We start from the raw sequence: 144179 nt of genomic DNA, 5'->3' as shown, positions 1-144179 counted from the left end.
TCATTACAATTATTGCAAGACTTTATTTTAGTATATTTTTCCACTTGCTATCTCTGATACTACAATTTATTTGTTAGATCTACAATTATGGGTCAGCTCTCAAATCATTTTCTTATCTCTGAAATTTCCTTTTAACCTTTTAATTAGAATCATCTTGGTTTTTAGCTCTTCTCTTTTTTTTTTGGATTATTTGTTATTATGTTATTGCATAGCATAAAACACTTATGGAGACTCTATCTCTGTAGTTTGAGTTATGTATGCTTATTGGCAGACTTTTGAATATCATGAACTATAAGTCTCCCTATCTGTCTTCCTTGTTTCCTTCCTCCTTTCCAATCTTCCTTCCTCCTTCTTTTTGACTCTACTATAGTTTCATAATTGCCCTGTGATTTATTTTTACCTTGATCACATTTATCATCATGCATTACTGACCAGTTCAAAACAGTTTTGATTCACTTCCCATCTTATCCAAAACCAGCTGACCTTTACTTCAAACATATGAGCAAAAACAGAGATGATAGGGGTGGAGGCTGAGCATACTGGGATGGCAGAGGTGGAGCACTGCTGTGGAGAAGTGTTACACTTGCTGGAGATCTAGCACCTGAGTTCTCTTCTGAGATTCTGTCATAAGTAGATTCTTGGATTGGCTATCAGTTCAACATTGCACAGTTCCATTAAAGAGAGTAAACCTATCAGTCCTTCTTATCTCTGATGAATTCTCAAGTTAGGGTTGTATTATTGTGAGTCTCTCATTCATTTTTCTCAAGACTACCTACTTAACTCCTCAATCCACTTATTTCTTAATTCGATGACATTAATGAGGATTTTCAGGACACTCTAGACTCAATTTTCCCAATAATTCTTCTGAAAGGTAAAGGCATATTTAGGAGATGTAATACAATGTAACAGTATTTACTGTGCCTTGCTTTCACCCCATTTCTTTAGGGTATTAGGTTGTGACTGTTTTGTTGCTATTGGTAAGGTTTACCACCACCCTCTCACCATTTGTAAGTTTTCGTAATTATTTATTTGCTCATAGACTTAATTATTGGGGAATCTTGCTTCATTCCACTGTCCTTAGCCAAGTAAAACTTACTTTACAAATACCATCCTACAATAAAAATTATTTTTATGAAAAGCTTTATTTTAGATAATTGTTTCAGAAACATATATCTTTGAAAGATAATGTGCGTATAAAAAGAGTAGCTATTCTGTATAAATTGTCTCTATCCATAGAAGAAAACACAGGTAAGAATGAAATACAAGATAATTATTTTTGTTGGTGGGGATATGATTCTGGGTGCCGAACATAAGTGATAGTCCACTGAGAGAGTTCCCAATATATATAGAGGAATCATCTATATACTATATACCATACAGGCAGGTCCTTGTCATCTGGAAAAAAAGATGTAGAAGTATCAGAGGAATGAATTGTTACCAAAAATAAATTTGACTACTTTTGCATTAATAACAAGCCCTGCACTTATTTTTACATAAAAATATATAGCCACAAAAATCTTCTTGATGTCAAGAAAATCTTTCAGTGCTTACTTCAATGTGAACTAACATTCATGCTTTATTCTTAACTGCTGCCACAAGCCTGAGGTTTTGTACTACTATTTGCTGCCCTCTGCAGGCTAATTTGAAACTCACAGATATTATTGTAATTCTGATAAGAACAAAGCCACCCTGTATTCTATCAAAATTTGTGACAGAAACTTAACCTAGACAGGGATTGTGAGGGCCTGTGGAGAAGCTCTCACACCCTCTGTCTATTGCAAAAGCCCCACAGGAAAAACTCTATGGTTACAACAAAGCTTTATGGTGGTAACAATTCCTCCCCTCAACTTCCTCTTTTCCCCTGTAAAAGAAGCTGCTTTTTCTTCTCGGCCTTTCTTCGTGCACATGGCTGGCAATGTCTGCACGTACCAAAAGTGTAATCCTTTATTTTTCTGGAAAAAAATTCTTTCTGGTGACAGAATATCTAGCCAATTTTTATTTACTTTTGACAATTCAATATCAATGTACATTAGTGGACTTGAAACAAAAATGCTCATGAAATCTCAAAGTATTTCTATTTCTGTTGCATAGATGCCATATGACTGGAAATTACTTGTTAGATAATTGAGAAATAGAGACATCTTCTGAGGAGCTTTGCTTGAGGCATCAAGTTATGTTTTGGTTTGGTTTCGATTCTTAAATAACAGCATGGTTGAACATATGCGTCAAAATGTGAGACATTACTTGATACTTTTTTCCTCTGCATTTTCTTTATTAGTTGACCCTCCCTCATTTGAGAAAATTTCTCTGGAATAAATGCTAAATGTTGACCTTCAAGTTTAGAAGCCTTGATGCAAGTATAACAGAAGAAATGTAAAAGATATTCGTCTCACTTAGTCCCTACAATGATTAAATTGCAGGTATGTGGGTAGATAATAGAAAACCCAGGAAGTATTGAGGGAACTCTGAAAGTAAAGGATTTCTGAGTCTATTTTTCTTCTGGGACCCTGATCCAAGAGTTTCCACATGATTTTCTATTCCAGAAGAGTGCAGTAGCAATCTCTTAAATAGTTGCATAAGATATGGGGCAGAAATGGGACTGATGCAGGACCAATGACCATTCTCTGGCTCGTGGTGACATGGGATTTCTCCCTAAAGATCCCAAATAGGATGCAGAAGTTAGTGGAAGGGAAGTTAGAGGGAGAGATGAATGGAAGGAGTGAGGGAGAAGGAGGCGGAGAGGGAGGGCAGGGAGAGAGAGACAGAGACAGAGAAAGTAAACCATCTGCCCTTCAGGAGCCCTTAGGAGCACAAGAAGACTACATCAGATGACATCTTGGTTGTAGTCACATCTCGATGTTGATGTCAGCATGGAAAAAGAACGCTCGAATGCCATATAAAATGAGTTACATTTCAAAGATTACAACACAGCATTGAGACCTATCAAACAAGACAAGTAGACGTACTTTCCCAGAGGTAGGAAGAAACAGTGTGGTTGAGAGTAGATTCTGAATTTGAATAAAATGTGAAATACTCAGAAATCCCTGGAGCAATAGAGATTTTTGGAACTAATTAGGCTTTATCCTTCAGACAGAAAAGGGTCTTAAGACAAAGATGTCATCCAGATGTAAGAAAAACAAAGTTACCTTTATCACACCAGCATTTGTAATTGGAAAAAAACAGTGAAAGATTCGAAAGAAGTTTGTGAAGAAGTCTCACCAGTGCGAGGACTTGCCACTTGTCCATCCTTTCACTAGTATCTTACTCTCTGTTTATGTTTTCTGTTCAGAATTTCTGCTCTTCTATCCTACCTCTAGCTCTTCGTTTAGTTTGAATAACTTTCCCCAACTATAAAGAAAGCAATAGGAGGACAGGTTTAATATTGGTTTTATAATTTGTCTCCAGTATCTAGTATGGCTTCTGGCTTATGGTACATGCTCAATAAATACTTGTTAAAATAAAATAACCTTTTTAAAAATTAGATGACTAAAGCTCAGATGAGAAACCTGTCTTTGTGAGAAATGCAGAATTACGGCAAGCTATTACTTTCAGCCTTTCCTTCTCATTAATGCACTGTGAATAATTTTTGTGGATATACTTAACTTGGTACTAGGACCCAAATTGGAAATCATAAAAGACCCACCACTTGTCAACCCATAGGACTGGCAGATGTTATCCTTTTTTTAGAATTATATTTTAAATGTTACAATTTACTCTTTTCCCTGGGTGTTCCTCTCATCCTCAGTCTCTCTAGCTCCTCCTCTCTAGGAGGAGTGGAAAAGGGGTTCGAGATATATTCATTAAACAAAAGAATAAGAGGACAAATTCCAGATTAACTTTAAGTAATAGCTTACTGTTTCAAACAAGCATTGTTGTTTGCTGCCCCTTGCTGGTAAGATAATAAAATTGCTAAATCTTTTAAAAGTGTAATTCTTGGCACTAAAATCCTATTTTACAGGAAATGGCTCCTTTACCACAAGTGGTATGTAAGTTATACAAGTAAATTGTCTCCAGTACTAACCACCATATAGGAAGAGTCACTTAATTGAAGGTAGTTGTTGTCTTGCCTTCAATTTGGATAATTGTAGAGAAAAGCTAAGTAGGAGAAATAATAAAACAAACCCCACATGTCTAAAGTGCTTCCTCTTGCTTGAAAACTTAAAAGTTATCATTGGCAAAAGTACTTTCAGTTGATTTCCTTAAAGTGACAAGCTTATTTCATTTGGTTTTGAGAAAATTTGCCAAATGCCCACATTTGAATAACCATGGTTTGCCTTCCAGTCACTGTTCAAGTGAAAATTGTATTCTATGAAAAGCAGCCGCTTATTCAGTTACAGTTTGAAACTAGAACCCAAATGCTTTCCTCAAGATAACCATCATAATACTTCATAATTCAGGAAAAATACTCTGTGCACACTCCCATGTCATCACGCAGAACATTAGAAAGGAGCAGGCCCGAACTGCTAGGAAAATGCTTTAGCAGGTGCTTTAGCATAAACTACAGAATTCTGAGGGCTTCCAGAGCTGTGGGGGTTGACACTCTGAATGCAGAGCCAGCAGTTCTGCCCTGGTCTCTGTTAATGGTTAATGAGCCCAGGGATTCCAGTTGTTAAAGTAATGTTCTTCTACCTCTAGTGCCAGCTGGCAATGGAAGACTTTAATTTGGACATGAAATAGCCATGGCTTTACCAAGAAGGTGACCCAGAAGTGTAGGTTAACAACCTAATGTATGGTGTCCACTATTATATCTTCAGTAAACAGCATAGGTCCTGGAGCTAGACTGAGATAAGGAGGAGCCTAAGGCAGTGTACAGAAAGGACCTAATTCTTGATAAACAAGTAGGCAAGATAATGGGTAAGCAAATAATGTTGAAAACCTAGTGTAAAAGGCAAGGCACAATTGAAAATGGAAAATAAACAATGAAGTCAGAGTTCGAGATAGGGAAGAACAGGCAGAAATAGAAAGCAATCAAAGAATCAATGTGCATAAAAGCTGAAGAAATAAAAGCCTCCAACAGCACAAGAGTTCTGGCAATCCTTTCTATGTGGCACCTGGTATATGACATAGGACTTAAGGTCAGCTCCCTAAAGGAATTGTGCAGGGCCAATGAGAACAACTGAGCCAGAAAAAAAGTATCTGAAGCCAAAAAGAAACAGGGTCAGAAAAAGAGGCTCCAAGAAAAGAGCTAACAGTGAGACGATAGCTCCAAGCAAAGACTTAGCAAATCCTGTATTATTTCAGATAGGCATAGTGTCCTGCCCTGCTCAAGGAAGAGCAATGTCACTGTCTCTCCTTTATGATAAGCTACTGGGAAGAATAATGCTGTCTCTTACTCATTTTTAGTCGGTGCACTCAAACTTCACCCCTCACATGCTACTTCCCAACTAAAAAATCCTATGGACTTACTTATTTTAATCCTCACTTTGCAACTTCACTTCCATCAAGCTTCTTCTAAAAGTCTCCTGCTAAGAGAGACCTTCCTGGTCGTTATCACTCTGTCATTTTCCCCTATGTTATCTTCTTTTTAATTTTATTATGGAAAATTTGAGATACAGGAAAGTAGACAGAACAGCTTCAACAATTACCAAATTCATGGACAAAATCGTTTTGTTTGGATCCATACCCATTTCCCCCTCCCATACTGTTTTGAAGTATTTCCCAGACATCGTATCTTTTCATCCATAAATATTTCACATGTATCTCTACAAGATAAGGACTCTTTTTTTGTTTTAAAGAATCACAATACCATTGTCACAACTGAAAACAATGCAATAGTTCTTGGTTAATGCATAATGGAATATTATTCACCCATAAAAATGAGGAAATCCTACCATTTACAACAACATAAATGGTCCGAAATAAGTCAAATGTCAGATAGAGAAAGACAAATACTGTAGATCTAGAATCTAAACAAGCAAACAGACAAAACTCAGAAACAGATCAAACTTGTGGTTACCAGAGCCAGAAGGTAAAGGGAAGACAGATTGGATGAAGGCGACCAGAAGATACAAAATTCCAGTTATAAAAATCAGTTAGTACTAGGCACGTAATGCCCAACCCGGTGACAATAACTAACACTGCTGCATGATATATAGGAAAGTTGTTAAGAGAGTAAATCCTAAGAGCTCTCATCACAAGGAGAAATTTTATTTTCTTTTTTCTTCTTTTTTTAATTGTGTCTATATGAGGAGTTAGATGTTAGCTGAACCTATTGTGGTAATTTTTTCACAATACAGATGCTCCATAACTTAAGACGGGGTTACATACCAATAAATCTATTGTAAGTTGAAAATATCATAAGTCAATAATTCATTTAACACACCTAAATCTACTGGACATCATAGCTTATTCTAGCTTACCTCACATGTGTTCAGAACATTTATATTAGCCTGCATTTGGGAAAAATCATCTTGCTACTGCCACGCAGCATCACAAGAGCGTATTGTGTCATATATTTCTACCTTAGGAAAAGATCAAAGTTTAAAATTTGAAGTTTGGTTTCTACTGAGTGTGTATTGCTTTTACACCATTGTAATGTTGAAAAATTGTAAGTCAAACAACTATTAAGTCAGGGATGTCTGTATATGTAAATCAAACCATTATGCTATACATCTAAAAGAAAAGGTAATCATTCTTCAATATGACAAATAGCCAGTCAGTTTTCAAATTGCAATTTACTCATGAATGTCATTTTCTTCCAAGTTTGGATCATATTTAAATAAGATATATAAGTTTATATATAGATAAGTTTCTTAATTCTCTTTTAATCTGTAAGTTTCCACTCTCACTTTTTCCTCTTTCTCCTCTTGAAATCTCTATCAAAAAAAACTTGATCATTTGTCCTACAGAGTTTTCCATAGTCTAGATTTTGCTGATGAGTTTCATTACTACTTTCTTATCTTCATATTTACTGTGAGAGGTGATTGCATCGTATGAGTTTTTCTTGGTGAAACTGCTTCATAAGAGTGTGGTTTTTCTTCCAACAGAAAGTATGCTATCTGCTTTTGTGATGTAGGCAGACGTCAGTGAGTATTACCTATGTCCATTAATGCTTTCGAGTTGCAAAATGATAAATTCCAATTCTAGTGTTCCAACTTAATTTATTAATTGGAATATTTCTATACAGAAAAAGATCCCCTCATCAACCTTTTGGTTACCCAGCAATAGAGTTCATATAGGAAAGACAGGATAAATGCTTGATTTGTTCGCTTTTTTCAAATTAAGTTTCAAAATAATAAGTTTACTGGCATCCTGCAACAGGTACCAGGTAGCATTGTTATTTATCTCAGATATTGGTGAGTAACCTCCCCCCGCCACCCCTCCAAACTTGATAGTTTAAAACAATAAAGCACTTGGCCAAGATGGAGAAACAAGGCCCAGATTATCCTCCTGCCTAAAATAAATTCTTTAAAACTATAAAATATATGAAACAACAATTTGCAAGACACTGGACATTAGGCAACAAAAGACAGTTATCTCAGAGAGACAGGAAACAAATAAGGTAAGCTGAATGAATTCCCCTACACACTGACTTGAAGGAATTTAGAGGCAATGGCAGCAGGAGTGAAAGGTGGGGAGACTGAGGCAGATCTCACATACTTTCTAAGATGAGATATAGCTAAGTTTCTAGGGAGTCCAAAGATGCTAGAGTTCACGGGACTAAGTGCTAGGGAAGAGAGAACTGTTTATATAGAGAGAATTCTAGAGATATGCAGAGATCAGTCCTCAAGGATCAACTGAGTACTGATCAGCATATGCATGTGAGGAAACTACCTGAGATCGGAGGAAGAACCATCTGAAAAGATTAGAGGCAACAGTATCAGGCAGTCACACAGGGCCACGAATAGTGCTTATCTCCACCAGCCAGACTAGGAAACCCCATGATTCATAAAGCACTGGGAATAAAGTACATGGGAAGGCCTATCTCAACAGTAGAAATTATCGAGCACTGGACTAAGCACTGAGCTGGTCTGACCTAAGAATCTTAAATTCCAAATTTAAAAAGTCAAACTATTTTCAGGTATCATAATCATAACTAAGAACAAAGGTCAAGTATTTGCATAGGAATGCAAAAATACCCAATACCCCACAAGGTAAAATTTACATTGTCTGACACCCAATTAACTGTTATTGGTCTGATTGCTTTTAAGATTACCCTGGTTTTGAGCAATTTGATTATGTTATGCCTTAAATTATGCCTATAATTTTCTTCATGATTCCATAAGAGATATTCAAAGAAATCTTTGTTTTAAAAAAAGATGGAAATATGATGATCTACACCAAGGAATGAAAAACTCCAGAAATGATAAATTCATGGGTAAATATATGAGTATTTCCTTATTATTTAAATATTTTAAAAGATCATTTATTATTTAACTGAAATAATAACAATGTAGTATAAGTTTTATAACATATAAAATTTGTCACAGAAAACATGTATAACCACAATAGCACAAAGGTCAGGAGAAAGAAAAGTATACTATTATAAAGATCTCTTGCTATATTTGAAGGTAGACTGTGATAAAGTAAAGGTATGTACTTTAAAATTTAAAACAACCACTAAAAGAAACAATATGTTATAGTTAATAAGGAAACAGTGGAAATAAAATAAAATCATACAAAATATTTAATTAAATGAAGGAATAAAAAGGGAGTAAAGACCAAATTAATCAAAAAGAAAACAAATAACAAGATGATATATTTAAACTTACCCATACTAATAACCACATTAAGTGTAAATTGTCTAAATACTCCCAATTAAAAGGAAGAAATTGTCAGGTTGGATTAAAAAACTGAGACTTAACTCTGTGCTGCCTACAAAAAACACACTTCAAATAGAAAGATACAAATAGGCTAAAAGTATAAGAATGGGAAAAGAGATATCAGGCTATTAATAATCAAAGAAAGTTAAAATGGTTATATTAAAATCATACAAAGTAGATTTCAGAGCAAAGAAAGTTACTGGGATAAAGAATTGTCATTTATCAAGAGGACAAAACATTCTTAAATGTTTATTCACCTGATAACAGAGCTTCGAAATACATGGGGCAAAAATTTATAGAACTACAAAGAGAAATAGGCAAATCTACAAGTATATTCAGAGTTCAATACCATTTCCTTAATAATTGATGGAACAAGGAGACAGAAAATCAGTAATGACCTCTGTTCTCAGAGATCATCAATCTATGGCCTGAGAGCTAAATCCATTCCACTCCCTGTCCCACCTATTTTTGTAAATAACATTGTATTAGGCTAGAGACAAGTTCATTCACTTATGTATTGTCTATGGCTGCTTTCACGTGATAACAGAAGAATAGTATTTAGGGAGACATTTGTAGCTCTAGGCGCTTTATGAAACACCATTAAAGCATAACTTAGACAGCAAGTTATAGCACTAAATGCCAATATAAGAAAATAGAAAAGATCTCAAATTACTTCAACTTCCATCTTAAGAGTAGCATAATTGTGACAGAGATATATTTTATGGCTTGCAAAGCCTAAAGATACTATCTTTCTCTCTAAAGAAAAGTTTACTGATATGTGACATAGAAGATTTAAGAATACAACCACTTTGACCTACTAGATATTTTAGACTACTCCATTCAGTAATAGCAGAATACACGTTCTTTTCAAGTGCATGTGGAACACTTACCAAGAAAGACTGTATTTTAAGTCATGAAACTAGTCTCAATTAATTAAAAATGATTAAAGTCATACAACATGTATTCTCTGATCACAATAGAATTAATGAGATGATGGGCAAACTTGTCAAACCACCAGCGATGGTTTCACATGTGCACATATATGTCAAAACTTACCAAGTATACATATTAGATATATGCACTTTATTGTATGTCTGTTATACTTAAATAAAACTTTTTAAAAATAGGCATTAAAAATAAGTTGGGCAATTCAGCTTCTCCTGGCTGAGCTTTGTTGATCAGGAGGTTGCTGGCTGGTCCAGACTGCCTCAGCTGAGATGACTTAATTTTCTTTAATGTAATCTCTCATTGGCCAGCAGGTTAGCCTGGATTTTTTCATAATCTGGTAGTAGTGTTGCAAAAATGATAAAACATAACCATATAAGAGAGTAAGCAGAAGCATGTAAGGCTTCTTGAAGACTAGACTTAGAGCTAGCATGATATCCTTTCTGCTACATCCTATTGGTTAAAGCAAGTTTCAGTATAAAAAACTCCCCAAAAACAAAAGTCCTGGACCAGATGGCTTCATAGGCAAATTTTACCAAACATTCAAAGAAGAATTAACATCTATTCTTCTCAAACTATTCCAAAAAGTTCAAGAAGGGGGAAGCCTCCTTAATTCCTTTTATGAGGCCACCATTACACTGATTTCAAAACCAAAGACATTACAAAAAAAGAAAATTATAGGCCGATGTCACTTATGAACATTGATGCAAAAATCTTCAACAAAATATTCGCAAATCAAATTCAGCAATACATTAAAAATATCATACACCGTGATCAAGTTAGATTTATTCCTGGGATGTAAGGTTGGTATGATATCCACAAATCAATTAATGTGATACACCACATTAACAAATCAAAAGATAAAAATCATAAGATCGTATCAATAGATGAAGAAAAAGCGTTTGATAAAATCTGGCATCTATTTATGATAAAAACTCTCAGCAAAGTGGGAATAAGGGAACATACTTCAACATAATAAAGGCCATATATGACAAACCTACAACTAATATCCTACTCAATGTGGAAAGACTAAAAGTGTTTTCCTTAAGACCAGGACCAAGACAAGATGCCCACTTCCACCACTCCTCTTCAACATTGTATTAGAAGTCTTAGCAATGTCAGTAAGACAAGAAAGATAAATAAAAGGTATCCACATTGGAAAGGAAGAAGTAAAACTTTTGTTATTTGCAGATGACATGATACTATACATAGATAATCCTCATATACTGTTGGTGGGACTGCAAATTAGTACAGCCACTACAGAAAACAGTTTGGAGGTTTCTCAAAAAATTAAAAATGGATATACCTTTTGACCCATCAATTGTACTTCTGGGTATTTATCAAAAGAAAACCAAAACAGTAATTCATAAAGATCTATGCACCCCTATGTTAATGGCAACAAAATTTACAATAGCCAATATATGGAAGCAACCTAAATGCCCATCAACAGATGACTGGATAAAGAAGGTATGGTTCATATATACAATGCGATACTACTCAGCCATTAAAAAAATGAAATTCCGCCATTTGCAACAACATGGAAGGACCTAGAGGTTCTTATGCTGAGTGAAATAAATCAGACAGAGAAAGATAAATACCATATAATTTCACTTATAGGAACAAAAAGGACAAACTATTCAAAAACAGACTCACAAATATAGAGGACAATTTGGTGATGGCCAGAGAGGAGGGAGTTTGGGGAGCTAGGAGAAAGAGGTGAAGGGTTAAAGAAGTACAAAGTAGTTAGTAGTTGCTAGATGGTCACGGGGATGGGGAGCATGGCAAAGGGAATGCAGTTAGCATTAATGTAATGGCAAGGCGTAGAGCCAGAGGAAAGAAGGAGTAATTAGGAGGATCATTTTATAAACTATATAAATGTCTAACTAATGTACTGTATACTTAAAACTAATAACAAAATTAAATTTTTTTTTGTAAAAAAAAGCAAGTTACAGAGAGCCAGTCCATATTCAAGAGATAAGGAGAAGTATTCCACCTCTTGATTGGAGGAGGTGTAGTCACATTGAAAGGGGAGGAGATACAGACAAAAAATAGTTGCTGTTTTGCAATTATTTTAGGATCATTATTAATTCATAGATTTTATTATATCTGACGTATTTTAGTCAACTGCAGTTGTCTTTATAGGTATTCAAATTGTCCGTATTAGGACAGTGGGAGCCAGTAGTAACTTAGAACCACCTGCCACATCCTCTAAGTCTGGAAATTACATATCCAAGAATTACCTTTCCTATGAGGTTTTTAGTCAGAGTTTGTCAATCACAGGAACTCATGCCAAATTTGAAAGCTGGAAGTAGAAGCAGAAGCCATTATTCTCAAGAGTTGGCTGTGACCAGATTCAGTCGCATCATAGACCTAATTGAAAGGTTCTCAGACTCTTCTAGAATTCTTGTCTTTCATACCACTTCAAGCTTCAGACTGAAAACATTAATAATGTGATTGTCTTCTTTACCAGTTTTTCCACACTCATGTAAATTCAAATTCATATAATAAGCCAGTTTATTTCAATAATTGTTGTTGTGGCTCTTTTTTCATTTGGGCTGACAAAAGAGCTTCTTCAAGTTGGCTCCTGAGCCCTTTTGATATAACATTCTTCAGTCTTTGATAACTCACTTACTTTCTGGTATAAGATATTCTGAGGCTATTTTGTGCTATTACTTCCCAATATCCGGAATCAGCCATTTCTTCAGGAACCTCTGTTTTTGTTTTTGTTTTTTTCTTTTAAGTCACTTGAAATAGTTCTTCTCTGTCTGAGTACATGATTTATGAATAAGATCTCTTGTCACTATCTGACATTGAATCATATATTTATTTGCTCATTGTCTGTCTCCATCACTAAAATATAAGTCCAGTGAGAGCAAGGACTTTGCTTTGTTTCCCACTGTATCCCTAATACATTTCCAGCTACTAAAAATATTTACTTTCTTATTCTAATCAAGGGATTTCTCACAATGTCTATTTAATTACTAATAGCTTAGACTCCTTTAATGCTGAATATTCTTACCTCATTTATAAACTATATCCCACAGATTTCTGACATCTTTTGTTTTGTTTTTTTTCAAGGCTATGTGCAATGAAGACAATGTTAACAAAGCAAGTAAAGTCTAAACCTTTTGTTAAATTCTTATGCAAAGTGACAGTTGCTAGTTGTTTTTTTTTGTTTTTGTTTGTTTTGTTTTGTTTTTGTTTTCGTTTTTGTTCTTTATTATACTGAAGTTAAATTCAACATTTATTACTTCAAAAAAAGTGCTCGGAAAAGTGCCTGTGATGTGCCAGGCATTTTTCTTCCCACAACAAGCCTTGGAATGCATATATAAGAATCCACTACACTGGGGCAAAAGTAAGTGCAGTTTTCAGCAAAAATTTGCTGCAATGCAGCTGTTATGCGACACCTAGTAGCTCTGAGGTTTCTGTGGACACAAAAAGTAAATAGTGAACTTAGAAAAGTATCGCCACAGTAGTCTATTTTATATGAGCACTCTGGTACTAAACATTTGATACTAACCACCAAGTGAAAATGTCAGTATGCAGATTAATGCAGGATAAAAATTGAAATGTAAATAATTATAATCTCACCACTATAAAGCACATGTTTTTCATAAAATGTCTCCAGCTTTCTTATTGGCAGACTGAGTACCTGTAATCGGAGAAAAGCCTCAGACTGAAAAAATATAATCTTTCTACTATAAACTTCAGTGATTTGAACTGATTGAGATGGAGAGTAGCTATAAATTTTTTGGTGGTTTAACAAATCCAGATTATACAAGCTAAACTGAAAGAGTGTTCCCAGAGAGGACCTTTATTAAAGTTTTACTAAATCAATGTTTTAATATACAAACAAACATATTGAAATTATATTTGTAAAAAGTGTACCAAAATACACCAGGTTTTTAAAAACAATTATATTTTGTATTTTATATTTTAAAGATACATAATCAGTCTTCTTTATGAACTTGCCTGTACAATCTACAAAGATATTCTGAATTGTTGATGTCTGGATTCTTCAGTTTTAGTGTTTTGTAAAGTAGCAACAAGTTGAAGATGAAAATCGTTAACTCTAAATGAGTCAGAAACCACTCACAGATTTCTTAAAGCCAAAAAGAGTAAACAGGAACTACCTAATCAGTACTGCCAAACCACTATTATCCATGTTGTCATCTACTAGGGAAAAATGAGTCTGGTAAACTATGAATGGGTTAAAGAAATAATGGTAGGCATTTGTATTCTCTTTATGTACTATAAATATGAAATATGTCAACCAGAGAAGGCTATAATAAAAATAATCTATGATTTATAATAAAAAAAGACAGATCTACATTTGATAGCCCTAAATTCATTTCACTGCAAGCCTTGATGGGGTGAGGAATAGGAAAAGCAGAGCATCCTAGGTAACATAGTACAACTCCCATGGCACCAGATGGAAAATGATCAGATTGCAAGTCTTCTGAGATAGGCTTTCTACTTCAATAAATAACACACACGGACACTCATTTTTTCCTGTTTGTCCAGGCCCTCCCAGAAGCAGTCGCGAAGATGGAGTTAGAAATACAAGAGATATAGTGAAGGTAACATCTCTGCAACTTAAAGAGCAGAGAGAGGCAAAGTGGGCAAAGAAAACCTACAGTCCCCAGTGCAAGTCTGACACCTAGGAAAGTGAAAGCAAAGGATGAAAGATCGGGGAAGACTCAGACTATGATGCAGCTCTGAGAAAGTCTCAGTCAGCCCAGTGGGGAGCACTGGTGCAAAGATTGCTCATAGAGGAGTTTCAAACTGAGCGGAAATTGCCATGCTCTAGTACCCCTGCTGTGTTTGGTCTTTCCAGGGAGCTGTGTAGAAAGAGCTTGGCCTTGATTTGAACCTTGGGGTAGATCCTGAAGGCACTGCAGTAGGAGGCTGTCAGCTCACTGCAACCTTTGTGGTAGCTTCTCTGTTGATGGCAGATCTAAGTGACACACCTTCATCATGGCTGGCATGTTTCCCATTCAAATAATAATGATCCATAAAGCTTTTTTTTCTTTAGTGATAGGGTAGGTGCTACCTTAAGAATATGTCATATGGACTACTTGATCTTTCAGTTATTGTGAAAATATGATGTGTACAAGGAAAAAAATACACTAAAAGGTTTTCAGAGAGGTGCACAAGACATTTATAATGAAACAAGAATTAAAATGACATCAGGCTTCTGAACAGCAACGACAGAAGCAAGGGGATAAGAGAGTATGCATCTGAGTGTGCTGAAGGAACTGTAAACTGGATTTTATATCTAGGTGATCATTGAAATATGAGAATAAGATGATGATGTTCTCAAGCATACAAGGTCTTAGAAATTTCATCACGCATAGCCATTACCGAAAACACTTTGGAAGAAGCATTTCAGAAAGAAATGAACAATTAATAATAATAACATTTTATATAATCATTACTCTTTTTTTTCCAAAAAAAGAAAGGAAACAATAAAAAAAGGGAGGAAAAAAAAAGATGCATTAATAAGGATTCTGAGATAATAATGTCAACATAGTTGGAGGGTATTAGACCAGTGGGAGTTGAGAGAAGGCCAAGATATCGATCTTCTTTGAAGACAACATATCAATATTGTTTTAGGCTGGATTTTCCTTGAATCAGATGTTGAGCCAAGGACTTGAGTGCAGATATTTTATTTCATAGGTGAGCCTAAGAAACATCAATAGGAAAATGCAGAAATGAAACAGGGAAGGGAAGAATGCTAATACAGCGTACGTTAAGGAGTAGGTCATCACCTGGGCCATGAGATTAAATCCCACTGGACCCCTCTGAGAAATATAGAACATGCCTCATTTTTGTCCTATTCAAAGAGCACAAAAGCTGGAGTGGTTACCCTCCCACTCTTACTCTCATTGGTTAAGGACTGTTCTCATGGGCATTAGCAACCTGGAGATTCTAGTTTGCCCCATATGTGGCCAAACACCCTCTTGAGCCCTGGAAAATTCCCTGGCTAGGGACCACAATGCCTGGAGTGAGAAGCTATTGGTGCATATGGGAAACATAGTTACAGCGGACGTGGGTTGGGTACCAACAGCAACTGCTATAGTCCACACCTTGCACTGTACAGATCTACATATGCCCTACATAAAATTTACCGTTTAGTTGCTATTCTTTAATTTACTGACCAGTCACAATTTTAAATAAAATACAGTAAAATTTAAAATAAAATGAACTACTAACAATGGGAAGCTAATGGGACAAACTGCAACCTCTCCTGCAATTGGTCCCGAGGCTATGACTACTATTCATCATCTTACCTCTTTGTTGACCATTTTATTGTCCACTCACCCTTGACTAGCACTTCTGCTAGTCTAGGTTCGTTCACTTTAAGGAAAATCAGAGCCTCATTGCTGAGGGGTCTGGTCTCTTTTTTACTGTTCCCTAACCAATCTATGGTTGTTTCAGTTGCCTTTTCACTGTTATCATTAGGATAAGGAGAACCAAGATGAACCCCATGAATGTCTTAAGTTCCAGGTATACTTCTCCTTGACCCCATTATGTAGTGGTAACTCTATCTCCTCATGGCAAGTCAATTTACACCATTGTGTATAGTACTCTTACTTTGCCTGCTGGCCTGTTGGTACAAGGAATCAAAAATGATCAGGTAGCAGCCATAGCTTCCTATTTAGTAGAGCTTTATAAGTCCTCTCTAGTCCAGTATAACCCAAGTTTTGCAGATAAAAGTACAAGCATCCAAAATGATTTATTGCAAGTGATGATAACAGCCACTCCTACTTCTATCCTTTCATTCTTGGACCCATGTGTCCTGGCTGTCACAATCACAGCACAAATAATGATCATTAGTTCAAAGCATGTATCACATCCTGAAGAACAGCACTCCAGTGCCACAGAGTATCATCCACAAGGTGATGCCTTAGCTTGTACCTATAAAGAAGCCATTTAACCTTCTGTCAGAGTGGTGGATTCCGGTAATGTGTTGTATGATAGGATCAGTAGTTCCCAGTTGTCTGCACATTGTCCTGCCTCCTTTGCTGTAAAGGGGCCCATTGTAACCAACTTACGCAAAGTTATTGATTGATCTCCTTGAGTGACCATACCATTTTAAGGCTCAGCATCAGTCTCTGCTACTGGCAAATCTGATATTCAACAGCAGAAGTAGGATTAGCTTTGGTAGGAGGAAGCTATGCTGTCAAGACCATACAAGACTTCCATCTCCACTATCATGACAATTTTTTCTCATCATGAGCACTGGCATAGCCAAGGACAGAAGCTAGGTAAACTCTCTGGATGAGTTATTATGTACACTTAGTTTTTCAGTTCCTCCTCTTCATTTTATGCTCATTCCAAAGATCCATCCACATATTTCTTCCTCAGTTTTCCTTGATTCTGTTTGTTCAATCTTGTCCCTTCTAGGCTCCTGACCCACAAGCCAAGCCACGTGGCACTTTCTTAAAATGTTATGTATAGTCTTTCAGACTACTTTTCTGTCCACATAAAGGTGGTGACCTAGTGTGCTTTTTGAAGCTCTGCCCTTTGGGAAAATTTCCCTTTATCATTGTTTTTCAGGGCCACACCTTAGAAGGTCCATAGTGTAGCAGTGGTTCATTTTTAGCTCACTGTAACGTATTGAGCCAGCTCATCCATAGAACCAGATATAAAAGAATGCCTTTAAACATCCTATGTGTTTGGAGATTTGAAATAACACACTACTAAATGACCTTTGGTTAAACAGAAAAAAAAAAAAAAAAACAAAGGGTACTTGTGAAATATTTAGAACTAAAACACAATGTACTATATGTCAAGTCTAAGGAACATTACTAAAGCAATGTTTAATAGAAGTATTATTGTTTTGAATGCATTTATTAGGAAGCTAGAACAAGCAAAAACAAACAAGTTGGGAATTCAAGCCAAGAAGACAGAAAAGAGACAACAGAGGCCAGTGGGGAAAGAAAAAAAAAAAGGAAATAATAAAGATAGAAACAGAGTCAATAAAATAGAGAATGGCAAAAAAAATTAAAGCAAAAGGTAGAGATCAACAAAACCAAGAGCTGGTTCTTTGGAAAGACAAAAAAGACAAATAAATATGCATATAACGTATGACTCAGACACCCCAGTCTTGATAACATGCCCAGAGATAATCTTGCACAAGCCCTTAAAGGAACAGATACAAGATAGTTTATCTCAGCACTACTTGGGAAAGTGGGCATTTGAAGGCATCTTAGTTGGCCATCATTGAGATAATGGATAGATAAAATGTGATGATATATATTAGAGTATGCTATGAAATAGTCAAAAATAATGAACTAGATATAAACAGAGCTAAATGAATAGATCTTGAAAACATGCTAAGAAAAAATATGCAGTGCAATATCATTTGTGTAAATTAAAAACACATGAATATAAAAAGAATATTGAGAGTTTTAGAGATACAAAAATTTTCTAAGAAATAAAACACATTAGCATATAACCTGGGGGGAGGGGAGCAGATATGATGCAAATTGGAATAGAATCTAAAAAGGAAATATAATAAAATTAAATAAGACAAAATCATACAAGAGAAGTGCTGTGCTAATAATAATGTACCATAAACCAAAAACAAAAACAAAAACAAAACAAAACAAACAAAAAACAGACTATTTAGCATAGAATAACCTCACATGAAATAAAACACTCTTGGAAAGTCCTATTGGAATCATCTGAGCTATTGACCAAACTATTTGCATCTGAGGTTAAAATAAAATCGTATGTTGCTATTAACTACTAATTGCATGACATGGAAATTGAATTTTATCTAACGCAGAGATAACATTCTTTCATAAAGCCAAGTAAATAGACATGTCTCTTTGAAAGATTTTAAGATTTGATTTCTGAGTCAGACCCTTGTGCTTTATTGTGTTTTTTCTGAGTAAATTTAGGGCATAATATTCCCAGTCCCTAAAGAGTTCAAATATTTATCCAACTTAATACTCTATGGGACATGAAATATGCTAAAAATAATGATATCTGATCCTAAAATCCTAGTTTTAGATTTACATTTCCAATGTTTCAATTTCTTTTTTTACTTTAAAAGGTTTTAATGACTTTTAAAGTCAATGTACCTTATGACATTTTTATGTCAAATCTAAATATTAATTTACTTATGTTATAAATTATACATTATATTTAAAGTATACATTCTATAACTATAAAGATCTTTAACAGATATTCATTTATCTGTTTTGGACATTTTCCAAACATAATAACCTAATTCATGTATTTTCTATTGTTTTGAATACTGATGACAGCTATGTCCTAAGCCAAAAACAGTTTTGTGCAAAAACAGGCATATTTAAGTTTGGTGATCAATCTTGGAGTGGAGATAGAATAAATGTTTTCTTTAGGCAAAAATAACTGTCCCAAAGAAATCTTGACTCCAGGATCACAAAGTATTAAGTCTGGAAGAAGCCTTAAGACAGTTCAGGAAAATCGTTTGCGAAAAGAATCTCTTGTGTTAAAAATAAAATTTACATGATTTAGTATACTGACAATATAGCTGGTACTCAATTAATACTTTTGAATGAATGAAGTGCCAAGATATATCACAGCATATCATTTGCTTTTAAATACCCTTCACTGAACTCTTCTTCTGAAGAAGTAACAGGAAGATTCAGGAGGCAGGGCCTGGAGAATGGTGCAGATAAGGCCGAGTGAGAGTTTTGTCTGCACTTTTAAATTTCCCTAGTGAAGCTAATGTTGCCTATAACAGGCTGTTGTCTGAATAGGTATCAGGAGGTGTTATATGCCCTTGAGAGTACAGACTAGCTGAATTTTAGAGCTGTTAGATGTAAATATACATATGTATTTATTCATGCTAGTAAGTGGGCTACCGAGAATTCATTACAATTAGTTTCACTTTCAATATCTCATGGTATAATGGTCAGATTTAGTAATGTGTGTTGCAGTGCTGGTATCAACCGTTCAAAGTTACCTTCTTTTAAATTTCTTTAACAAAAAACAGCATCCTATACCAAGTCTTTTACAAAATGTCATTCAGAGACTTATGCTAATACTGTATATTTAATTTTGTTGCCCAGATTTTATTTAACAATGTTTTTCTTGTTTTCATCTTCTCTTCTAACTGTGAATTTGTCCCCTGCCTCCCTCTATCTGTAGAGAATCTCTCCTGCTGCACTTCACATGGATCCCCTCTGTATCTCAATAATTTCTCTGGATTTTGTGTTCTTTTAGCTGCCATGATGTGTAAACGAGCCCTTACAATTCCTCAGGTATGAGCTATATGGTTTTACATAGCTTGTCTAATTTTCAGATGCCTCCTTTATTTCTAAACTTCTCAAGGCCAGAAGCTGTGATTTACTCATCTTTGTATCTCCACTATCTAGATCACAGCCTGAAATATGGAAGATTTTCATCGAAGTGAACAGAAGGAGAAGCAGATTCAGAACTTGAAACTGGGATAAATTAATTCCCATTGTCAAATTCATTCCATGCTATCATATTTTATGCCTGAGTTATTTTATGAAAGATGCTTTTTATATACATACTTGTCACTGAACTTATAACAAAGTAGGAATTACTATCTTATTTCATTTAAGGACCAAAAAAAAAAAAAAACCAGCAAATCTAGTTTGAAAGAATTTGAGTAACTTGCCTGAAGTAAAACAATATTAGAGTAAATAGTAAAATAATCTCTTTCAAAAAGTTTCAGCTGTTTTGTCTAAATCCAGCTGATAGATACGGAATTTCTCCTAATCCAAACCTGGTGTCAACCATGGAAGGCAGGAATATTTGGGGGAAAATTGCCTGGTTAGAATAAGAAGTTATTGGATCTTACCTAATGGAGTTTGGATTACTATTCAAGAGACCTAAAGAAATTCTGGCCCTATAATTGGCATGCAGCCAACCAAAACAGAATGGAAAAGGAGTAAAAAGGAGTGTAGAAACAATGCAGTTCTTTCCAGATGTAATATTCAAGAGTCATCGAGATGATAGAGATTAAAATGTCTGATTTCATAAACTATCTCTCCATTATACCATGAACCAAATAAAACTTCAAGGAAAAAAGATCTACTTCTTACAATCTTTTATATTAATTCAGTTACCTATTACCACATAAGAAATCACCTCAAAACTGAGCAACATCAAACTGTATCTCATAATTTTGAGGGTAAAGAAGTTGAGTAGGTCTTAGCTGAGAAACTCTTCTGTTCCATGTGGGCTTGAGATCATCATTGTATAAACTGGTGGATGGGCTGGTCTGGAAGGTCTAAGACCTTTCATCCGCCTGACTGGTACATTGGTGGGAAAGTCTAGAAGACTGAGTTCAGCTGGAACTGTTGACTGGAGCACCAGCTCCTAAATTTTCTAGTATGACAGTTGCAAGATAGTCAAATTTCTTACATGACAACCCAGGCTCCTAGAAAGACATTTTCAAGAAATAGGAAGTAGACTGCCAGTTTATTAAGGCCTGGTTCCAAAAACTGGCAGTGCTATTCCCACCATGATCTATTGGTCAAAGCAGGCATAAAGCTCACTATGATTTAAGTGTAAGGGGACAAATTTCCAGATTCTTTGCTCTTCTAAAAGCACATTGAGTGTGTTGCCATTACTGCATTTCAGTATGCACAGAATTTTTCTTATTAACATTAAACAATATAATGTAAAGACAAAAAAGTGTTTTGGGGACCGTATAGACAAAACTTGACATTTTACAGAAGTAAAACTGAGGTTCAGTCCTCATGAAAATAATTTATAGGTCAGCCAGAACTAATATCCAGGGCTCGTTGATCTTCAGTTGTACTGACAGCATAGGTATTTTATGTTGGTATTTTTTTCAAAAAAAATTTTATTAAGAAACTGAAGAGGAGAAACTATTTTAAAAAATGCCAAATTAACCAAACTGTTGAATGACTTGAAAGTAGATTTTTTTAAACTTAACCAAAATATTAATCTTTAATTAATAAGTGTCTTATGGCTCCATCTAAATGATATCTGTGCTTTTTTTTTTTTTTTAACTAACTTTCCCTTCCTTAACCCTGTCTCCTTCCACATCTTCAAAGGCATCCTTCCTCTTGTTACTCTCGTTAAGTTCTTCCTGTCTCCAAGATAGTTCTGATCACTTTGGTCTAATGAGACTACTGGCTCTTAATTATCTACAAAATCATTTCTTGTACAAAACAATGCATTTTTATTTCATAGCAATGTGATAACATATTAGTCTCTATCTCAGATACTCAGCAGAAAAGCTATCAAAGGCAAATCAACTTCAGATTCCATCTTAACATAGTTTTCCTGAACATTCTCAGACTGCTCACCTGGTATTGAGGAAACGGGTAATAAATAGTACTTAAGTAGATAAAATTATAATGCCAAAGTTTATAATTAATGTATTTATTCACTTAAATTATTTTATAAATAACTAAAAGAAATTCAGTCACTAATAAGAAATTCCACTCCAAAAAAGTTTTCTCATTCAGTCACTATGACAATTAACTCTCTCAAACCACACAAACTCATTGAAAATTTTTTTGTAGTACTTTCCCTGTAGCCTATTCTCCTCAATGAGGAAATAACAGCTATTTTATGTGATCCTATAAATAAGCTGTAATTGTTGTAATACTGTATGTATAATAAAAATTCTTTAAATAAATTAACAAACACACTACTCCACTTGCCAGGGCTATTAAGCACCACAGGTATGTGAGTATCTGGTAGTAGCAGCTGTGTAAAGAGGAAGGATGAAAAAAATGTTATCAGTGGCTCCTGACTTAACAGGGGTATACAATGGAACAATTGACACCTTCTACACAGATTCTAAAGATTTTAATTCTAAATTAAATGACCAACATACCTTGGGCACCTCTCATACACATAAAAGCAGCACGTGCATGACAGAATCTTTTTGTAATGGATTTGCTAGGCTCCCATTTCCCACTGGTTAACTGTTTGCTCCAGGGATTTTAATTCCCTCACATTTCCAGGTTAGAAAGAATGAATATGAATATATAGGAAAATAAAAATTCCTAAGATTCTATTACCCAGAGGTAAATGTAAATACCTAAAGATGGATTTTTATAATTTATTTTTTTATTTAATATAAAAACTGTGTGAAAATTTTTTCATGTCTAAATCCTCATCTAAAGCATATTTTTCCAAGAGCTTTGTAGCATTCTACCATATGGTTGGTTCATAAAAATGTACTAATTATTGACCATTTAAATTAATTTCAATTATTTGCTAATAAGATAATGATGTCATAAATATTTATTGCATTCATTCGTGACCATTTCTTCATGACAAAAGCAAAGAAATAGACTCTCTGGGCTGAAAGTTTTGACCTTTATGGCTTTTACTGCATATTAACAAATTGGATCCATAATCTACCAATTTTTATTCTCTTAGCATTGTATGAGATTTATTTTTCCCATACACTAACATTAAAAAATAATAGTCATCTGTACTAGTCAAAAATAATTTATCTCACTGATATTTCACATTTCATTTATTTGACTAGAGTAAACTGATACTATGCTGAGATTTTTTTCTCTCTCAAATTTTTCCCATTAGAGCTTCTTGAAAAGAGGAACCTAGTCTTATGTTTCTCAGATCTACAAAAAAAGTGTCTCATAACACCCAGACCAGAGTTTGTACCTAATTATTTTTGTGGAATCAATGAAGGTGAAATCAGAAAAAAAAAAATTAGACCAGAAACGTAATAGATAATGAACATAGGTCATCTATGATTAGGAATTGGTTTCACACAAAGAAATACATAATAAAACAATTTATATATAAGTAATATTCTTATAAATGTAAGATAAGACAGGAATATTATTTGGGACTAATTGGTAAAAGATCAGTCTAAAATAGTGAAAATACTTAACTCTGGATTTTTTTAATGTGGTTTTACTAATTTATGAATATACCCCCACAGCTTGAAGTAGGAGCATCCAAACCCTTTTGAAGCCTAAATATGGGCCAGCTGCAATGAACAGATGAGATGCATAATAATTAGAGCTTTCTCTTGCCTATATTAAATTTGTTGCTAAAACCTTAAAAAAAAAAGTGTACCCTAAAGTAATATAATGAATTCTACTGATTACCCAAATGCTGATAAAAGAAAAAAAACCTAGTCATCGTACATAATATAATGAGAACCTTAATTAGATCAAGGAATATAATTCAAACCAGCAGAACACAAGGCATAAGTGTGTGAGATGAGTGGGTGTGTATCTCTGTGTGTCTCTTCATGATACTACTACTCGATTGAAGAAAAGAAAAAGTTTACTGCTCTGAAGACCTGCTAGAGAGAAGTCTTCCCTAATGACAAGGCAGTATTAACATTTGCTGTTACCTTTATAGGAACATAGCCACTGGCCCGCCCCCGCCCACCTCCCCTGGAATTCCTTTCGTTTTGTCATTCTTGCTTTCACTAAAGTGTAGGGCTCAACAAGCAGAGAGCGAAGAAAATGAAAGATTGCATGAAAAAGTTAACATTTGACTTCTACTCACATTCCATTGGCCAGAACCCCATTACTTGGAAAAAGAGGCAGGGAAATGCATTCTAGAAATGTGCAGGTTTGGTGAGCAGCCTGCCATTCTGTGCCACATCGCTTTTTGGTTTTTGTCTTATCTGTGTATCTTCGCACGGTGCCTTCAGGTATTTTGCTTTGCCCTAGTCTTATATATGCTATTATTTACTTAGTATATCTAAGATATACTTGCTTTTTACACTTGCTTTTTATACTTCAAAAGATTTATTTAAAAAGAAAACTAACAAAACTATAATTGGAAAAACAAAGTGAAATATCCATGAATAGAACTTTACTATAAAAATAAATGTACTAAAGACAAAACAATGTTATAAATTCTAAGGCAATATTGGTGCCTTCAGAAGCTTCTAAGCTGAACATGGCTCTTTGTTGAAAAGAGAGATTAGCAAGGGATAGGAAGAGGCATAGTGGATATTTTATCAATATCAAAAAAATATTTTCCATTTTATAATTGTAAATTCTATTTGTTTTTTATTCTAATATTGTCAAAATTCTTTTTGTTTTCTTAGTATTTGATTAATATCTTAAATTTTGGTGCAGTTTTATTGTAAGTACAGTTATTTTCAGTCATGGAGTTATTTTTTACATCCAATACTTTTTTAATAAAATACTTTTATATACGATAATGCTAGATATATTTGGACTTAATCCTGCCATCTCAAATTTTATCTTTTGCTCTGCTTCCTTGTTTTATTATTTTCTTGACTTGTTTAATCAATTGAATTTCTTTTTCTATTTTTTTTTCATTAATGGGATTGGAAGTTACACATCCAGTTCCTGTTCTCCTTTCATTTATATACAAGTTAATATATTTTTAGCAATATCTATAGTTAATTATAGCAATATATAAAATTTTTAATTTTAGCAATATCTAAGGTTAATCTTAACACAGTTTCAGTTTTTATTTACTTTGAATTTTGCCGCATTCCTTCTTCCCAATCTCTAAATGTTGTCATCATCAGGAATTTTCTGACCGTATTTTTCACTGTATTTAAGCATTATACATCAAAAATATTAAGACTTAATTGTGTATTTGTGTGCTGCTCTTTCTTATATATCACAGCTTCTGTTTTCTTGTATTCATTTGAAATTTTTCTATTTATGTATTTACATGTAATTATTTCAGAGAGGTTCTGCGGGTGATAATTTTTTGAGCCTGTGCAGGTCACAACATTTATTTCTTTTTGTCTCACATTTAAATTCTAGTTTGGACAAAAATATACTTATATTTTCAAAATAATTCATACTGAGTATTTGAAAGGTATTTTTGGAGTGTTTTCCAACACCATTAAGCAATTCTCAGGGGACACTGATTTGGAGTCCTATAAATTTAACTCAATTTTGACACTATCTACCTGGGGATAGCATTAGATCCCACCAGTTAAGGGGTCAATACCTGAAGACTGACTCCATATCGGAGGCCAGTTACAACTCCAGGTTGCCACTTGTACTTCTGCCCAACTGAATATAAATTGGAGGTCCCCACTACTCCCTCCTCAGTTCTATTAATTTGCAAGAGTGGCTCATAGAACTCAGAGAGACATTTACTTACCTTTACCAGTTTTTTGTAAAAGATATTATGGAAGATTCAGATAAATAGCCAGGTGAAGAGGTACACAGGTGAGGTCTGGAAGGTCCCCAAGGGCAGGAGCTTCTGTCCCCAAGTAAGGGGGCTGTGCTACCCTCCTGGTATGTGGATGTATTCATCAACCTGGATAGTCATCAAGTCTCCTTGTTAAAGAGTTTTTATAGAGCTTAATCTGTGGCGGCACTCTTCTTCCCAGAAGTCGATGAGTGAGGCTAAAAGTTCCTACCTTCCAATTTCTTTTTTTTTTCTGGTGACCAACTCCTCCCCTCCTCGCCCTCCCCTCCCCCGCCATAAGGTTATCTAGGAGTCCCACCCTAAGTCATCTCATTAACAGGTATGTTCAAAGGGCTCGTTATGAATAACAAAAGACACTCCCATTACAAAGGAAATTACGAGAGTTTCAGGAGCTCTGTGCTATGAACCAGGTATAAAGACAAGATATATTTCTTACTATACCACAGTATTGATCTATTAACTTAATTATTGATCGAATACCCATCTAGTACTAAAGTACTACCCCAGTTCTTGGAAGCATTTCAGACTTTGGGACCTGATGCCAGGGAATGTCATGTGGTTGGTACTCCACGGAGTTTGCAATGTGTCAGTTCCTGTATGAATAATATTTTTCCTTTTAGAAAGCTTTTAGTAATTTCTCTGAATCCTAGGAGTTCTGAAATTTCACAAATGATTATCTAAAGCAAATGTTTTTATTGTCTTAATATTTTAGGCTGTTGACCTTAAATAAATAGATAGCCAAATATTTCTGCAGCAAAATAGATTTATTCAAGAACAACAAAGAATTGTAATTCAAGGCCTGCAGTCTAATAGAGAACTACCTGCAGGAGTTCCTGTCTTATGGGGAGAACAGGAAGTTGAGAGAGCTACTAAAACAAAGTGTTGTTCCTGTTGGGCTCTGGGATCAACGCGGGGCACCTTCTGGCCTCTCGACTTCATTTTAAATGAACTTTCTGTTTATCAATTTTAATGGAACACTCTGGTAAATCACAAAGTTTGTGGTTTGGGGTATTACAGAAAATTTTTTTCAGTTACATGTTTGCTTATTTGTTCTCTTTATTTTTCTCTTTCTCTATCTTCCTGGAACTTTGATAGACAACATACATGCTAAATTACTTCTTCATGTTTCTTAATTTTATTTCTTTACAGTAACTATCTCTTTGCCTTTTGCTCTACAATTGTGGAGAATTATGTAACTTTATCTTCCAAATCAGTCACTTGGTATTGATTGTCAATTTATTAAATTTTGTTATTTTTAATTTGTAAGACCTATGTTTTCTTCTGATTGCAATCTTTTTGTAGCTTGTTCTGGTTTTGTGGATATGGTATTCTCTTGTATGATATCCGATCTGAAATTAATTAATTTTTTAAATGTTAAAAATTAGTCTCTTGGATCATATGATTGGTCATCTTAGTCAATCTTGTTAATGCCTTTGATTTTGTCAAATATCTGGTAATCTTTTTGACTGATGCACTGAGTTCATGAATTAAAGGGGTATTATGGGTTAAATTGTGTCCTCCAAAAAGACATATTGAAGTCCTAACCCCAGTACCTGTGAATGTGACTTTATTTGGAAATAGGGTCTTTACAGACGTATACAAGTTAAGATGAGTTCATTAGGGTGTGCCCTAATCCAATATGACCAGGATCCATATAAGAGGGAAATTTGGATACAAGCACACTGGGAGAATGCCAGAATGTGACGACAGAGGCAGAGATTGATATGCTGCAAGCTCCGGTCAGAGATTGTCTGATAAACTGCTAGAAACTAGGAAGACACAAGGAAGGATTCTCCCCTACAGGTTTCAGAGGGAGAATAGCATGGCAGACAGGCTTGAAATGTGTAGCTTTCAGAACTGTGAGTGAATATATTTCTGCGGTTTTAAGCCACCCAGTTTGTGGTATTCTATTATGGCAGCCCTAGGAAATCTGGTGGATTTCCTAGGTCCTTTTCCTCACAATCTTTTCCCTTGACTAGGTCCTTTTCCTCACAATCTTCTCTCTTGAGTGGAAGGGCTTTATAAATGAGACAGTACCTGAAAGCATATGTAATGAAGGACAAACAAAAGGACTAGAGTACGTGTCTCTATCTGCCAGAAGAAAGAAGGCTTTTGCTTGGGTGATGTATTAGTCACAATTCTCCAGGGAAACAGAACTAGTAGGGTATATATATGGAGAAATTTATTATAAGGAATTGGCTCACACAATTATGGAGGCTGATATGTCCCAAGAACTGCAGTCAGCAAGCTGGAGTTCCAGTTATGGCACGCATGAGACCTAGGAAAAACTGATGTCCTAGTCCAAGGCAGTCAGTCAGGCAAGAGGAAATTCCCCCTCACCCAAGGGAGTGTTAGCCTTCAACTGACTGAATGGGTGAGCAATCTGTGGTATTCAATTTACTGATTCAAAAGTTAATCTCCTCCAAGAACACCCTCACAGACACATCCAGAATAATGTTCAACTAAATATTTGGGCTTTCTGTGATCCAGTCTAGTTGACACATAAAACTGATCATTACAAGTCCACCTCTTGTCAACTTGGCACCCTATTGAACCATACCTAATCTTCAAATAAAGACAGAAATAAAATCATAATTCCACTTAACATAATACGATTATCCTGTATACAAGTTAAACGTATTAACCCCTTCCCTAGAAGAGGAGATGGAGTCCTTGAGTGAGGTTTATTCGTCTCTTGATATCTTATAACTTATTATGATATAAAATTAATAATACTTAAATGTTATGATATAAAGTCAACACACTTATGCTACATGACAAAGAAATAGGAAAGGACAAAGATAGAAATATAGATATAGCTATATGGATATATAAATACACAAATGTGTTCATAGCAAAATGAAGAGAAAATAATTACGACAATTATAGTCCTCATTTCTGTAATTGGTCATGTGGTCATAGCTGGTATTTATAATTACTTTCTTTCTCAACCAAATCTGTACTCCCTTTGCTTTCCAGCTAGCACCTCAGGTGGTCGTGGTTCTTTACTTGGTGGGATGACCCAAAACTTTATTCCAGAGGGTTCTGGGCTATTAGTATTTCTGTCTGTATTAAGTTATTATATTTTTCCATTGATCTTAGTCACAGGGCATGGTAATACTAAGCAACACCCTAAAGGATCTCTGTATTCCACACATACTCTTCTTTACCTCCACTGTAGAGTGGTAGTCCTATTCCTCCTTGGTAATCAGAATTAACCATCCCAGCCAGCATAGTAACTCCCTTCTTTGCCTGTTGATTCAGAGACATAAGGAGTCCAAAGTGGTTGATTGGCAGTCTTAACTTCTAGTTCAATAGAAAATCATAGTCATGTCTCATGGCTGGAAAATTCCTCTCTTTGGAACCAAGATCTCTAGGTCAGCAGAAAATAAAGTTGTGGGAACAAGATGCAAAAATTTTGCTAGTGGGTCACTGAGAATAATAGCAAGGGGTGCCACTCCTGTTTCTACCCATTAATTCCTTCACTGGCTATTTGAGAAACAGTACCATACATCAGATGCTGATTCGGAGTGTAGATAGCTTTCTGGAGAACCTAGCCCTAGCCCTGCAAGGTATTGCCACTTAGCTAGCCTTATTAGACTTTTACTCTAATGATTATTCAGAGATAACATCTCTTACTCTTCATATTTTTCACTGTGAACTTGAACTTGCCATTTTTGAGGGTCTGTTATGAATTCAGAAGTGGTTTTCCTCAGAGTGTGTGTGTGTGTGTGTGTGTGTGTGCGCACGCACACGCTTCTGTTTTCTCCAAAGCATCTGGGCCTTGATTTTTCTCACTCTCTTACTTCTTAATCAGTCTAATACAGTCTGCTTTCCACAATTCATACAATTAATTATTCCATTCAATCAATCTTTCCATCATTCAGAAATTCCTTAAGATGTCTTATCTGTTCATGGAACTCTTTCTTATTTTATAATACACTGTGAATTTCTTCTCAGATTTTAAGAATTTGAGGCATCAAGGGAAGCAAATGCATGCGTTTGGCCTGTCTTATCTATTCACTCTCTGACTTTGATGTTCAAATGTAACATATTAGGGGCAGAAGCAAAGGATGTCTGGTTAAAAATGGTTAATTAGCATGTTTTATCACCTTTCTCTCATACAATTTTACTAAAATAAAAATACATGAATTAAAAATGTGTGTGTGTGTGTGTGTGTGTGTGTGTGTGTGTAAAAGGTGAGGACAAATGAAATAGAAAAAATACATAATGTTTGAGGCATTTTCTCAATTTTCAAAAGCTAGAGTGTAGTTGGGTGGGTAGTAAGTGATGGATTGGAGTGGAGTGGGTGCACAGAATGAGTCAATTAATTCACCTTGCAGAACCCTCAGAAGCTCAGTACTTACAGGGGGTACAGAAGCTGTCAGTGTGTTCCAGCTCAACTTCCCTAGGCCACACAGGAAGATAACTATTTCCACACTCACACATCTATATCACTCACCAATAAACGGACAAGAAGGTTATTCCCTGGATAATTTGAACCAGAGAAGCTCCAGATTCAGGAAAGCCAATTGAGTAGAGGATTGTAATGAGGCAAGAAGCTAACGACATGAGATTAAAAGAATTATTACATGTTGAACCACAAGCTCCTGTATTAATTTCATCACACTGCTGTAATAAAGTATCAAAAGCCACAAACTCAGTGGCTTAAACAATAGCAATGTATTGTTTCACAGTTCTGCAAGCTAAAAGTCCTAGATTAAGGTTTAGACAGAGTTGATTCTTACTGAGGACAGTGAAGGGAGCATCTGTTTCATGTCTCTCTCCTAGTCTCTGGCAGTTTGCTGGCTCTTTTTGACATTCCTTAGCCTCTGCTGCATCACCCCAATCTCTGCCTTTATCTTCACACAGCATTCTCCTTTATGTGTGTGTGTGTGTGTGTGTGTGTTTTGTGTGTAATGTGTATGTGTGTGTTTGTGTGTATGTCTGTCCAAATTTCCCCTTTTCTTAAAGAACCAGTCATATGGGATTAGGGGCCCATCCAATTTTATGAGCTTATCTTAATCAGTTATATCTGCAAATGACCAGTATGAGCTTATCTTAATTAGTTATATCTGCAAATGACCATATTTCCAAGTAAGGTCACATTCTGAGGTACTGGGGGTTAGGACTGCAACATGTGAGTGAGTGGAAGGTGTCGGGGGTGGGGAGAGACACAACTCAACTCATAATAGCTCCTGTTCTTAGAATTCTGATAATTGAGAATATTATAAACATCTTTATCACTCCTCTCCCTATGAGTTTGAGGAAACTGAAAGCACTTAGATAAAAGATTTTCAAAAAGGGACATTTGGAGTTCTTAAAAGATTGTCTTGTGCTTCTAATTATTCAACCTGTTGCCAAGTCCCACCCATATATATAGGGATTCCAATCGGTTATTTGGTTCTTAAATGTGAATGAGTATCCAAGAATCACTAGATACTCACATAATGTTTCCAATAAGGAAGAGACAGACTGAAACAAGCAGTCAGAAGTAGAAGGGCCTAAAGGCAACAGAGACAATGAAAAGCAGAAGAAATCTTTTGAAAAGTTGTAACAGTCACAGAGAAAAGAAAATGCTGCAATTATAAACTTAAAATGGGATGCTATGAAAATGAAATGTTCAGAAAATAAAAAAGAGGTCTTAGAAATCAAAAGCAGGATAGAATAAATGGAGAAAAGTAGATTGTCAAAGATATAATATGAATAAAATACAAAATAATATATATTCCATTTCTTTCACTAGAAACCTTCCTTCCCAGCCCTCTTTCTTCTTGTTCCAATCTGAACCTGTTTTTTTCCAGGTCCAATACTGTGGTCAGCCTTGTATGTCTCTTTGCTTTGCTGTTTTTCTGGCAATATATATTTATATTATAAATATAATATAAGAAAATATCAAACCACCTTATGAACTGAGGAACAAGATTGAGAAAAGCTCTAGATTTCTTAATACAATACCAGATACTAAAAGACAATGTAGCAATGCCTTCGAATGATCAAATGATATTATTTTCAACATTCTTAGCTCAAGTTTCAATTAATCGTAAAGGAATGATGAAGCTATTTTCAGTCAAGCAAGACATCAAGAAATACACCTTCCATACATTCTTTCTTAGGAAGCTTAGTGAGGATGTGCTTAAACCAAGCAATGGATTGAACAAGGTATAGGTTGTGGAACAGGATGTAGCCAGAAAAGCAGCAAAGCGGGAGGAAAGAAGACTGAGAAGGAAGGTCTCTGGGAAAGTAAATTATATTGATAGTCTGACATATTTAAGCATTTGAAAGTTATCTGCCATATACTGGTATATAGATATTTGCTGGATCTCTTGGTGCATTTGGAAAAGAAGAGAAAACAAGCAAATAAAAATTATCAAGATGATTTTTAAAAAGTATTAAACTTGAAGAAAGAAAAAGAAAATGAGAAAGGAAATAATCACAGTACACTATTTGGCGTACTGTTCAGCAGTGAAAAATCATTTACGTGGCCATAAAAATGGAAACATTTTGTATTAATTTTAACTACATAAAAATCTTATGATGAGAAAAAGTATGGGATAATGCTAGTGGAAAAGAACAAACTCTTCATTTTTAGGCATCATATCTTAAATTGACCAATCAAAATTGTAGTATAATCACATATCATTCAGAAATATGAAAGTAGAAGAAGAAACAGGTAAAGGGTTTAAAGTAGGTGGTGATGGGGGAACTGAAGAATAGGGAAGGGTGAGAGAGTAAGGCAAGGATTTCTGATAAATTATTTAGCATTATTTGATTTTTAAAACCATGTGCATGTATTCACCGATGTTCAGAGCAGCATTAATCAATGGCCAGGGCATGGAAACAACTGAAGTGTCCTATGACAGATGATTGGATGAAGAAGTGGTGGTAATACATACAATCAAATATTACTCAGCCATAAGAAGAGATGAAATATTGCCATTTGCAACATGGATGGACCTCGAGATAATCTTGCTATGCAAAATAAGCCAGACAGAAAAAATTGAAAATCACATGATATCACTTCTATGTGGGATATAAACCTGAAAGCAACAAATGAACAAGACAAACAAACAGAGACTCATGGACATGGACAATAGACTAGTGGTTATCAGAGTGTAGGAGGAAGCGGAGAGGGGAGAGGTAGATGGGGCAAAGGGAATCAAATATGTGATGACAAAAAGAAATCTAACTATGGGAGGTGAACACACAGTGTAAATATATATATGCCTTACTGTTTAAGTGTATAGCTGAAACTTATTGGATTTCGTTAACCAATGTCACCATAAAAAATTAATTACTTTAAAAAAATATGTGCATATATTATTTTGACAAAAATAACAAATTAAAAAGAAAAAGAATGCAGAAGCAGATAAAATGATACCAAAATATGCTGAATGTAATTTGAAAACCTATTTCTAAATGCTATTTCTTTCATAAATGTAGTATGTTGATTGATACTCTACACAGACTTAAGAAAGCAATTAAGTCAATCAGATAGTAATAGTATTAGCATCATTCTCAATATCAGTTAAGAAACACAAAAGTCAAAGTGACAGACACAGTAATAGACACCTTAGCGAGTTTAAGGTTAATTGCAGTTAATCACAGTGGCAGAGAATTTTATTGTAAGACCTATTTCTATAGAAATGTAGACTCCGGAGTCATGTGCATGTATCACTTGAAGATACTAGATTCAGCTTTCTGGAAGTATTTGCAGTTTGAATTACAAAAATCTGTTCCATTTTATAGATATACCTAAACATGTGGATTAATGACCAAATGAATTCTAGACATGACTTTTCTACTTAAAACTCTTCTGATCAGTGAGTTGATAATATTTTGTATTAGCCAAAGGTAGCTATAAAACCTGCAAGGGGGGAAAGATGAAGAAACCTTAGAAGAGGAAGAAGGAAATCAGACAGGAAAGAAATTAAGAACAGATGGTCATTGGTATGGAGAAAAATTGTACCTTGATTGTCATTATTACCATACTGAGTACTAAAGAAATTACTGTTGTGTCTGTAAGCAAGGAGACATTAGGCCATCCCTCAGGAGAAAGAGTATTCAAAAGACTGAAGTTCCAAAATAGTAACCATCATGGAGAGGAATAGAGTTGGATGACAAATCATTACCAGACATGGAGTTCTAATCCTGATCTAATGCCTGTTTTCTGAAATAGGAAATTAAGGTGTTATATAGAATTGATGTTATAAAGAACTACCTGATGATATTTTATGACATTCATTTTATTCTTTATATTAACTGACAAATTTTGAAATATGTCTACTGAGTTTCAGCAGTGATTAAATTTGTGTTTTTTATAGTCATAATTGAAGCACAGTGGAGTAAGACATACAATTACTGTGAACAACTAGAAAGTTTAGGCTGTAGAAGAAAAGTACAGGAATATTAAAGTCATAGCTTTGAAATTGGTTCTCTATTACACACTTAGTAATGAATAACTTGGGAAGAGGAAGATGACAATTTTGTAAATGTGCAACTAACTTTTATAAAACTAAATTCTAAAGAATTTAAAAAGATTGTTTTAAAATATTTTTCAGCAATTAAAATTATTTAATATTCTTATTAGTAAGGTAGATGAATTATGTGATATTGCATTCTTTACAATTTGGATGTAACTATTGTGCAAGCAGGTTTCAGTAAAAGTCTACTTCATATTTATGTGAGTGACAAAAATACATGTGCTTGTTGCAAATAGGTCAATATACAGGGGTGTATTTTTAAAAAGGCAAATATTCCCCCCTGCCCTATTCAATATCACTACTTGTCAGTAATCTTAATAACATATGGTGTGTCCATCATCTCATACAAACATAGTGTACTTCCATAGCATTGTTCCTTTTTTTCTCAAAGTGAGAAAATCCACTGAGCAATTTTTCAAACCTTAGCAATATTGTAGACATCTTTTCTGATCCATACGTTTAGATCACTGAAGGCTCCATAACATGGATATGTCATAGTTTTTTGGACCATTCCCCTATAGCTGGACATTTATAGTATTTGTTTCCAGTGTTAAAATGAACTTCCTTTTACATATATCTTTACATATTGGCTATCTTATTCTGTAGAATATACTCATGTAAGTGGAACTTGCCAGATTAAAAATAATGCATCTTTTTATTATTATTATTACTACTGAATAGGTACTACGTGAGCATGATAAGAAAAATTTCAAAGAGGAAAAAAGCATATAAAAAACAATGATTTCCATTACACAGATTTTCTTTATGCTTAAATAGAAAAATTTAGAGAGTTCATCATCTAATATATATGCCAGCCCAGGAGGTTGGATTATGATAATCATTAGTTAATGTGTGATTAGGTAGACTATTGACTATCACTGATAGCCAATACTCATTAAAGCTATTGATTTACAATGAGCATTGAATTAAAATGTGTGGCAGGTTCTTACTTTACTAGCATTTAAATTGATCAATCCCGTTGCTTAGTAGATTTTAATCTGGAAATTGATATTTTATGGATTTCATAGTCTACCAGGTTTTCAAAGGATATGCAGACCATATAATCTGCAAATTTTCAATTTTTATTGCTGTTCTTGTATGAAATAAGACTTCAGGAATCAAGATGAAACTGGCGATAATTATTTGGCTGGTAACTAATTAGTCTCATGAAGAATGCTTAAGGAGATACTTAGAAAAAGCGATGTGAAACTCCCCCACCGTCATTTTTTGAGAACGAATCACCACTAGAATTAAAGGCAGGAATTTTTTTTCTCTGATGTCCCTATTGGCTAGAGTAGTATCAGGCACATAAGGACTCAAAAAATACTAGTCGATTGCATAATATTCTAATTTAACCAAGAACTCGAAGACATGGGCTTTTAAATTATGATTCCAACATTTAAATGAGAGATCTAAGCAGCATTCACTCTAAATAGTATGTATATAAAACAATTGAAATCAAGTAATGTACTGGAGGGGCAATTAGACGGAAGTTGTGCCATATTTATCAAATGTATCCTATAATGTCACTCCTATTTTACTTCCTAGTTTTAGCTTTCAAAGGGCTAAAAGCTGGTCTGATCCTAGAAGCATCTTTCCATCGTGACATATCATATTAAAGGTACATAATACAACCCAATTTACACAGGAAAAACAAACAAACAAACTTATGAGACCTAAGGGTACATACATTCAATTGGTTTACATTTAATAAAGGTTATGATGAGATTATTTAGGAAAAATAAAGACATGTCTCTGATGGTTTGGAAATATTAAACTGGAAGCAGAAATATTGACTGATTTGTTAAGGTCATACCATTTTGATTCCAGGAAAAATAGAAGCTACTTTATACAAATAGAAGTGAATAGAATTTGACAAATAGGAGTGACTAGCCCTCAAAACTATGTAACACTACTAAAAAGCAAGACAATTTTCAACTTCTATGCATTTTCTTGCCCCCAGTGGCAAATAAGAACATAGCAAATCTTTCAAAAACCTGATAAAACTTATGAGATGCAAATTATGCTTGGCTTTGATAATTGGTATTTCTAAAAGTAGAAAATTAAAATGTTCCCAATTATAAGCACTAATTTTACTTAAACATTACCTATATAACTTTTTTTGGAAAGGTCTATCTGTAACTACAATGTGAATCTAACTTGACAGAATATGTGCTTTAATATTGGGCATAAGGATGAATAACTATACAGATATAATAGAAAAATAAAACTCAATTAGTAAAATTCTCTAGATCTTTTGGAATTATTCTGTTAATCTTTTGGAAATGTTATTCACTCATAAAAAAATGTGCTTTAAAACTTCTGAAACAAATTCTTTTCGAAATTTATTTCTAAAAGTCAGAGACAAAACTTTAAAAGTAACATTTATACTAAGAATACATGCGTGAGCAAAAAAAAAAAAAGCACGGGAATACAAAAATGAACATAGCAAAATTTTAATGAATACAATATTCTGGATACAAGTGGAATACCACTAGGTAAGAACTGTATTTACCTCAAAAGTCTATGATAGTATGGATTGAGATAAACCAAAGTTTAGGTAGCCACTTCACTATTCACATTTTAATCAGTGCTGATCAAAAGCTAAAGTAATTTATTCTAGGCTAAGATTTTCAATGAAATTATAGAATGAATTATTTAATGAAGGTGATCTGTACTCATTTAAAGGCAGCTGGGGCAAGTCAAACCACGGAGAGCCCTTACAAAGACTAAGTAAGCACCAAATAATGAATTGTTTGTGGCTTTCATTTTGGGTCACCTTAAATTTTATTTTGTTTAAAATGTGTTTTCCATTAACATTAACATATAAATTCTTTCAGGCAAAGGTTTTAACATGGAGCTTTCTATGTAGAGATCCTACCAACTGTTACTTACAATAGTTTTTAAGCAATGAATACTTCAGAACAATTCCAAGCCCGTACTTAATGGGTTACAATTCTAAGATGCAGAACTTTTTCTTTAAAGTTTTCTGGTCCCTGAAAAGTAGGGCCAAATGTATTAACTGGAAGTAGCATTTGTTTGCAAAAGAAAATCTTACGCAAAGATGATAATGAATAAAATAACTATTTAGGCTCGCATATACAATCTTTCTCAGTTTTCATCTGGTAAGAAATGATTACAATGTCCTTCAGGCTTAGTATACGCCCCAAAGAATCAAAAGAAACCAACAAGGAATTGAACATTTCAACAAGCCGGGAACTATTTACTGTAAGCATAGATAGAGTGAAATTCTGAAAGACACACTACCATACTTTGATAAAACACTATTAACAGGTAAGCATGTGTTGAAGGCAGTTTATAAACGAAACATTACAAATCTTTTTTATGCATACAACTTATAAAGTAGAAAAAAAATTGCTATTTTCCCAATAGTATAGCATCACACTAACACTATATAGTTAAGATTGAAAGCTTCTGTACACACATCCACTACACCTCAATCGCAGCAATGCACCTCTTAGACATTCTCATTTGTTATCTAACATATGCCAACCATGGTTTTACGAGAATTGTTCGTTTGAGCAGGCTACAACAACCATTCTGCTTTATCCATTTGAGACAAAGTTAACCAGTTTCAGGAAACGAAATTTTATTATCAGTAAAGAAACATATTAAACCTACACAACAGGATGGAAAATGCTTCTAAGGACATGATATAATCCCAACTGGTGGATGGCTTATGTCCCTAGATATAGGTATGCAGGAATAGTTAGAAGCCTGGAGAAATACATTAAGACATTCGAGACCTAAATGACCAACACATCAGTAACTACTAGAAACTCAGATGTGAATTATTGTTTTTCCAGTGGAACATTATCCAATTTTACTGCTTAAGACTACTCAAAGCTGTTCTGCCACTATATGTTTGCTGTCCGTGCAAATTAATATCCAAATAGGGAGCAGTCTGAATCACACAGAATTTTGAAAAATTAGAATGATTGTGTATCTAACTTTCTGTATTCTGAAAATAGTGCTATAAAACTCAATTTTATTATCTTCCCAGCTTCTTAGACCTTCTAACATTATAGGTAACTTAAGCATGGTTGCCTGCAAATTCTTTACTAGAGGAAGTAAAAGCAAAGCACATTTTGGTTGTTTTACTGCTGGTTTCATGTATGTGCTTTATCAATGAGAGTACTACTCCAGGCATTTATTGTGCTACTTTAACTGAACATGAGAAAAATTGGTAGTTCAAATTTTGACAAGTGATTTTGGGGGATGGGGGTGGCAGGCATATTTAAAATGAAATAACAAAATTTCTACATAAAATCTAAAATCAGATGGGCATTTGTGACCACCTGAACTAGGAACTTAAGTCTGTAAAATAAACTTATGCATGGAAAGCTGTTTCTGAAAAATATATCTAACCTTGTTCTTACTCACTTTGGCTTTAAAATGAAGATGTGGTAAAATGACCTCAACGATAACTCCCATAGGACATCATTTGTCAATGTTTTGCAATAGAAATATATTTTATAAGTATTTTAACTTGAATGTTTTCAAAGAATGTAAGATATTTTTTTAAAGCTCTATTCCAAGTTTTCAGCTGTTTAGTTTTTAAAAAATACAATTTGGGTCTCCAACAAAGAGGACATAACTGGGCTAATTAAGCTACTTTGATAACCTTAAAGGATAGTGAGATTCAGATAAAGATCATTACCTGAACATGGTTGACCTTTAACAGAACTGATTATTTCCTCACCCAAACAGTTATGCAGGATACTGCCAGATATCTACTACAAAAATTTTGCCAGTATTTTTAGACGATTGTTTACCATTGTTTAAAAACCTTGTATCACCAGAGGCAAAGCACATAAAAGTGAAAGTAAACCTGTTTCTAGTCTATTTCTCCTAAACTCTTATAAAATCATATGGAAAAATTATAGAAAGTAATTTCCTTATTATCAGCCCCAAATTACTAATTTTCTGTAAAAACAGAAAACTCAATCATAAAATGTCTACCTGTTTAAATTAAAATGCCAATCCTGAAGTCTTCTAACGAGACATTAAAAAAAAAAAACTTACAAATTCAAAATACTTGAAAGCTATGGTTCAAAAACTCGTTTCTATAGTAAGAGACTAAAATCATGTCACTGCAAAATTCCCTATGGCTTTTGGCACTGACATTAAAAGAAAGATTTTAGTCTTTTGGTCATCTGAAGCTGCTACTAAATACAATAAGCCTTTAAAAAGGGGAAGAAAAGACTGAGCAACTGAAGGATAGTTAACTACATCATATACAAATAAAGTATGGTTTGATATAAAGTCTGCTAGGGATCTGAAGATACAAGAACAGTTTCCCACCATCCCTTCTTTTTTGAAGAGGATCCTCTAATCAGAAATAATGCTTTTAAGTTACTGTAAGTGGTGTTGCCTGGCAGCAGCTTCAATTTCCTAGGCTAGTCTTCAATCGAAGTAATTAAGTAATCTCACAAGGAATAATCATACATGGCAATAGGGTAAAAAGGCAGGGCAGTTCTTCCATGCACAAACATTTCAGGAGAAAAACCATCCATTTTAAAGATAACCATCAGGTTTAAGGTATCCTAGCACACTCTAAACCCTAAGTTTTGCTTTACACCATTGGTGACTAAAATCAACAATAAGTTTTACGGTGGTTTTTTTTGTTTTTTGTTTTTTTTTTTGCCTGCAACTATATACACATTGCAAAACTATTCTGCATCACATGATTTTAAATGAAATAAATATAAAAATGAACCACACAATCAACACATAACTTTAATACTCCACATTATTTATCTTGATCACAATGGTGGTAACCTTGTCAACAATCTTGTGAGTTGAGGAGTTGATTCTCATTCTCATATCCATCGGGCAGATATGCTCTTCTCAGCTGGTCTGACTTAGGTATGGAGCCTCCATTCTTCACATGGCGAGACAGGAAAGCACGGACTGCTGGGTGATCAGCCTTCTCAAGTGGGATATTGGCTTCCAGGCACATTTTCACAAAGTCCTGGATAACACTGACTTTCTCTGTTTGTGCAGTACTGTTGCACTGAAGGGATGCAGTTAGGGGCCTCTGCTTCTTTCTCACATTCTGCTCTTCAAATTCTGCCTTCCTCTTGGTATGAGTCTTTGACTTGAGATGGTCACTAATGGCAGACTTGCGAACATGATTGAGAACCACATTGCAAGAAGTGCAGAAGAGTTTTCCTCCATCTTCGTGCAGCTCACCTCCAAACTCAGTGACTCGATCCAGGGGAGTCACATACAAAGCAGTCTTAGAACGGTTTCGAGCAGGTGGTGCTGTCACAACAAATCTTTCCATTCTGACTTTGAATAAGGTTCTTTCAAGACAAAAGAAACAAAGTGTTATAGCAACAGTTCATTCAGGCAGCAATTAATAAAAGGAAAGTATAAACACTTTTAAGATTAAAGACTTCAGAAAAAACATCAAATTAATAAACCGTGTCCATTAAGTCTTAACTTATCTGGAATATGTAAGGGAAAGCAAAACCAGAGCAAGTTACTAGTAACAACTAGGTCCATTCCTTGATTTTGAGGAAATTCAAATATATTAGAACCATGAAAAAAGAACTTCAACTATCTTAGATGTCACTATCATTTAGGAAAATTTAATCACAGGTCAATATTTAGGGTATTATTTATATTAACTCATCCAAATCAGATATGTATTTAGGTTTAAAACAGCTTCTTTTCCTTTGCAGTTCTGGGGCAACTAATTTTAGAGACACAATTGTAGGGAATTGTAAACAAAGTTTGTTCAAACAGGTGGGCAACTAAAATGGCAGAATTTTACATGAAGATGAATATAATCTCTGAAATTGCACTGAGAAAAAAGGTAAAAACTAAGACAAACCAAATGCAATTAACATCAGGAACAATGACATAAAATTTTAAAGCCAAAAAGGAAAGTTCAAAATCAGTCATTTTTTAATACATACATACCTCTATTAAGTTTTTCCAAAGGTAATGATCAAGATATGCAAAGTGCTTCTTCTAACACTTGTTTTCACTAGACTAATTTGTTAATTTTTCACTTATTAACTTGTAAGTTAGAACAAAACTAAAAACTTATTAACATAGTGCCTAGTATATGATAGATGGTCAATCACAATTTGTTGATGAAATAAGTAAATGGTTATCTTCATTATTTTCTCAAATACTTAACTCAGAATCAGCTTAATAATTTCTAAGTTTATCCTAATAACGAACTTTTATGATCATTGCCAAAGTCATGATGTTATAGGCACTGAAAACATGAGATAGTGAACAAATGTTGGTGGCAACCGTTTGTTTCTTGGGGCTATCTATGCTTTTGGGCTAAGCTTTTAAATTAACCTAGATATAAGAAATTATAATGAATTTCACAGAATTCAAGGTGGAATTCCGTTCTGTATAAATACATTAAGACATAAATTCCTAAGTGTGTTCATAAGAACTATGCTTTATAAGTATAATCAGAAATGACATTAATCTATACCAAAAAATTCATAGCTGGATAACATGCTCTCTCTCAAAAAAAATTATAAATTGCCACTGTGTTAGACATTTATAGACATCAAACTCAGAGCACTAAATATTTCACAGAAATTCTAGAAATTATGATAAGGCTTAGGTTTTAATAGGTTTAATTCCTTTTTTTTTTTTTTCCATTAAAAAATCTGTTTAATGCATGGTTTTCATGCGCCACATATTGTGTTTGGCTACAGGTTTCCTGCCTCGTAAAGTAGTTAGAGTATAACCATTACACGTTTGCACTTTCAGTTAACAGTTTATATTTTATAATCCTGTAACAAATCAGTCCCAATTATGATTAATGGCTCTGAACTAGTTATGAAAAACATTAAATATTTGTGCCCAGTAATGCCTAAATCTTTCTATGGGAAACGTCTTCTGTCTTTAAATATTTTGATTTTAAACTTTAAGAAACACGTTCGTTTTTCTCTGAAGAATAATGCTCAATCACTTGTGATAATGTGAACAGCCTATAAATTCCAATGTCTTGTAACTTTCACAAGTCTGCTTGTTTTACTGCAGAAACAAATATCCACCCAGTAGAGGATGCTCTAGTTTACAGACACGAAGAACAAAACTGTTTTCAATAGAAGGTAAAGGATATTTTAAATGCAGAAGTTAAAAAGTTAAGAGCAGGAATTAGCCAACAAAAGAGAAGCAGCAAATCACTTACTAGATCAAAATAAAAGTCATCAGAAGTTTACCGGATTAGTTTCCAGTATTTTTCGTCTTGATACTTAGGAGTAAATGGTCCCCAGCGTAAGAGCAGAGAGGCATGAAATCTGGCACTTTCCGTTTGTTCAAACCAGAGACGCTTTCAAATCAGTTTTTCAACAAGTGGTGGTGGGGAAACAGTTTCTGGGCTTGCACCCTATTTTCCCTGCGGTGCCGGGAAGTCATGCCTTTACTGTAATACACGAAAAACAAATGGAAAGAAAAAATGGGGGACGGGGAAAGAAAGAAGGGTGGATGAAAAGATGAACAACGTCAACAACAGCCACCATGCAGGTGTCTTTAAAACCGCTCCCTTTAGGAAACTCCAGACCACATATCCGGATCCCAACGTTTACCCCAACACTCCTCAACTCAGTCTCTTCTCAGTAGTATGCCCCGCTTTGAATCTCCTCCACCGCCCAAGGCCCAAGGGTTGGGGGGTGGGGGAGGGAAAGGCGGGGCGCGGGACTTTCTCGCAGTCTATACGCCCTCCTCCCGCGCGGACCCTAGCACGCCAGCGCCCCACCGCCCCTGCCCCGCTAGCTGGGCAGGGCCAAGTCTCAGCTGCCCGCCGTGGGCCCGGCAACTCGACAGCCGAGTTGGCGGCAGTCTCAGGGGAGGAGGCGGTAAGGCGCCTGACGGAGGCGGCCGCTGTCAGGCTTCCCGTCTCCTCCCTCTTCCTCCCGCCGACAACGGCGCCCCAGCCCCGCCCCCGGCTCCCACTTAGGGACGGAAGGCCCCGGGCCCAAAGCCCGCACAAACGGCCGGGCCCACCCTTGGCCTCCCTAGCTTCTCGGTACCGTGGGATCCGGGCTGCCGGTAGGGGAAGTGGATGAGACCCGGCCGGAAAGGAAAAGAGGAGGAAGAAAAGGAGGAGCAAGGGGTGAGAAAGGAGGACCCGCCGCCGCCGCCGCCGTCGCCGTCGCCGTCGCCACCGTCGCTGCCGTAGTCCGATCGAGCCCCGCGGCGGCCGCCGTGTCCCCCGCCGCGCCCCGTCCTCCTGCACCGCCTATGGCAAAGCTCGTGGGCGGTCCCCAGCAACCGCCGAGCAGTATTGGCCAATGGACAGCGGATCTAGCAAACAGGCGGCTGACTTGACCAATGGTAGTGGAAAGGCGGGCCTGTGCCTGATTGGCGGCTAGATTTGCCCAATGAAAACTGGGGGCGTGGGTGGGCGGAGCCGGAAGTAGAGCCAGACCAGAGGCCCCAGTCGGCCTAGGGCGGAGGGAAGGGGGAGGGAACTAGAGGAGGAGGAGGTTAGCCGAGGCAGCTACGGCGGCGGCGGCGGCGGCGGCGGCGCAGGGGCTGGTACGCGCTGGGCGGTGAGAGCCTCATGGCGGAGGAAGAGAGCGACCAAGAGGCCGAACGCCTCGGAGAAGAGCTTGTGGCCATTGTGGAGTCCCCGCCAGGCCCTGCGGGGCTTAGAGTTGCGGGCGACGGCAAAGGCAGCATTGGCGACAGCAGCTGCGGTGGCGGCGTCGTTGGGATCAGCAGTCGGGATTACTGCCGACGCTTCTGTCAGGTGAGGCGCTGGTCGGCCGCTCGGACTTGTCACCCGGGTTCTGGGCCTCCCTGTGTCTCCTGGCCTTCTCGTCCTCGAATCAGGGCTGTGTCCAGTGCTTGCTCCACCAACCCAAAAGGAGAGTGAGGGTGAAGCTCCCCCTCCACCTATCCGGCTTGGGTTGGGGGGCGGGGAGCGAGACGGGGATGACCCGTGGGTTTAGGGTTGCTGAGAAAGTGAGTTTGTCGGTAGTGGAGGGGCTGAAAAAGGGGTTCAGCTGGCAGGAAAGCACTGTAGTACTGACATGCCTCCCCTTTCCCAGACAAACCTCTTTCTGCCTGAGGGTCCCGCCTTCTTGTGTTTCCTACCCTATTCCTTCTCACCTCGTTTGGAATCTGGCAACATTTCCTGCCTTCCCTTCTCCGCCCCTAGCCCCCTGTATTCTCCGCTTTTTCAGAGACGGAAGGCATGCCATCTCTCTACTGCTCCCTGTCCTGTCATTGCCACCCCTCCCCCTCTGCTAGGGTCTCCTGTCATCCCCTCACAAGATCCCAATGGGTCAATTCTGTTGGTTTACCCACGATGATTTAGTTACTTTTTAGGGAGGTGGGGTTAAGACAGTGTGATTGTCATCTTTTTTTTTTTTTTACCCCTTTCCCCGACACACGCACTTTTTTTTCTAATTAACTACTAATAGAGAAAGTAATTTTCCTTAAACTATTGCTCTCGTTGCATCACCATCGCCCTCATTCTTTAAATTACAATGTATTTAGCCTATACAATACAGTGTCCGCACAATGACAGTAAGTTATTTACTAAGTCGACTGCCACTGCGATTGATGTAGTTTAAAGTGTTTGACCATAATCAAATATAGCATCAAAGTGTTCGTCTAGGGGTAAAAGTTGTGTAATCTACATTCACATCTACGTATATTTATAGTTTAAACATTTTCTCATTCACAACAGTCTTGTTTTGCAAACTGTTTTGGAAAAAAAGTTCTCCTTTTTCACACTATTCCTTTTTTTTTAAATTTTATTATCTTGGACATATAGAGTTCGTTCACATATTGGCGTCACCACTTCCTAGTTATGTTACCTTGGACAGGTTATTGGAACCTTCACATATTAATTAAAGTTAGCTATTAATTTCATTCTGGTAACAAGTAGGAAATAAAGTTAACAAGAAGTGGGCATCATATTTGCTGAAATTTGATTTTATGCCTTTGCAGGCATTGAAAGCAAAAGGATGAAGTTGAAATTTTCAGATAAGTTTTTAATACTTAAATTGTTTTGATTTTGATTTCATTCCTCCCATAGATAAGTTGGCTTGAAGGTGGAAATTGTGTTGGTGTAGAAGGGTGTATCAGTTTTCTTTGGCATTGCTCTCTATTTAGTGACTTTTTCAAAAGTGTATTTTTTTTTTTTTGGTAGTGGCATTCACTGGATTCAGAGGTTCAGTACCTTTATAGTACTTGTCTTTGATGCATTTTACATCTAGAAAAAATGTTATCGGTAAACGTCGTATCTACAGGAATTTTAAATAATTGACCTTTTTAATAGACTCACAGGCAGAAAGTTTTTATTTTTTTCCCTATGTTTTGCTTTTAATATTACGAATGAGCAACTTGGTTTTGGTTACCTTTAGCTTTAATTTACTTGATCAGATAACCTTTAATTGTTGTAGAATTTGAAATTTTATTTGAGAATCAGAACATTTTTAGAGAACTACTCTTACTCTGTTTTTTGAAATCAGTCTTAAGAACAAATGACTACATTTAACCTGTGAAATATAGTGTCTGCAAAGTGACAGTAAACTATTTTAAAAACAAATGTTGACTACTTAAACAAGTCCATTACCTCCTAAATATGCAAGGAAATAAAACTATACAGGAAGAACTTAACTTTTATTTCACATTGCTAAATTTATGTTATACTGACATACTTTCATGTTACCAACTTTTACTTGAAATCTCATTATATATTTTATAATACTCTAGATGAGCAATAGATCTGTTCTTAAGATTCCTGTCCTGGTTCCACCATGCAGGTGAGCTTTATAAAGTCCTTTTTTGTATTAAAACTTTAAGACAGAATAAAAGATTACCTATATTAAGTTGAATTTTATTCATTGATTAATAAAATTCTAGTAGTATGGTAGTATTGTTTTATTTGCCAGTAAGGAAAGTAGATTATATAATCTATTTCCCAAAGATTGTGTGTGTATGTATGTATGTTTTAAAACATTTGGTTTCTTAATATTTACTAAGGGGAGTGTTAAGTAATTTGCATTCATTAGTAAATGATTTAATTGTGAATAATCTATAAAATAGATAATATGGACTTGGGCGGATGACAGGTTAACTAAATATATGACTTATACACACAGCCTGGAAATGAGAAGAAAGGCTCTAATTTATCTTCCTCCTTTAAAAGAGAAATGTGAATAAAAATTTCTTGGCAGTGTGTGGGTGAAGGAAGAGAGGAAGGAACACTTCAAGAGAGGTTCTTGTGTCTTTTACCACAAGGAAAAGTAAAACAGAAGACAGTAGATATTATAAGTGATAAATTATGCATGCATTCAAGTGTATTTGATGATATACTTCTCTGTTTGAGAAGCAATACTAGTAATTATAAAATCTCAAACTAAGGGAATAGTCCCTTAGACTTCAGCTGATTTTTGTGATGATGGATTTGGGAGATTGAAAGTGTTGATTTTTCAAAGAGTTACACGGTATAATGTCTGACTAAGTGCCACTATTACATCTTCCCTTGGCTCTTATTAGTAGACTCTCAAATGCTTAAATAGAATTGGCTCTTAACTGATATTTACTTTGAGGGTAAAAGGAAGGAGAAATTGATTTTTATTGAGGGCCTACTAACTCTTAAGACCTTCAGATGGGTCTTATTATGTAAATTGCATAGTTGAACTTGAAATGTGAACAAGTTAACTAGTCTTCAGTTCTGGTAGGTGGATCAACTGGGATTTGAACCCAGCATTCAATTTCTACTGAAAGGTGGATTTGAGATTACAAATGAATTCTCAAATGATTATAAAGTGACTTATTTTGGGCAAGTTGTGCAAAGGAGGAAAAAAGTTCCTGGACATACTCATACTCATACTTAGGGAATCATGGATGAAAAAAATTAAAAGTACTCTTTATTATGGAACAGTGTAAAAAATATTTTGAGAAACAGTCTGATAATTATTATTTCTCTGACTTGTTAGGTGCTGTGAACATTTCCCCAATTCTTGAAGGTTGTCGTAATTCACTTTATTTTGTTGCTAGATATATCAAAATGTTTTGACCACAAATTGATTGTAAACTAAGCAAGTTAAAGTACTTTCTTTTTAATTCAGTTCTTTCTTTTTAATTCAGTTCCAGAATGAATATAGCAAATGATAAGTATTTCTGGAAACACTCTGACATGTTTATTAAAATAGGCTTTAAAATTGTTTCTTACTACAGTGGGGTTAATAGTCATCTCATGAGGATGTCATAAGTATAAAATGAGAGAAAGTACTTGGTAGTGTACCTAGGACATAGATAGGCTTAAATAAATAGAAGCTAATATTTCTTATGTGAAATCCTCTGAAGGTTTAAGAGGGACATTAGAGATAATCTAATCGGTAGGTCACATATATTTTGTATCCCACAATAAACTTTAGAAATGTTACAATTCTAAAATTCTGTTATTTAAGTAGAAAAGCCAAACGCTGCTGATAAAGTACTAAATGATTTTTTTCTCAGAGATTTTGTTTCCTGTAGAGGACACTGGCAATGTCTGGAGATACTTTTGATTGTCCTGACGGGGGTGTGGATTTGGTACTGTCATATAGTGGATAGAGGCCAGGGATGCTGTTGAACATCCTAGAATGTGCAGGGCAGCCCCAACAACAAAGAATCTGGTCCAAAATATCAGCAGTGCCAAAGCTGAGAAACCCTGCTCTACTTTTACTTGGGAACTCTTAGTGGATACTTTGTATCTATAATGCTGATATAAGTGGCAAAAAAAAAAAAAAGTATTTAATGATCCTCAAATAACTTGAAACAACTTCTGTGTACTAGACACTTTACTAGCTGTCTAAGATACAATCTAACAGAAAAAAAGGTTTGCCTCATGATTTTAAAAGATACATACTAATGTTTCTTTAGAGAAATTAAAATTTAATTGTTTTAGAAAAATACAATCCTTATCTCTTAGTCATTGTATAGAATTCATAGTTCTTTGAGTAATTTTTTAGGATATAATACATCTTAAGTAATTCTTATTAATTGAGATATTAAAAAAATACTTTTAATTTTTATAAATGCTTTATGTATACTTAGTTTAAAAAGCCACATAAGGCTTACATATCAGGAATTGCATTTTGCTGCTAATAGAGACCTTACTTGAATATCTTAAACAATAGTACCATTTATTACTCATGTGAAAAGTCTCAAATAGATAGCGTGGGGATGTTATGATGGCTTTATCATCATTGCACTATCATTTGCTATTTCTTTCTTATCAGTCATCCCTGTCTTATCTCAAGGTCGCCTCATGTTCCAATATAGTTGCTGGAGTTCCAGCCATCACATCTGAGCTCCAAGTAGCATATCAGAGTAATTCTGTGGTAAGCCTCAAATATCTTGCACTAAATCTTAGTAACTACCCCTTTTGTCTTATTAGCTATCTCCATCTGAAAAGAATGTTAGGAAATTTAGGAAATTGTTGTTTTTTGTTTTGTATTTTTTCTCCTTGATAAACACATGTCTATGACTGTTAGGAAGGAAGGAAGAAAATAAGAATGGATATTGTAGAGGCAACTAGTTTTTTTTTTTTCCCCAAAGCATATAATAAAAAATAGCAATTCATACTCTGTCCCTCTCCTTCCTCACATATTCCCCAGAGGCAATCACTTGCAACTCTTAGTTTTTATAATATTTACCTCTATGGTTATAATTTTTTTTCCTACTTCTAGATATGATCATTTAGCCTAGTTGACAGAAGAAGTGAGGACTACTTTACCATCTATCTTACTGTTCAGTGTGTACATTTTGATTTTACCCTGCGTTCTCTTTTATCCCCTTCCTTCTCTCTAATCCTTTCCTTCTCTGCCCCATTATGAGTTCAGCCTCTCCAAAGAATTAGGAGTTACTATTGGTCTAACAGGGGAGGGGCCCTAGGGGAGATGTTCAACTGATCGTTCTCTTTTTGAGTCTACTTTCACCTCCATTTTTAGAGGTCTGTGGTGTTTCAGATTCCTGGGATTCTTCACGAATCAGCTTGTTCCTGAACTTCCTCCCTCCTTTCTAAATAATAGCTACCCAAATGTGGTCATCTCTCCTTTTTAGTTGTTTTCTCTTTATGGGTTTAGGTCTTTTAAAACAAACATATTTTTACTGTTTTTTTAGTGGAGTTTTGAGTGGGAGCAGAAGTAAATGTTCATTTTGCCACATTTAACTAGAAATCTCAAATTAGTTTTTTAGCTCAATAAAGAATAATACATAAGAAAGATGATGAAAAGTATTGAAACTAATTCACAGTGATTTATTTAGTTTTGAAAGAGTATCCTTCTTCCTGATCTACTATGTAGTGAATATTCAGAGCTAGAAATAATTTCATCACATGAATTTACTTTTATGTGTTCTTTTTGGCAAAATTATTTTTATTACTAAATTGCAAATTAAAATTTTAGTGGTTTTTAAAATTGTTTTCAAAAATTGACACATTTGGTTCATTTCCAATGTTCATAAAAGGTGAATTTCATGGAAAGACATTAACTTTTTATTATAATTAGGAAAAACAAAACCAAATGAACTCTAGATCTTGGTGGCTGTATTTGGGGGCCTAAATTCTTTGTGGCGATTGTTTAATGCTTTTTTAGGTTGATTTTTAGAACTGAATTGTACTCATTGTTCGTAATGATATTTGTAATAGCAAATCATTGAAAATAAACTTATTGACCAAAATTAGGGGAGTTGTTACATATAATGGAATCTTATGTTCTCTTAACAGTCATGTTTTTAAAGACTATTCATATAGGAAACTGTTCATGGTGAAATAATTACTGAAAAGACACAAGAAATGGGTAATTTCACCTTTATAAATAAAAAAAGACTAAAAACAAATATGCCAAACTTTTAACAGTTGCTAACTTCTTAGTAATATGTTTAGTGCTGAATTTTATTTTTATCTTTACATTTAACTATTTTTTATTTTTATGTTTTGATAATACCTACTGCCAAATCAGGAAAAATAAAGTACAATAAGAAATACATTTTATTTTTTTCTCTCTCTACCTTAGATATTGTTTATTTTCTGTGAGTAAATGCAAGATTATTTTGAGTATGATGAAATTTTAACTACTTTGTTTTTCAAAAATATATGAAATGCTTTTTGATTATGTGAACTTATGAAGGTCATTTTAGGTTAACCAATGAGATCTTAATCTTAAGTAACCTCTTTAAATGAAGTTCACTGCTTTTAAGTTTTTTAATGATACTGTCATTTTAAAATTCTGCCAAACAGAAGTAAGGCACCAGTTGCACTGGTTTTGCTGGCACTAAATCTTTTGATTTTCTGCCAAAACATGTGAAATCTTACTTTAACAATTACAAACAAAAGCAAAAAGCAGAATTTTAAATTAAATTTAAGAAAGCCTTGGTAAAATATGTGTCTGGCGAGATATTTGAAAAAATAAAATGTGATCAGTAAAATATGTCATTCGATATCCCATTTTAAATGTATATTGATATTAGGATATTTAAAATCTAAGGTAATTTGTTTGAGTAAATATCAATTCTATTTATCAAAATTGGAGAGTTTAAGTTTTATAATTTCTAGTAAATTCTAATACAAGAGAACCTTCACCTTTCATATAATATATATCACATAGATTTTTTGCCTCCCTTTTTCTCTGACAGGTCAGTTCATCATTTCAGCAGAATATTCTGTATGGATCTCCTCTCTTAAGATGAGACCCAGTTAGTGTCACCTGATCAAAGCCATGGTGGAACACTGGTGACAAACTAAATATGAGAGGAGATGGATCTGTATAATGTGTTACATAAGGTCCTAAAGTCCAGGACTTTAATACTCTCTAACACTCAATACCGTCAACTCTCCAGAGCAGTGATGAATATGGAAATAGCTGAAAGACTCTCCCATCTAAGCAATAGAGAAGGGAGTCATTGATGTTAGGGTTGAAACTTGTAGGTTAGATGAGGCACTGGCATATAGTGGTAAGCAAACAGGCTTTATTTTTGCATACAGTTACAACTGATAAGTTCTATAAAGAAAAGGTGTACAACAGTAGTACCCCCTTATCCATGGGGGATACATTTCAAGACCCCCAGTGGATGCCTGAAACCATAGTTGGTACCAAACCCTGTATATACTGTTTTTTTTTCCTGTACATACCTACCTGTGATAAAGTTTATAAGTTAGGCACAGTAAGAGATTAACAACTAATAATAAAATAGAAGAATTATAATAATATATTGTAATAAAAGTGGTCTCTCTCAAAATATTTTTATTGGACTGTACTCACCCTTCTTGTGATGATGTGAAATGATACAATGCTCACGTGATAAGATGAAGTGAGGTGGATACACTGGACAAAGGGATGGTCCACGTCCTGGGAGGGAAGGTGCAAGACTGCACAAGATATCATGCTTTTCAGAATGGTGTGTAATTTAAAACTTATGAATTGTTTATTTCTGGAATTTTCCATCTGATATTTTTGGACTGCAGTTAACCGTGGATAAACTGAAACTGTGGAAAGTGAAACTGGGGATAAGAGGGGGATTACTGTAAGATGGGGCTAATAAGAGGCTTTTGCCTATTTTTGAATTCTTGGGCAAGTTGAACTCTGCTAAGATTCTTTGGTTTAGTTTGAACACATTGAATTCAAGGTGACTTTCCTTATCCAAGGAGAGATCTTAAAGATAGTTGGGATTTACAGAATCCAGAGATCAAAAGTGAGATGTGGTCATCAGAGCTGTATGGATGGTATTTGAAGCCATGTGTGTGAATGAGCTCACAGAGAGAAATAATAGAGTAGGAAAAGAAAAGGACTTAGAAGTGAAGCTTCAGAAACTCCACAGTTAAATGGCCTTGTAGGAAAGGTTGTGTCTTCAAATGAAGTCTGAGAAGGATTAGTTATTAAAGAGATTGGAGAAAACCAAGGAACTGTGGTGTCACAGAAGACATGGGAAGGGAATATTTTAGGATGGTGTGAATGGTAACTGGTATCACAAGCAAGCCACTGAGTTACACGGAGGTTTTTGGTGACTTTAAGCAGAGCTATTTTGTTGTAGTGATGGGAGCAGGAGTCAGAGTGGAGTAGTTTGAAGAGTGAGAGGTAAAGAAATAGAGCCAGTAAGTATAGATAATTTATAAAGGAGAAGGAAAGATATGGGTGGGAGCTGGAGACGTGTTGTGTATTGAAGGTGAGGATTTTTTTAAAATGATGAGAGTTTGGCATGTTTAAAATCTGATGAGACATGCATTTGAAAGGAAGAGATAAATCTACAAAAGAAGGAGGGGATAATGTATAAAATAAGATTCCAAAAAGGAAAGGAAGAACAAGATTCAAAGCACAAGGGAGGGGGTTCCTTTATGTAGGAGCTTTGGGGTAGGAGGAAAGTTCATCTGTTGAGAATACCTTGGAGGTAGTTGGAGATGAAAGGTAAATGGAGGTCTATAATAGTAGCTTCTTAGAGTGGTAGACTGAATTGGCCTACAGAATCATTTGAGTGTGCCAATTATGGATGACCACTAGTCTGTACTTTTGTTCTGCAGTGTTTATCTGTGTGGAAGGCATGGAGAACACAATTAGTATGAAAACAGGCTCATTTTCTGGCACCAGTAAGGATAAAATAGTACAGTACAGAGAAGTGAAAAGAAAATATAGAGAAGAAAGAGAAGTAGTTCTATCAGTAGATATTAATAGGCATACAACATTGCTCTATGCACTTGTGAAAATTTGTGCATGTATATGGGTATATGTAATGTCCTAATAACTAAGGTACATATTAACCATATTAACAGTTTATTAATATATATTTCCCTAACTGGAGTTTACTAAAATTAACCAGTGTCTGTTTTGGTTACACCAAAGTTGAAATGTTCTAAATACTCTCTAATCACTGTTGCCAGTGATTCAATATGTGTGTGTTATGTTTTAGTATCCGGAAGGTTTAGTTATTTTATTGGAATGCTCTGTAGATGTATATAACTCATATTGCTCTGTAGATGTACATAACTCAACCGTGTATCAGGTACTATGATAAGTCCTTTACCTGTTTTATCTAATTTAATCCATTGTCCTACAGGATATGTACCATTGTTCTCATTTTACAGATCAGGAAACTAAGATGAGAGAGATTAAATGGCTTGACTAAGTAAACATACCTAGTATGTACAAGTCACATTGGAATCTGGCCAGTCTGACTGTCAAGAGCCCATGTACTTAGCTATTCTAATATATGCACATTATATTGCATCTGAGGATATGCATTTGGTATTCATTATAGCATTTGTGCACATCTATTCAATATAGCATACCAAAGAAGTTACTGACCAAGTAGAAGTGATTTTAAAAGACTCAGGGCAGCACAATAACTAAAGATGTTCATGAATATAAGAAAGTGAAAAGAAATCAAACTGAGCTATCAAAAATTCCCTATAAGAAGTGACTCTCAATGCTTTTATTTTTTCCAGCCCACTTGAATGGGATATCCTTCTCTCAGAAGCAGTGGCCCACTGTAGTGGTTATTCACAAGAGTTATGATGATTACAACCAGTAGAAGTTATTTTATGTTATTTATCTTGTGTTCTTGCAGAAAGATATAGAATGTTTTAGACGAGTATCCTGAGTGATTAAATTTTAAAGGTTCAGTCTCAGTGGCATTCAGATTTAACCTTGAAGATCTGGAAATCTTAGTAATCCAGAGTACAATGGATATGCATTTAGATTTGATTATCTGTCCTTTTACCGTGCTTTGAAAATTCTTGCTAATGATATCTCAGGTTCTAGAACTCATTAGTAAAGTCTAAAATTTATATTCCATGCTCATGAGGGTGTGGTGAAATGGATATCTCATTTTCAGCTGGTGGGAATAAAAATCACCACAACTTTTCTGGACCATTATTCACCAAAATATATTAGAAATGTTAAAAATAATTTCTACCTTTTGACTTGATAATTTTCCTTATAGCATTAATTTCTGAGGAAATATAAATTTGGACATAGAACTTCATCATAACACCGATTTTAATTAATAAAAGGAATTAATCAAAAATGGAAAAGAAACTAGAACATCTAAAATAGTTGAAAGCTTCTCAGCTCTCATAAACTAAAATGTTATTCAGCTTTAAAAATGATGTTTTCAATAACTATATAATGACCAAGGAAAATAAAAAAATTAGGTAGAAAAATTTGTAACAGGATTACACAATTTTAATTAGGCTAGTCCATTCCCACTGTATTCACATAATTTTAGAGGAGGAAAGTGCTATAAAGAAAAATCAAATGAGCTGCTTCACTAGAAACAGGATTTCTTGATGATAATCCTTCGGAACCATTCATTTACTTCCAGAAGTCTGTGAATTCTCTGAAATTATTTGCAAAAAGTTATATTTGCATTTTCTTGGTGAGCAGGTCTAACATCATTTGTTCATTTTTTGTTTTTATCAGATTCTCTTAAGAATTTCAAAACTTGCTAAACAAGCACAGCCCAACAACAATCCAAACACCCCAAAAGGTTATGGACCTTTGCTGTAAGTCATTGTGATATAAGAAGCACTACCTGTTTTTTGCAAATAAAACGTTATTGGCATATGCCTATTTATATTTTCTGTGGCTGCTTTCATGATACAACAGCCATGTTGAGTGGTTGGGATGGAGAATGTGTGACATTAGCTGCTTTCTGGCCCTTTAAGAAAAAGTTTGTCAGCTCCTGGCTTAGATTCTCATTTATTCTTTATGACAACTCTGTGAGACAGGGACTGTTTTTATCTTCATTTTATTAATGATGCATCTGAGATTCAGAGAGGTTAATCAACTAACACCAAATCACACAGCTAAAAAAGGGAAATATACTAAGATGTTAATAGTGTTTATATGTGGGCAGTACAATGATGTATGATTTTTTTTCATCTATTACATTTGCTACAGTGAGCGTACATAGCTTAAATCAAGAGAGAAGAAAGTTGTGAAAAAATTTAGGTAGAAATGGGTTGTAAAAATCTTAAAACTCATTCATGATTTTTTATTTTGATTTCTTACTATGTCATCCTGTGTTTATGAACTTAAGAATGGATATGCAATTTTTGCTTCCCTTGTTGGCACTTAACTCTGACTGTGTAGTCCCTTAACTCTTGATTTTATGAAAAAAAAAAATGAAATTATTCTATCGACAGTTTCTTAAAAATTATATTATCTGAAGCCATTTTGTCTTGTAACTCTTGAGATTTGTCTTTTATATTTTGAAGTTAACTTCAACAACTGTTAAGTGTTCATAGTAGATGCTTATAAAACGCTGCATATGTATCTGTCTGACAGTATGTAATTTTTCTTAATATCAAGTGAATTACCTTTAATTATTTTAGGCATAGACCTAGATAAAGTATGATAAAAGTGTTGTAGAAAGTATTGCCAAAAGAAAAAAATTGGCTCGGTACTATGTGAAACGCTTCACCCTAATGATTATAGGGAATTTAGGAGGAAAGGGTCACAACTCCTGCTCTCAAGGAGCTGAATCATCTAGTAAGGGAGAAAAGTTTTATCTGACTACTGTGTTGACTGTTATGACCTTGGTCCAAACCACAGCCATCTTTCTCCTGGATTATTTTATTTCCCTGCTTCCAGTTTTTCACAGTTTATTCTCCACACAGCCAAGGGTAGTCCTTTTAAAGAAGTGAGTGAGCTCTCTTCTAAACCTTCCATGATTTTCTATCTCAAAGTCAAAGCCCACATTCTTAAAATGGACTGCAGGGACTTCGTGATCTGGTCCCTGTCTAGCTCTTTGACTTGTCTCTCATTACTCTGTGCTTCCACTACTTACCATTTTTGCCCCTCTTTCAACTTGAATAAGTATGTTATTGTCTCTTGGCCTTTGCACTTGGCTTTTGTTTTGTCAGCCAGAAATACTTTTCATTTGGATATGTGTATGTTTGCTCTAGAACTCTCTTCCACTTTGCTTTTATAAAAGAAATGGAGGCCTTCTCTGAACGTTTCAGATAAAGTATACAGTAGCATCCCACCTCTACTACTCCCTTACCTTGTGTTGTATTGGTTTTTAAGGTACTTAACACCATCCAGTATTTATTCGTACCCTACTAAGCATCAGGGTACTTGTATTCAATAAGGTTTGAATAAATGAATGAGTAAATATCAATAATTCCTAAAACAGTGAAACTGGTGAGTAGTGCCACTACAACAATATATATATTAATTTTTTTTTTCAATTACAGTTGACATTCAATGTTTTGTATTTCAGGTGCACAGCATAGTGGTTAGGTATTTATATAATAAAACAATGTATATTAAGTCTTCTGAAAGTTCACTCGGAGAGACTACAGTATTTCTAATAGAGATAATTTGGGAAAGTTTTAGTGGATGAAATAACTTTGAATTGAGTCTTACAGAATCGTTAGTATAAAATATAGGCATAAAAAAGGAAGTGGTATGGGTAGGAGGACATTATAAGGAGAGTGGATAATTTGTGAAAAGGTGGACGGCATGGTGTATTTATGATTGGGGGTAGTTAATTGTCTAGAGTCATGGTTCTTCAAAGCGTGCTTACCCAGCCTGGTGGTAGGAGCACCCCCAGGACACCTCAGTAATGTCAATTCTTGGCTCCACCTCAGTTTTGCAGGATCCAAAACTTGGGCTGGGGCCCAGCAGTCTCTGTTTTTCATAAGCTTTCCAGGTGATTCTGATGCATACCAAAGGTATACACTGGACTACAACGTGTACTCAGAAAAGTAAGTATTTACGAGTATTATAATTAGAAAAATAGATTGGTCCAGATCTTCGCTTAGGAGTTTGAATTTCGTAGGAAGATCTGAAGGTTTAAGGGCAAAGCAGTGCCATCATTAGTCATAAATTTCGTTTTAAGCTGGACAAAAGGAGGTAAAGAACGAAAGCCTAGATAAAAAAAGGAAGCAATTGCAGTATTTCAGCAAGAGAGTAATTGAGGGCCTAGCTGGGTAGTGGCAGTGAAAATGAAGGGACAGGAACAGTTTCAATAAAATATGGAAATGAAATGTTTAGCATCTAGTTGAATGTGGAGACAAGGCACAAAGAATTTTATGAAATTGCATTATTAGGTTTCTAGTGTAAATGTCTGGGAATATGGTGGTAGTATTAACAGTAAATGGTAGAAGAGACAATTAAAGGATCAGTAGTAGAGTTTTGACTATTGGTTTGAAGAGTTAGTGCATTCTAAAAAAAAAAGGAACAGAGATTGTTAATGGACATTTTTATTAATCTTGAGGATACTCATTCCTATTTAAGAACAATGCATTTTCAGGTAACTGAAGAGAAAGTTTATTGAAATACAGGACTCAAAATTTCTTTCCTCTTTTTAGCAATACTTCAGTACTTAGAGTATATGGCTTTTTAACAGAGGCTGCTTCTGTTGAGAATTAATTTACCTATGATAATTTTTGAGTTTAAAATTTCCTTTCAGGTTTTAATTTGGGGACAGGGGACCAAATGTCAATAAAAATAATAATGTATCAAAGTTGATCAAATAAATTATCTCCTATTATCACATTCATAAAGAGAAATTAAAGTCTAAAGTCCAAATAAGTTAAGATCCCGAAGTCCTCCCTTTCCAGAATATTGCTTAATCAGAGCCAATGGGTCTCTCATATGCCTCCATGGTTAGAGGTGGGGATTTTTTAGGAGCTGTAGCTTGGATGTTTTCCTCTGATTGAGAGTGGCTTCTTTTGTACTTCTAAAACATTATTATTTAACCTCCAATCTCTTGTGTGTCTTAACCTTTTTTAAGACTCCAGAAGGTCAGTAGGGCAAACATTTATTACTCTGCCCAGCCCAGTACCCACTAAATTTAGAAACACTAGTAATTCCTTGAATTTAGTACATAGTAGAGTTGACTGACATGACTTTTGCCAGTAGGATTTAGTGATATCAGAGAGAATATGGTGCAGAAAAACAGGGTACTAAGTCAGTTTTTGTTTCAACTTCGCCAGAGTACCAGTCAGTTGTGCCAACTGCCAAAGTCTATAACTTGTACTTAAGTTTTATTGGGAAAATTCAAGTGGTTAATTGAGCCACTGTATGCTTACTGTATTTTTTGTGGGGTAGGAGCACTTAACCTGAATATACCTACTTTCTTGAATATACTTAATTCAGTTGTATCTGAATTCTGTCTTGCATAGTTTAAAAATTTCCATGGCTGGCAGCCCCTGGCACCAGGTCTTACTTAATGTTTCCTTCTTCAGATTTCCTTCATATTAGGTTTGAATATCCATTTGTTTTGTGCTGTCCTAGTACTTGTGTGCTGCAGTAGGTGTGGATTCCATTTAGTGGCTCAGCTTTTCTATATTGCCTCTTGTAAAGAGTTCATTACTTAACTTAGTGTAGTGCACAGTCTCCTCAGCCTCAGTGTTCTGTCCTTGTCTCTGGATTTCTCTGCCCCCAACCTTGTGCTCAGTCATTTTTAGTCTTATATTAACTTGGCTTTTGCCACTCCGCCCGAAATTTTTAGGCTTATTGAGCCAAAATCGTAAAAGCACTGCTGTCGTGCCCCATATTTGTATTATTTGTATAATAACCATAAATTGGTACCTGAAATAAAGCTGCTTTTAATGTTTCTGATGGCTGCTCACATAGGAGGCCAGTGAAGACAATATTTCTGCTGTCACTTATTCATCTAGATCTTTTCTCACTCTTCTTTTAACTATTCTAGGCCATACATAATTTGTTCTACTTCATTGGCAGTGTAAACATTCCTTTTTGTCATATTCCTTTCAGCAACAGTAGGATATGCTATTTCAGATAAACATATTTGGGTTTTGTTTTTGTTTACATTTTAGCCTATTCTTAAGTTGGCCACTCCTGTCTTCCTTTTCCTCTCTTTGCTTTTGGGCCCAGGTTTTAATATTCTTGATTATCTCTTATAAGATCTCCCATAAAGTCAGAAATGAAAGTCAGAGAATTCTGAGTTCATCAAAAAGTATTCATTATCAAATAGATTTTGCCTACTCTCACCTCATGACTTAAGAAAATCTTACCAGCTCGACATCAAACCTAGGACTGACCTCCTGTTTTCTTTTTCTTTAGTGTTGCTTTTCCTTATTCACTCCCAGAGGACTAACCTTGAGTTCTTGGGGCTCTTTCCTTTGTGGTACCATGTCATACTGTACATTGCCTTCTGTAATAACTACACATGGTCTCTGACTTAACAGTGGTTCCACTTACGATATTTCAATGTCAGGACAGTGCAAAAGCACTATGCATTCAGTAGCAATCGTACTACTTTGAACTTTGAATTTTGGTCTTTTCCTGGACTAGAAGTATGTGGTCAGAGACTTTCTTGTGATGCTGGGTAGCAGCAGCTAGCCACAGCTTCCAGTCAGCCATGCGATCATGAGAGTAAACAACCAAGTCTACAGTGTACTGCGTTGCCACTGCTTTTTGGATATTGTGTTTTGTGTTTTGGCATCTCATCATGTCTACAAAATGGCCCATCTCTGTGCCAGTGTGCTTTCAGTTTTGTATGTTAATGGTGAGTACCCACACAACCATTCTGTTTTTTACTTTCAGTGCAGTATTCAATAAATTACATGAGGTCCTCGGTACTTTACTATAAAATAGGATTTTGCCCAATGTAGGTTAATGTAAGTGTTCTGTGCATGTTTAAGGTAGGCTAGGCTAAGCTAAGCTGTGGTATTTGGTAGGTTAGGTGACTAAATGCATTTCCGACTTATAGTATTTTCAACTTACAATCAGTTTATCTCAATGTAACTCCATTGTAAGTCAAAGAGCATCTGTAGTCATTTGAAGTGTATCTGAAATACTTCAGATATTTTAAGGTAATCTAGCTGCTTTTTACTTTTCAAATCTGTACAGACTTTATGTTGCCTTACATAGCAATCTCAGTTTTCAAGGTGTGTTTTTTTTGTTGTTGTTGTTTTTTTTTCATTTGCTCTTATGGACTTTCTATTTCCTTAAAAGAGCATCTTGCCATAGTTGGATTTCCAGTCTGGTTCACTCCAATTTCCATCCTACAGTTACCTTCTATCCCTCTGTTAGGTACCTTTGGCACCAGTTACCCTTCCTTTCTAATGAGTAACAACTAAAATACTTCCCCACCCCTATTCTATTTTTAAGAACAGATAGTTCTGGTCTATATATTTTTTTCATATCTGTCTAGTCTAGTTTCTAAAAATGAAGTTATTCTTAAGGAATTCCCTCTCTTCTTTCTTAATCAACATGACCTCCTTTTATTTTTTTAACCCTCCAACTGTTATTTTAATTGCAAGTGTATCATCATTTAAAAAAAAAATTAATTCTTGAGACTGAGCAAACCTGGTACCTAAAATTAGTGCTTGAGGCACAGACCTTTAAATTTTCCCTTTTGGTCTTTGAATTTGTAATAATTTCATTTTTTCTTCTGCCTTAGCCTAAAAAACTGATTTATGCCCTATATAATAAGGAACCTGACCCTTCTTTATCTGTTCACTTGATAAAATTTATCGGCCATCTTCGTTGAGCTCAGAGGAAATCTTGACATCTACAGCTTTGATTAGATTTATGTACTTACCAATCTCAGAAGCTACTTGAGACCATATCATGACAGTGACTCTAGAAGCTTTTGGACAAGTAACATGAATCTAAGAGCTGCTCTTTGAGAACAGAATTAATAAGAGAGAGAGGGACTGAATTAGCTCAGCTGAATTAAGCTAAAACTAATGATTTAAAGGCTAAACGTTCACATACTAGTGTTATAAGACCTATATATGGAACTTAACCAACTTTTCAATTTATTCTTCTTGGCTTGTAGTCTTTGTCAAAAAACCAGACAGAAGGAACAAAAAAAGTTTCCACCTACTAGTGTCTAAAAAACCTATGCGACTAGAAGACATTTAAAAAAATGAATAAAGTAACCAGTGCCTCAGCTAAACTTACAATACTCTGAGTGGCCAGGCCATTCTAAATTGAAGTCAGATACAGAGTTCTGCTTAAGCCATGCTAGTTGAGACATTATCATGTGCACACACATCTGTGGATACTACTAGCTGCAGGTACACAGAGTTTTCTTTAGTCCACATTTCCATTTGATGTTAATATACATTTACGTATGCATATATTTTGGTGTTCCCTTGTCTCTGTGTCAATTTTAATGTTTATGAGGGAAGCGTTAAATATTTACTCTCTCTAGTGAGTCTGGAATCTCATGAAAAATTGGCAGGGATCAAAATTTATCTAAACTCTTAAAAATGAGCTTACTCTTACCTTCTTTGTATCTACTTAAGAAGAAAGTTGGGTCTTTAAGCATATACTCAGGCAGCCATGTGGAGGACCCTGGCCTGCGTCATACTATATGGATGCAGGAAACTCAAGAGGAGTTGAGAACCTTCTGGGTGTGATATTGTAATGGATATTCCGGCTATGGTTAGTAGCTTCCACTAGATGATCACGGAGATTCCTTTTAATAGTAAGATTATAAGGAATATTAAATTTGGGATGCTTATTCTGTTTTCTATTTTGTAAAAAAAGATTAGCTTATTACATTCATAGAACCTATTAAACACCTTAATGTTACAGTAATATTAAGCTGTAGTGAGCTTAAATAGTATGCTTTATTGAGACCCCCAAAAGAACTGGGTTTTAGGTTGCTTGCTACTAAAGATTATGCCCTTTGCAGATTCCCAACAATTTTAACTTATTAGAATCTACTTCTAAACCATTTTGATGGTTTTTAAAATATAACTTTAATTATAGATTTTCTTTCAATGATTATCCTGATAGAAAAAGTCAAATGGTAAGTGACTCTTCCTATCTTGAACAAAGCTTTTCTTTATCATCTTGATTCCAGTGTAAAACTGGAAGGAAAAAAAAAGATTCTTCAGGTATCTGTTTAAGCATGAAGTGTTTTATTGGTATTGCTGTATCTAGGATATGCTTCATTTGTCAATGAGTATTGAGCTAAATAGTTGAAACTCAGCAGTAGCTCTGAATAGACTGAGAGTGGCCTGTCTTCTTGCCAAAAGTGAGCGCAATTTGTTGTAATTAATCACACTTGGAGACAAATCATTAAGCAGTACAGATTGATGCAATGAAATAGTTACCAAAGTAAGATTACCTCACCATTTTCTTAAAACAAAGTGTGTTGGTAATAATAGTTCTTGTTTGTTAGGTGTCAGGAATTACCCTAGATTTTCATATATAGTTTACTTAGTTCTTCAGTAGTTCTGTGATTAAATGTTAAATTCACTTTGTAGAAAAGTTAGATTGAGAAGTATAATAACTTTGCTAATATTACAGTTAGTAAATGACAAAGCCAGGTCTAATTCCAAAATCTATACTTTTTCCACAGTGCTGCCAAGGTACCTGCTTCATTTTTCCATCCGACTCTTAAAAAATATCCATAGGCAAGGGTAGATCTTGCTGTGTAATCAGGTAACAAAGTAGGGAAAGTAAATATAAAATTAGCCTCCAGAAAATGAATGAGAACATTGAAATTTGAGGGGAAGAGTTGGAACAAAATAATTTATTTTTAAATTTTAAAAAAATTGAGCTAATTTTTATACTTGGAGAAAACAGTACAGTTATCAAGAACAGGAAAATAACGGATATAGTATTCACTAAATTATAGACCTTATTAGAAATTTACCGGTTTATCCACTAATGCTTTTTCTATTCCAGGATATTATCTCTGATCTCATGTTGTATTTAGCTGTTATTTCCCTTTCGTCTCTTCTAGTCTGTAACAATTCTTCAGTTTTTCCTTGTCTTTGATGACCCTGACATGTTTGAAGAGTACTGATCAGTTTTCTTGTAGAATACTCTCTAGTTTGATGATTTCTCATGATTGGAATGAGTTTATGCATTTTTTTGGCAAAAGTACCACAAAAATGCCATTGTGTCTTTCTTGGTGTATCATATCAAGAGATTTATGATAATGATGTGTTTTCTTGTCTTATTTCCCTTGATGGCTTGTTTAAATTTGTGTGTGGGGGGGGCAGGTTTCTCTGCTCTAAAGCTACTATTTCTTTGTAGTTGATAAATGTCTTGAGGGAGATACTTTGAGACAGCAGATCCTGCATCTGCTCAAACTTTCACATGTAATATTAGTGTTGATCCATGGATCTTGTCTGCAACAGTCATTACTCTGTATTTGTCTGATGGTGATTCTCTATTTCTTTTTTATCCTGCTATGATCTTTATTGGCATTCTATTGTGAGGAAGAGCTGTCTCATCTCTAGCATTTATTTATTTGATTATTTATATCAGTATAGACTCATGGAAATTTATCTGGTTCTATGGATTAAAGTCCAATATTATCATTTATTTTGTTGCTTAAGTTGTTCCAGCTTTAGTCATTAGGAGCTCTTTCCACTTGGCTCCTGTGTTTCTGCATCCCATCGTTTTTTCAGCATTTCATTACTTTCTGACACCACAGAATGTTCCAGTCTCCTTGTATTTTCCCTGCACCAGCCCTGCTAGGGGAGGGCTATAGGAGCCCAAGTTCCCTTTTTTGGAGAATAGTGTTTAGAAACCAAGATTTTGCCCCTAAGTGTGCATATTGCTCTTGGAATGTCATCACTCCTAGATCTTCTCAGTGGACAAAACTAGGGAATATTTGTGTGTGTGTGTGTGTGTGTGTGTATGTGTGTGTACACACACATACAGTGGCTACATTTCAAGTGAATAACATAATCATACTGATGGGGTGGGGAAAAGACTAACTTAATGTTTCTTACCGTGTTTATTTTAGCCACGTAGAAAACTAACACATTCATTGAATGTATAGATTGTGTTAATCTTTGTTCACCAGATTAATACAGGTATGCAATGTAGCCATTTTTTGAGTCTCTTATAATGGAAGGTAATAGTAATGTGTTTTCTGGTTTGTTAATCAGATTTAGAAAGTGGATGGATTCACTGTAAACAAATGATGAAATTAACATTAGTGAACAGCTTTACTGACGCCTGTGAACTCAGCGAGGTGTATAAAATATTGAAAGTTGATGACAGTGGGAGACTTCAAGGTGGAAAATGACAAGGATGTGAATGGGCAACCAATAGAAATGCAGTCATGCTTGATACTGTGTTAATGATCTAGTTTATTATTACTTGGATTTAGAAATCAAGAGGATTGTTTGCTCAGTGACAAATTTGTGTTTGGCAGTCTTCATTGTTGTATTAGAAAAAATGAGAGCTATCAGTTAAGAAACAGATAACCGTATTTTATTTGACCACATTATATTTTTGGGGTTCTTTAACTGCTACATTTCTATTATTTTTATGCATTTGTGTATTTGTCAGCTCCAGTTACCATAACAAAATATCAAATTTGGTAGCTTGAACAACAGAAATTTATTTTCTCACAGTTCTGGAGGCTGGAAGTTTGAGATCAGGATGTCAGCATGGGCAGGTTCTAGTGAAGTCTCTCTTCCTGGCTTGCAGACAGCTGCCTTCTCTTTGGGCATCACCATGGCCCATGGTGGGGTGGGGAGGGGGGTGGAGGGGAAGTGGTGGGAGGGTGGGGTGGGAGGGAGTGGGGAAGGTAGAATGGAAGGAGGAGATCTTTTCCTCTTACAAGGCTACCAGTCTTGTCTGAGTAGGACCCCTAACCTACAACATCATTTAGCTTAATTCTCCCCTCAAAACTCGATCTCCAAATATAGTCACATTGGGTGTGAAGACTTTAACACATAAATTTTAGGGGGATACATTTCAGTCTATAGTAATTTAAATGATACATTTTAGCGTCCCTAAACAATGAATGTAATTTTAACTTAATAAGTTTACATTTAGTTTCTATTTTAACAGTTTTATTTCTCCTTCTTAATTTCCCCCTCCCCCACTTCCACCCCTGACCTATGGATGTTGCTGTTTCCCCTTAAGAACTGAATCTCTCAAGGCGGGGCGTGCACCCAGGGCCTGGCGCCCCCGGGGTGTGATATTTTGACAGTTTTAACAGAGAATAAATCTGTGTTCATTCTCACAGTAATTTGCCTTGGTAAATTAAGGTATGACAGTGTATAGTATATGCTATATCCCTTATGGTAAATTGCATTGCAGTAATGTTTGTTATGACCTTCAAAATGGAAAAAAAAAAAAAAAAAAAAGGTTCCTACCAATCCCTAATGGACTGCTGATCTTGAGTCTCTGTTTCTTAGACCTATTTCTTGGAGAATTTAGAACTGTAGTAAATAGTTGATTTTAAAGGTCCCGGTAAATACTATTTCTTTGTTTGCAGCAACTTCAACGTGATTCTGACCATTATGTTAAATCTGTTACTTAATAGAATATAAAAGAAAAGGAAAAATGAAAGATGTGTTGCTCACTGTCCTGTGGCCAGGTAGAGCACATGCAGATTATGATGTTGTGTTATTAGCTCTTATTAGCTGAGTGCTTATGATAGCACTTATAGCATAGGAGAAAAAATTCAAAGTAAAAGGATAATGTAATATATAGTATTACATATTTTAAGGAACATATTTAAAAGAAATAATGTTATGGTGGTATGTTAATATTATAGTGAATTAGCAGTGTCTGGTGTGACAGTAAATAGTGTAAGAAGATATGTAAATTTCAGTCAGCTTTGTTTATGTCCCTTCAAGGGTATTGTGGCTAACATATTGTAAGTGTTGTCAACAAGGACTTTTATTGTGTTAGATTTGGGCTCAGGAAAATCAGGCTGGGTATTAGTAGCTAAATGTTGGTGAGTTATGGAAAGCTATAATGAAAATGGAAGCTGAAAAAGTAGGAAGCTTCTCTTCTAAGGAGATAAACCCAGCCTCCAAATAGGAAACGAATAAGGTTGTAAGTAGACATGGATTAGGGCAAACTATTTGGGACTGAGAACAGGAAAAATGTGAGACTCTCAGGTGCCTGTTTTTTATGTGGTACCAATATAGTGTTGTGTGGCCAAAAAGAGACAATTAAGCTGGTCGGTCAGATACTTTCGTCAAAAGTATGTTACATAAAAGAATGTTTATCTAACATTCTTTTTTTGGCCTATAGTGCTTTAGAAAAGTCTGTCCTACTCGGGGTTATCATAGTTAGTAGTAATTTTTACTTTCCAGATAATAAGGGCTATAAGATCTGGAAGGGATACAAGTACACAGAAATAATACTCTCTAGCTTTCTTTTTTACTGGCACATGGTCCTAGAAACATTGGAGACATATGCCAGCTACCTGGTATTGCAATTTGTCAAAGAACTATGAAGGGTATGACAGTTTATCTAAAGCCTGCCACAATATCATGGGTGCTGGCAGAAAACATGAAACTCGTAGGTGAGAGATAAAGGACTTTATTATTCATGGCACAGCAAGCAGCATGAGCTTCAAAGTTCACGATGGTTCCCTTTGCCCCTCAAGTCTCATAAATGTATTGGGAATGGCTCAAGCAGATTCTTCACTCAAAGTAGGTTTTAATCACAGCCGAGGAACCCCAAACTTAGGGAACCCTAATCTCTTGTAAGGTCTGCAAGCATATCAGCCTAACCTTTGCTCCAGAGGGAGACGACATCTCGATTTTTCTGGACAGAAAATAGACTCACTGGTCTTGAGGGAGACATCATCTTTATTTTTCAAGGCTGTTTCTTATAAATATATTTGAAAAGATGAAGGCAGTCAGAGCCTCTCTTTGAAAAGCTATAGAAATACAAGAGACTGGAAAATTATCTCCCAACGGGAAGTGATTAGTATGAGAAGTCCTTAAGCTCTGAATATTCTTGGCTTTTTCCTTCTGCTCTAGTTTTCCCAGCTTTTAAATCAGTGTTGGAAAACTTTTTCTGTAAAGGGGCAGATGTTAAACATTTTACATTTTGTGAGCTTTATGATTTCTGTCATTACTATTCAACTCAGCTGTTGTAGCCAGAAAGCAACCATAGGTAATATATAAATGATGAACCTGGGTATGTTCTCATAAAACTTTATGGACATTGAAATTTGAATTTCATATGATTTTCACACATCACAAAATATTTTTTTCAACCATTTAAAAATATAACATCCATTCTTAGCTCATGGATTGTACAGAAACAGGCAACAGGCCAAATTTGGCTTGTAGGCCATAATTTGCCAATATGTTTTATATGATGATTTTTGAAAATATACAGCAGTCTGGCATAATTTTATAGATCATAATTTTATAGGTATACATTTTTAGATATATATTATAGGTCAATATTTTATAGCAATTGATAGTTCTAAAATGTTCTCTCAAATTATCCCAAGGTAAGCATTAGTGTCTCCATTTTATTGTGAGGAAACTAATGCATAGAGAAGGAAGATGACCTAAAACAAGTGACAGAGCCAAAACTATGTTATGGACTATTTTCTCCATAATATAGTACAGTTTAAATTTTCATAATGAGAACATCATGTCACTATATCTTTAATTCTCACTTGTTGCCAGAATGCTTAGAGTTCAGTCTTACAAATAATGATAATAATAATGCATAATCATTTCTGATTTTCTTTATGACTATATTTTGCTGTCTAGCTGTTTTAATATTTGATAACTGGTATTTTGACAAGCATGATATAGGAAGTGAAGAGTATGCATGTTACAAAGTTTGGTAAAGATTTAGCAGCTGAACAGTACAGTCATTCATATAATGTTCTTTTCCACATTTTTAAAGATAATGGTTAATTTTCAGATGTTTACCATGAAAACAAACAATATGGAGCTCCCACCCAATCATGTGTGTTCATGCTTAACTAATATTATATTATGTATTATGTAGTACATTTAAATGTATTATGTAGTACATTTTATCCAAGTTTAAAAAAAAATGTACTTTTGGATTGCTTTCCTATCAGGTGGTTGAAGATTATGCTGGAAGATGGCAGGTCCCTTTGCCACAGCTTCAAGTTCTTCAGACTGCACTTTGCTGTTTTACATCAGCCAGCACATCATTCCCAGATGAATGTGAGCACGTACAATATGTTTTGAGTAGCCTTGCTTTGTAAGTACTCTTCTTATAAAGTATTATTTTTCTTGATGTATTTGAGAATTGGTTTTTATTTTCTCTGTAGAAGGTACCTTTCCTAAAGTCTTCCCTCAAAAAGAAATTTCCATTTTTTTCATTTAAGTTTTTAGGTTTAACATTGAACAGTTAACCACAATTTTAGTTTTAGAGTTAAATGGAATTATTATATGGATTCTTATGGTCACTACCAGCACTTTCCTTTCCTTGTTAATTTCCCAGATTGCCTTGGCAAACTGTTATGTTAGGTTCCATAATACAGCATTTGAGGCCATCATAGTTAACAGAAGGGGTCCCTAACCCCCGGACCGGAACCAGTACTAGTTTATGTCCTCTCAGGAGCTGGGCAGCCCAGGATGAGGTCAGCAGTGGGCGAGCGAGCAAAGCTTCATCTGTATTTGAAGCTGCTCCCCAGCTAGCATCACCGCCTCAGCTCCACCTCAGATCATCAGGCATTAGATTCTCACAGGAACACTGGTCCCTGGTGCCAAAAAGGTTGGGGACCACTGAACAGAAGGACCTTAAATTGGCCAGAAAAAGGTTAGGAAACTCCTTGTTTTAAAAAATACTTGTAGAAGACTTTGAGTTAAAGATCATAAACTGAGCACTTGGGTTTATCCTTTTTACCCTCCTATAATTAGTGTAAAGAATTGACAGAAAAAAAAGAACACCCAAGAAAATTCGCAGTGAAGGGTTTAGCAGAAGCTTTTGCAGATCTCATCAGGCTCCTTAAAAAGTTTGAAAATATGGACTCCAACACCAAAAGGTTTTCATTAATAGAGAGGAATGTGCATTTTATGCTTACAGGCAAATCTATGAAGAAAAAAGAAATAAACCAAACAAACTACCATGGACATATTTCTGAAGAGTGAGATCCTGAAGAAATGACTCAGGCAGGTCCACCTGGAGATATTCCAGAAGTCATAGTTATCACAGGAGATGACAGCTCTATGTGTGTTATTGCCCCTGAAGACTGTCCATTGAGATAAGATGTGGAAGTGAGAGATAGTGATATTGATAATCCTGACCCTCTTTAGGCCTACACTAATGTGCATGTTTGTGTCTTAGTTTTTAACAAAGAATATATAAATAGTAAATAAATAAATAAAAATTTAAAAATATAAAACTTATAGAATATGGATATTAAGAAAATATTTTTGTACAACTGTTCAATGTCTTTGTGTTTTAAGCTAAATATTATTACAAAAGAGTTAAGTTAAAAAACACAAAGTTTATACAGTAAAAATGTTACAGTAAGCAAAGGTTAATTTATTATTAAAGAAAGAAAAACATTTTTTAAATTTAGCATAGCCTAAATGTACAGTGTTTATAAAGCTTATAGTACTGTACAGTAATAATCCTAGGCCTTCACATTCAGTCACTACTCACTCAGTAACTCACCTAGAGCAACTTCCAGTCCTACAAGCTCCATTTATGCTAAGTGCCCTATACAGGTGTACCATTTTTTATCTTTATTGCTGTATTTTTACTGTACCTTTTCTATTTTTAGATAGGTTTATATACACAAATACTTATGATTGTGTTTCAGTTGCCTACAGTATTCAGTATAGTAACATGCTGTATAGGCTTATAGCCTAGTAGCAATAAGGTATATATACTTTATAGTCTAGGTGTGTAGTAGATTATACCATCTAGGTTTATGTAAGTGCACTCTATAATGCTCTTACAATGTCAGAATCACCTATCAATGCATTTCTCAGGACATATTCCTATTTTTAAGCAACTCATGACTTATATGTAAAACATTTTTTAAAACAAAATTACCCTCTGCCTTGTAAAATAGGAAGATAGTCTGGCTTTACCCCCTCCCCCCAGAATCTTAGAGAGGTCTAGAATTTGAACTTGCAAGGTATGAACTAGAGAGTAGGGAATGATACTTTGGGACAATGCAGATAAAGAAGTTAATTGCAATTTTTCCATTCAGGCCAGTCACCAGGCCTTAGGGCCTAGAGTGGGGTGGGGAAACAGTATTGCTACTTTTTACGTTCTGTCAATTAAGGGTTCCTCTTTGAGACAGCTAGCTAACCACTTAATTATCCTGAAGAAAAAATTATCAGTCACCAAACTCTAGACATGTTCATAGGGTTCCCAATTAATTTGCTCATGGCCTTATTCTTAAATATTAATAGGTATTCAGGAATCATCAAACATATGAGGAATGCCTTTAACTTGAATAAAATACAGTGAAAACAAACAAAATATCTGGAAGTAATAGTGTTACTATTGGAGGGAAAAAAGCAAAATATAAAATTTATAATGAATATTTCAGAGAGAGTTGAGAAAATATGTATAACATTAAAACATCAACGTATCATGCTGTATGAAAGGAATAATGAGATACCAAAAATGAGTTTGAGGAAATTAAGAAAATACGATGGCTAAATTTTAAACTCTTTCCGTAGGAAGGTTGGAAAGTAAAGTTGAAGAAATAATGAAGAATGTAAACCAAAACCAAAGAGAAGGAATGTATCATTAAAAATAATAATAATAATAATAATAATAATATGGTGGTTCTAATTAGAGTGCCAGAAAAGAATTTAGAGAAAATACACTGGAGGAAATTTTTGAAGATGTAATAAAAGAATTCCCCAGAACTGAAAGTCATGGGTTTCCAGGCTGAAAGAGACCAAGAAATGCTCAGCACAATGAATATGAAAGATACTCAGCTAAATACATCATTTTGCTAATTCAAAATATCAAAAATGAAGAAAAGACTTGAATACCTTCTAGAGAGGAAAAACTAGGTTACCTGTAGAGGAACAAACATCAGATTGATTTCAGTCTTTATACAACCAACAGTGGGTGATAGACTATAATTAATCAGTGTCTTTAAAGATTTGAGGGGAAATTACTTTCAATGTAGAATTTTACACTCAAACTGTCAGTGAAGTATGGGAGTAGAAAGAACATTTCCAGTCATGAAAAGACCTAGAAGATTGACTTGTCCACATACCCTTTCTTGGGAAGTTATTAGAGAGAGTGCTCCAGGTGAGAGTATAATATAAAAAGTCAGATGACAGTGAACCTAGAAAACAGTAGTTTTTACTTTAGAGGGAAGAGAAGTCTCAGGATAGCAATAGGTTTTACAGATACGTCACTTCATAAGGGAAATATCCAGTAAAATTGGAGATTTGAGACTAACCTTGAGAATTTGGAACCATTAAAGGTAATGCTAAAAGACAAGGCAAAGGAAATAAAAAGGAAATTAGACACGTCAGGAAAATTAAAAATAATCTGAACAGGAAAGGACTCAGAGTCATAGAAACCTTAGATGTGCTCTGAATATTATTTATATAGTTTTCTTAATGTAAATGATGCTTATTGACTTTAAACTTAAAAGTACAAAAATAATTATAGAACAGAGGGAAATTATTAACTTTCAATATAAGAATATTTAATGGAACTTGTGAGTTGAAAGTGAAGTACAAGGACACGGTATCCTTCCTTTAATTCTTATTTTACAAACTGGAGTATCAGTTGTACGTGAAACCATAAATAAAGAAGTAACGTTACAAAGATAAATAATAGAGGAAATAATAATATTGAGAAGGTGGAATTGGTTGTGTGAGGAATTAAATTCTCCCATGCAGGAAGTCAAGAGATAATATTTTATTGCTTGCTAGCTTTTCTACTAATGCTCATGAAAATCAAGAAATAATAGCAAAGATTATTAAAAATATTCAAAGTTGTTAATTCTGAGGCATTGGACTAGCGAGAGAGAAGGTCGAAGGCTTTCTATGCACTTAGCATTTTTCAATCTTAAAGGTTTGTTAATTTCATATATAACTAGATTTTTTTTGTTTTATTTCTATATAAAAAATTGAAGAGTGTATGTACATTGTGCTTCTTTAAAAGTGTATTTGTATATATTTAACACTGTAGGAGGGAACTATGTGAGGAGATGGATATGTTAACCAGCTTCATTGTGATTATTATTTCACCATCTATATGTATATCAAGGCATCAAGTTATACACCTTAACTATATACAATTTTTATTGGTCCATTATACCCCCCAATAAAGCTGAAAAAAATTGTAGGGGTGGGGAGGAGAGTTCAGAATATAACATTACTTAGATTTGTAAGAGCGAGACAGTTAAAGAGAACTATATTTTTACATTTAGTTTATCATGCCTAAATAAATATGGGAAATGTATTAGGACTTTTGTTATAATTGACAAATCTTACTCAAGCTAATTTAAACAAACAAACAAAGAGGCAGGGGGAGGGGATGCAGAGGGATTTATTAGATGACTAAACCATGGAAAATCAAGCATTAGTACTAGTTTCAGGATTTTCTGAATCTGGAGAACAAAATATTATCCAAAACTTTTCTCTCCCTTTCCATTTTTTCCCTTTTGGCTTCATTCTCTCAGGGCTGCTGACAGTTTTGGCATTAAACTTAGTTTATTAACCAAGGAAGAAGAGACCCCCTCCTTCCACCTTTAATACCCAGAATATTTGGAGGACTTGGGTCCAGCTGAGGTTATGTGTCTATTGCTTGGACTAATCACTGTTTGAAGAAAGTGTGGTAACATTTTTGTTTCAGTCTGATGACAGACCCACCTTGTGGCTAGGAGAAATGAGGACACTGCATCAGCAGCCCCATCAGAACCATAGAAATATTGGAAGGATAAGCAGTTCCCTCAAGAAGTGAGTGAGGTAGCATGAAGAACTGGCTAGGTAGACAAACATAATAGATGTCCACTACAGGGAATATTTTTATATGTTGTTTTGAAAGCTTCCAAAATGATTTCAGTTAATCTCTACTGATTTCTGAGCAAAAAAAAAGTATTACTAGAAATATGTTATTTGTAAGCAAGAAGTATTATTTCTCTTTCAGTGCCTATATGGATTTTCTTCATTTATTCTATGATCTTTGTTAACTTTAATGTTGTAATGTGAAATTGCTTTTAAGGCTTATAAAAGTACTTTTAAAAAAAATTTAAGTCATTGGTTGACTTCCGTTTTATTGCTTGCTAGCTTTTCTACTACTGCTCATGAAAAGAATAACGTATTAAGCAGAAGCAAACCTTATCTAAGACAGTGTAGGCAGAAGAAAATTATCTTATAATTTATAGTAGTGTTTCTTATAAAGAAAAGATTTTGCATTGTTTGAATTTACTTTAACAACATTTAATTATATTTTTAATACCAAAAGAATGTGGTGGTACTATTAAAAGAGTAGTAGGTCTATAATTCTGTTTTATGTAAATAAATATATAAGCCAGAAAATTTATCTGACAATTATTCCATAGTTATTCATTCAGTCATTCTGTAAATCTCTGTGCTTGGTTTTAGGGATAAAGTAGAAAATAAGATACTTAAGTCCTTGTTCTTAAAGACTTTACAGAGCTAAAAGATATTAAGAGTCACATTATTGTGTAATTGTAATCATGAAAGAATTACAGGGTACAATGAGAAAGTCTAACAGGGAACTTGACTTGGTCTTGGAAGTCAGGGAAATGCTAGATGAACTAACACTTGAGCTGAGATCTGAAGAAATGGTAGCATTTAATTACATGAAGGAGCATTAGAGCCTCCCAGGGACTGCAAACAGAATGTTCAAGGTGCCTGGACAGGATGTCAGGATATTAATGGATTTCATTATAATTCATATCTATTTGTAGAATTCTTATTTATGATGTATATCATGTATTTTTAATTTTTAAATCATGACATGCCTAAAATTTATAGATGAACTAAAGGATCAACTTAAGTAATATCTATAATATTCTCTATATAAGTGCATCTATCTATATAACATAGATATCTACATAACATATAAGTTTCTATATTCTGTGGTAGTCTGGTCTATATGTCCACCTTCATAAAAGCCTATACCCAATTATACATTTATATATGAAGATCTGCCTTCTATAGGCTTGGAGACTCTAAAAACTACAGGTTTGTTCTTTACAGGGAAGGGAAATAGATTCTATTTTTATTCATTACTGTTTTTTAGATTTTATGGTAATGAATAGTCATATAGAGATTTGTCTTAAATCAACTATAATTTTAGCTGGGATGACCCTCCCTGTAAACCGTATTTTTGAAAGAAATGAAGATTTTGCTATGTGTGTATGTATGTATTTGCACAAAAAAGAACCTCAAATTAATTCCCTTTTATATATAAGAAGACTGAGGCCTGAGAATTTAGGAAAATTTTGCAAATCTGAGTTAAGTTCTGACTTTTTTCTTAGTGTTTTTGTGTTTTAGATTGGGTAAATAATTCCTAAGTTTTAAAAGTAGAACAAAGTTGAACACCTTGAAACTAAGTGGACCTTTAAGATAAATAACATAGACTTTACCAGTTTTACATAAAATTAAAGTAAACTTTAATGGTGCCTTCTCAGCCTCCTTTAGCCCAATGGAAAGTAAATGTTCATAGATTTCAGCATTCCAGGCACGGTTAAGTGTGAGACAGGCGGTATTTGCTTGGCAGCCATTAGGTCCACAAGGATTCACAAGGTCCACAGGAGGAGGGCACTAGTTCATCTAGTAGCGTTTAGCATATGTAGTGGCAAACACTAAAAGTGTATAGTATGCCAAACTGCCTATGAAAGAATACCAGAGGGCCTTCTTTTTCATGGAATCGAGTGGGTATAATCAGCCTCTTATTTAGAATGGCTACACATTCATGTGCTAGCCCACACATGTCGTGACCTAGAGACACTTTCCGATTATGTTGCTGAATTGTACTATATTTTGAACATAGAATTTGTGTCTAATTTCAGTCTCTGTTACAGCCAAGTTTTATTTGGTTGTATTTATAACTTGGGTCTAGACTTTAACTAATTTAGAAACAGCCAAGAAATCAGAGGAAGAAGGACTAATTGTAAAGGGCCATTTGTTTTTTAGGGGGAAGGTGGTGGTTTTGATTTGATTCCCTTACTAAATTCCTTAAACGTTGTTTTGTTTTTCTTTATCACTGCATTATAACATTTTGTTCCCAGGATTTGTTGTAGCTAAAGTCAACATGAGAGAAACCTGTGTGCATTTATTTATACTGGCCATTTTAGAAACTCCAAATTTTATTTGGTGCTAGTTGTGACTAGAATCTTTTTCCCTGTAATTTTGGTCTTTATTGCTCCTTTTAATTTTGGAGTGAAGTAGTTGAGACTATAGTAATTTATGGCCAAAAAGAGGGATTATTAACTAGTATATTTGTGTTGGCAGAGATGAAAAGTGATCAGGTGATGACATACCCTATTCTCACCCATATTAATATAGTAAGTCCTCACTTAACATTGTTGATAGGTGACTTTAAGTGAAACGATGTATAATGATACCCGTTTTATCATAGGCTAATTGATATAAATAAGAATTAAATTCCTACAGCATCTCATCAACATTATAACAAAATTACATTGAACAAAACAATGTTATTTGAGGATTTGTATGTATCAGAATCTAGAGGGAGGTACATGTGTCATTTTTTAAAATGGTATTTGTTCTTCTAATATAACTAAAGGAAAGAGCTTGATAATCCTCTTAGTCATGGTACACACACAAAAAAAGTTAAAAAGCAGTAGACTAAAAGCTGTTCATATTGCTATGGACTTAATAGACATATACATAATATTCCATCCAAAAGCAACAAAATACACATTCTTCTCAAGCTCATGGAATAGATATATGTTAAGCCACAAAGCAAGTCTTAACAAATTTAAGATTGAAGTCATATCAAGCATCTTTTCTGACCACAGTTGTATGAAAAAAGAAATCAACTACAAGAAGGAAGCTGGAAAACTCACAAATATGTAGAGAATAAACAACATGCTACTAAACAACCAGTTAGTCAAAGAAGAAATCACAGAGAAATTAAAAAAAAAAATAACCTTGAAACAAATGAAAATGGGTATACAGTATAACACCACTTATGGGATGGAGCAAAAGCAATTCTATATAGCAATAAATGCCTATCTCAAGAAACAAGAAAGTTTGCAAATAAACAATCTAACTTTACACCTAAAGGAACTAGAAAAAGAAGAGCAAATAAAGCTCAAATTTAGCAGGAGGAAGGAAATAATGATCAGCGCAGAAATAAATGACATAGGGACTAAAAAGATAATAGAAAAGATTGATGAAACTAAGAGCTGGTTTTCTGAAATGATAAAAGTAAATCTTTAGGTAGACTCACCTAGGATATAAAGAGGCTCAAATAAATAAATCAGAAATAGATGTTACAACTGATACAAAGGATCAGAAGAAACTAATATGAACAAATATGTGCCAACTAATTGGATAACCTAGAAGAGATTAATAAATTCTTAGAAACATACAGCCTACCCTGATTGAATCGTGCAGAAATAGAAAATCTGAACAGACTGATTACTAGTAAAGAAATTTAATCAGTAATCACAAACCTCTCAACAAACAAAAGTTAAAGATCAGACAGCTTCACTGGTAAATTATACCAAACATTCAAAGAAGAATTAATATCAATCTTTCTCAAACTCTTGCAAAAAATCAAAGAAGAGGAAACACTTCCAAAATTACTTTATGAGGCAGGCATTACCCTTATACCCAAACTGGACAAAGGCACCACAAGAAAAGAAAATTACAGGTCAATATCCCTGATAAACATAGATGCAAAAATTTTCAACAAAATATCAGCAACCAAATACAACAATACATGAAGAGGATTATACACCATGACCAAGTGGTAGTTATTTCACAGATGCAAGGATGGTTCAATATCTGCATATCAATCACTGTGATATACCACATTAAGAAAATGAAGGATAAAACCATATGATCTTCTTAATAGATGCAGAACATTAAACATTAAACAAAATACAGCATCCATTTATGATAAAAACTCTCAACAAAATGGATAGAGGAAATGTTCCTCAAGTTTGTAATAGCCATATATGACAAGTCCTCATCATCTAACATCATCATACTTAATGGTGAAAAGCTGAAGTTTATCCTCTAGGATTGAGAAAAAGATAGGGATGCTTATTCATACCACTTTTATTCAACAGAGTACTGGAAGTCCTAGCCAGAGCAATCAAGCAAGATAAATAAAAGGCATCCAAATAAGAAAAGAAGTAAAATTGTCTCCATTTGCAGGTGACATGATATATATATAGAAACCCCTAAAGACTCTACCAAAAAATTGTTAAAACTAATAAACTAATTCAGTAAGGTTGCAGAATACATAATCAGTGGCTAAAAGTCTGTTGTGTTTCTATACACCAATAAATGTCAGAGAAATTAAGAAAACAATCATATTCACAATTTCATTAAAAATAAAATACCTAGGAATAAATTTCACCAAGAAGGTAAAATTAATTTTGTTAGAATGTCCATACCCAAAGCAAACTAAAGATTCAGTGCAATGTCTATCAAAAATACAATGGCATTTTTCATGGAATTAGAACAAACAGTTCATAAAATTTATGTGGAACCACAAAAGATCCTGCATAGCCAAGGCAATATTGAGAATGAAAAACAGAGCTGGAGGCATCACTCTTCCTGATTTCAAACTATATTATAAAGCTAACCAAAACAATATGGTATTGGAATAAAAAGAAACATATAGATCAACAGAGAGCATGTAGAACAGAATAGAGAGCCCAAAAGTAAACCCACACGTGTGGTCAATACATTTACAACAAAGGAGCTAAGAATATACAGTGGGGAATGGATAGTCTCTTCAATAAATGGTGTTGGGGGAACTGGACAGCCACATTTAAAAGCATGAAACTGAACCACTATTATATCATACACAAAAATCAACTCAAAATGTATTAAAGACTTGAGCATACAACCCGAAACCATAAAACTCCCAGAAGAAAACAGACAGTAAGCTCCTTGACATTGGTCTTAAGAGCGATTTTTTTTTTCATTTGATAACAAAAGCAAAGACAACAAGAGCAAAAATAAACAAGTTGGACTACATCAAACTAAGGAACTTTTGCACAGCAAAGGAAACTACCGATAAAAATAAAATCAAAACCACGATAACATATCACCTCACACCTGTTAGAATGGCTTTTATTAAAAAGATAATAAGTGTTGGCAAGAATATAGAGAAGAGACAACCCTATGCACTGTTGCTGGATGTGTAAATTGGGAAACAATTATGGAGGTTCATCAGATAATTAAAAATAGAACTACCATATGATCCAGCAATTCTACTCTTACATATCTGAAAGAAACAAAAACACTAATTCAAAAAGATATCTGTATCTCTGTGTTCACTGAAACATTATTTATAGTAGCCAAGACATGGAAGTAACCTATGTGTACATCATTGGATGAATGGATAAAGAAAATGTGATATACCACACATATATATGTAATGGAATACTATCAGTCATAGAAAAAGAAGGAAATATTGCTATTTGTGACAACACGGATGGACCTTGAAGGCATTATGCTAAGTGAAATAAGATAGAGAAAGATAAAATATGATCTCACTTATATGTGGAATTTAAAACAAAACAAAACTCAGATGCAGAGAACAGGTTGGTGGTTGCCATAGGTGGGGGTCGAAAGGTAGGCCAAATGAGTGGAGGTGGTCAGAAGATACAAACTTCCAGTTATAAAATAAATAGGTCATTGGGATGTAATATACAGCATGGTGACTATGGTGAATAATACTCTATTGTATATTTGAAAGTTGCTGAGAGTAGATCTTGAAAGTTCTTATTGTAAGACAAAAATTGTAACTGTGTGGTAATGAATGTTAACTAGACTTTTGGCGCTCATTTTGTAATATTTGCAAATATTGAATCATGTTGTACACATGAATCTAATATAGTGTTAAATGTCAATTACAACTCAATCGGGGAAAAAAAAGAACATCTCATACGATCAAGGCACCAAGACAAACATATATTTTTTAATATTTAATATAAATAAGTGACTCATTTTGTCTATAGCTTATTGGTTATAGTTCTTAAGCTATAATATTCTGAAAGTTCTCCATTCTAATTTTGGAACTGGAGGGACAGAAAATAATTTCCTGTTGGTCTTGTTAGGGAATGGTCATCAGTAAGTTTATTTTTGTTTCCTTTTTCATTTTCTTTTTGATTAAGATATATAGGTTATTTCAATCAAGATCTAGTTAGGGAAATATAAGTCATGCTAGATAATTTGATAGAGAATTTATTTTAATTCATAGAATCTTTTTCAAAGTTATTAGAAGATCCAAGAGAGAAGACAAGGAATGGATGGTAAACCCAGACTTAGCACTCTAGTAAGTTGCTGTTAGCTCAAGGAATAGAAGAACAAAGAAAGGATGAGCTATTGGTAGAGCCCAGAGACTAGAGTTGGTTGATGAAAGGAAGAGGCACTGATTTATATGAGAAGGGACCTCATAAGAGATGTAATTATTGCTGTAGAGGACCCTGAAACCACAGATTCAAAAAACGCGGAGAACAAGGAGGATAATTTGAAACACACACACAACACCTATCACCTAGATCACAGAGATGCATAAATTCAAACTCTGGTAAATCACAGAACATCTTGAAGGCCACTAGAGTAAAAGATGTTACATAATTTAGAAGACTAAAGTTAAGAAATACAGCCAACATCTCAGGAACTATGCAAGCTGGAACACAATGAAGTGACATCTTTATTGTGCTGAAAGAAAAAAAAACTTTTAACTCTCAATTTGAGAAAGAGAAATAAGAATGTTTTCAGGGAAGCAAAAACTGAAAGACTTCATTCCCAGAAGACCTGAACTACAAAAAAGTGTACCACAAATATGATGCCAGATAGAAAATCTACCTAAAGAAATTAAGAGAACTTGAAATGATAAAAACTGAAAATATATATAAAATGGAATTTTGATTATTTTTAATCACCATGAAACGTAACTGTTGTAGAGCAGGGAGGGGGCAAACAATTTTTTAAAAGGCCAGATAGTTTAGACTTGCAGACCATAGAGTGTTGTAACTATTCAACTCTGTTCTTGTAGCCTTTGACAATACATAAATGAATGTATATTTCTTTGTTCCAGTAAAACTTTTACAAAAACCGGCATCCAGCCTATGTGTCATATTCTCTAAATGCCAAAACTAAAGCAAAAATTGCAGTAGAGGTACTGTTGGTTTATAGAATATTTTAAATTAAAGTGAATGACAAAAATAGCACAAAGATTTATTATGTTGTACCCAAAGCAACATAATATTATTTGAAGGCAGGCTGGGACTTATTAAAGATATATATTGTCAACCTTGGGGTAATCACTAAAAACTTAGAATACAGAGGTGTATATATTAAGCCAAAGTGGAAATGAAGTGGAATCATAAAATTACTCAACCCAAAAAAGTCTGGTAAGTTTTTACCATTTGTAATATATGGGAAAATATGGTCTGACTTCTAAGCATCCTGCTGACAGAATATAATTTATTTCATAAATAGGGACTGTAGTGGTACTCTGGTTATTTAAGCTTGCATAGCTAATAGGAGTATACTGATTGATGAAAGTCAAATAAGTATGATTATGTATGGTATCTTTTTTAAATTCGGAAGGCATACTATCTATAATGTAGTCTATATTTTTATATGTCATTTTGTTTAGATAATTCTGTTTTGAATAATTTAGGTAAATGAACTGTAGGTAACCTATAATTTGGACTAGGATTAATTATAAATTGATTAATATATAGACTATTACATATTAAACATATTAAATATATACTTACAAACATCTTAAACATTCAGCATTAAAAACTGATGTAAACATTATACAATATTACATTGTTGGAAAGAAACCTTTTCTAACAATCTTCATAATTTACGTGAAGAAAAATGTCTTATTTCAACAAAATTGAAACATACACAGCTGAGAAGAACAAATCTGTGAAGATCTTGTGTTTCCTCTTAGATTGTTGAAGGAAACTTGAATGGCAATGTTAACAGTAAAAGTAGTGTACTATATTATTAGCAAACACCTATAGCTCTACCAGGGATTTTTCTAAGTGCTTTATAAGAGGTAGCTACTATTACTGTTTCTATTTTATAAATAAAGAAACTGAGGCATATAGATATTAAGTGACTTGCCCAGGGTTACATGTCAAGTGAGTGGTGGAGTTGAGATTCAAACCCAGTGTGGTTCTAGACCACAGGTAAGTAAAAGAGCCAGATATTTTAGGCTTAACACTTAAGGTCTCTGTTGCCACTACTCACTGTAGTGTGAAAGCAGCCATTGTCAATATGTAAATAGATGGATGTGATTGTGTTCCAATAATAACTTATTTATTTATGGTGATATTTGAATTTGATGTAGTTTTTTCTTGTCATGAAATACTCTTTTGATTTTTCTTTTAACAATTTAAATATGGCTAACTATTCTTACTCTTGCATTAGATAGCAACAGGCCTTCCTTGGGCCAGATTTGGCCTGTGAGCAGTAGTTTGCCAGCTCAGCTCTAGAGTGCTATGTATAATTTGAGGTCCTACTTTGTTCTATTTTGGACATATTTACTCTGTGCCCTTGAATTGTTTTCTTCCATGAGGGTTAGACAACTTGATTTCTAAACATTTAGTTGATCCCTTGGACTACTAGTCAATAGGAAATACAACAGGTATGAAACATGAGTTTCTACTTCTACATGTACACAAATGATAATTCAATAAATATATTTCTGCATCTTTGCTTAGCAATATATCTTGGACTTTTTTCTTATCTACTCATAGAGATATAAATATATATTCTCACTAATACTTTCATTAATATTTGCATTATATTTCATTGTATGGATGTATTGTAATTACCTAGTTCCCTGGAAGAGTTAGACATTTAGTATGTGTCCGTTCTTTTGCTACTACAAACCATCTGTGGTTGCATATCCTTATATATACATCTTTGAGTTTATATGTGTATATTTGGAGGATTAAATTCTTAGCAGTGGAGTTGTTCAGTCAGATGGCATATGTGCATTTTAAATTTTGATGACTATTACTGTGTTGCCCTTAAAAGAGGTACTATTTGTCATCCCTCCAGCAGGTATCAGAGCCTATTCTTCCACATCAGAACTGTCATAGAACATATCAGCATTTTCATTTTTAAAAATATGAATATAATTAATTCGGCATTTTTATTTTAAAAAATATGAAGGAGAAATGGTATTTCATCTTCATAAATACTATTTAATTATGAGTAAAGTAAAGCATCGTTTCATATTTGAAAAAAATCTGCTTGCATTTCTTTTCTGTGAGTAATGTCTCCCATTTTTCTACTGGGGTATTGACTTTTTAAAATTACTTATATAAGCTTTTTAAGTAAGAAAATCAGCAAAGATTATTTCTCTGTATCATTTTGCTTTTGATTGCTTTTATGGTTTTTAGTCTATTGACATTTTAAATTTTAACTAGTCAAATTTATAAAAATATTGGTTTATTGGGTATGGTTGCTATGCTACATTTAGAAGAGTTTTTGTAACTATTGTGTAATACTTAGGTCTTTTATATAATTTTTAAAATGATATAGTCTCAGTTAATGTTTGCATTTTAAAATTTTCAGTCTTCATTAGTGATTAATTTTGATTAAAGGCAAGTATTTATAAAAAATACAACTTTAGCTATTCCTAGTTGAGTATCTTCTGCATGAATTAAAATTTAAAGATTTCAAGGGGTTTATTATTTGCTCTACTTTAGGATTACTAAGTAATATATGATAATTTTATAGGTTTCCTTGCTCATGATTAGGAAGTCATATTTTTTCCTGTATGAACTCATGAATTATTAAAGGCACATAAAATATTTAATAATGGTATTTTCCAAAATAATTTATTTAAAAATAAGGAACCACAGAATTTGGGGAGTTGCCATGAGTGGGATAATCAAGGTAAGCCTAGAGTTTGAGGATCCATGGCTATATAAGCAATGATATTGCTAATATGTAAATGTTGGCTGAGAGTTTCAGGGTAACTCTCTAACTTATATTTTTATGTCAGTTGATTCATCCTTTATATCCCTCTGAAAAAAATTAGATTTTGAATTTTCTCTGGAGCCCATTTTACTAGAAATGTATGCCCATTTAGCTCATCTTCACATGTGTACCCATATTTTTGCCACCTGATATACTGCTGCATTTTCTTTTTTTTTTGCAGTAAACACTGGTAGACATGAATAATGTAATTGTTCATTCTGTAGTTCTAGAACATCAGTGTATTTCTTTGCATTTTCCTTGAAGACACTTCTATTTTATAAAAACAACACGAATCCTAATTGATTACTGTTTCAAAACCACTATTTAAAAACTAGATATCTGTTATTACATAGCTATTATTTTTTGAGACTTTTAAATTGGGGCAAAAAATCAAAGAAGTGATAAAAGTTATCATTCACTTATTCTTTTTAGGAGTTTCTTTGAGTTACTGCTGTTCTTTGGAAGAGATGAGTTTTATGAAGAGCCCTTAAAGGATATTCTTGGATCATTTAAGGTAAAACAATTTACTACTTCTCATTTTTTTCTACATTTAAAACGGAACTTTATTCATCCCTAAAAATGGCATATTGGTTATTTATTGCTTATAAGTTTCTATATTTACTAAAGTGGTGATGCTTAGGATCCTGTTATGCAGGAGGAAAAAAAATGTTTCTTAAAATGAACTTTTAGCTGTATTTCTAAGCAGTTCCAATTCTATATTTGGTATACCAGAGCCTGCGGCCACCACCCTTATAAATTCCTAAGCACATCCTGGACATATACTCACTTTATTGCTACAGGCATAGGTTTTAAAGCCCCATGTAGAGCTCAGCCCTAGTGAAAAAGGCTTTTTTTTTTTTTAACCTAGATTAGAATCAGGCTGTCAGTCCCATGCCACTTTTTCCCTTGGCTGTACCCTGATTTTCTCATCTATTTTCTCAATAGCCTTCCCAACATAGGAGGTAGTTTTTTTGTTTTTGTTTTTTGTTTTTTTTTTTGTTTTTTTGCACAATCTGTATGAAAGAAGAGAATAAAAAAGATCCAAGACCTCTCCTGTAGATGGCAAGAACATTTGATCTTTTTACCATTTACTTAGGAAGCAGTACTTAGTACTATGACTCATTAATGTGTTTTTGGCATTGTCTCATCACCACTTCTCTGGGGCGGAATAAAGGAAGATGTGCTTAGAACTACCCTTAGGGGTAAAGTGTTCAGATAACATATCTTACATTTATTCCTGTGGCAATATCAAGAAAGGTTGATGGTCAACCAGAAGTATTACTGCCTGCCTTGAGGAAGGAGATCAAAAGAGTAACAGAAAAGTTATGCAGTGCTTTCTTTCACTCAGAATTTTTATTTCATATTTATTGAAAGCAAGCTTTTAGACTGAATAGATTTTTATGGTTGATCCTCTGGTGCATACACAAAATAAGAAGATTATAAATGAACTAAATTGACAAAGGCAGGGGTCCCCAACCTCTCGGCTATGGACCAGTACCAGTCCGTGGCCTGTTAGGAACCAGGCCGCACAGCAGGAAGTGAGTGACAGGCAAGTGAGCGAAGCTTCATCTGTATTTGCAGCCACTCCCCAGCTCCAGCATCACTGCCTCAGCTCCACCTCAGATCATCAGGCATTAGATTCTCAGAGGAGCACTAGTCCCTGGTGCCAAAAAGGTTGGGAACCACTGGTAAGGTATATCTAAAACTTCTTCACATTCAGAATCTGACTCTAGATTTGCCTTTCCACTTAGTCAGCAATGTCTTTTTTTCTATATCATTTGGTTTTCAATAACATCAAAAGTGTTGGTGAAAAACTAAAAGCTGTTGGTACTTGGCTTTTAAAAGCTGAAGCTGGCTTTATGGTTCTGTTTAACTAGCCAACTTTGACTCCCACTTCAGGGGTATTGTTAAATTAGTTTAATTTCCCTATACCCAACTCATACCATTTGGTTCCCAAGAGTTAAAGTGCTCTGCTAGTCTTGGATTTTATTCTGTCACCAGTATACCCTTTTGCAAGTTTTCATGCTGTCTCTTTGAATATCTATGCAAGCAGAATGACAACTACGTCATAACCTCATTACCAGGCTGACGTGGACTCTAAGATATCATTGGATATACAACTGGATATTAGATATCATTGGATTTATACAGCACTGATTATACAGCTTATTATGATTTCAGAGCTGTATAAATATGAAAAAAAAAGGTGCACGTTAAATCAGTGAAATTAGGTACATTATATTGAACATTTTACTTTATCCATTCTTACATTCAGCAAAAAAGGTAAAAATACTTATTCTCATGGAGCTTACATTTTAATTATAGCCTATACTGAAGTATTTAAATCTTACTGATTTTTCGGTTTTTGCTTTGACACTTGTGTTCTTGGCAATCGGATATTCTTTAACTTTTACTCAGCAAATATTTATTGAGTCCCTACTATGTGCTAGATGCCAAGCTCTGAGACAAATACTAGTAAGCAAAAACAGTAAAACCCACTTATTGTGGAATTTAATTCTAGTGTAGAAACAGAAAGACATAAACCAAACTTTTGTAAAGTAAAAATGTTTTAGAAAGTGACAAATAATTTAGAGAAAAATGAAGCAGGCCAGGGAGAAAGGGAATGCTGGCGTAGTGGTATTGGGGGAAGAAATTTCAGTTTTAAATGAGTGGTCAGGGAATGCCTCATGGAAATGTCAGCTGAGCACTGACAATGGGAACCCTCTGAAATGTCTGTAGGTGAGAGATGATATTTGATTTCTGTTTTAAGTTTGTGAAATAACATTTTGAAGGGATATCTTTTATTATTTTCCTTGTGAGCAAGATTTCAATTTAGTTATCAAAATAATCATTTTCTCAAGGAAGAGTTCATAGTTTTACACCTTTTTCTATCTCCTCCTCAAATTCTAAAGCCCACTCCTTCCCTTTTTTATTGTGTTTTTAAAAATTATATCTGCCATTTTTGTTGCTGTGGCTTCTTCCTACTCTCAATTTTTGTTGAGCCTCTAACTCCTGCCTCCTAGGAGAGAGTTCACCTTTTGTTACCATTTTCACTTTACTTGGAGAATCGTCCTCCATTTTCTGAACTGAGCTGTTGCTGCAGGTACTTCCCAGGTCTATGCCCTTAGAGACCCAGGAGTGGCCAACATGAAGTCCATCATGTACATCCCTCTAAAACTTTGCATTACTAAAAGCTTTGTGGATTTTCCAGGCTTTCAACTGACTTTTGATAAACCAATAGCAATCTCAATGTCACCATTTAGAATTAAAATAAAATTTATATACTAGTGCAAACTAACTCCCCAAGTGGTTCCTTTCTGTCCTCTTTTCATATAGTTTCATACCAGCTTAAGATCATGTTCTTTCTCCTCTACCATATATCTGGGGGATCTTGTTAAAATGCAGCTTATGGACTGAGAGTCTGCATTTCTAACCAGCTCTGAGATGATGTTTATGGAGCTGGTTTCTGGACCACACTGAGTCATCAAGGGACTAACATTCTTTGCTGGATTTAAGTTAATTATTCCTTCTGTGTCCACTCCCCACCCCCAACCACATATTCTAACAATTGAGTATCCTAGTTTGCCACTCACTCTCTATCATCTTAGCTAATTTCTGTGTCAGTTTCTTCATTTGTAAATGGAAACAATATTGTACTTGCTGCATAGAGTCATCAGCTTGGCAACATTCTTAGCAAAATGATCTGTCTTAAGGTTTAGGGCAAGCCTGATTAACCTGTCTGGCGAAGGATGTGGGCTCTGTAGTCATACTACCTGGATTTCTAATTTCACAATAAGACCAAAACCCAGCCTTCGATTAAGCTTATTATGTTCTTCCATGAATTTCTGATATTCTAAAACGTGAGCTATTTAAGTCGAAATTTTTAAGTCTTCTTATCCACTGACTATAATTTTTCTTCTGCCTTAATCCAAGAAGAAACTTCATTCTTAGAGCCAGATGTTCCATTTACTGGCTTCTAAAAGCTTGCTTAGCCCTTGGCTTCCAATAATTTTCCTTTACCTCAACACAAGACAGTGACACATTTCTTATATGATGTATCTACTTCATTATTAACTGTTCATTGTTGAGTTCCCATAGGCTTATGATTGAATTTATACACTGGGTTTCCAAACCCCGTTAATTTAATTAAATCTTGTAGATTCCCAGTGAAATGACAAAAATAATATAAAATAAAGAAAATACTCCTTATGAATTCTAGAAACTAGGACAAGGACCTATATTAAGAACTTGGGGAACAAAACCAGAGTGTGGGATGGGCCAAATAGTACTTGATTAACCAGATGTGTTATTAAATAGAGGAATGAGTGAGAGAGAGAGAGAGAGAGAGAAGTGAGACCTTCCAGTACTATCCAGTAATGCCCCTACCCATACCAGCTTTATAACAGAGGCTGTGGAGGAAACAGCAGATGGTGGGGCATTTGGTTGTGACCAATCTCATTCTTCTTGGTGCTTCTTGAAAGTGCACCAGATGTGTACCAGAGCCCACAGAACTGGAATCCTGACCGTTATACCTGCATTTTAAAACATGGGATATATGGCTCTGCCTGAGAGCATTCCTTCCATTGAGAGAAGGTAGGTATGACCTAAACCAAAAGTAGCCTGTCCCAATACCCAAAGGTATGAAAGTCTTATAAAGGTGTGATTGTCTCCCATTGTAGTTTCCTCTTTACTGCCTCTTGGACCATTGATTTAACAAATTAACTTATAAACTTCTCCCTTCTTTCATAGTTTGGGCTTGAAGGGTTTGACAAAGACTTATTTACCTATTAGTAAATATCTCTGTTCTAGATAGTCTAGATGAGGATGAATAAAGAGAATGACAGCAGTTACTATCAATTACGTGGTAAGATAAGACAGTTAAAAAGTATCAGTTATGTTTTTGCTGTGGTTGAGTTCAGGGTATCTTCCATGCAACTGGAAGTGACATTGGAAAGAAGGGACAACCCCAAAGAATGTCTGGGTAAAATATTGTATAGAGATGAAACTACTAAATTCAAAGTGTAGTAAAGGCAATCAGTAGCTCTAGAAAAAAGCAAATCAATGAAGGAAATGATCTGTAAAAATTAATTTTCAATTCATAGTTACATGTAGCCTATCTTATTATAGTCTCCAATTTTCAGGATAAAGGAAAGTTCCTACAAATGCAGGATGCATGTCGAACAAACAAGATTTCCACAAAGGAAAAAAATATAATCAGGCTTGCAATGAACTTTTCCATTATAACAAATGCCAGAATCAATAGATAATGTCTAAGGAGTTTTTCTAGAGAAAAATATTGTTTAATAATATAGCTGCCAAGCCCTATAGTTTGTAAGAGAGAGCAACAGAAATAAATCGTCCAAATACTTGGAAAACAAACCAACTACATCCCTCTTATCAGGAAAATAAATAAATAAATGAATGAATGAATAAATGGATGGATAGATAGATGGATGAATAAATAAATAAATAAATAAATAAATAAATAAATAAATAAATAAATAAATAAATAAATAGATGATCAAAACAAAGAACTTACAAATAGAGTTGTTACAGAATAAAAGAAATAGGGCAGACTTGAGGAAACAAGTTAAAATTAGTAGACTATTGTCAATTTGCCTATTGTGAAAAATCTATTAATGTCAGAAGTGATTTTGGAAAAAGAAAATACAGGTTTTAAATAAGAGCACACACAATAATCTGGAACTAAAATCTTATATTAATGCACTGATCGGATTGGGGGTAAGGAAGATAGAGGAGAATATAGAGGAGATAGAGGAGTATATTCTTGGGTATCTAAGCTGAAGTAACCACACAGTATAGGGCCATTCACTATGTGGCAATGGTATAGGGGAAAGAGCAGGGTATAGAAAGAAGGCAAGTAAGTTCCATTCTAGACACAGTTTTAAATATCTTTGGAACATCCAAGTACTAGTGTCTAATGATAGTTAGATTCGTGGGTCTATATTTGTACCTTCCTAGTTTGTTTGTTTGTTTGTTTAACCAAGAACATGTATTACTTTCATAAATCAAGAGAAAAATAAATATTATAAAGGGTGTTTTTTGTTTTTGTTTGTTTGTTTGTTTGTTTGTTTTTAGAAAAATAAGAGACCTTGGGGTAGTCCACAAAATGCCAACCAGTAATCTAAAAGCCTTACTGCTAGAGTTCTGCAGATGTTTTAATGAGCCTGCCCTGACCTCAGAGACAATTCTATCCCCATCCCTTGGGGTCAGTGTATAAGTCACAGAGATCTGTTCTGTTCAGACTAGAAGTAGTCCTTAAACATTCTTTCCTGGGACTCTACCTAATTTTTTATTCTGCTTGTCCTTCTTTGAGTTAGTGAGGGAAGGAGGTAGAGGACATAACCTCCCAAGCAGGAGGAAGCTCAGGCTGTCTTACTGCAATAGCATCATAAGAAGAGGGCAGAAAATAATCAAAAGTAAAAGAACCAGCCATAAGAGAGGAGGTTAAATAAATTGTTGTGTCCACCCTATTTCACTGGAGTAAATGTTGATCTCCCCTAAGAAGTTAGCGTATATTTATTGGCATCATAAACCAGCATACTTCATAGATTTTATTATTTTTGCTCATATGAAAAAAATTCATAACTATTGACTTTCCACTAAAATCTTAGACTTCTTGGAATAAGTTGTCCAAAAAACTTAATTTGGCAAAGTCCTAATCTTGGTATTGAAAACCACCTTTGTAGTCCTGGTTTACAGGCTTTTTAAAGCTTAATAGCAAGATATTTTGTGAGTAGCATTTTCAAAATTGTGTTCCCTTGTTTTCTGCTCTAATAGAAGTTCTTTTCTCTCTCTGCTCAACACCATTTTGACATTTCTTCCTTAAATTTTTCCACTATTATCAATACATTAATCCCTCTATATTCTATCTGTGGTTTGATAGTTTCTCTAACAATGCAGAGACTGACTTTCATTCCTGGGTTTACAATACTTTGTAGTCTTAATCCCTTCGTACTGATATATTTGCCTACACAAATGAAGGATAAATCACTCCACAGACATTTCTATCTGATGTCTAGCCATTTCTTTTTTAAAAAACTCTTTTAGAGATGTATCATCCAGCTGAACTCTAAAACACAAGAAACAATGAGATATATTGTCCGAAACATTTACCTTATGTCCATTGGTTACCACTGTGTACAGTGAGATGGGGGAGAAATCAATAAATGTATTCATAGGGTGAAACCATCAAATGTCTACTTGCGTATTCTACTTTTACAGTGTAGGAAAAAGAAATTGAGTATGCTAAATCGTAAGAAAAGTATAAGGGAAAATATTTCACTCTATGAAAGAAACACAACTGTGCCACATATTTAGCACTGGGAGTGGAAAAGATTAATGTTAAAATTAAAGTTTCAGATTCTGAAATCATTTTGTAAAGATTGTATTCCTCAGATAAATCTTGTGCTGAAATGGGTAAAGCTTTGATAATTTCCCACTGGCATTTATCTTTTTGAAATTATTGCTCCTGATTAATAATTCTTGTATATCATGACCTCAGAAATATTTTCACTTTCTCTGTGTATTTTTTTTTTAATAATCTGTTTGAGAAGGAAACACCTTACTTCGGTTCAACTGTTGAGATTCTATTATCACTTTGAAGAGACACGAGAGTCAGAGTTATTTCTAGCTTAAAATATATAATAAATAAATTTGAGACATTTAAGCTCAAGGGACCAAGAGCAAGTCTCCAAAAAATAGGGCTGTCAGCATCAATAAGTTCCATATTTCGGAAACGTCAGTATGCCCTAATACATGGAACAGCAGTCATCTAAAAGAGGGTACTAAACATTCTACATTAATAGTTATTCACACCATAGTATCCAACCATAAACAAAGATCTTATATTCTGAGCATCTTGCATTCTTGGGTTGTCAGGAGCAGGCATATAAGTGCTTTCAAAATTAGTGATAGGATTAACACTTTGAAACTGCTCTGAAAGCACATCAGGATCAGTGAGGCATTCATTGTTCACTGAAAGCTGATTCTTTAGTGCCCTAATACATAATAACTAGAAGTATCTGCATGTTAGTGCTTGAAGTAGTTTATATTTTCCAAGGTAAAATATTAGATAATAGAAAATTTAGCTGTAAAGAACTGTAGAGTGCATTAAGTCCAATCTGTTTAATAAATGATGAAACGAAAGGCCAGAGAGATTTTGTCCATTTATCCATTCAGCAATATTTATTGGAGATTCAATAACTTGCCCAATTTGTGGCATAGCCAGGACTGCGATCTGTTCTCTTGAGTGACTCTAGTGCTTTTTTTTTGCTGAATCAGATTTCATATTTATTCCTTTGTGTGGGAATCTGTGTTCAAATAAATCTTGCATACACCTTAACTCTGCTTCAGGGTCTGTCTTACAGGTTAGAACTGTAACAAGAGCACTTCTCTGTTGGCCAGTATTCCATTACTTATTTAAAAATGTTAATGGAGGAGTATTTCCTCACCTTTCATGCTTTCATTAGCATAGCAACCACAAGTTAATTTTGAAATTTGATTATGCTCTCAGTTGATGGTTTTACTGTATTTGTGATTGGCTTACCCTTCAGATAAAACTCTGATTACTAATTTAAGTAACATTTACATTTACTACTTAATGAGTATTAAACAGAGACCAGTTGCTTAATTTAAATATTCATTTTTTTAAAAAGTCCCAAAAGCAGTGTCTTAAAGTACATGATTCTAGTAAATCAGATATGTGTAATTTATAGGTATTCATGAATTTTTATAATTTTGAGACTGGGAGCCACCTTACAAATTATTTAATCCAATAATACCTTATTTTGCATATCAGAAAATTAAGCTCCAATGGAGTTGAGGTTTTTAGAAGCAGAATAACGGCCTAAGTCTTACTCTCAACCAGCATTCTTTCCAGTATACCCTAATCTATTATAAGAAATGATGTAATAACCATGTGTTTGCAATAATGTATATATCGAAAGAATAGGTTTAAAGGAATGTTTTATTTGTACTGTTTTAAATGCTTCATGGTCTAACATTTTAAAACCTTCTAAAGACTGCCTTATTGGGGAGAGGGAAGAAGAAACTTTAATGTGGTTATCTGAGTGACAGCAGATGAAAGTCCTAGACTAGAGTGTAAGCCTATATAAGTGGCTAGGAAGAAGCAGATGGGGAGATGTTAAAGAAAACTGATATGACATTAGGATTAACAGAAGAAAATAAGTTTTATATTTGATTCCAGACACAAATGTAAAAACAAGTAATATCTAAACCAGGAGTTTCAGACTTTTGATATCACTCCCATCCAGGTATTTTTTAAAAAAGTTTAAGTGCATATCCCGATTATATGTATATTTGTTATTTATATATGTGTACTAATACTATATACATTATGAAACATAAAAATACATTTAAGGATAAATATAAATAGTGTTTTAAAATTATAAAAGCTTTAATGACACCAGTGTGAGTGAATATGCTTTTTTAAAAAATTTTAACACTTGGTCATATAGTATTTCAAAGTCTTATTTTAAGTTCAATTTACTTTGGTACTAGGTTTTAAAAGTTATTATAGGTGAAACTTTGATAACTTTGGTAGATCCACATAGACAAAAAATTTCTTCTAAATTATGATTATTGGTTTTAAATGCCTTTCACCAAATATACAGAGTTTTGTTGAAATCTGAGTACTGAATTTCTGTTGTTCCGGAGGTCAATCAATGTTTTCTTGAATACTAACCATTTTTAACAAATGAACTGAAAACTCATTAAAATTCTCTAGTTGAAAGATTTTTCAACAGAAAATTCTAGTTTAAGATTTTGAATGGCACAGATACAAGCATTGCAGGTGACATTGATTTTTGGCAACAACAATCATGTAATAATGCAGACATTTCCAAACATTCATTTTAAATGACTTTCTTCATAAGAACTTTTCTTTTGAAAAAACAGTAACTTTTTCATTGTTATATTGTCCTCTTTATGTGGACAAACTCAGTGTTTAATTTTTCAAAAACATCAGGTAAATACTCTTTAGAAACCACAGAAAAGAATAGCAAATTTGTGATAATTGTCTTTCTGTAAAAGAAAACTGCATAGCATCTTTAAATTTTACAACTTTTTCAAGAGCTGTGCCATAAGATAACCAATAAAAAAATTATTTATTATATAATAATAAACTTATTATATAATAAAAGATATGATCTTTTTCATTTCAAAGTATTATAAATATTTTACTGTATTTTAAATGCTTTTTAAAAAATAAAATTAACCACATGGAAGACCTTTTATATTTCTGCTTTGAATGGCTACAATAGCTTGCTTATAAATGAATATGGCTGTGGATTTTACTCTGAAATCTGCATTTCGTTATAAAAATAAGTATACTGCATAGTTTTTCTACTTACACGTATTTCAGTAAAACCGTATTTTGATTTAAAAAGTTATTTATTATTTAGAATATATCTTTTTTGGCACACCTTTCCTTTCCTGACTCTGTTTAAAGAAGAATTTAACTGCGCAGGAAGATATTAACACTAAATAATGCAAGGCCTTTCTCATATGAATACCAGAAGAGTGGACTGGTAGAGACTTTCAATACTGCAAGAGAAGGAATTAAGTTTATTATGTATTGAGGTAGCTAGTGAAGCCTTCTCAGGGAAAAATGGGACTGCGAAAAGATAGGAAAGGACTTAAATAGGTTTACAGGAAGGTTTAGATAGGTTTATAGGAAGTTGTAGGGGAAAGAGCGTGATATGAGAAAAAGCATATGTAAGAAAGTACAAGATGAGTGTGAGAAACATGGAAGAGACCAGACTGGAGAAAATAATTCATGAAGTTTAATAGATAAATGAGTATGTAGGTAAGTCCAGAGGTCTTTAAATATGAAGTTGGAGCACTATGACTTTCATCCTGTGATAAGGTGCCAAAGGGTCAGATCAAGTATGTAGAATAGCTAGAACACTGATCTACAGCTTCACAGACATCTTCTAGTGGCCAATGAGAATTCAGCAAAGTGGCAATGAGTTCAGGGAAGAAAAATCTTCCAGAACATGCCACATGGATTCTAAAAGAAAAAGGAAGGAGTTGTGTTTTCTCTCTACCTTTGGCAGTGACACAGGTTGAATGGACATTTCTGAGGGAATTATATTTAGCACTGTGCAGTGGGTATCAGTGACAGCAGACAGATGACTTATTAATAAAGGATTAAGTTAATATATAGGTCCCAATCTTTGATTAAGTAAACATTTTTAAAAAAACACAATATGTGTATAATCTAGGAAAGATAAGTTGTGAATTCTGCAGTGATTTCTGTGCTTCCTTTTTCACTTTGAAGGCTTTTACACTAAATATCAAAAAAAGCTACCATACTACTTAAGGAAAGAGGAGCCAAAAAATACAAACTTATTTGTTCCTCTTTCATCCTGTTTCTTTTTAAAGAAGCTAAAATGAAATGTTACTTCATCTTTATTTCCTATCTAGAGCTATTTTCCATAGAATTTGTCACCAAAATATGGTATACTTGACTCAAGAAGTAGACACATAAAATACAAACTCATATTTATAATTTTTATCTTAGAAAAAATGAATTTAAGCTACTCTACTAATTTTTAATGGAAGGATAGATAGGAATGCAAGTATATAATTTATAGTATAAACATTTATGAAAGTACATACTAACTGTAGGAGTTGCAGTCAAAAAGTATGCCAAAATTGGCTGTGGTGTAGGGGTTGTTAGATTTACAAATCATCAAGGCTTTCTCTTAGAAATTTTGATTCACTAGGTTTGAACTGGGGCCTGGGAATCTGTTATTTAATAAGACCTTGAAATGTTTCTTATTTTCAGCGAAGTTTAGGAAATTTGCAATAGACTTGTTTCACCATATCTTGACTTAGGCCTAAGTTCAGTTTTATGTCCTGCAGTGCTAATGTCTGCATGTTTGATGCCTCACTTACCCTCAGACAGCTAGAAAGATGGGTTGTCCAGGGGCTCAACAGCAGAGCTAAATTTCACCAGGTGATTCAGGGGATAGCACCCAGCTCACCTTATTTATTTCTTGTGCTCTGACTGGACTAAAAGCCAGCTTGAATTTTAGGGGCACCAATATATGTGTCTAGTGTAATTTAGGAATTTATTTACCTTGAGGTTTGATATTGTTGATTGTTTTTACCATTAAGCTGTTGACATAGATCATTACTATGTCCCATGTGTTAAAAAAGGCACAGCTGATCAATAATTTTATGTCTTTTTTTTATAAATGCTATAACATGCTGACACATGGAAATGTAGAAGTTAATTTTATACTGAGACAATTGAGTGTCCTAAAATATTTATTCAAAATGTTAAAAAATAATAATAATAAAAAAACAGCTAGCATTTATTAAGTGCTTACTATGTGCCAGGCACTGTACCAGGGACTTTTCAATATTGTATATTATTTAATCCTCACAACAATCCTATGAAAGTGGTGTTTTTAGTATCCTTTCTGCAGGAGTTAAATGAAGGGGCACAGAGAGGTTAAGTAACTTGCCCATTGTTTAGAGGGTTTGTTTGCCTGCTTGCTTGTTTAAATTTGGGAATGTCCTAAATGAATTTTAGAATATACTTATTTTCATGTTTTGATTTAATGATCCTTTGACTTCTTTGATTGAATCTTAAAATTTGATTTCTTCTACTGCCTTGTTCTCTTATAAAACAAAGAAAACCTCTTGTATATTTTAACAAGGAATGAGAAGTGACATATAGATATCACTTTGGAATGTTCATATGACGAAAAAACATGACACTTTAATAAAAGCAACGTGTTTATTGTGACTTTTGAGTATATAGCCTGGTGATTTATTTATCCGATAAGTAAAATAAGTGAATATACATATATCGTTTTATTCTGAAGCTTTGCTTTTTAACTGTTAATAAGCTTTTAATGTCTGAGGGATTTTTTTTCTTTGAGCACAGAAAGAAATTCTGGCATTTTTTTGTTTTAATTGATGTGCAATTTATTCAAATTTTTAACATTGCCAATTCTAATATCCTTTTTTCTCAAGGATTTAAGCTCAATTTATGCATTTAAAAATATAAATCTATTCATACCTTCACTAAGCTTTCAGTTAATCATTTAAAATTACCAAATTAAGTACCCTGAAACATTTTAAAATACAACACCGAACAAAATATATAACAACTAAAAAAGCATAATCATTTAAATCTTGTAAATCTAAATCTAATAAATCAAATTTATAAATTCAGCAAACCAGGTTTTCCTAAATATTAAACATTGCTTACATATTTAACTTCTGTTACATATATAATCACAAGTCTAAGATAACAGATTCTCTAAAAACGTTTCATATATATTAAAAAAAACAAAATGCATAGACAAATTATCAGTTAATGCCCAACTTATTAATACAGTTTTACCTTAAACCTAATGCAAAGTCTTCATATTATAGGTTGGGTTTGTTCCTTCAGCCTGTCATTTCTTCATCTCAAGACTACAAATCTACTTACACAACAAAACGGAATAGCATTTCTATCTTCCAGCCTTCTACCACAACTAAGATTATACATTTGGGATTGGGGCAGGGCACCTATGTGTCTACCTGACAACCAGAGTCTGCACTGGACCCCTCTAACTGCCGCTTATTGTCAGGCTCTTGCCTGCCATTGTTAACAGAAACTTCATGAGCCCTCAAGTAAATTTAACTGAGCATTTAATTTAAGCTTTACATTTTTGCAACCTGGTTCTTTTCCTAGAAATGGTGCATCCTTTAAGTTTTTTCCTTAGGTTACACTTCATCCCTATTATAATGGGATTTCCTAAGTCCAATTATGTACAAACTGTGTAACCTTTGGCATTAAAGTCTATTTGTGTACTAATGGGGTTTTGATACCCTATGTAGGTTACTTAGCAGCCTTTTTTCTTTTATAATTTAATAGCTGCCTCATTGGCCATCAGTCATTTTATTGACAATGATGATCAAGTTTAGTTTTTAACCCCTTTAAATTCACAAAGCCAAAATGATTTTTCTCTCCTAGGAATGCCAGAATCACCTCCGCAGATATGGAAATGTGAATCTGGAACTGGTGACTCGAATCATTAGAGATGGTGGCCCATGGGAAGATCCAGTGTTGCAAGCTGTTCTTAAAGCCCAGCCAGCATCTCAGGAGATAGGTACTTCAGGAGATTCAAAATCAAAACCAGCATTTGTGAGAAGTTAACACAATTTCATTTTCTAACTAGAGCAGTAATAGTGATTTTTTTATTTTATTTTATAATACTAAATAAGAGTTATGTATTTTCACAGGAAGTGTGTTTAATTTGTTGTACTAACCTGCCCTAAGAGTGAATTTTGACACCAGACTAGGTACATTTATTTCTAGTTATTTCCCACTTATTCTGATGTGAATTCAGAGTGTTAAGGCATTTACTGTCCAGATGTTACTTACTTACAGAGTTCATTTGTTTTTGCCACTTTATATTTTAAAAATCTATTTAAGTAGGAACACTCTTATAAAAACAAAACACCCTGCTTAAGCCCTTGGGATCTCCCTTATATAGGAAACTGTGAGTGCTAGAACTCATTTAATTTTTGTCACCACTACTATCTATCCTACACCTAGCCCAGTGCCTGGTACAGAGTAGGTACTCAAGTATAAGTATTAGTTGATTGCATGACCACATGATGACTGCATAAGTGAATGGGTGACTAAGTAAATTTCAATTCCAAATACTCTAGAGCAGTATTTCCCAAACTTCATCCATTAATAGAAGTTAAATTTTCTCTCATTCTCTTATCACCTGCATTCTTCTTTGACATCTCCTCCTCTCCAACCTAGATCCACAGTGGTTCCTGTGAGCCACAGTTTTCTTTTGAGGCAGGAGGCTCTGTCAATTGCTTCTAATTAATTCTTTAAAAAAAATATTTGCCATATTATTCCTGAGCCATAGAATATTTTGGATCACCAAAACTTAGAATGTAAGCTCAGGAGTAGTAAGTAAGCACCAAACTGTGGAAAACATTTTAAAGCATGGAGAGAGCTATGGAGTGCAATTATAAGATGGTCAAAGGGAAAAAACAAGACCTCCCAGCTCTGGAACCATTCAGACATTGGTCTGGTGAGAAAGACACTTTACACCACAGATTGTGCTGAGCAGGTTAGGATCTTTCCATTTGTCTCAGGTTAAGCGGTGGAGGTGGGTTGTGAGTAGAAAGGAGTGGAGAAGGGGCTGTGATTCTTGGGCTGAAGAGCAAGCAAGATGACTCCAGATACAAGTGTGGACAACTGTGACAAAGACATAAGAGAAGAGGAAGAGATACGTCCAGGAGAAGTAGTGCAAAGTGATGGGTTGAGGTGGGAGGTAGGACAAGAGTAGGAGGAAAGGGCTAATGTATATGTGACAGTGGTATAGTGGTATATACCCAGGGAATACAAAGGGTATATACTGCACTTGATGTGAGGGTCTGAGGAAGGAATTAAAGAACTGAAAAGGGAGGCCATTTAGAACTGAAGAGGAAGAGTTGGATTATTGAGGAAAAGTATGAAGAGTTTAATATAGGAAAGATAAGAGTAATAGACTGAAGGAAACTATGAGGAGAATAGGGAATGAGGCCAGAGAGGACAGGAGCTAGACAAAGACAGCTTCAAAAGGAGTGAAAGCATGGAGAAAGAAAGTTTGGGCTTTTAGACTTCTCTGAGTAGGAGTAGAACATACCTGTTATAGGTTGGTATAAGGGCTGATGGCCTCAATATATGTATATATAGTCCTTCATACTTAGTCCTTTCATACTTAAACTGACCTCACTCTGGGAAAAGCTGCTCTAGAGCATCATTAATATGGATGACTCTCTTCCAGTTGGGATTATTAGGGTAAAGACTAGTCTGAAGTTTATCTTTGTATTAACTATACAACTCAGTGTCTGCTTATCATATATTGTAAACAGAATTGCAAGGCAAATGTTGAAACCTAAATAAAATATCACTCTTAGGCATTTTAGAAGCTAATGATGAAATATATATAACTAATTAAAATATGTTTGAGTTCAGAACGAGATATGGGTTCCAATTCCTGCTCTGCCACTTAATTTTTATCCTTGGGCAAGTCATTTGACCTCTCTAAGACTCGGTTTTATGATCTGTAAAACAAATACTATAATACCTATCATAGGTTGTTGTTAGGTCTAAATAAACTTATGTAGATAAAGGTATTTGTATATTTTAAAATTGTGTAAAAGTATTTGTTAGTAATTATCCTTAGTGATACATGAGCACATATGAATAAGCAGTCCTACTTTTGGCTTAATCTTTTGTTGAAAAGTAATAGAACATATTTCTCTTATGATTTAACTTTTTCATTAATTGATATATTTCTCTATAATTTGAATTAATGTGGTTTTAATGACAAATTAGGATTCATCCTTTTAATCTTAATAGTAATGAAAATACTGGGCAGTAAGGAGATGAACTACATAATCTTAGACGAGGAAGAAATTCCAGACCCCATTTTATTTGAAACATACTTTAACATTAGTGAACTGAAAAAATAATATTTCATGGTGTTGCTTTTTTTAATTTTGTTTTTTACTTTTTAGACTGAGAAGGGATCCACAGATATTTCTTGAGTACTGTTGGTGTCACTCTTATTTCATTTTTCCAATCACATAACTGTATATTCTTTTCACAAATAAACTCCTACTAAGAAAATGCTGTTTAAATAACTAGTTAATCTAATTAGGTACCACATGTTAGTGATAAAGTTTCAAACAGTGATCCATTTGAGAAAATCTTTGTTGAGAGTAATGAGTCTGTTTTCTTTTTAATATAGTGAACAAATATTTAAGTTCTGAAAATCCACTGTTCTTTGAACTACGTGCCAGATACCTAATTGCTTGTGAACGCATACCTGAAGCAATGGCTCTTATTAAATCTTGTATAAATCACCCAGAAATCAGTAAAGACTTATACTTCCATCAAGCACTCTTCACATGTCTTTTTATGTCACCTGTAGAAGATCAGCTATTCCGGGAGGTATTGTTTAAGATTTTGTTTGCCTATCTTCATTGTAACCTTACAATAAAAAAAAAATGTAGCCCATTCTTATTAAATTCCTTTTACACAGATACCAAAGGTTTCAAGATTATATTACTAAATGTGTTCTCTCTGGCACCATTCTTTAAGCTCCTATTGAATTAGAATCTAATATTAACAAATGATGAAATTAAAACATTCGTTAATAAGCATATTTATGTTGAATTTCTGGTGTAACAGAGGTCAAATAAAAACCGAGAAGCATTATGATTTTGCCTTTTAAATAAAATATTAAAAAATTAAATGTTCATGTTTGTTATTTTGTTTTTTCAAAATGAAAGAATCTTTTCCTAATATAGACTCTTACAAGTTATGGACATTAATGAGATTAATAGTCCTAAACTGTAGATATTATAAACCATGAGAATTGTTGTACAATTCATTACTGTCTTTGTAGAAGAAAACGAGAAATCTAATTTCTTCTCAATGTTTAAACATTTATTGCAACTAGTTTTTTTAGATATTTTTAATGATATGAACTGATTTTTCTTTTCTTCTTATAGCATTTATTGAAAACTGATTGTAAGAGTGGAATTGATATCATCTGTAACACAGAAAAAGAAGGCAAGACTATGTTAGCCTTGCAACTCTGTGAATCTTTTCTTATTCCACAGCTCCAGAGTGGGGACATGTACTGTATCTGGTAAGTGTTCTTAATGTAGAAATTGAAATGTTAAGATGGGGAACAGGAGGAGGACTGATTAGCAGAGTTTAAACTTTATATTTTTTAAAAAGTTATGTGAAAATGTTAAGCAAGAAACAATAGTAGGTTGTAAAAACTAAAAATTAAAAAAAAAAAGATCATGTACCAGTAAACTGATAGTGTGTTTAAGGTATGTATCCTAATGAACCAATTATATTTTGGAGTGTTAGTTTTAAGACATAAGCTTTTTAGAGCAGTTTTAGATTTACAGCAAAATTAAGAGGGAGGTACAGACATTTTCTACATACCCCCTGCCACTACACATACATAACAATATCACTCACCAGAAGTTTTTACCAAGGATGAACCTACACTGACATATCATAATCACATAAAGTCTACAGTTTATCTTAGGGTTCACTTTTGGTGTTATATAGTCTGTGGGTTTGGACAAATATATAATGACATTTATCTGTCATTATAAGGAACATGATTGCTGGAATGTATGGTAAGAATATGTTTTGTTTTGTAAGAAACTGCCAAAATGTCATCCAAAGTGGTTGTACCATTTCTTATTACGACCAACAACATTATGAGAGTTCTTGTTGCTCATCTTCACCAGCATTTGTTGTTGTCAGGGTTCCAGATTTTGGCCATACTAATAGGTGTGTAGTGGTATTTCATTTTTTTTTTTTTTATTATTTGCATTTCCCTAATGACATATGATGTGGAGTATCTTTTCATATGCTATTTGCTATCTGTATATCTTCTTTGGTAAGGTGTCTGTTAAGGTTTTTGGCCCATTTTTTTTAAATCGAGTTGCTTATTATTGAGTTTTAAGAGTTCTTTGTATATTGTAGGTTACAGTCCTTTATCAGATGTATCTTTTATAAATATTTTATCCCAGTCTGTGGCTTGTCTTTTAATTCTCTTGATATTGTCTTTCACAGAGCAGAGGTTTTTAATTTTAATGAAGTCCAGCTTATCAATTATTTCTTTCATGGATCATATCTTTGGTGTTATGTCTGAAAGGGTATCACAATACCCAAGGTCATCTACGTATTCAGTTTTATGATTTTGTATTTTATATTTAGGTCTGTGAGTTAATTTTTTGTGAAGGGTAAAATGTCTGCATCTATATTCATTTTTTTTTTTTTTTTTGCATGTGGATGTCCACTTGTTCCAGCATCATTTTTGAAGAGACTGTCTTTGCTCCATTGTATTACTTTTGCTCCTTTATCAAAGATTAGACCTATTTATGTAGGTCAATTTCTGGCCTCTCTATTCTGTTCCATTGATTTGCGTGTCTATTCTTTAACCAATACAACAGTGTCCTCATCACTTTAGCTTTATAGTAAGTCTTGACGTTGAGTAGCATCAGTCCTCCAACTTTGTTCTTCTTCAGTACTGTATTGACTATTCTAGGTCTTTTGCGTCCCCATATAAACTTTAGAATTAGTTTGTAAATATCTATAAAATAACCTGCTGAGATTTTTATTGAGATTGCATTAAATCTCTGTAGTTCAAGTTGGGAAGAATAAATATTAAATCTTGAGTTGGGATTTAATTAACCAGTTTTGAAGTTTTCTTCATAAAAATCTTGTGCATATTTTGTTAGATTTATACCTAAGAATTTTGTTTTTGAGGTGCTAATGTAAATGGTAATGTGTGAACATTATTTTTTTCAAACATTTTAAGAATTACTTCAGAGTTATTAGTAGGATACATGAAGCATCATGTTTACCTAGCAATCATGTAATTTAGAGTGTAGTATGTACCCTTCAAGTGCTATTAGGTGAAACCATGAATAATAGTTATAAAAGATTCTAATAACTTCTGCTTCCAATACATACCCTCCCACACACATACATGCATTCACCCTACCATATCACCTTTTCATTATTTTTAAGGGAAAACTAGGTTTCATTTGCTGAATGTAATCTGAAATGATAATGGGCTATAAACATTTTTTAATCAGTGCTCTTGAATTTTAAATTTTTAAATATTTAAAACAATAGTTTGAAGGAAGATTTAAAGCTAAACTCATTTAATAATTCTTGTTTTACAGATTAAAATCTTCAGACTAAGAGAGTTAAATAGCCAATTAGTAGCAGAGCTGGATCTAGAAACTCATGGACTTAAAACTTGTAGGAGAGTATACTTTTATTAGATTATATAAATTTTTATTCAAAAGTTTACCCTATAAGTTGGAATTTCAATTGAGGAGGGAATCAGGAGGCATTATCATTTCTTGATACGTAGTCATTCCCAAACAGAATATAGTCATAACTATTACAGTATGTCTTTTCCTCTGGGGTTAGGAATGTTCTCTGTCCTTGTCTGTTTTAAACTATTTAAACAGGTATTTTAGTCTTTTCATTTTAATATACTCAAGTAAACTGGAATCAAGTATAAACAACAAACAGGAAAACATATTTTCTTCTTTTCATAGCTAACCAATTTCTACTCTTTAAGGAAGGACCTTAAAAATAGAACAATGCCTATCTTTCCTGCTCCTGGCCACAGTCACCCTCTATAAATAGAAATTGGGTGTGCAACTCTCAGTTGCCTAACTGGAAAGGAATCCTTTGCTTGCTTCTTTGTCCTTCCTTCTGAGTAGGCTAAGTTCTGATCGTCTGCCCTCTTATTTCTTCTACTTCTCTATATTTGTGAATGCTGGGATCCTTTTTCTTGCTCCTAAAAATTGATTTTCACTATAATTTCAAGAGCAGGATTCTTTCCAATATATAAGGTCTATGTTGTCTTTTTCATCTGGCCTTCCCTATAAACCAGCTTACCCTTTGTCTCTCTTAAGGACAGTACCTGACCCACAGTCCAGTTTTGCTCTATCTCAAGCCAGTGGAGTAAGCTACTAACCCCATTTCTCTCATCATCACTGAATGAATGAATGAATGAATAAAAATATAGAATAGCAGCTGCAAATAGTTGCTGAGTGCTTCCTATAGTCTTTGCTTTATATGTGTATTATCTCATTCATTCCAACGATTTTATGGGGTAGATAATATTATGCTCAAGCCATTCAACTAGTAAATAATAAAACCAAAATTCAAATCCAGGCAGGCTGATTCACAGCCTCTGCTATTAAACATTACTTACTATAAGTGGGTCAAGTATGAAAAAAAAAAAAGAAAAACTATGTTGTATGGGTGGCCACAGACCCTATTATAGCCTATTCTCCTGCAACTAAATAACTCGATGAACTTGATGATTTTATTAGTACTTAGCTATCTGGTGTTTGTACATCAAATTGGTGCTTTGTCTTCTAAAGGACCCTCTGTTTGAAAAGAAAATTTAAGCTTCATTAAACATTCCCATTGGTCTTCACAAAGAAGACTATCAGTGGTTTTTAGGGTGTTTTTTTTTTTACCCCCCCTTCAAAACCCAATGTACAAGTAACACCTGAGACTCTTTTTGTAAATTCAATCAAAAGGGAGCTGCATAACCATATCCTGAGATTTGTTTTGCCTGCTAGAAAGCTAAAATCCATATTGGTAGCCCTCTCCTGGCAAATTTATTAAGATCTTGGTATTACATTTTGTTTACAAAGTTTTCTCTTGAGTTAACAGAGATAGAGGGAAGTAAGATCTCTCTTCAGAAGAGAAAAAAAAATAATATTGTACCTTAAGAATGTCTCTAAGGAATTTCAAATTTTTTTTTGGAGTAAGTTGGAGAATAAATATATGCATTTCTAATATGTTAAACATTCATTTGTGTAATATTGGATGGAATATTTTCCCATAATTTCCAACTATCATTTTTGTCTTTAAATCTGTTGCAGAACTAATCTACATCTTTTTAAACATAGTTGATGTGTTTGCCTTTTTCCATCCATAGCCCTTTGTTCTTAATATACCCCTTACTTAGAATGTCCATCATCATCTTTTATTTCATTCTATGTGTACATTTTACTTTAATATATATCCTCAAGAGGCTTCCTCTAAATGCTTTTAGCATTTAGGAATACATTTTTTTTATACTCTTAACCAATATTTATTGAATAAATCTCATTGCTTGGTACTATTAAGATTATAAAGACAAGAATACAGGAACTGGTGATTTATTTTAGTATATGTGCTGCCAAAGTGAACATGGAAACTAGTGATTTATTAAACATCAGTATGTACCAGATATTTTACTTAGGTGTTACTGCTCTCAATTCTTTTTATGTATAAGAAAACTGGATAAAAGATAAAAGTCACACAGCTGGTAACAAAATGAAGTTGGAATTTATATTAGTCAGTTTGCAAGTGATAGCATCCTATATCTAACTAGTTTAGGGAAAACGTATAGGCATACCTCAGAGATTACAAGTCTAGTTCTAGCCACCAGAATAAAGCAAACATCATGATACAGGAAGCCATAATCTTTTTATTCATGGAGGGTCTTGCCTTCAATTTGTAAAAACATGCAACATCTGGGAATCACAGTAAAGCAAAGTGCAATAAAACAAGGTATGCCTGTATTTAATGAAAGGATACTGGGGTATGACTGAGTCACAAGAAGTACAGCGATATAATTGATCCTAAAAAGAGAAGTGCTGTCAGGGACACTGAGATTGCTAAGGTTTTTTTAAAAAAATGTTTCTCTCTTGTGCCACTTGGTTCCGGTCTCTCCTATTGCAGACCAGAAGGAATGCCAACAATCTCCACGCCTTACAGTGTAGAATTGAGAACATTCCAGGGACTCTTACTAGGGTCAGTTTCCTATTCTTAAATTAATATCTTAGGTTAGAAGGGTCTCGTAGGAGACATGGCAACTGGGGTTTCAACTTTGTGTATTAGGGCTATTGCCAGAAAAAGGTGCCTCACTGTAAATGGGTAGTGTCATGCCAGTTATTGTATAATGCCCTATTAATAATGTAGATCTTTCTTATTCCTGGTCTCATATGTTTTTTCTACTACTTCCACTATACAGTGTGTCATTGAGGAGATTTTTTAAAGTATTAGTAGTTGGGAAAATAGAACCTATAAAATATAAGCAAAGAAGTATATGAAAGGCATGAAATCAAACAGGGGATAAGATCTGTTCTGAAGTAGTTATCACTTAATTTGGGGTATTCATGAAGAAGAGGCACTTGATATGGACTTTGAAAGATGAGCTCATCTTAGACATAAATAAATACTTTCCAAGTGGAGCAATCAGCATAAACAAAAGTGAGAATAAATGAAGCAAATAACTGACAGTGAGGAGATCATCCTAGAAGAGTTCCCAGGACCCAAATTATGATGCTTCTGACTCTAAAACTCATGTTTCTGTTGCTATTGACACTATATGGTGTATTGAAGAAGCACTAAATGAAATGATCTAGAAGGCTGGAAACATCAGTTTAGCAACCTTGTAGAAAGTACTATGTAAAATTCGAGGGCCTTACGTGATTGCATTAAGAAAGAATGGTATGGCTGTAGGGAAAAATGTAATTGAAATGTAAAGCCTGTGGAAAATAATTACGTTAGAACCAAATAGGTTATAGAAATGTTTAGTGTCATTGACTGATTTAGGAAAAGATAATCAATTTTGCAGAAATATCATTTGTTATATGAAGGGTTAAGATGATAGAAAGCAATCTAAATTGAAATATACCCAGATATAGAAATTGGTAAAGAAATCAGAGCTAGAGAGTTAGCGCAAGGTGTGAAACCTGATGAGCTTTCTAAAGGAGTACGTGTGCAAAAAAAAGTGGATGATGGACTAAAACTTATAAACACCCACGCGGCTAGTATGAAATGGAGGTGGAATTTTGGTTTTGCTTCTAATATGTCATTTCCATCATTTTCTGTTATGTGTTTTCTGTACTGTCTCTCTAAGTAGGCATAGTAATCATGCTGCCCTTAGATTTAATAATTGTATGTACTTGGCTCAAGATATATACTCAGTAAGTCACTTTTTAAAAACATTTTCATCAATTTAATACTTTTTAGATTATGATGCTTTATGTAACTAATGACACCATTAAAGAATTCTAATTTGCTAAAATGTGATATCAAAATATATCAATTATATCTTAGATTTCCTTTGCCCCAAAACCCACTGCTCCTACCTTGTTCATCTAATAACCTTGGCCATATTTTAGAAAAGGATCTACTGTGAAACACTTTAAATGGTCCATAGCTTGTCTGTTTCAAAGTACTACATTTTAATGGAAGAGCAGATAATCTAAAACATTTCAGAATTAGTACTATAATATACTTACACTTTTAATCTGTAGTACTTTGATATCTTAATAGATTGAAAACGGAAAATATGAACCACTTCTTTGCAGAAAGTCTGCAGCATTTATTTCTAAATTTGCAAGTAGGGGATTCATTAATGACCAAAGTTTATTTTTTTTAAATATAATTAATATTGGTATATTGGGATTAGAACTTATTTTGATCAAATACTAAAGGTGCCTTAGGTTTGTCAGCATATGATTTGAATTCATCCCTTACCACTGCAAAATTGCAATTTCTGATCTTTTTTCTCCCATATAAGTAGCAGAAGTAGCTTGGGAGTTAACATAATATCCATTTATGCCCACTTTGTATACATCTCAAGCAGGGCACTATAGAATCAGGGAAAGATAACTAATGTCTATATTTGAATTAACTATATTTTTGACATCTCTTTTTTTTCTCATTTACAGGGAGTTGATTTTCATATGGAGTAAACTTCAGCTTAAGTCTAATCCTTCAAAACAAGTTTTTGTAGATCAATGCTACCAGCTTTTAAGAACAGCAACTAATGTGAGAGTCATATTTCCTTTCATGAAAATCATTAAAGATGAGGTAAATAGGATATATTTACCCTTCATTTTAAATGAAAATTAAATTACAGTTTGCTGAAACTTGAATCTCTTATGATAAAATTTAATTATAAAGTTGAAGAAAAGGAGCAATTTAAAACCACATTCTCCATCTATCACATCTTCTCCCCTCAACTTCAAACTCCCAACATTATACAAGGGTGTGTATGCATGTATGTATGTGTGTGTGTGTGTGTGTATATATATATATACACACGTATATATACGCATATATAGATGTATATACACATATATATACTTATATATAAATGAAAATAACTAAAAGAGAGAAAAAGTAAATTTAGCGTTACTTATAATTTAATAGCTGCTTCCATAGAAGCTATTTTTTCGTATAATTAAATAAGTTTGTCCCTTTTAACACTATCCTAAGTCCTGTTTGTAGAATCTTCACTAATTTGCAGATGAACTTTATATATCTATAGGCAATACCTGCTCACTGTCATAGAGAAATATAGTTCATAGTTTTAAGTCTGGTGTTTAGGTGAAAAGAAACCATGAATACTGAAGAATTTTTGAAACTTAAGGACAAATTTTAAAGTGTTTAAGTAAGGTAATATAAACCCATTACCTGTTTCTAAAAATAGTTCTGAAGCAAGTTTTTCAAGGGCCACTAACAAGTACTTGAGTACAATTTTAAATATGACTTTTACATAGACATGAAAATGAATCCTGCAGATCCTTTAACTTTTTTCCCAAATGTTAACAGAAGTTTGAATACAAAGATAGGAAAGATATAGCTACCCTAATTTTAACTGAATCTTTACATGGGTTATTTTTAAATACATAAGAGGCATCCTTTAAATAATATATTTTAATTTTTTTATATATTTATCACATTCATTATCATATCACTCATTAGATGTATGATCATGTAGTGATCATATTCCCATGATATCAAGTTGGCAGCACTGTATCAGAGGGTTTGTTTTACTTGTTTCCTACTTATTTTGCTAACCGCATTAATATCTTCGTTATTAATAGTGAAGTGTCATTCAAATGCATTGTCAAAGTTATCCCCTCTCCCCACCAAAAGAGGGAGAAAAAACAAACTATGCTATAGAATACTTCTCAACATTTAAAGCGCATCAGAATCACCTGTAAAACTTTAAAAAAAAATAAAGATATATCTGTGTTTTACATATTCTAATTTGCACCAAAAGGTGACTTTGTTATAAAAAGTGTATAATATAGGTGAAGTTCAGCCAATTATCGTAAAGCTTTCTTATTTTCACAAGTCTGGTCAACCCTAAGAATACATTATAAGTGGAAAAGTTCAAAGATGAAATAAATATGAAATATATGATTAATCGTTTATTAAAACATTTTTATCTGATGGAATATATCATTCACATGCCTCAGTACTGTGAAAAGAGGCACAGACAATGCTGCATGAGTTCAGAAGACATCACAGTTGGCATATCTGAAAAGGCTTCATGGAGGAAGATGCTTTAAGCTGGGTTTTGAATGATAGAGGAGGATAATACTAACATTTGTAGAGGATTTTGTATTTTACAGAGCACTTGTGCCTTATTTTATTATTTCACACAACTGCCCAATGACATTAATAGAGCAGCAGAGAAACCATAGGAGAGAGTGTAGGAGATGAAACTAATAGGAGGGACTGCAGGAGGTAGGGGGTGGGATGCTGGAGATCCTAAAAGGGACTTGAATGCTACACTGAGACTTGGAACTTCAGTCCATACATATACTGGAATGGTTAAAGAATTTCAGGTAAGGAAGTATCCTGTTCCCTTTTGTCCTTTTGTCATGATCCTGAAATTTTTAAACTTGGGCAGCTGGGTGCATTATAACTTCATGAGTCAAGAGAAAGAATGTAGACAGAACTTAAAGAGAAGGAATTCTGCTTTGAAGCAGTGGATTTTGAATTTGTTATATCTGGAAAATCTAGATGGGAATATCTAATAGTAACAATTAGAAATAGGAAATTTGAATTCAGAAAAGGATTCAAAGATGGAAATGATGGATTTATAGGAAAAAAACTAAAATTAGTGGAATAGATCTGATCCCATTCATTCTGTAAACATTTACTCAAAGGTCACAATGCAGAGTACTAACCACTAGACAATCATAGCGAGATACCTGAACATCACACAAAGGTCACTACATGTGAACTTCTATGCTAACCATAAGAGGATACAATAAATGAGATACTGTATTATTTAGGAATTCAAAGTGATTCGTAGGAATTTAAGAATTCAAAGTCAGGGGTAGGAGCATACATAGATAGTTATAAAACAATATATATATGCTTTTTAGAAATAAGTAAAAGTTATTATCAATGGAAAGAACAGGGAATGTTTATAATAGGGAATGTTTAACTCTACCCCATGAAGGGGCCAGAATGAATGGTGAGAAAAACTTTCAGTGTAGAACTGATTCTCAAAGAATGAATAGGAGATAGGTAGGAATTTACCGGCTAGATAATATGGGAGTATGATGTGCAAAGTTAAGGTCTGCTTGTGGAACTCTAAGTAGTTAAGTAGGGTTACATAGCATGAAAGGGACTAAGAGGACATAAAGATGGTAAGGCAGCGTTCCTCTCTGTCATCTATAATATACCATATGCAGGCAGTATGATATTTACACACACACACACACACACACACACACTCTCTCTCTCTCTCTCTCTCTCTCTCTCAATTTTAAAAACATATTACTTTTGTATCTCTTTCTATTCAAACAAGCATTTAGACCGTTCCAAATCACTGGCAGCATTATTTATAACTTGAATTAGGGGTAGACAACAGATTCCCAAATAAAAGTTGATGCAGTTATCTTTAAGTCATCACTAAAAGTTTGAAAGCTTGAACAACTTTCACATAATTTCTAGTAGGTTCATTTCTAGTAGGTTCATTATTTCTAGTAGGTTCATCTGATACCGTATTAAATTTGGAAAGATTGTAATTGCCTTCTTCATGTGGCCTACTCTTTTCCCCTTATTTGGATATATAATATTACTTAAGTACAAATAGGTAATATTATTTAGTGCAGCTTTACGAGTTTCCATAAGCAGTTATTAAATTTTTAAAATAAAAAATTGATACATGTGTTTAAATACATATAATTTAACCCTTCCGCCAGAGAATGTAAGATTGATCCCTAAAATAATAAATGCTGTCTAGATATGTAAAAAACTTCAGTCTTCATAAGTTTATGAAGCATTTTGTATTGTAATCACCATAAAGTTGTGAAGCATTTTATATTATGGTTAGTAGTAGGGGCTGACAGACTTGAAAATTAAATCAGTTGGAAGTAAAAATGCTTTTTTCCAGATTATTCTCAACTTAAGTAAGATTTATATATATATTAAAAAAGAATTTAAAAAGGCTACCCATTGAGGAAAATTGCACATTTGGAATACTATGTTTATTTAGCTTTCATTTCAGAGTATTTTAAAAAGATAGTGTAATATTTTTAAAAAGGTATTTAGTAGTAATATTTTTTTCTTTTTACAGGTTGAAGAAGAAGGTTTACAAATCTGTGTTGAAATATGTGGTTGTGCTCTACAGCTAGACCTTTATGATGATCCCAAAACTAAATGTCTAATTTATAAAACAATTGCACATTTTTTGCCAAATGATTTGGAGATCCTCAGGATTTGTGCACTCTCAATATTTTTTCTTGAGCGCTCCTTGGAAGCTTATCATACTGTTGAAGAGCTTTACAAACGTCCAGATGAAGAATATAATGAAGGCACCAGTAGTGTTCAAAATCGTGTTCGTTTTGAATTACTTCCAATTTTGAAAAAGGGATTGTTTTTTGATCCTGAATTCTGGAACTTTGTAATGATTAAGAAAAACTGTGTAGCATTATTAAGCGATAAATCAGCAGTTAGATTTATTGATGAAAGTACACTGGAAAATGCTACAGGTAATCTAAAAAAGGCGGCAGAACAGCAAGGTTTAGATGAAGGGCTTGACTCGCTTACAGATCAGAGCACTGGAGAGCTTGATCCTGATAGTATATCTGGAGTGCAACCTAAAAGTCTTATTAATACAAAGAAAAACCTTACAGTTCTTAATGCTTCCAAAGTAGATCACAGTGTCCCAAGGCATCGGTGTATGTTATGTAACAAAGAATTTCTAGGTGGTCACATTGTAAGACATGCCCAGGCTCATCAGAAAAAGGGCAGTTTTTCATGTGTAATATGTGGTAGGAAATTTAGGAACAGAGGACTTATGCAGAAGCATTTAAAGAATCATGTTAAGAAAATACAGAGACAACAAATTGCTGCAGCTCAACAGGAGAATCAGGAGATCCCTGCTTTGGAAGAAATACATTGTTCCAATACTTTCCTTTCATTTGAAAATGGGAATTCTGATAATAAGGATTTGGAAGGGCAGGCTATAAATGCTTCCAGTAATGGAACTAAAGAAGTCATCCCTGCGCATATGGCTGAATTCATTGAAATTCCCGTAAGTGTGTCGGAAGATGTAATTGAAAACGTTATTGAAAATGGCAGTCTGGATACTTCTTTAAATAATGCATCGGAGCCTTTACCTGTATGTGAGGATGACTATGAGGAAGAAGAGGATGAAGAAGGTAATTATGAAGAAGATGATTATGACCTGAATCAAGAAACTTCAGTACTTCATAAAATCAATGGAACTGTATGCCATCCAAAAGACATATATGCTACAGATCAAGAAGGAAACTTTAAGTGCCCTGCTCTTGGCTGTGTCAGGATATTTAAAAGAATTGGATTTCTAAATAAACATGCAAGAACTGTACATCCAACTGACTTAAATGTGCGGCAAACGGTAATGAAGTGGAGCAAAGGAAAATGTAAATTTTGTCAAAGGCAGTTTGAAGATTCTCAACACTTTATAGATCACCTTAATAGACACAGCTATCCAAATGTGTACTTTTGTTTGCATTTTAATTGCAATGAGTCGTTTAAGCTGCCATTCCAGCTTGCTCAGCACACAAAAAGTCACAGGATATTTCAAGCTCAGTGTAGTTTTCCAGAATGCCATGAGCTGTTTGAAGATCTTCCTCTGCTATATGAACATGAAGCTCAGCACTATTTAAGTAAAACACCAGAATCTTCTGCACAACCAAGTGAAGCAATTCTTTGGGATGTTCTTACAGACTCAAATCCTAATCATCAGGAAAAAGACTCATCTAGTAATGAGAAACAAGCTATTAATCTGCCAGTTTCTGCTAGCAAATCAAGGAAAGATTCTACAGAACCAAAGACATGTATAGAAAGTATGGAAAAGAAAGAAAATTTAGTTCAGAATGGAAATGAACATTCTGATGGTACTGTTTCTGATGTAAGCTTGATAGACCAAAAGATGCCTGACATAGAGCCAAATTCTGAAAATAATTGTAGTATTAGTGAGTTAGTCAATGGACACAGTGAAATAGAGCAGACACCTTTAGTTTCATCAGATCCTGCTTTGAAAATTGATACAAATAGAATCAGGACAGAAAACGGTTCCATTTTACCCAGTGTTGTACCACAAGAACACAGTACCCTGCCAGTATCTCAGGCACCCTCCAAACCAAATGTTACAAGTGAACATACTTCATATGGCTTAATTTTATCAAAGCCATATGTCAGACCATTGCCTCCCAGTTACCTTGATGAACGGTACCTTAGTATGCCAAAACGCAGAAAATTTCTGACTGATAGAATAGATACCTGTTCTGATCAAGATGTTTGTAAAAAATCAATGAAAAGATTGAGATGTGGCAAATGCCTGACCACCTACTGTAATGCAGAAGCACTTGAGGCTCACCTTGCACAAAAGAAATGTCAGACACTCTTTGGATTTGATTCAGATGATGAAAGTAAGTCTTCTATCTTCTTAATAGGTTTATCTATAGAAATAAAAAATGCCATAGGTCTTTGAGGTTTAAAAAATTAATGTTTGTATAGCACTGGTCATAAAGCACCACCTGTACATCCTTTAATCCATGCAAACATGAAGTGATATTACTCATCCTGTTTTATAGAGCAAGCAACTGAAATTCACAAGTAATTTGCATAGGCACAGGCCTATGAACTTGTGGAAGCCAGAATTTGTACACAGGTTTTTCATACTCTGATCATTATCTTTCAGTGTATCTGAAACTTTTCTTCATTTTAAGTTTCATGTAATAAAAGTTCTGGAAACAGGAATTATGATGAAAATGTTTTTCATCTGCATACCAGAATATAAACCAAGTGAAGTTGAGCCTCCATTACAACAAGTCAAAAGAATCAGAAAATAACTGAAAAACAAAACTGAGCAAAGGAAGAGCTTGTCTTTCTACTGATATCAATATTCTTTGAATGAGTAAGGATATAAATAAACAGGAATCTTAGAATTCCAGTTGAACATCTATAAAATTTGAATTAATCAAATTTTGTGTTCTGTTTTACAGGTGCCTGATAAAAATGTTTCAGAAAGATCTGTCGATCAATCAGTAGTGTGAAAAAGGCACTACAAGAAAATGCATCATCAGTTTGCTATTTCCCTGATGGCCTTAATTTTAGAGCGGTCTCAGATTACTAAAGATAAAGACAAAGCACATTGTCTAGAATGAACTCAGAGATCTGCTGGTTTAGATTCCAAAAGGGTTATTACAAAACTCCCAAAGTACCAGTTATCCAGAAAACCACATTTTTTAAAAAAGTTCATAATAATAGCAGCATGTTCAGTTTCGCTTGTGTGAGAAACATGTTCAGGCAACTAGTCAAAATGAGAAACCAGCTATGGCCTTACAAAAAGGGAAAAGTTAACCCATTATTTAAAAAAAAAAAAGGGAGGGGTTGGTTACAATAAACAACTTAAAGTATTCTACAAATGAGATTTGTTTTCTTGTCATGCATAATCGAATTATGTCCTCCCATTTGGTCAAACATGGTTTAAGGAATCACTGCTATTTGGTTTATTATCATTTAAAAATGGATACATGAAAATAAAACTTGACATATCATCATACTAACCTTTAAAAGATTGTAACTTGTTTCCAGATGTTTGAGTAGACAAAGTTCAATGAATAGCATGCCAGCATTGAAAATTAAAAAACTAAAGAAAACAAAATAACAATGCTTTGATAGAACCTTCCACTTTCTATTTTTGTCATACCAATGAGTTATATTTAAAAGGCAAACAGTGCCAGTTAAATAGAAGAAGTACCATCAATAACTTTGGGGAAGGATATGAGGAATCTAAGATCATTAAAGGCTATCTGGTTGAAAAAAAAACACTGAATTGCAAATTCCTCAATGTGAATAATGGTATAAGCACACTGGGATATTTCTATTTGTATATAGAGTAGCATTAGGACATTGCTTGATGATTCATAGTAAGGTCCCTTAGACATTAATGTGAGTTATCTAAGTATAGTCCTATAAAAATAACTGGCTGTAAAAAAATATGTAAGCTAAGAATCAGGTGAAGAATTCATTGGTCTTATTCACTTAGGAGAGCTAATTATAAAATAAGCCATACTTCTCATGCTTTCTTATTTATTAGTAATGAATTTGGTCTGAACAGTAATTTTTCTATATATATAAAAGGAAATAGTTACACAAAAAAAATTGCACAGCAACACAATAAGATATATTGATGCATTTATTTTCCTTGACGACCAGTAATTTTCCTAAGAAAGATTTTAACAGCCAATTGTTAAAATGTTTTTTAAAATACCCTCAGATATGTTCCACTTGTACATTCTCTAAAAGAGGAAGCCTAAAGGCTTCCTTTTACCTAATGTGTTGATCTATAGCAGGGATAAAATGAACAAAAATGCAAAGGCAAATTCTTCAAAAACTGAGCTACTAATGTACCAATGTCAATAAATATTCCGGTTATTCCAACTTATACATTTTTGTTCAAAGCAGATAATCTTATCAGACCCTGCTATTATAAATTTTTGGATATTAAAGCTTCTTGAATGAAGTTACCAAGAAAGTGGGACATTTCTTCCAGGGTAGCATTCAGGCTTTATTAAATTAGGATTTGCAGGTCATGATAGATTAAAGATCTAAAAAAAGAGTTCCCACGTTTATTTATCATGGACATTCATTACTATGCAATTGATAGTCATAAATCCATTCCAATCAAATGTAGGTTTTTGTTTTTTTATGTAGCCTACATTAGGCTGTGGGATTTATATTTAAATAAACACAATCAGATTTTTAAATTCTTTCAGATCAACTTAAAAAAGTTTCCATATTTCCTGATACTAAAAATATAACATGAGTGAGTTCTATTTCAGTTCGGTCTAATATTCATCATGTAATAAAAAGTCTGTTTGGAAACTAGTTCATTTGAACAATTAAGTTTTTTTTGAAATATAATTTCTGCTTTGTATATTTTTCAGAAGTTTAAAATTACAACTTAACATTTTATCACATTTTTAACTCTTTTTGTAAGCTGTAACGATCAACATAAATCCATCTCTGTAAATTATTTTCATTTGTTTTGCAGTTCATACTAAGATGTTTTAAACGTTCCGCTTGCTATTTTTTGTCTTTAATTTGAGGTTTTATTTCTACTTTTGTGTTGCTAAGGGAAAACTTTCTGAAGGACTGAGGTCAAATCAGTTTATACATAACTAAGTCAAGGAATGGTTTATAAAATTCTATTTGACCACACTGTTCTAACCTGTTTATATACTTCTCAAATAATTGCTATTGAAAGAATGTGTACATTTTATGTATGTTTTATAAGACATGAACTTAAATCATTTTGCTTTTAGAGGGTGCATAAACTTCCAACAGTTCTAATTTGGGATTCAGAAGAAAAGGAAGCTTTCTTCTTCAGATTTTTTTTTTTTTCTTTTCTGCTCCTTCTATTTTGAGGATATTTTTATCTTACATGGGCCAAGTTTCAATTGTTTGTTTTTAAATAAAAATTTTCTTCAAAAGATTAATAACTTTCTGCTATGTTTCAGTAAGGTCAAGAAAATAGCAAATCTGAATTTTTGCTGCTCAATATTATGAAAGGAGGTAGAAAGGGGGACTCTCCGTGGACAAGGACACTGGTACTTTGGGCTTTAGCCATATTCGTTTTTTAAACCACCAATTATATGAATAGATAATTTATAACATTGAACTTGTTATTCTTCTCAAATCACACTTGAAGGTTCAGCCGTACTCCTTTCATGTTTGGTATAAACTGTTGTATGGATGAGAAACCTAAAAGGGATGATAGTGTTTATTTTTTAATTTATTTGGTACTGTAAAACACCTTTTCAGAATGACTAAATGCTGCATATGCATTTTGGAATTGTTAATATGTGAAAGATTACAGATTCAGCAAGAAAGGAAATTTGTGCTTCCTTGTTGAACATTAAATTATTTTACTTTGCATTTTATAAGAGTACAAATTAAAACTGAGCCATTGAACTGCAATAAATCAACAATAGTGTCTCATTTCAAGAAATTTTTTGTACTGTACATAGATTTGTTCAATAAAACGTCCTTGTTGGTAAAGACGTGTTCAGTTTTATGTAGCAATGCTTCAAAAGGAATGATCAGGCTTAAGGTATATGTTAAATAAGAAATTTCTATTATGTCTCAAGGGAAAGGTATTCCAGTTAATATTACCATATTCTGATTACTGAGTGATTTTAAAAAGAATATAGAAAAAAGGAAAAATCTAAAAGTTTATATAAAATAGACCTTTTTAGAAATTATTTTTACTAATGTCCATATGCAGGAATTACACATTGACAGAATGGTGGTTACTAAAGCCATTTCAGGTAAATGGTTTCAGTGTGAGATAGCGCACTCTGCAAATTCAGCAGGTGGAAGACAAATATGAGAACTCTCAAAAAGCAAGACTGGATGGATTTATCCTCGTTGGTAATTCTTCAAAGATAACCTCTGGTGGAACTTAGATGATGAAGTCACTTGGAAATAAGATGTAAATGATGAAAATTACTACCTACAAAAATATTTCAATGGGAAAATGTCTAAGTCAATTCGTATCTAAAAGGTCCTTGGGCATGAAGGCTCCTACTTTTTTGTTCACTAAAAAAAGAAAAAGCCCTATACTATTTGCTGGTCTGGAACTGGAAAAAATGGGGCTGATGTAGAAAAAGAACCTCTTTGATGTGATCAGATAGCACTGCAAATGAAAGAAAAGATACTGTGTTAAATAGTTATTTGCACATATTACACACTTTGAAAAACACTAAGTTATTGAAGCATTCTAGAGCCGAGATCTAGAATTTAAAGTATATAATTTATGATCATATGATCTTCGACTTAAATGTATTGAGGTATTTAGATAAAATTATTGGGGTGACTTTCCATTTTTCAGAAATGAGGTATTCTGGGAAGCAATTAAATATTACTAAGTAGGCTTCCAAGATAAATTAAGTTGCGTTTCATAGCATAAGATCTATACCAATTTCAAAAATCAACTGATAGCAGACATAGAAGTTTTAGCTATATATCAAGATTTGATATAGAAGCAATCCAATTCTACATGAATAAAAACAAATGGCTAGGAGGTTCATGCCTTATTAAGGGTGCTGCACACTGGAGAAGAAATGGCTTCTCGTTTTACTAATTACTGTGCACCATCTACTTTATATGTGTAACCCCTAATTGTTAAAACATTGTAAGAACATTGCTTTTTAGAAACCAAGGCTCAGAAAGCTGAAATAACTTGAAGTCACACAGCTAATAAGTAGAGAGGTGGAATTGAAAAATCAGATGTATCCTAAAACCACTCTGCCAACAAATGTAGAGTATGAGTAGATCTAATATGTCCAAGTTGAGAGGGCCAGACTTGCCTGAGGATTAGTGATTTCAGAGACAAAAGATGAAGTCTGCCACAGACATAGCTGATTGATGTTTTATTCTCTCCTACCAGCAGTAATTCTTACAGCGTGGTCTCCTCAGCAGAATCGGGTCACCTGAGAACTCGTTAGAAATGCTAAATTTTGGTAAGGTGGGGCACCCATCTGTCTTGTGACAAGTCCAACTGATTCTGATACACGCTAAGGTTAGAAAAACCACATACCTAAAGCAACAAGGTTCTTCGTATTTCCCTAGAAGGTAAACTATTTCCCCTTAAATTCATAGAGCCTTCATAGAAACTCAGTTTCCAAAATAGTTAAAGTCCCCTATTAATAATTACTTAAATTAACTGCTTTTGGATAAATGTGTGTGTGTGTGTGTGTGTGTGTGTATGTTTTTTTCTAAATTAAGTTTATTGGGGTAACATTGGTTAATACAATTATATAATTTTCAGGTGTAATAATTTAACATCTGTATATTCTATTGTGTGTTTACCACCCAAATCCAGTTTTCTGAAGCTACCATATATTTGATCCCCTTTACCCACTTCACCCTACCCATACCCCACTATATTTGACCTCCTTTACTCCATCTACCCACCCCCCACCCTCTGGTTCCTCTGGTAACCACTAGACTTGTAGTCTTTGTCCATGAGTCTGTTTGTTTCTCCTGTTTGTTTGTTGCTTTTAGGTTTATATCTCACATACAAGTGATATCATGTGATTTTCAACTTATTCTGTCTGGCTTATTTCACTTAACATAATTATCTCGAGTTCCATCCATGTTGTCGCAAATGGCTGTATTTCATCTTTTGTTATGGCTGAGTAATATTCCTTCGTATGTTTGTACCACAGCTTCTTTAGCCAATTATCTATCATAGGACATTTCGGTTACTTCCATGTCCTGGTCACTGTGAATAATACTGCTATGAACACTGGTGTGCAAATATCTTTATGGATATGATTTTTTAAGTCTTTGAGGTAAATACCCAGTAGAGGGATTGCTGGATCATATGGTAGATCAATTCTTAGTTTTTTGAGGAGCCTCCATACTGTTTTCCATACTGTTTTCCACTTTGCAGTCCCACCAGCAGTGTATGAAGGCTCCTTTTTCTCCGCATCCTCTCCAGCATTTATTACTTGTCCTGTCGATTATAGCCATTCTAACAAGTGCGAGATGGTATATCATTGTGGTTTTGATTTGCATTTCTCTAATAGTGATGTTGAGCATCTTTTCATGTTTGTTGGCCATTTGTATGTCCTCTGGGGAGAAGAAGCCGTTCAGATCTTAGGCCCATTTTTTGATTGGATTGTTTGTTTTTTTTGTTGTTATTGAGTCATATGAGTTCTTTGTATATTTTGGATCTTAGGCCCTTATCAGAGGCATTGCTTGCAAATATATTTTCCCATTCAGATGGTTGTCTCTTTACCTTGTTGATGACTTTCCTGTGCAGAAGCTTTTTAGTTTGATGTAGTCCCATTCATTTATTTTTGCTTTCATTTCCCTTGCCTTTGAGGTCAAATTCATAAAATCCACTTTAAGTCCAATGTCCTTGAGTTTCGTTCCTGTTTCCTTCCATGCATTTTATTGTTTCAGGTTTTATATTGAGGTCCTTAATCCATTTTGAGTTAATTTTGCTGTGTGGTGATAGACAACAGTCTACTTTTGTTCTTTTGCAGGTAGCTTTCTAGTTTTCCTAGCACCATTTATTAAAGAGGCTTTCCTTTCTCCACTGTATGTTTTTGGCTTCTTTGTCAAAAATTGTTTGCCCATATAAATATGGGTCTGCTTCTGGACTCTCAGTTCTGATCCACTGGTCCGTTTGTCTGTTTTGCTGCCAGTACCATGCTGTTTTGATTACTGTCACTTTAGTATAATTTGAAGTGGTCAGAGTGATGCTTCCAGCCTCATTCCTTTTTCTCAGGATGGCTTTGGCAGTTTGGGGTCTTTCGTGCTTCCATATGAATCTGATGATTTGTTGTTCTTTTTCTTTAAAAAATGCCGATGGGATTTCAATGGAGATTGCATTAAATCTGTAGAATGCTGTAGGTAATATGGTCATTTTAACTATGTTGATTCTTCCAATCCAAGAACACGGAATATCTTTCCATTTCTTTGGATGATTTGATTTCATTTAATAGAGTTTTGTAGTTGTCATTATATAGGTCCTTCACATTTCGTTAAAATTATTTCTAAGTATTTTATTCTTTTTGTTGCAATTGTGAAAGGAATTATTTTTTCCACTTCTTTTTCTGACACTTCGTTGTTAGAATATAAGAATGCTATGGATTTTTGAACGTTGATATTGTAACCAGAAACTTTACTGTATTTGCTTATTGTTTCTAGTGGTGTTCTTGTGGAGTCTTTAGGGTTTTCTATATAGAGAATCAAGTCATCTGCAAATAGAAACAGTTTGACTTATTCGTTTCCTATTTGGATGCCTTTTATATCTTTCGCTTGTCTAACTGCACGCGATAGCACCTCCAATGTTATATTGAATAAAAGTGGCAAGAATGGACAGCCTTGTCTTGTTGTTGATCTTAGACGGAAGGTTTTTAGTTTTTCACCATTAAGTATAATGTTGGCTGAGAGTTTGTCATATATGGTGTTGATTATGTTATTTTCCTTCTATAATGATTTTGTGAAGTGTTTTGATCATAAATGGATGCTGTATCTTATTGAAGGCTTTTTCTGCATGTATTAATACGATCATCTGATTCTTATTTTTTAATTTGTTTGTGATGTATCATATTAATCGATTTGCGTATATTGAACCATCCCTATGCCCCTGGGATGAAGCCCACTTGATCATGGTGTATAATCTTTTCAACATATTGCTGTATTCGGTTTGCTAGTATCTTATTTAGGATTTTTGCATGTGTGTTCATGAGAGATACTGGTCTGTAGTTTTCTTTTTTTGTATTATCTTTACCAGGTTTCGGTATCGAAGTAATATTGGCCTCATGAAATGAGTTGGGAAGTATTGCCTCCTCTTCCATATTTTGGAAGAGTTTGAGGAGAATAAGTATTAAATGTTCTTTGAATGTTTGGTAGAATTCACTGGTGAAGCCATCTAGTCTTGGACTTTTACTTTCGTAGTCTTTTGATGATTGTTTCAATTTCCATGCTGCTGATCAGTCTATTTAGATTTTCCACTTCTTTTGATTCAGTCTAAGAAGGTTGTATTTTTCTAAGTCGTGGTCCATTTCTTCTAGGTTATTAAATTTGGTGTTATATACTTTTTCATAGTATTCTTGTATGATCCTTTGTATTTCTGTGATATCAGTTGTAATTTCCCGTCTTTCATCTATGATTTTGTTTATTTGTGTCCTTTCTCTTTTTTCTATAGTGAATCTAGCCAGGGGTTTGTCGATTTTATTAACCTTCTCAAAGAACCAGCTCTTTGTTGCATTTATTTTTTCTATTGTTTTTTGTGTTTTCAATTTCATTTATTTCTGCTCTAATTTTGATGATTTCTTTCCTTCTGCCGACTTTAGGCTTCATTTGTTCTTCCTTTTCTAGTTTTTTAAGATGAAGCATTAGGTTGTTTATTTGGGCTCGTTCTTGTTTTTGGAGATAGGCCTGTAATGATGTGAACTTTCCTCTTTTGACCGTTTTTGCAGTGTCCCAAAAGTTTTGATATGTTGTACTATCATTATTATTCGTTTCTACGTATCTCTAGATCTCTTTTTATTTCTTCTCTGACCCAGTTATTCTTCAGTAGGATGTTGTTTAATCTCCATGTATTTGTGGTTCTTCCTGCTTTCTTTTTGCAGTTGATCTCTAGTTTCAAAGCATTATGATCAGAGAAAATGGCTGGTATGGTTTCAACCCTCTTGTATTTGTTGAGGCTATCTCTGTGTCCCAGTATGTGGTCGATTCTTGAGAATGTTCCATTTGCACTAGAGAAGGATGTATAAGCAGCCATTTTGAGATGGAAGGCTCTGTAAACATCAGTTATGTCCAGTTGGTCTAATATGTCATTTAAGGATATTATTTCCTTATTGATTTTGTTTGGATGATCTGTCCATGTCCGGCAGTGGAGTATTTAGATCCCCTACTACGATATTGTTTTGGTCTGTTTCTCCTTTTAGTTCTGTTAGTAATTGCTTTACATTCATATTTCAGAGCTCCCTGATTGGGAGCATAGATATTAATAATTGTTATGTTGTCTTGGTGCATGATTCCCTTTCTCATTATGAAGTGTCTCTCAGTATCTTTATCTTTTTTATTTTTGAACTCTCTTTTGTCCGATATTAGTACCGCTACTCTCGCTTTTCTCTGAATGCCATTTGCTTGAAACATTTTTCACCCATTCACTTTGAGTCTGTATTTGTCTTTGGAGCTAAGATGTGTCTCCTGGAAGCAGCATATGGTTGGGTTTTGTTTTTTGATCCATTATGCAGCTTTGTGCCTTTTTATTGGTGAGATCAGTCCATTTACATTTAGGGTGATTATTGAAATATGAGGTCTTCTTATAGCCATTTTACTTTTTGTTTTCTGGTAGCTCGATGTTTCCATTGCTTCCCTGTCCTGGTGTTTGTTTTCTTTATTTTGGTTGGCTTCTGTGGGTTTTGCCTCTGGTTCTTCTTGTTTTATGTTATATACTTCAGTTCTGAATCTTTGGTGTGTGGTTACCATTACAATTATGAAAAAGATAGTAATATACATACATACAGTCTTCTGCATCTGCCTTATCTCCATTCCCCTTTGCAAATTTGGATCTTTGAATCCTCCCCTTCTTAGTCATTGTTGTCTGTTTGTCCCTATGTATGCTGAATGTTCATTACTATCTTGTTATAACAATTCTCATCTTATTATTTAAGCTCATAACGCCCTGTTCTTAGTAAGGGCTGCACTCCTCTGCTTCTATTTGCCTGATAGTCACTTTACTCCTAATTATGTATTTTTGTTGTTGTTGTCATTTTGTTTTAGGTGAGCTGACCCCTTTCAGTATTCCCTGTAGTGCAGGTATTGTATTGGAGAATTCCCTCAATTTTTGTATGTCTGGAAAGATCTTAATTTCTCCTTCATATCTAAAGAGCTTAGCTGGATACATTATTCTCGGCTGGCAGTTCCTTTGACTTGATAGTTTAAATATTTGATTCCATTCCTTTCTGGCTTATAAGATTGGTACTGAGAAGTCTGAGGATAATCCAATAGGTTTACCTTTATATGTTACCATTTTCTTTTCCCTGGCTGCCTTGAGAATTCTATCTTTGTCACTGATTTTTGATAACTTTAATACAATGTGTCTTGGTGAAGGCCTTTTTGCGTTGAGATAATTGGGTGTTCTGTTGACTTCTTGAATTCCAAGCTCCAGCTCATTCCTTAGATTTTGGAAATTCTCGTCCACTATTTGTCTGAGAATGCTCTCTAGTCCCTGCTCCTTTTCCTCGCCTTTGATAATGCGAATTATTATTATGTTTCCTCTCCTGATGGTATCAGCTAGTTCTTATATTTCTCTTTCATTATTTTTCATTCCTCGGTTTCGTTCTCTTCCTTCTGATGCATTTCTAGATTTCTGTCTTCGATATCACTGATCCTTTCCTCCTTTTGGTCAACTCTATTTCCCAATCTTGCTATTTCATTTTTCAACTCTTGCAGTGAGTTCTTCATCACCAGACGTTCTATTTGGTTCTTTTTGAGGGTTTCAATCTCCTTGCTCTGCTCTTCTAGTTGTTTCTTCAATTCCTGAAATTGTTGACATGATTTGTTTTTGATCTCATTGAGTTTTTTCAGAAGTATCATCCTAAATTCTCTGTCACTTAAGTCACATATTTCTATGTCTGTAAGCTTATTTTCTGGAGATTTTTCTCTTTCTGAGATGCCTTGTCACCTTGGTTGTTCATGGTGTTTAATGGACTATTTCTCCACGTAGGCATTAATAGAAGTGTATTATTGCTGTTTTCCCGAAAGAAGGTTTATTATATAAAGGTCTGACTGTAGTTTGTTGCAAAGAAGGTGCTTTTCTTTTGGTTTCCAGTAGGTGGTGTCTAAGCCTCTTGGATCCCTGCTTTATATAATGCCTTAAAGTACCTGTGGTAGCTCTCATGTGCAGATCCCAGGCTCAGAAGTGATGGTGTGCAGTTTGGGTGTTTTTTGTTGCGTTTTAGATGTTCAGCTTATTGTCATTTCAAGGAGAGAGATCTGAGGCTGTCTCTCACTCTCCATGTTTTCCACTGAAATGCGGCTCATAGCATTCGTCACCCACTGGGAACTGAAATGTAGCTTACAGGGCTTGCAGCTTTTGCTGCGAGTGGAAAGGCCACTCACAGTGATGGCTGCCCAGTGTGAACACTTGGTCCTGAATCATTTGGAGCTGAGCTTGGTAGCAAGCTAATAATAGTGCCCCGGGTAGTCTGCAGGTCGGGTTGGGGTGGAGTGTTAGAGAGACACTGGCAGTCAGATCAGTACATCCTCAGTCTTGCTGCAAATTTGGTAAGTGTTGTGAGTTCCCACATAAGACCTAGGTCACAGCAAGACCAGTTGCTATCTGAGACTGGCCCACAGGCCCTCGATATCTGCCCAAGTTCCTGATGGCAGCAGTGATCTGCCTATCCCTACTGCTGAAGTGTGGCTCACAGCACCGTCACCTGCCGGGAATGGAAATGTAGCTTACAGGGCTGGCTGCTTTTGCTGTGATTGGAAAAGCCACTCACAACAATGGCTATCTCACTGTGAACACTTGGTTCTGAATCACTTGGAGCTGAGCTTGGCCGCAAGCCAATAATACCTGCTGGTTGGGTGTGTGGGGTCTCAGAGAGACAGTGGCTGTCAGATCAAAACAGCCTGTCTTGCCAGAAATTTGTTAACTGTTGTAAGTTCCTGCAGATGATCCAGATCACAGCAAGACCAACTGCTGTTTGGGACTGGCTCACAAGTCCTCGATATCTGCCCAAGTTTGTGTTGGCAGCAGTGATCTGCTTGACTCTTATCTCTGAAATGGGGCTCACTGTGCTGGCTGGCCACTGTTGCTGGGATTAAAAACGCTGCTCACAACAATGGCCGCCCTGCTGTGAGTACTTCACTCTGAATCACTCAGCTCAGGGCTTGGCAGCCAACCATAAACAACTTCCCCAGGCAGTCTACAGGTTAGGTGGGACAGGCTGATCCCCCTCAGACCAGCTTCTCCTAATGGCTCTGTGGGAGGGGTCTGCACAATCAAGCTGGTGTGGTCTGTGGCGGGGAAGGGGCGGGCGGACCAAAGCACAATGGTGGCTGCCTTTCCAGCCCTCTTTCTGACTCTAGGTAATGGAGACTTTTTCAGAATGAATCCCACACAAGCCTCAGACCCACAGCTGATGTCCCGGGCAAGTGTCCACAAGTCAGAAAACCTTTGCATAGGTCCTTCAAAGGGAAGTCTAGGGGCTTAGTCTCCTTCCGGCTCACCGAGAAAGCCAGAATCTCCTCTAGTTTCTACAGAGTTATTGGAATTTCCTCTTCCCTGGGCTGGGGAGCCCCCAAATGTGACCAGGACACCGCTCTCCTTCAGGAGAGCCTCTGCAACCTCTCTCTCTCCCTATTAGTGATCCTCCACCACCCGAGGGTGCGGGTCCAGCCCAATTTAGGACTTTGCTCCTCCTACCGGTTTTGATGTGGCTCCTTTACATTATCAGATGTAGGTGTTATAATCAGCTGGACATCAGGTGATTCTCCATGTTGATTATTTTATAATTTGGTTGTAATTTTAATGCAGTCCTGGGAAGAGACAAACCCTGCTTTTACCTAGTCCGCCATCTTCCTCCTCTCCCTCTCTCAGGACTTTGAAGATCGGTAAATGTATATTTTAATATTAAGATCTAATACTTCAAACCACTTCAATCTAGAAAACTTTTTTTTCCTCAAAAAGCATTCAATAAGTGAAACTACCAGAATATGATTTAATGGAAACAGCTCAAAGAGGTGTGGGGATCATTTGTATTCAAATTCCAACATGATAGTTTTATGCTTGTAAATCCTTAAGCAATTAAGTGCATCCTACTGAACTCAGATTTCCACATCTATTAAAAGTTGTTCTTGCAAGGTTATAAGAATTAAGTCTGTGGAGGGGGCCTGGTGCCGAGCCCTTACTGTTATAATTTTATTAAATTTCACGTAATGGCTCCTGTACTGTCTTCGGCTCCAGCCAAAAACAGCCCTGCTGTTTTATTCCATGCATTATTCATGACTGCTCCCTTTACTTGTAATTCTTCACTCCCTTTCTGTCCCACCCCTCATTCTATGCCTAATCCTTGGGGATCACCACTTTCTCTCTTGAAAACTGATTTATCCATTACTTCTCCTCGTCTTCCTCCTCTCAGTAAATGCTCCACTTGCACGAACCAAAACCTTTAAGTCATCCCTGACTCCTTATCATATCCTCCACTCTAAATCGATCTACCATCTTATCTCCATTGGACTATAATACTAGTCTCCTAATTGGGTCCTCTGCCTCTACTTTTGCCCTTCTCCAGACTGTTCTTCACACCAGGAAGCACCTCAAAATGGTCTTGTTTGAAACAAGTTAGACCATGGCATTCTTCAGTTTAAAATCCTCCAATGGCTTTACAATACATTCATTTATTCAACAAATATTTCGTACTATGTGCCAGGTTCTGTAATAGACAATAAAAATAAAAGATAAAAATCCTTGGCTCACAAAACTCACATTTTACTGTAGGGCAGCAAACATATAGTATCATATAAGTGCTACAAAGAAAACTTAAGTAGGGTAGGGAAGGTTTAAATAAGCATGGCATTGTTAGTGATCATTTTAAATGATGATAGGGGAAGGACTCTTTGATAAGGTGATTTTTGAGCAAGGACCCGAATAAAGGAAGGGAAAGAGAACCATTTAAATGTCTGAGGGAAAGCTGTGCCAGGCAGAATAGCAAAAGCAAAGGGACCTACACGGCAAGTTTAAGGAACAAACAGCACTGTGACTAGTCTGCAGTGAGAGAGAGAATAACAGGAAATGAAGACAGAGATAAAAGATAAAAGCCAAAGTCCATAATGGCCTACCAGGCTCTAGATCTACATTAATACGGTAGCCACCAGCCACACACAGCTATTAAAATTTAATTAAAATTCAAATAAAATTTGAGTTCCTCAACCACATCACAAGAGCTCAATAGCCACATGTGGCTGGTGGATGATGTACTGGACAGCACTGATACAGAACATTTTCATCCTCTCAGAAAGCACTTGGACAGGTGTTTCTATATCAGCGGTTCTCAATTGGGGATGATTTTTCCACCCAGGAAAATGGTGGAAAATTGGAGAAATTTTTGGTATATACAAATGGGGGAAGAGGTGCTACTGGCATCCTACAATGCATAGGACGGCCCCCACAACAAAGAATTATCCTGTCCAAAATGTTTATAGCGCTCTTGTTCAGGAACCCTGCTCTAGATCAATCTTGATTACAACTCTAATTTTATTGCTCATTGCCTCTTCCTTGCATAAGCTCCTCCAGACTCTCCACCTCCTTCCTACATGCCAAGCACTCCATCCTTTCCTCATAACCTCTACTGTTGCTTTTTCCTAGGTTTCTTCTGTGGTTCATGCTCTCATTTTCTTCAGGTCTTTCAATGTTGCTTAGAGAAGACTTTCTTGACAGTAGTATAAAATAACATCCTCCTCATCATCCTCCTTTTGATGTATTTTCCTCCATTTCCCGACACAGTAGTTTGTCTGTTTCTTCCCACCAGAATGCAAGTGCCTTGACTTGTTCACAGCATAAAGAACAGAGCCTGGCAAGTACTTACATTTTTTGAAAGAATGAATGTAAAAGTTGGGCATGCCTTCCATGTAGTCCCACACCAGCATTATGAACACTTACTTGTCATCTCTTTACTTGCCAAACTCCCAAGAGCTTCTTGAAGAAAGTCTGCCATTTCTCTCAATCTTCAATACCTAGCGTAGTAAGCACTTAATGCTTAATGAAAAATGTAGAATTGATATCTGTTTAGTAAAATACCCCAAATAATCTCCACTGGCAAATTATATTAACCATGCTTTGAATGCCTGTTTTAAATACTATATTTACAGCATATTTTATGGCTAATTTTTTTTTAATGTTAAATTTGCTAACCGGATATACAGATGTATACATTTCAGCTACTGGCAACATCCTAATTAAATATTACCAAACCGGCTAAAAAATGAAAGGATATAGAGGCAAGCGCTTTAAGTATGATTCCTAATCCGGGCTTGGTCCAGCAGAGCATGACTGTTTCCCTCTCGTGAATGTGTGTTGCTGTCATACTATTAGTAATAATAACAGCTAATATTTACTGAACTCTTTCTTGGGCCAGGGATTGTTCTTCATCTCCCCACCCTTCACCAACAACCCTATGAGGTAAGCATCTCTACTAGATCCATTTCGAGATAGGAAACTGAGGGACAAAAAGGCTAAAGAGCTTGCCCCACCGCACCGTTAGTAAATGGAGTAGTGAAACTCAGATAATCCGGCTTCCGGAGTCTCCAACTTTAAACTACTACCCGATACCGCCCCGCCTACGACCAAGCTCGCGAGGACAGGAATGGAAGCAATAGCCTATCTTTGAAAGTCAGCTGAGAGGCGGGCAGGCTTGACGTAGGACAGGTGAAACCAACTTATTTTAAGTAAGTTATATGTAATTTAAGAATATCAAACTATAAGCACACCCAGCTCAGAAATGGCCAAAGACTTTCACGTGGTCCCGGGGGCCGTGCCGGCAGGCGGGACCGACGGGCCTCCATTGGCCGGCCCCGCGGCATCACGGGAGCTCGCCATCGCCTGAGGGCCGGCGCCCGCTTTCCACGCACCTGCAATTGCGCAGCTCTCCCAGGTGTTCTTTTGGAGGCGGGACTCCCGAAGAGTTCAAAGTTTCGCTTCCCGCTACCAACTCCCTTGTGGATGGTCTATGTTATCGGTGTAAACGCGGTCCTTCTCTCTAAAGTGAGATCTGTGGGACTCCACTCCATCCTGGCCTGCCCGGAACGGCAAAATGGAACACCGCATTTCCTGATTGACCTCATTGGCGACCACTTCCGCCCAGCGGTCTGGAATACCCAAGGCTCTTTGGTGGCGAAGAACAGGAAAAGCACTTCCGGTGCCTGTTGCCAAGGCGCCGGCCCCTTGGGCCTAAAGGAGCGACATTATTGGCGTCGTCCTCTCCCCCTTTTCTGGGGGTCGAGATGTCGGGCCTTAGCCACCCAGAGAGAGAAGGCTGTCGTAACCTGCTCGGCCTACTAGACAACGGCGAGATCATAGCCCTATGCGACACCATTACCAACCGTTTGGTGCAGCCTGAGAACCGCCAAGGTAAGGATAGACCCTTCTCCCCAAAGGCGGCTGCGCCTCCCCAGGCCTCACCTACGCCCCAGGCTGTGGGAGCGGAGGAGCTTCGAGGCTTCGCTCTCAGTCCCTCCCGGAACGCTGGGGAATCTCGGGCCTCGCCGGTGCCTTGGGGCCGCGACGCAGCCTCGGGCCGCCCCGCTGCTCCCTGCACCTGAAGGAGGTGATTGCTGAAAACAGCGCTGCTTCCAGGTTTTATCCATGTAATGTTATTGGCAAATGCTTGTTTCGAGGAATCAGAGTACGTGAATAGTCGTTTTAAGAAAACTGGCCAAAAAGAAAAATGTCTGGGGTGCCAGGGTGTTTTCCATTTTGTTTCGATCAGCTGAGGAGTGTTTGCTGCTCAGGCTTTTTTCTTCAAGCTTAGAGGAGATATAAGCATTTTTGTGTCAGTCTCCTAGATAAAACGACTACTGTAATAAAAATATAGTTTGGTTCCGTTTCTTTTTTTTTTGATCGAGATTTGATGATATTGTGTTATAGGAATATATTTCTTCAGAGCCAAACAAACATTTCGGTAGAATAAATTACGAGGATTATTAATATTCAGCCTGGTTGTAATGAGTCCGTATAAAAATGTAATGAGTAACTTAAGCGTTGATTCCATTTTTTATATCACCTACTAGTTTAAACTCGCTGAATTTTACTCTAAAATGTGAAAATTCCAGCACCCTATGTTAGCGTATGACTTTTCTACAAAAGATTCTGCTTTTTTAAAACTATCTACTTAAGTCAAATTTATATTTTTACCATTTAAGAAAATCATTTGAAACTTCGAACCATGAGCATTAGAAGAAATTCCTAAGAATTTAGACTGGTTTTAGATTTAATGTAGTTCTTCAGAATTCATGTATTTTACATGGTAATCACCTCTAAAGTCAGGGTTACTGAATTTAAAATTGTATTAGATCAAAATGCTGGATTTAATTGATGTTTCTAAAAGCAAATAAGAAAAAGAAACTTCCCCAGTACATATATGTTAAATGATTTGAAGTGGTGTTTCTCAGAGGGAAAAAATAAATCAATAAACATGAAAAGATAACCTCTTTAGAAAGTAGTGAAATGAAAACCGAAACAAAAACCGAAACACACAGTCTTTTCCGTGTACCAGATAGATAAAAAAAACTAAATATATAAACGTCAAGTTTTGGTGACCATGTGAAAAAAATTTGTTGACAGTTACTGCAGTAGTGTAAATTAGAACTACCCACTTTGAAAACAAGTTTGACATTATCTCCTAAAATGGAAGATTTAGTTACTTCTACGCACATATTCTAGACCTGAGCTTCTCACACTTGAATGTGCCTATGAATCCCTCAAGATCTTGTTAAAATGAAAATTCTGATTCAGTAGTTTTGTTGTTGTTGCTGTTTTGCGGGGAAGGGTGCAGAAATTACATATTTTTAACAAGCTCCCAATGTAATGCTTACACTGCTTAACCCTCTGTGTAGTGGTGTAGTGGGAGACATGCATTAGAATAATAGTGTTTGTAATTAGACACACACAGTAAAAGCCTGTAAACAGGATGGATAAGCTTGCGATGTAATCATATAATTAACTATGGTACAGCAGTGAAAATGAATCAACTAGAGCTACATATACTCATGTAGATCTCAGAAACAATGTTGAGTGAAAAACTGATTACAGAAGACTATATATATTGACGGAGTGAATTTTTAGAGTGTTCAAAAATACCAAACTATATTGTTTAGTGATATATAGTATGCTGTACTACTATAAACAAAAGCAAAGGAATGGTAACATTTAGGATAATAGCTACCTTGAGGTGGGTGGGAAGAGAAGGAATAGCTAGGGAGGGGTAAAATGACCACCTCAAAGATATTAATTTTCTGCATGGTGTGTACAAGGGAGTTCATTTTATTGCTATTCTGTATACCTCACACATGTTAAAAATAAAAATACAAGTCAGGGTTCTGCCACTTCTTAGAAGTATGATTGTTGATACCTCATGTACCTTTAAGTTTCATTATCTGTAGAGTGAGGATATTGAACTAAAAGTCCTTACACATCTAAAGTATTGTAATTTTACAACCATTTTTAGGGATTATAACTGAATTTAGGTCCATTGGCCTTATTAGCAAAAAAACACAAATTTTTTCTGTCTCAGATTTTTTCTTGAAACACACCATTCTTTAGAAGAAAATGCTGAAATGTTACTATATCTTATGAGAAGTGAAAGAAAGAGAATATTCGGTGGGGAATTTTGAAACAATATTTTTTTAAACCCCAAGCCTGACAACCCACTTCCTGTTTTTTAAAAAATGATAACCACCTCATGCAAAAGCAATAGTACCATGATAAAGAGTTTATAAATATTGATATAGTTTCTGCTGACCCTAGACAAATTTTTAAGTGACTCATGATTTTCTATTAATCTTTACAATTTCCTTCTAGATGCTATTCGTGCAATATTAGCATATAGTCAAAGTGTAGAAGAACTGCTGAAACGTAAAAAAGTCCACCGAGATGTTATATTTAAGTATTTGGCATCACAGGGGGTTATTATACCTCCAGCTACTGAAAAACACAGTCTTATTCAGCATGCAAAAGATTACTGGAGAAAGCAGTTACAGCTGAAATTGAAGGAAACACCAGAACCAGTTAAGACCTCTGAGGACATTAGACTCTTTCAGCAGGTAAAATAGATCTTATATACTGAATCATAGTTCTGTCTCAAACTCTTTAGATAATCCAGGGTCTTTGGTAACATGGTTAATATTTTGTTTTTTTTATCATTTTAGCTTTAATTTATATCTTTTGCATTTTTAAAGGAAGACCAGTAAAGCACCTAAGAGATAATATGTCTGACATTCAGTAAAGTATAAAAAATATTCTATTGATTTGTAAGGGGGGCAAAGGTATTTATCCTCTATCAAATGAAGACTATAGGATTTTTAAAGAGAATAGATAGACTGCAGGATCAGTTTAATTTGAACTTAGCATCTAGTTCTCTAATTTTTTCCTACTTTAAAAGAATGCTATTGTAAGCCCTTTCTCATTTTGAAAACTTTCTCTGGCATTAAATTGCAAAAGTTCTATGAAAGAAACTTAAGTATTTTTTATATTTGATTTTTTATCTAGAAACTATTGTTTTAATAATTTCCTCCAGCTGATATTGTCTGTTCCTAATTTTTTTTTTTATATCTCTACTACACATTTTAAGTGTCATGAAAATTTAAATGTTGATCGAATAAACCTCTGGGTCATTTTAAACTACATACCACATACTTTGAATTAATGTGTTTTACAGTGATATTGCCTTCATATTAGGAAAGGATCTTCCAAGGGCTTTCTTAATGTCCTGAAAAAGACATTGACTTTGAAATCATATAGATGTGACTTCAAATTAGGGTATGCCTTATACTAGGTGTTGACTTGCGCAGATAACTTGACCTTTTTGAACCCGTTTTCTTTAGAAAATGGGCATAATGATATCTGTCATAAAGCTTGTGAAGACAGAAGGAAAATAGCACTTAAGTGCCAAGCAGCACAGTACCCAATATATTCAATAGCAGGTGCTCATAAATACAGATATGATACCATGTAAATAAGGTAGTATGTTCTGGAATAAAAAATCTAGCCTATCAGGTATATTTTTGCAAGAACGTTTTCTTTGAAATAAAAGAAATAATAGTGTAAAATTAATCCAGTCATAGTAAATAACCTGTTTCAATCATATTAGAAGTATGTTTGAAGACAGTAAAAATGATTATTGTCAACTTCCTGTGTTATGATTTATATGCCACAAAGTATTTTTATTTAAAGCATACAGTTTGAAGACTTTGACAGACCTTTTTTCATACCTGTGAACGATTGCCACAATCAAGAGAAAATGCTTATGTAAATTATTGACTGTTCATGCTGCTATTTTAAGAGGCTTTGTTAAACCTTAATTTCTTAGCTGAATTTTTAGTTGCTTAAGCTGAGAAATTCTAAAATGATTTTTCTCCTTTTTACACAAAGAATTTACTGTGCATAATGGGTTCAGTGAGTTTACATATAGTTCATTTCTCTTCTGCTATAATCAGTACATTAAAACATTGTTGTGAAACAGGTTAGAAAAATAGATGAGAATTAATCTTGGTTTTATTTTGTATTTATTTATCTTAACCAGCAGGAGAAAGAAGATAAAAAAGCTGAAAAAGTTGATTTTCGACGATTAGGAGAAGAATTCTGTCACTGGTACTTTGAACTTCTTAATTCTCAGAATCCTTTTCTTGGACCACCTCAAGATGAATGGGGGCCACAGCACTTCTGGCATGATGTCAAGCTTAGGTTTTATTATAACACATCTGAACAAAATGTGATAGACTACCATGGAGCAGAAATTGTGAGCCTTCGTCTGCTGTCACTAGTGAAAGAAGAATATCTTTTTCTCAGTCCCAACCTAGATTCCCGTGGACTGAAATGTGCTTCTTCTCCCCATGGTCTGGTAATGATTGGAGTTGCTGGGACTGTTCACCGAGGAAACACTTGTTTGGGCATTTTTGAACAAATTTTTGGACTCATCCGCTGCCCTTTTGTGGAGAATACTTGGAAAATCAAATTTATCAACCTGAGAATTATTGGAGAGGCTTCTCTTGCTCCTGGAACATCAATGAAACCAGCTATTACATTTGAACCGAGTGATCTAGAGGCCTTTTATAACGTAATCACTTTATGTGGTACTAATGAAATACGACATAATGTAAGGCAGACATTGGATAGTGGAACTGGAGACCAAGCTTTATAGTGGAAATGAGATATTGTTGAACAAAAGAGTACTGAGTTTAAGTAACCCTCTAAAGCATTGAGCACTGTATGTCATTGTATACAGAAACTTCCAAATACTGCATCAGTAATGTCTAAGTGATTTCAGATGCGAGGATTGACATATTTTAGTTGAAATATCTTTTTTGACTACAGACTAACATGAATACTTGCCTCTTTCTACCTGAGTTGCTGCAAATATCTGAGGGCTTAATGCAGTTCATCAAATAAATCCCACTTTAGATGTTATAAACGGTGTGCCTTAGAAACCAGGTAATATTCTCATTTTACCGAGTTAAATATTCAGCTTGTACGTGTACTTTTCAGGTGGAAAAGAAGTAATAGTGTTCAAGGTTTTCCCTTGTCAAGTTTCTCATTTTTATCTGGATCTGGATAATTTTACAAACGCATCTCATGACAGTGTTTTAAAAAGTGCTTATTTTAGAGATGTTTAACAACCCTTCTTAGAAAACTCGAATGACAATCTTGTGCAAAAAGTCCAGTAATTTAGCAGGTGGAGAGAAATTTACTTTGCCTTTTAAAAATTTGAAGAACATTTTTCAAAGTTATCTACTGTAGTCTAAAGAATCTGCAATATTTTCTGAACTGTTTTGGGCAATGTCAAGTGCTGTTTTCAGAACAGCTTATTCTTATCTAAGGCTTCAAGTAACAGTTTTATAGAGTATTTATTGTAACATCATATAAAGGAAACATACTGTTGAAATTTTTAAAAAGCTGTGCCATGCCCATTTCCTAACTTTTAATTGAATTACTGTTTTCTTCTTGCTTGATCTTGGATGAGGTGACCAAAAAGGTGGGGGAAAAAAACACATTTATAATGTGGGCAATATATATATTACATATATATGTGCATATATATATACATATACATATATATACAATATATATATTACATATATATGTGCATATATATGTATATACATATATATGCACATATATATTACATATACACATAAATCTACATCTCCACCATCATAAATTAAAATTAATAGGATTTTTTTTAACCTCTAATAGATTTTACGAGGTTTGAGTTACGAGGTTAAGTTGCCAAATTACATAGCTTAAATTCCCAGCTACTTGCTGATCCTGGATTTAGTTTGTGATTTTAATTTATCAAAATGTCATTTGGAAAAAAATTCAACTGGGAAATGTGATGATGTACATGTTAACTATTTACCTTTAACTCTGCTCGTGATCATCTAGGACGGCTGAAAAGAATTTTGGAAGCAGGAGGAAAAAATTCTTTGTTTTTTTAAATGCCATGCATCTTATGAGTACAAATTGGTATGTCCTAAAATAAAACATGATAAAGGAGGGAAATCTCTTTCGTCTGCTATAAGAATAGTATATTGTTTAGATTTAAAGCCAGATTTTGTTTTTCTTCTTTAAGTTGGAAGTATCATTGTACTATGTAATCGATAAGTATCCTAAGTAAAGGATAAATTAAAAACTATTCCCATCTGGTTTCTTTGTGCTGTTAATGTCAGTTACTGCAGAAGTATTACTATAGATGCTCAGGATGGGCAGAACTTGCCTTTAGCTATCTTCAGTATTGAATTTTTGAATTTGTGTAATGCTCAAAGCTGAAATTTCTGCATGTTCTTTTAATCACCCTTAAAAATTTGAAATTTTCCTGATAGACTAAATCTCTTGAGGATTGGAGCTGTGTTTTATTTCCTGTGAATCCCCACAGCTGGGCATACTGTAGGACCTAGTGTTTAACTGAATGGATGAAAGAATGAGCAAAAGAAGCTTACATTCTATATGAAAGACTTTTGTGCCTAGTTTGTCTTTGATGTTTCTCTTCAGTGGTTGTTTTTTGATCATATTGTCTGAGTTTTATATATGGATACGCAGGAACTTGTAGGTCCCAAACAAACTCAGATTTGGGGAAAATTTTAACTTTAAGTTTTTCTGGATTTTAGAACCTCCAAGGTCAGAGTGAGGTATACTAGGAGGGTCCTAAGACTACCAAGAAACTATTAAAGGGGAAATGTATACTTCTTGATTGGAGAAAGAAGACATAGAAGAACTGAAATTTGTTCACGAAGCTTAAAGCTTGGTCAGGCCTCTGAGAAGGTCCAGAAGAACAGCGCAGATTGAACTTTACTTCTACTACCATCCATTGCTCTGTTCATGTTAGCGAATGGCAGAGGCCCCACCTCACTCAGCCTATGTCTCTTGCTTCAGTATGTTCAGGTGGTATTTGGAAAGTCTGTGGAGGCAAATAGTAAAGAATACAGCATTTCTACATGTAATTATAGTAATTGGGTGGTCAAACCATGGGGCACCTAGGCTTTATTTACCGTAGGCTGATTTGCAGTAGTCTAATAGGGTATTATTAAAATATTCTTTTTTTGTGAAAATTAAATAATCTTAAGTAGTTATATTTGGATGTTTTATTAATACCTAGAATGCCAAAAAAAATTCATGTGTCTTATTAACAATACCAAATAGAAAAAGACATCTCTAATTTATTAAATCAACTTAAAAATGGGAAACACAAATTGGGAAAATGTTCCTGGGTTTTCAGAAAGATAACATTTTTATGCTAGTTACCTAGTCTCAGTAAGAAATTTTAATAGCACCGGAAAGGGATTTAAAGAATATTCTTTTAATTTTTTAAAAAAATTAGTCAGAAACATTGTGTTTTAACAAAATGGCTCATGGCCAAGTAGATCACAAAAATGAATGAAAACCATACCTTAACATGTTTCTTAGCATCTATTTGTACAAATTTAGATGCCCATTTCTTAACTGGTTCTTAATCTGGGTTGTGGGGGATGGACCTCGACCTTTTGAAAAATGAGAGCTATGCTTGTGCCCTCCCCAGAGTCCCTAGGCTAGAGTCTTAGGAATGATCTCTAGGAAATCTGTTAATGATAGTCGTTAATGTGTGAAGTTTGTTTTTAAAAAGATGTCAGATATTAATATAAAACCTGAAATACTGTCAAGTGAAATATTAAAAATCAGTTTCATTTTGACAAGATTAATGAACAATGGGCATGCTTTGGAGAAAGTGAAAACTGTGAAAAGGAAAATACTTTAAATATTTTCTCAAGACCTTTATAAAAACTAACCTAAGAAGATGTTTATTTAATAATGATTGTATATTGCTTTTTCTGATGAAGGATTTAAAAAAATATAACATTTCCTCTGATGGGACTATATATGTGATCTACTTTACACCACTCCCTCTCACCTTCCTCCCCCCCCCGCTCCTAACCCTCTTTATAATCTTTGGATATAGCCAATTTGAATGCAGATAGCACAGCTGCAGTGCTTCTGGATCTAGGTTCTCTTTATTTGGCATATATTTATTGAGTATCTAAATTTGTAAGTAAAAGATAAAATAATCCATTAATATGTTATTCTCCTAAATTTATGTTGAATTCAAATCTGAATCTCTGGGTTTAGATATCTTAAGGTAAGAACTACCTTAGGCCTTTTGCAGAAGGGTTTGGTAATATCCTTTTATGTGGTCAGAACAACAACAAAAAACATTGAATTGAAATTTTAAGTTGCTATATGGTTTCAGCTAAGTCATATAGATTTATGACTTATCAATGGACAATATAGAATATTCTTAAAACTTAAAAATTGGAAGGAAAATATTTCAGAATTGTATCAGACTGCACTAAATCCTTTTAGCTTTATTTTTTCTAATTCGAACCTTTCTAATCTTTCAGTAAAACAATATTAAAATCGAATGTGATGGTTACTGTAAGTTATAATTACAGTATAATATTAAACCAGAAACTCCAGACTTACTTGTGTTAGAATCACTGGCATAGAATTTGGTACCTTCTAATTTCTGTTCCCAGTACTGCCAAATTTAATTTCTCTTTTTTGTGAGTCATTTAGTAAGTGTTCTTTGGTAAGCAGATGAAAACTAGAAACCCTAAATCTCAAATACAAAATTACATTTGAGTTTAGGGATTAAAGGAATTACTGCTGTCCACTTCCAACTGTGTTACTTGTCTGATGTTTTCTGAACAAAAAAAGTAAAATTAATGACGACTTAGGAAAATCGTTTTCCTTGAAGCACTTAGTTGCACAAGTTTGCATTAATCTTTTTCATCTCTTGCCTTTTACTGTAGGAATGGTTAGTATCAACACTTAATTGTTCTCCAGTTGTTACTGTATAAGTTACTTTTGCCTCGCTACGTAAGTAATAAATTTCTAGAACTGGTGATTCTTATTTATTTCACAGTCTTTTCCCCTGTGTCTTGCGCAAGATACAGAATAGCTAAATTTGGAGTACTTGTTATATACCGGTTACTCCTCTGTGCACATTTTGTGCATTAACTTATTCAATCCTGTGATCAGCTAAATGAGGTAGTAGATACCATTATCTTTATTTTACCAGGAAACTGGGTTGAGTAATTTTCCAATTTTGACAGCTAATGATAGAGCCTAGATTTAAACCCAGGTATTACAGCCTGAGAGCCTTGTAACTACTAAAGTATATTGCCTCTTAAGTACAGTAGGTTTTTGAAGAGTCCTTTTTGACTAATTATCTTCAGTACGAAGGTTGTCGTTTGCTGGCACTTATTTCCAAATCAAAGATGGCTTTAATCTGTATTGTTTATCTAAATACAGAGTAGGAGTGTTAATGCATACTGTATCTTTTAATTTTACCTCTTAAGTTGCTCATTTAGTATTTTAAAACCTCTTGGAGAGAAGATAAAGAATGTTCATGTATGACAATATTAGGAAAAAGAATAAAGATAACTGCGTTGTATAAACAATGTAACAATTTATATCAAATTTATTGAATTCACTGTCTCACAATCTCTAAATCTTCCCTTCTTGCCATGTCGGGATGTAGCATATCTACAGTATTGTTTTTTATTTTAGCTGCTGCTGTATTTAGACTCTCAACATAAGCCTAGACTTATTTTAATAATTTCTTATTTTTTACTTTAATATTTCTTACATATTTGTGACAGATTACAGTTCCCTTAAAGTACAGCTTTCATCATGTCTGCCAAGCTCAGAACTTTCAGTGGTGTTGCATTACCTCCAAAATAAAGACCAGATTTCATAATCTGGCTTTCATCACCAGCTAGGTTTAATTCCACTCATTTTCACACATTGTTTGGTCCTCCCAACACGTGCAACTATGCAGTCTTTGTATTTATTCTCTGTTTACTTAGCCTTCTGCTTTATTGACAAGCATACAAAATTGTAGAATTTGATTTTGTTGTTACACAGTGTGATAATGTAGAAAGATAAGAATTCTGATTGAAATGAAGTTTAACAACTGGAAATTTCAACAAGTCAAGCATTTTTTCTCTGCATTTTTTCATCTGTAGAATCTTTCCCTAGCTTTTGCATGGCTGCTGCTTTTTCATCTTCAAGGATTTTTAAAAGTTTCCTTCTCTCAGATTAAGTGGACCTTCTCGTTAATATTTATCAGAGCACCTTGTTCATTTCAGTTTTTAGCACTTTATATACTGTTAATTTAATCTCTCCCACTAGATTGTAAACAGCTAAAATGAGAGGCTGTAACTCTCATTGTATTTCCATTGCTTTGTACAGAGCCTAATTATTCAACAGATATTTTATTAAAAATATAAATAAGGGAACAAATAGTTATTCAGAGCCTTAGATATTGCTAGTCCTTTGCTATCTGCTGAAGGCAATGCCTAGCATATACATTGGGTGCTCACTAGATATTTGTTTAATGAATAAAGCCAAAGTTATCTTCCCGAATAATGATATATGAGCTATAATACAATCAACACTCTAGTAGATAATAATTATAAAAGTTTTATTATGCTATTGTAAAAAATGAAGCAACTGCGGCCCCAAAAGATAAATAATGTGCTGAAGTTTACATAGTTTTGTTAAGATTTTCCCCCCGGCTTTTTGTTTGTTAGGTTTTATTTTCTTTTTAAACTATAAAGCCTATTTTTTTTTTTTGTAGTTTGACAACTGCTACTTATATTACTTTGCAAGAATTTAAATTCTAATCCTCGATTTCTTCACAGAAAAATGAACCAATTAGATGAGATGATTTCTGAAATCTGTGATTTTGAAGTTAGATTTTGTGATTATATGCCTTCTCAGCAACTCAAGAATATTAAAGGATTCATAGTTCATTGTTGAGGAAATTCTTCATTATTTTGCTTCCACATAAATCACGCTGATTGAAAAACTTTTTTTTTTTCTAACAAATAAACACTTTTAAGTGTATGTGTTTATTTATAGAAGGGAAAAACCAAAAAAAAAAGAAAATATTATACATTATATCTAGGGTAGAAGAGGGAAAAAAGTAGATGATTCTTTCAAAGAGGCTGAGTAATAGGAACTGGCAAATATATAGGAGTGACACCAGAGATAAGTGATATATTTGGACAGGATTTTCCTGTAGGAAACATTGTTCTGGATGGGTGCTGCTTATAAGACCAATGAGTTAATTCTAGAAAGTTTAATGGAAAACATTTGTTTAACAAAGACAAAGTTTTGCTGTACTGACCACTGATTGGAATAATACAGTGTTACAATAGAATGTGCTTAGAGTTCAGAAACAAGCTAACATTAGAAAATGTAAGCATTTCAGGGGAAGCCAGAACTAGTAGAATAATTATAAAACCAATAAGAGACATTTTATGACCTTTTAGTAATTAGGAGAAGTTGCAGAATAAACCATGATTTTAATTATAAAAGCAACGTTAAGCTAGAGCAAGAGTTTAAGAAAAAACTTGGTTTTAAATAATGTATCAGTATTTTAAACTTCTTTCAATTTGGTAAACATTTATTGAGCGCTTAACCATGTGCCAGGCATTTTAACAAAAGACATTTGGTAATAAAGTATCTTGTTTCTTCTACTTTCTTAATACTTTTCTCACTTTTTAAAAATATGTATAAATAATATTTACTGTTTAATAAAGATTATTTTATTAGAATGTGCTCTTCTGTGTTCTCTCATCGATGTCCTTACTATTACTAAAAGGTAAAACCCTAACCTTTGGATTAGAGCAATGCTGCCAAAAGAATGGTAATCTTTGATAAATAGTTTAGGAAGTTTCAGAGGGAAAAATACACTGATACCCGTTTTTCACATACTTTGCATATATTTTGCAAATTTTATGCATGTAATTCACTTTTTGCAATTTTTAAATGTAATATATGATTTTTATAAAAATCACATTAAGTGTTTAACAGTGTTATGTTCTTAGTGTAGAATCAATAGTTGCATGTGTCCACGACAGGAACTGTGTTGGTCCATTTACCTTAGCCAACACGAAGATAACATGGTGTTCATCTTCAGTCATGTCCTTTCCTAATTTAATGTTGATTAAATTTTCATTTTATGATTGGTAGTCTTTTATCCCCAATTCACAAAAATGACTCACTGAAAAATGATGAAAATAGTAATAATACCATCATTCATAAAATCCCATAATGTAAATATTAGAACTTCAGTGTGAAAGCAGAATTAGAATCTGTATGTTCTGTGCAAGAGATTCTGTGAGTGTGATGTTTTTAAAACATCAGCTGAACCACATAAAGAAGATGAGTGATGAATAGTTGAACTTTTTTTTGGCCTGCATTCTATTCACCATTGGTCAGTAGCATGTGGCCTGTCAAATATTTGCATATCTGTCAAACTTTTCACATCTGGTAAGTTAATTGAGTTAGGTAATTTTATTTTTCCTAAACAAGTGTAAAATAATATATCTCCATCTAAAACTTGTCATGCAAGATGGAGAAGAGTCCAAAATTAACAGAAGTATCGAGTTGCATGCCTTAAAATGAAGTATAAGAAAGATACTGTTGCCAGTTTTCTGTCTCTGAACTCTGGCACACACAGCCCACTCAGTGTTTGAAGACTGGACAAGACCTCACTTTGGATCAGTCACTGGAGTTCCCACCCTAGAAATCACTTGGACACTAAGGCATGTTTTAGCATCTCAATGATTATGTCCATTTTTCCGTGTATGTTTTCTATGTCATGTTATCAGATATAATCCTCAGAAATAACTCATGCTAGCCTCTGACAACCAGGAAGCAATCTGTTACATGTGGGTCTGAATTTGTAGATGATTCAAATATCAAATCTACAACAAATACACTGTTGCTGAGAAGCTTATGAAAACAGTCTCAATGTTAATAAATTTAAACAGAGAACAATCAGGAAACTAGTGGAAAAGCTTTATCAAAGAGAAAATTACATAATTCAGAAACAACATGGAAGAGCAGTTCCTATTATATGCGTTCTAGAGGATATTTCATTTTGCAGACAGAACCACAGACGTGCGGTGTCTGAATTGTTATTTGGCATATGTCTGTCATATATGAATGAGAAGTTTTTCTTATTTTAGTCATCCCTGAAAAACCATAAATATAAAACACAAGACTACACTAGGAAATAAGTTTTGGTGAGAACTAGAAAAGATGTGTCACAATCTTTAATGATGGAACCCTAGCTATTTGGGCATCGATGAAAGTGATTATTAGGAAAATAAAAGGCTTATTCAAAAAAGCTAATCAACTCATCTCTTTAAAAGAGAGCAGTTATTTTTCAACAATAAACGGTCAAGATGCTGATTCAGTGTTAGAGGGAATAGAAAATACAATAAAATTTTATCGTGTCACGTCTGTACCATTTTTATAATTCTGTATGAAAATAGCAGGAAGTTAGGAAACTGTTTTTTTCCTCCAGTACTGCCTGGTTAGAGGAAAGGTGTTTATATGAGGTTTTGAGATAAAAGCAGAGATTAAAAACATTTCTTTGCAACATTGTTAATGTCAGTAAAGGGCTTTTCCTTAATTTCAGTTACCTTGTCAAGTGGCATATCTACCAGTCCATCACTGCCTTGAAGAGACATCCCTCCAGTTCCATAATGTGAATTGTGATGGCAAGGAAATCAGATTAAGATTACATGACTCTTGTGCAAATGACTGTTCTACAGAGCTTCGTTCCTCTGCCCCTCTCCCAGTCTCATTTTCTTGGCTTGTTGCAGAAACTTAGTATATTTGGGGATTTATTTAAAACCATGTCTAAATACTGCAACATAATATGAAAGAATAGTTTCCTGAGCTGAATGCAAAAGAGATTGGAAATCAATGTAACACTATCTGCAGGTAGATTTTTCTTTTGACGATTCTAGTAAAAAGATTATTGTGAGAGAAAGTATATGACTAATAAAGAATACTGTATGTGACCAATAAGCAAAATGAGTTTTGTAAATCACATGGCTATTCTTAAAATATCAGAGCAAAAACAAGCTTCCTCTTTCTATATGAATATAGTACTGTAAAACAGAATTGTGGGGAAAAAGTAAAACTGCTTATATGTCATTCTTAGAGAGATTCAACAAATTTACACTAAAAGCTTATGCTGACCTGACTTTATATACTGTTTTTTTTTTTAAGCAGTAATCATCTTTTCATGTAAGCAATTTAACTGAAAACGTCACCAGCATTTTTTTTTTTTTTTTTTTTTAAAGCAAGCATGCAGTGCCTTTCTTTCTGCCCTTTCATAACCCAGGTATTTTGGCAATTTGTCAGAGATCACTTCACTGTGTACTTTTACTTTCCACCCAAATAAGGTTTAATTTGA

At 34.5% G+C, this 144179-nt stretch overlaps 3 protein-coding genes across 8 annotated transcripts; 2 read left to right on the top strand and 1 right to left on the bottom strand.

Annotated features, from left to right (window-relative positions):
- Positions 1-36781: 36781 nt before the first annotated feature.
- CGGBP1 (CGG triplet repeat binding protein 1) lies at positions 36782-43560 on the bottom strand. Of its 3 annotated transcripts, none has more exons than XM_039878258.1 (3): positions 43473-43560; positions 42534-42767; positions 36782-40668 (listed from the first exon to the last, which is right to left on the bottom strand). In XM_039878258.1, exon 3 carries the CDS (start codon positions 40647-40649, stop codon positions 40146-40148), a length of 504 nt encoding a protein of 167 aa, XP_039734192.1. In that variant the 5' UTR covers positions 40650-40668; positions 42534-42767; positions 43473-43560; the 3' UTR covers positions 36782-40145. The 3 variants fall into 3 exon arrangements, with proteins under 3 accessions (XP_039734192.1, XP_039734191.1, XP_039734193.1); XM_039878257.1 differs by having other exon boundaries at positions 37108-40668; positions 43375-43514; XM_039878259.1 differs by having other exon boundaries at positions 37108-40668; positions 42565-42767; positions 43375-43514.
- A 278-nt stretch (positions 43561-43838) lies between these two features.
- On the top strand, positions 43839-117174 carry ZNF654 (zinc finger protein 654). Of its 3 annotated transcripts, XM_039878252.1 has the most exons (9): positions 43840-44096; positions 68099-68244; positions 83613-83694; positions 97204-97339; positions 99992-100194; positions 100758-100897; positions 107541-107682; positions 111197-113537; positions 114114-117174. In XM_039878252.1, the coding sequence occupies exons 1-9, from the start codon at positions 43908-43910 to the stop codon at positions 114119-114121; spliced, it is 3387 nt and encodes a 1128-aa protein (XP_039734186.1). In that variant the 5' UTR covers positions 43840-43907; the 3' UTR covers positions 114122-117174. The 3 variants fall into 3 exon arrangements, with proteins under 3 accessions (XP_039734187.1, XP_039734186.1, XP_039734188.1); XM_039878253.1 differs by lacking the exon at positions 97204-97339 and having other exon boundaries at positions 43839-44096; XM_039878254.1 differs by lacking the exons at positions 43840-44096; positions 68099-68244 and having other exon boundaries at positions 97204-97374.
- Positions 117175-129504: 12330 nt separating this feature from the next.
- Positions 129505-135341, top strand: CUNH3orf38 (chromosome unknown C3orf38 homolog). Of its 2 annotated transcripts, none has more exons than XM_039878256.1 (3): positions 129505-129781; positions 132230-132471; positions 133953-135341. In XM_039878256.1, the coding sequence occupies exons 1-3, from the start codon at positions 129655-129657 to the stop codon at positions 134565-134567; spliced, it is 984 nt and encodes a 327-aa protein (XP_039734190.1). In that variant the 5' UTR covers positions 129505-129654; the 3' UTR covers positions 134568-135341. The 2 variants fall into 2 exon arrangements, with proteins under 2 accessions (XP_039734190.1, XP_039734189.1); XM_039878255.1 differs by having other exon boundaries at positions 133950-135341.
- The last annotated feature ends 8838 nt before the right edge of the window (positions 135342-144179 follow it).

Source organism: Pteropus medius, unplaced genomic scaffold, assembly GCF_902729225.1.
Source record: "Pteropus medius unplaced genomic scaffold, Ma_sr-lr_union100, whole genome shotgun sequence".
Lineage (NCBI taxonomy): Eukaryota > Metazoa > Chordata > Mammalia > Chiroptera > Pteropodidae > Pteropus > Pteropus medius.
The sequence above is the reverse complement of the archived record's forward strand: the minus strand, read 5'-3'. Positions and strand labels throughout refer to the sequence as shown.

Excerpts from the sequence above, each read along its gene's own strand:
- CUNH3orf38 (XM_039878255.1), top strand. The coding sequence starts at position 129,655 with ATGTCGGGCCTTAGCCACCCAGAGAGAGAAGGCTGTCGTAACCTGCTC. Across the intron at positions 129,782-132,229 it reads GCAGCCTGAGAACCGCCAAG|ATGCTATTCGTGCAATATTA; the intron begins GTAAGGATAGAC and ends ATTTCCTTCTAG. Across the intron at positions 132,472-133,949 it reads ACATTAGACTCTTTCAGCAG|CAGGAGAAAGAAGATAAAAA; the intron begins GTAAAATAGATC and ends TATCTTAACCAG.
- ZNF654 (XM_039878252.1), top strand. The coding sequence starts at position 43,908 with ATGGCGGAGGAAGAGAGCGACCAAGAGGCCGAACGCCTCGGAGAAGAG. Across the intron at positions 44,097-68,098 it reads ACTGCCGACGCTTCTGTCAG|GTGGTTGAAGATTATGCTGG; the intron begins GTGAGGCGCTGG and ends CTTTCCTATCAG. Across the intron at positions 100,195-100,757 it reads AAGATCAGCTATTCCGGGAG|CATTTATTGAAAACTGATTG; the intron begins GTATTGTTTAAG and ends TTCTTCTTATAG.
- CGGBP1 (XM_039878258.1), bottom strand. The coding sequence starts at position 40,649 with ATGGAAAGATTTGTTGTGACAGCACCACCTGCTCGAAACCGTTCTAAG.